At 44.7% G+C, this 144,179-nt stretch overlaps 1 protein-coding gene across 2 annotated transcripts; it reads right to left on the reverse strand.

Annotated features, from left to right (window-relative positions):
- Positions 1-228: 228 nt before the first annotated feature.
- Positions 229-53,564, reverse strand: hdac11 (histone deacetylase 11). 2 transcript variants are annotated; one of them, XR_004210124.1, is made up of 11 exons: positions 53,351-53,545; positions 47,323-47,471; positions 46,326-46,426; positions 42,018-42,134; positions 34,044-34,086; positions 26,572-26,648; positions 26,081-26,143; positions 7,567-7,663; positions 6,330-6,508; positions 3,661-4,281; positions 229-3,598 (listed from the first exon to the last, which is right to left on the reverse strand). XR_004210124.1 is itself a non-coding variant. In XM_031825879.1 (10 exons), the coding sequence occupies exons 1-10, from the start codon at positions 53,362-53,364 to the stop codon at positions 4,015-4,017; spliced, it is 1,107 nt and encodes a 368-aa protein (XP_031681739.1). In that variant the 5' UTR covers positions 53,365-53,564; the 3' UTR covers positions 229-4,014. The 2 variants fall into 2 exon arrangements, 1 of the variants encoding a protein (XP_031681739.1); XM_031825879.1 differs by having other exon boundaries at positions 229-4,281; positions 53,351-53,564.
- Positions 53,565-144,179: the final 90,615 nt, after the last annotated feature.

The raw sequence follows: 144,179 nt of genomic DNA on the forward strand, positions 1-144,179 counted from the left end.
GCCTCTAATCAGGACAACAGTTGTCTGCTGTGCTAACATCATTGCAAAAGGGTTTTCTAATGATCAATTATCATTTTAAAATGATAAACTTGGATTAGCTAACACAACGTGCCATTGGAACACAGGAGTGATGGTTGCTGATAATGGGCCTATGTAGATATTCCATTGAAAATCAGCCGTTTCCAGCTACAATAGTCATTTACAATATGAACAATGTCTACATTGTATTTCTAATCAATTTGATGTTATTTTAATTAACAAAACATTTGCTTTTCTTTCAAAAACAAGGACATTTCTAAGTGAACCCAAACTTTTGAACATTAGTAGATATGGGGAATACAGAATGGAATATAAATATAGGGAATACAACAGAATGTATATGAAACAAAAAAAGGAGTTATCTTGAAAGTAAGTTTGTTAGAATTCAAAAATTATTTCTGATTGAAGAAAAGGTGTGAGAAACAGGTTGAATATAATAAGGTTATGAATGGCTGAGTACAATAAGGTTATGAATGGCTGAATACAATAAGGTCATGAATGGCTGAATATAATAAGGTTATGAATGGCTGAATACAATAAGGTTATGAATGGCTGAATACAATAAGGTTATGAATGGCTGAGTACAATAAGGTTATGAATGGCTGAATACAATAAGGTCATGAATGGCTGAATATAATAAGGTTATGAATGGCTGAGTACAATAAGGTTATGAATGGCTGAATACAATAAGGTTATGAATGGCTGAGTACAATAAGGTTATGAATGGCTGAATACAATAAGGTCATGAATGGCTGAATATAATAAGGTTATGAATGGCTGAATACAATAAGGTCATGAATGGCTGAATACAATAAGGTCATGAATGGCCGAATACAATAAGGTCATGAATGGCTGAATACAATAAGGTTATGAATGGCAGAATACAATAAGGTCACGAATGGCTGAATACAATAAGGTTATGAATGGCTGAATACAATAAGGTCATGAATGGCTGAATACAATAAGGTCATGAATGGTGTCTGCTAAATGGCATTATTATGTTCATATATTACAAAGTTTAACCATCAGAATCACTTTAACATGGACAGATAATAGAATGAAGTATCACTGCTTTCTAACAAGTGCAGGAACCTTAAACCAAATATTTCAACAAAAGTCTTGGGATCAGGAGGATTCTAAATGTATTTCAGATGTGGTGCGGAGCGTAGCAGATCACATCAGAGATATGTTCCAAATGGCGCCCAATTCCTTACTTTTAACCAGGGCACGTTGGACCTCTGGTCAAAAGTAGTGGACTATACAGGAAATAGGATGCCATTTGGGATGAAGGCCAGATTTCCCAATCTGAAGAAGAACTACGTTTTGGAATGTTGCTATTCATTTTCATTTATTCATTGACCGATACCAATCATATTGTATTATTCTCTCATTAATTAATTAACCAATACCAATCATATTGTATTATTCTCATTAATTAATTAACCAATACCAATCATATTGTATTATTCTCTCATTAATTAATTAACCAATACCAATCATATTGTATTATTCTCTCATTAATTAATTAACCAATACCAATCATATTGTATTATTCTCTCATTAATTAATTAACCAATACCAATCATATTGTATTATTCTCTCATTAATTAATTAACCAATACCAATCATATTATATTACTCTCATCAATTACTTTTTTAAAATTTTTTAAATCACATTGTTATAATGCCCTTGAAACCCTGTGCCAAACACTCATACAACATGTAAAACTCTTCCAATATTATCAACATCCAATGAAGCAAATGTCTGTAAAGTCCTACTAAGTCCTACTGTAAAGTCCTTCTGTAAAGTCATACTGTAAAGTCCTACTAAGTTACCTTACAGCCCCTTTGGACAAAGTAGTGCCCTAAATAATAGGGTGTTAGGACACGGCCCATGAGTTTTCCCTCACCAACCCATGTGATTAGACCAGGTAAAGGCCCTTTTTTCATAGATTGGTCCTTCAAGTCAATATGAACTAGCGAATTCAAGTCAGTGGCAGTATCAAACCATACAGGCCCCTAGGCCCAACGTAGTGCACTATATAAGGAATTAGGTGCCATTTGGGTCATAGCCCAGGAGCCCAGGTGAAACTCTGGGCCAGTCAGACCTAACCCAGTTCCTAACCGTCATCAATATTAGGGTTTAAAAGGCCCTCTTTCTCCCTAGATTGGTTTGAACCAGAAACTAATACATGAACGAGAAAACTTAAGTCAATCTTAAAGTCCAATGTCTGAATTCACCATGTTTAGTGTTAGTATTAAACACTACTGCTGCTCTAGTTTCAACTGTTCTGCCTTATTATTATTCGACCATGCTGGTCATTTATGAACATTGAACATCTTGACCATGTTCTGTTATAATCTCCACCCGGCACAGCCAGAAGAGGACTGGCCACCCCACATAGCCTGGTTCCTCTCTAGGTTTCTTCCTAGGTATTGGCCTTTCTAGGGAGTTTTTCCTAGCCACCGTGCTTCTCCACCTGCATTGCTTGCTGTTTGGGGTTTTAGGCTGGGTTTCTGTACAGCACTTTGAGATATCAGCTGATGTACAAAGGGCTATATAAATAAATTTGATTTGATTTGATTTGATTACTGTCCACAGAAAACTATATATCTGTCTCAGTCCAACCCTGTAGCACTACAGAATGTCTCAGACCAACCCCGTACCACTAAAGAATGTCTCAGACCAACCCCGTACCACTAAAGAATGTCTCAGACCAACCCCGTACCACTACAGAATGTCTCAGACCAACCCCGAACCACTACCGAATGTCTCAGACCAACCCCGTACCACTACAGAATGTCTCAGACCAACCCTGTAGCACTACAGAATGTCTCAGACCAACCCCGAACCACTACAGAATGTCTCAGACCAACCCCGAACCACTACAGAATGTCTCAGACCAACCCCGTACCACTACAGAATGTCTCAGACCAACCCTGTAGCACTACAGAATGTCTCAGACCAACCCTGTAGCACTACAGAATGTCTCAAACCAACCCCGAACCACTACAGAATGTCTCAGACGAACCCCGAACCACTACAGAATGTCTCAGACGAACCCCGAACCACTACAGAATGTCTCAGACCAACCCCGTACCACTACAGAATGTCTCAGACCAACCCCGTACCACTACAGAATGTCTCAGACCAACCCCGAACCACTACAGAATGTCTCAGACCAAGTCTGTAGCACTACAGAATGTCTCAGTCCAACCCCGAACAACTACAGAATGTCTCAGACGAACCCCGAACCACTACAGAATGTCTCAGACCAACCCCGTAGCACTACAGAATGTCTCAGACCAACCCCGTACCACTACAGAATGTCTCAGACCAACCCCGTACCACTACAGAATGTCTCAGACCAACCCCGAACCACTACAGAATGTCTCAGACCAACCCCGAACCACTACAGAATGTCTCAGACCAAACCCGAACCACTACAGAATGTCTCAGACCAACCCCGTACCACTACAGAATGTCTCAGACGAACCCCGAACCACTACAGAATGTCTCAGACCAACTCTGTAGCACTACAGAATGTCTCAGTCCAACCTCGAACCACTACAGAATGTCTCAGACCAACTCTGTAGCACTACAGAATGTCTCAGTCCAACCCCGAACCACTACAGAATGTCTCAGACATTTACATTTTAGTAATTTAGCAGACACTGTTATCCATAGACTTACAGGAGCAACTAGTGTTAAGTGCTTTGCTCAAGGGCACATCGGTCGATTTTTCACCTAGCTGGCTCAGGGATTCAAATTACTGGCCAAACACTCTTAACCACTAGGCTACCCGACCAACCTTGTACCATTACCGACCCCTGTCACAGTCACCTTGGGCATCAGTAAGATCGTGGGGAAGTCTGAAAAGGTACTCTATTCCCGAGCATAACATTTTTCTTCTAGTGTCCTACGGTTCCAGGAGAAGCTCTGGACCCTAAGATCCAACTCATGTTCAGTTCCAGTCAAATGGTGTTGGGGGCTGGTCCTGTCGACACAGAGGAAGGGGAGGAGTCAGAGCTGCTCATCACGAGGGGGACTCCGCCCACACACTCCTCTGCCACCTCCCCATCCTCATTCCCTCCAATCAGGCCCTGGCGATGCAGGTTGATGATGGAGTCAGCGATGATGCGAGCAGTCTTCTTCTGGTATCCACCAGATGTCACCATCAGGATGGGAATCCCTCTCCTTCGTGCTGCCCGGAACACTATTTCATCCCTCTTTATGATGCCCTGGAAGAGAGGAGCATTCAAGCCTCAGTTTGAGTCTAGACAGCCTCTAGAAAACGGTTTCATCATTTTGTCTTTGACATTTAATCTTAGTGCACAATAACAACCCAAAGCTATGAGGATGAGGAAACGCTCCATAACGTCATATTATGGTAGAATCATTCCACACCCTTTCCCCTGAGGGACTGGAGCTCTGTGTTTCTACTCCTCTCTGCCCCCATGCTTCCCTTTCCCCTCCATTCACAGACATTAACCCCAGCGTTGCCAGGTGGATGGAGACATCTGGACAGTCCCCCCCCCCAAATACACACCCTCCTCAGGGGGGAGAGGTGGAGACATGACAATGAGGACAGCTGGACTTGAGGGTTTAAAGAACAAGTGATTACCATCTCAGGGAATGGAAAGACTGACTCCCCTACCAAACCTACATGTGGTGAGATAGCCAGTCCCCTACCAACCCTACCTGTGGTGACATAGCCAGTCCCCTACCAACCCTACCTGTGGTGAGATAGCCAGTCCCCTACCAACCCTACCTGTGGTGAGATAGCCAGTCCCCTACCAGTGGTGAGATAGCCAGTCCCCTACCAACCCGGCCTGTGGTGAGATAGCCAGTCCCCTACCAACCCTACCTGTGGTGACATAGCCAGTCCCCTACCAGTGGTGGGATAGCCAGTCCCCTACCAACCCTACCTGTGGTGAGATAGCCAGTCCCCTACCAACCCTACCTGTGGTGAGATAACCAGTCCCCTACCAGTGGTGAGATAGCCAGTCCCCTACCAACCCGGCCTGTGGTGACATAGCCAGTCCCCTACCAACCCTACCAGTGGTGGGATAGCCAGTCCCCTACCAGTGGTGGGATAGCCAGTCCCCTACCAACCCTACCTGCGGTGAGATAGCCAGTCCCCTACCAACCCTACCTGTGGTGAGATAGCCAGTCCCCTACCAGTGGTGAGATAGCCAGTCCCCTACCAACCCGGCCTGTGGTGAGATAGCCAGTCCCCTACCAACCCTACCAGTGGTGAGATAGCCAGTCCCCTACCAACCCTACATGTGGTGAGATAGCCAGTCCCCTACCAACCCTACCTGTGGTGATATAGCCAATCCCCTACCAACCCTACCTGTGGTGACATAACCAGTCCCCTACCAGTGGTGAGATAGCCAGTCCCCTACCAAACCTACATGTGGTGAGATATCCAGTTCCCTACCAACCCTACCAGTGGTGAGATAGCCAGTCCCCTACCAACCATACCTGTGGTGACATAGCCAGTCCCCTACCAGTGGTGAGATAGCCAGTCCCCTACCAACCCTACCAGTGGTGACATAGCAAGTCCCCTACCAACCCTACATGTGGTGAGATAGCCAGTTCCCTACCAACCCTACCTGTGGTGACATAGCCAGTCCCCTACCAACCCTACCACTGGTGACATAGCCAGTCCCCTACCAACCCTACCTGTGGTGACATAGCCAGTCCCCTACCAACCCTACCAGTGGTGAGATAGCCAGTCCCCTACCAGTGGTGACATAGCCAGTCCCCTACCAACCCTACCTGTGGTGAGATAGCCAGTCCCCTACCAGTGGTGAGATAGCCAGTCCCCCACCAGTGGTGAGATAGCCAGTCCCCTACCAACCCTACCAGTGGTGAGATAGCCAGTCCCCTACCAACCCTACCAGTGGTGAGATAGCCAGTCCCCTACCAGTGGTGAGATAGCCAGTCCCCTACCAGTGGTGACATAGCCAGTCCCCTACCAACCCTACCTGTGGTGAGATAGCCAGTCCCCTACCAGTGGTGAGATAGCCAGTCCCCCACCAGTGGTGAGATAGCCAGTCCCCTACCAACCCTACCAGTGGTGAGATAGCCAGTCCCCTACCAACCCCACCAGTGGTGAGATAGCCAGTCCCCTACCAGTGGTGAGATAGCCAGTCCCCTACCAGTGGTGACATAGCCAGTCCCCTACCAACCCTACCTGTGGTGAGATAGCCAGTCCCCTACCAGTGGTGAGATAGCCAGTCCCCCACCAGTGGTGAGATAGCCAGTCCCCTACCAACCCTACCTGTGGTGAGATAGCCAGCCCTCCCAGGGGGTCTCCGTCTAGGATGTCTGTACCGGCGTTGTATACTATGATGTCAGGCCGGACCTCATTGAGAGCACCCTCCGAGTGGAGCTCTACCTTCTGGAGGTACTCATCATCCTCTGTCCCCCAGTCCAGCTCCACCTTACGCTTTATGGCTCCTGAGAGAGACATAGACAGACAGGTAGACAGACAGGTCCTCCGTCCCCCAGTACATTACATTTAATCGCCCCGGGAAACACTACAATGTACAGTGCATTCGGAAAGTATTGTATTCAGACCTCTTGCTATGAGATTCGAAATTGAGCTCAGGTGCATCCTGTTTCCATTGATAGAGCCCATAGTGCCTATAGAACCCAAGTCATTTCATGCCTGTTATAAATAAGGATATTTTAAATGTGTTATGAATTAAACTATTTTACATTTGTTTTGAAAGTACAACAGAATAATGAGACACTGATTTAACCTCCTGAAATAAATCAACTGTACAGGTCCAACACACACACTTTTTGCACCGACACACACGCACACACACACACGCACACACACACACACACACACACACACACACACACACACTTCCAGCAGGTATGGAGAGGGTTTGTTTGAGATGGACAGAATGAGAACAGTCTTCAGGTAGAGGGGTAGAGAGTCAGAGCAGAGAAATCTCTTTAGGCAGCAGAGTGGGACAGGTCAGAGTCTGCCCCCTGTGGGACACAAAAATAAAACCACTTCTCTATACAGCAACAAACTATAAGACTATTATCGAACCACTATTGATTTCATGGTCCAGTGGCCTCGTCCATATATCAAAACACAATATCCAATTTAGTACCCCAAAAAAACAATATGGAGATCATTTTGCGTATCCGTCTCCAGGTTAGATGTATCGGTTGTAAAGGGTTAGGAGTCATAGGTTAGTGGTATCTTACTCTTAGGGTATCCGTCTCCAGGGTAGATGTATCGGTTATAGAGAGTTAGGGGTCATAGGTTAGTGGTATCTTACTCCAGGTTAGATGTATCGGTTATAGAGGGTTAGGGGTCATAGGTTAGTGGTTAGTGGTATCTTACTCTTTGCATATCCGTCTCCAGGGTAGATGTATCGGTTGTAGAGGGTTAGGGGTCATAGGTTAGTGGTATCTTACTCCTAGGGTATCTGTCTCCAGGGTAGATGCATCGGTTGTAGAGGGTTAGGGGTCATAGGTTAGTGGCATCTTACTCTTTGCGTATCCGTCTCCAGGGTAGATGTATCGGTTGTAGACGTCCATGATGAAAACACGTCTGTCATCCAGGAAGTCACGCTCATGACCGTTCCCCTAGGCAGAAAGAAGAAGTGATGTCAGAGCCATTCTACACAGAGATCCTTTAGCATCCCTGATATTATGATGTTACCTCCTGACAGAGTGACAGGGTGAGATGAGGGCTAAATAATGTTGCTGTCCGTCCAAACACGTTCCGGTTAAAATGACACTCATCCAAAAGTCAACACATCTACATCACTCTTCATATCCTTCTGTTTCTCCATCTGTCCACTAGTGTCTGGAAGCATCACTACTCATCAGTCTGTTGTGCTGTCGTCACTATGGAAGCATCACTACTCATCAGTCTGTTGTGCTGTCGTCACTATGGAAGCATCACTACTCATCAGTCTGTTGTGCTGTCGTCACTATGGAAGCATCACTACTCATCAGTCTGTTGTGCTGTCATCACTATGGAAGCATCACTCCTCATCAGTCTGTTGTTCTGTCGTCACTATGGAAGCATCACTACTCATCAGTCTGTTGTGCTGTCATCACTATGGAAGCATCACTAATCATCAGTCTGTTGTGCTGTCATCACTATGGAAGCATCACTCCTCATCAGTCTGTTGTGCTGTCGTCACTATGGAAGCATCACTACTCATCAGTCTGTTGTGCTGTCGTCACTATGGAAGCATCACTCCTCATCAGTCTGTTGTGCTGTCGTCACTATGGAAGCATCACTACTCATCAGTCTGTTGTGCTGTCGTCACTATGGAAGCATCACTACTCATCAGTCTGTTGTGCTGTCATCACTATGGAAGCATCACTACTCAGTCTGTTGTGCTGTCGTCACTATGGAAGCATCACTACTCATCAGTCTGTTGTGCTGTCGTCACTATGGAAGCATCACTACTCATCAGTCTGTTGTGCTGTCGTCACTATGGAAGCATCACTACTCATCAGTCTGTTGTGCTGTCGTCACTATGGAAGCATCACTCCTCATCAGTCTGTTGTGATGTCGTCACTATGGAAGCATCACTACTCATCAGTCTGTTGTGCTGTCGTCACTATGGAAGCATCACTCTTCATCAGTCTGTTGTGCTGTCGTCACCATGGAAGCATCACTCCGCATCAGTCTGTTGTGCTGTCGTCACTATGGAAGCATCACTACTCATCAGTCTGTTGTGCTGTCGTCACTATGGAAGCATCACTCCTCATCAGTCTGTTGTGCTGTCGTCACTATGGAAGCATCACTACTCATCAGTCTGTTGTGCTGTCGTCACTATGGAAGCATCACTACTCATCAGTCTGTTGTGCTGTCGTCACTATGGAAGCATCACTACTCATCAGTCTGTTGTGCTGTCGTCACTATGGAAGCATCACTACTCATCAGTCTGTTGTGCTGTCGTCACTATGGAAGCATCACTACTCATCAGTCTGTTGTGCTGTCGTCACTATGGAAGCATCACTACTCATCAGTCTGTTGTGCTGTCATCACTATGGAAGCATCACTACTCATCAGTCTGTTGTGCTGTCATCACTATGGAAGCATCACTACTCAGTCTGTTGTGCTGTCATCACTATGGAAGCATCACTACTCATCAGTCTGTTGTGCTGTCATCACTATGGAAGCATCACTACTCATCAGTCTGTTGTGCTGTCGTCACTATGGAAGCATCACTACTCATCAGTCTGTTGTGCTGTCGTCACTATGGAAGCATCACTACTCATCAGTCTGTTGTGCTGTCGTCACTATGGAAGCATCACTACTCATCAGTCTGTTGTGCTGTCGTCACTATGGAAGCATCACTACTCATCAGTCTGTTGTGCTGTCGTCACTATGGAAGCATCACTACTCATCAGTCTGTTGTGCTGTCATCACTATGGAAGCATCACTACTCAGTCTGTTGTGCTGTCATCACTATGGAAGCATCACTACTCATCAGTCTGTTGTGCTGTCGTCACTATGGAAGCATCACTACTCATCAGTCTGTTGTGCTGTCGTCACTATGGAAGCATCACTCCTCATCAGTCTGTTGTGCTGTCGTCACTATGGAAGCATCACTACTCATCAGTCTGTTGTGCTGTCGTCACTATGGAAGCATCACTCTTCATCAGTCTGTTGTGCTGTCGTCACTATGGAAGCATCACTCCTCATCAGTCTGTTGTGCTGTCGTCACTATGGAAGCATCACTCCTCATCAGTCTGTTGTGCTGTCGTCACTATGGAAGCATCACTCCTCATCAGTCTGTTGTGCTGTCGTCACTATGGAAGCATCACTACTCATCAGTCTGTTGTGCTGTCGTCACTATGGAAGCATCACTACTCATCAGTCTGTTGTGCTGTCGTCACTATGAAGCATCACTACTCATCAGTCTGTTGTGCTGTCGTCACTATGGAAGCATCACTACTCATCAGTCTGTTGTGCTGTCGTGACTATGGAAGCATCACTACTCATCAGTCTGTTGTGCTGTCGTCACTATGGAAGCATCACTACTCATCAGTCTGTTGTGCTGTCATCACTATGGAAGCATCACTACTCAGTCTGTTGTGCTGTCATCACTATGGAAGCATCACTACTCATCAGTCTGTTGTGCTGTCGTCACTATGGAAGCATCACTACTCATCAGTCTGTTGTGCTGTCGTCACTATGGAAGCATCACTCCTCATCAGTCTGTTGTGCTGTCGTCACTATGGAAGCATCACTACTCATCAGTCTGTTGTGCTGTCGTCACTATGGAAGCATCACTACTCATCAGTCTGTTGTGCTGTCGTCACTATGGAAGCATCACTACTCATCAGTCTGTTGTGCTGTCGTCACTATGGAAGCATCACTACTCATCAGTCTGTTGTGCTGTCGTCACTATGGAAGCATCACTCCTCATCAGTCTGTTGTGCTGTCGTCACTATGGAAGCATCACTACTCATCAGTCTGTTGTGCTGTCGTCACTATGGAAGCATCACTACTCATCAGTCTGTTGTGCTGTCGTCACTATGGAAGCATCACTACTCATCAGTCTGTTGTGCTGTCGTCACTATGGAAGCATCACTACTCATCAGTCTGTTGTGCTGTCGTCACTATGGAAGCATCACTACTCATCAGTCTGTTGTGCTGTCGTCACTATGGAAGCATCACTCCTCATCAGTCTGTTGTTCTGTCGTCACTATGGAAGCATCACTACTCATCAGTCTGTTGTGCTGTCATCACTATGGAAGCATCACTACTCATCAGTCTGTTGTGCTGTCATCACTATGGAAGCATCACTCCTCATCAGTCTGTTGTGTTGTCATCACTATGGAAGCATCACTCCTCATCAGTCTGTTGTGCTGTCGTCACTATGGAAGCATCACTACTCATCAGTCTGTTGTGCTGTCGTCACTATGGAAGCATCACTCCTCATCAGTCTGTTGTGCTGTCGTCACTATGGAAGCATCACTACTCATCAGTCTGTTGTGCTGTCGTCACTATGGAAGCATCACTACTCATCAGTCTGTTGTGCTGTCGTCACTATGGAAGCATCACTACTCATCAGTCTGTTGTGCTGTCGTCACTATGGAAGCATCACTACTCATCAGTCTGTTGTGCTGTCGTCACTATGGAAGCATCACTACTCATCAGTCTGTTGTGCTGTCGTCACTATGGAAGCATCACTACTCATCAGTCTGTTGTGCTGTCGTCACTATGGAAGCATCACTCCTCATCAGTCTGTTGTGCTGTCGTCACTATGGAAGCATCACTCCTCATCAGTCTGTTGTGCTGTCGTCACTATGGAAGCATCACTACTCATCAGTCTGTTGTGCTGTCATCACTATGGAAGCATCACTCTTCATCAGTCTGTTGTGCTGTCGTCACTATGGAAGCATCACTCCTCATCAGTCTGTTGTGCTGTCGTCACTATGGAAGCATCACTCCTCATCAGTCTGTTGTGCTGTCGTCACTATGGAAGCATCACTCCTCATCAGTCTGTTGTGCTGTCGTCACTATGGAAGCATCACTACTCATCAGTCTGTTGTGCTGTCGTCACTATGGAATCATCACTACTCATCAGTCTGTTGTGCTGTCGTCACTATGGAAGCATCACTACTCATCAGTCTGTTGTGCTGTCGTCACTATGGAAGCATCAATACTCATCAGTCTGTTGTGCTGTCGTCACTATGGAAGCATCACTACTCATCAGTCTGTTGTGCTGTCGTCACTATGGAAACATCACTACTCATCAGTCTGTTGTGCTGTCATCACTATGGAAGCATCACTACTCATCAGTCTGTTGTGCTGTCATCACTATGGAAGCATCACTACTCAGTCTGTTGTGCTGTCATCACTATGGAAGCATCACTACTCATCAGTCTGTTGTGCTGTCATCACTATGGAAGCATCACTACTCATCAGTCTGTTGTGCTGTCGTCACTATGGAAGCATCACTACTCATCAGTCTGTTGTGCTGTCGTCACTATGGAAGCATCACTACTCATCAGTCTGTTGTGCTGTCGTCACTATGGAAGCATCACTACTCATCAGTCTGTTGTGCTGTCGTCACTATGGAAGCATCACTACTCATCAGTCTGTTGTGCTGTCGTCACTATGGAAGCATCACTACTCATCAGTCTGTTGTGCTGTCATCACTATGGAAGCATCACTACTCAGTCTGTTGTGCTGTCATCACTATGGAAGCATCACTACTCATCAGTCTGTTGTGCTGTCGTCACTATGGAAGCATCACTACTCATCAGTCTGTTGTGCTGTCGTCACTATGGAAGCATCACTCCTCATCAGTCTGTTGTGCTGTCGTCACTATGGAAGCATCACTCCTCATCAGTCTGTTGTGCTGTCGTCACTATGGAAGCATCACTACTCATCAGTCTTTTGTGCTGTCGTCACTATGGAAGCATCACTCTTCATCAGTCTGTTGTGCTGTCGTCACTATGGAAGCATCACTCCTCATCAGTCTGTTGTGCTGTCGTCACTATGGAAGCATCACTCCTCATCAGTCTGTTGTGCTGTCGTCACTATGGAAGCATCACTACTCATCAGTCTGTTGTGCTGTCGTCACTATGGAAGCATCACTACTCAGTCTGTTGTGCTGTCGTCAATATGGAAGCATCACTACTCATCAGTCTGTTGTGCTGTCGTCACTATGGAAGCATCACTACTCATCAGTCTGTTGTGCTGTCGTCACTATGGAAGCATCACTACTCATCAGTCTGTTGTGCTGTCATCACTATGGAAGCATCACTACTCATCAGTCTGTTGTGCTGTCATCACTATGGAAGCATCACTACTCAGTCTGTTGTGCTGTCATCACTATGGAAGCATCACTACTCATCAGTCTGTTGTGCTGTCATCACTATGGAAGCATCACTACTCATCAGTCTGTTGTGCTGTCGTCACTATGGAAGCATCACTACTCATCAGTCTGTTGTGCTGTCGTCACTATGGAAGCATCACTACTCATCAGTCTGTTGTGCTGTCGTCACTATGGAAGCATCACTACTCATCAGTCTGTTGTGCTGTCGTCACTATGGAAGCATCACTACTCATCAGTCTGTTGTGCTGTCGTCACTATGGAAGCATCACTACTCATCAGTCTGTTGTGCTGTCATCACTATGGAAGCATCACTACTCAGTCTGTTGTGCTGTCATCACTATGGAAGCATCACTACTCATCAGTCTGTTGTGCTGTCGTCACTATGGAAGCATCACTACTCATCAGTCTGTTGTGCTGTCGTCACTATGGAAGCATCACTCCTATCAGTCTGTTGTGCTGTCGTCACTATGGAAGCATCACTCCTCATCAGTCTGTTGTGCTGTCGTCACTATGGAAGCATCACTACTCATCAGTCTGTTGTGCTGTCGTCACTATGGAAAGCATCACTCTTCATCAGTCTGTTGTGCTGTCGTCACTATGGAAGCATCACTCCTCATCTAGTCTGTTGTGCTGTCTTCACTATGGAAGCATTCCCACTCCTCATCAGTCTGTTGTGCTGTCGTCACTATTTTGGGAAGCATTCACTCCTCATCAGTCTGGTGCTGCTTGTCGTCACTATGGAAGCGATCACTACTCATCCAGTCTGTTGTGCTGTCGTCACTTATGGAATCCATCACTACTCATCAGTCTGTGTGCTGTCGTCACTATGGAAGCATCACTACTCATCAGTCTGTTGTGCGTCGTCACTATGGAAGCATCAATAACAATCATTCAGTCTGTTGTGCTGTCGTTCACTATGGAAGCATCACTACCTCATCAGTCTGTTGTGCTGTCGTCACTATGGAAGCATCACTACTCATCCAGTTGTTGTGCTGTCATCACTATGAAGCATCCACACTGCTTGTCGTCACTATGAAGCATCACTTACTCATCAGTTCTGTTGTGCTTGTCGTCAACTATGGATAAGCATCACTACTCATCAGTCATGTTGTGCTGTCATCACTATGGAAGCATCACTACTCATCAGTTGTTGTGCTGTCGTTCACTATGTAAGCATCACTACTCATCAAGTCTGTTGTGCTGTCGTCAATATGGAAGGCATCACTACTCATCAGTCTGGTCAGTGCTGTCGTTCACTATTGGAAGCATCCACTACTCATCAGTCTGTTGTGCTGTCGTCAGCTATGGAAGCCATCACTTACTCATCAGTCTGTTGTGCTGTCATCACTAATGGAAGCATCACTACTCCTCATCAGTCATGTTGTGCTTGTCGTCACTATGGAAGCATCACTACTCATCAGTCTGTTGTGCTGTCGTCACTATGGAAGCATCACTACTCATCAGTCTGTTGTGCTGTCGTCACTATGGAAGCATCACTACTCATCAGTCTGTGCTTTGCTGTCGTCCACTATGGAACATCACCACTATCAGTCTGTTGTGCGTCGTCACTATGGAAGCATCACTACTCATCAGTCTGTTTGCTGTCGTCACTATGGAAGCATCACTACTTCATCAGTCTGTTGTGCTGTCGTCAACTATGGAAGCATCACTCTCATCAGTCTGTTGTGCTGTCGTCACTATGAAGCATCACTACCTCATCAGTCTGTTGTGCTGTCGTCACTATGGAAGCATCACATACTCCATCAGTTTGTTGTGCTGTCGTCACTATGGAAGCATCACTACTCATCAGTCTGTTGTGCTGTCGTCACTATGGAAGCATCATACTCATCAGTCTTGTGCTGTCGTCACTATGGAAGCATCACTACTCATCAGTTGTTGTGCTGTCATCACTATGGAAGGCATCACTACTCATCAGTCTGTTGTGCTGTCAGTCACTATGGAAGCATCACTACTCATCAGTCTGTTGTGCTGTCGGTCACTATGGAAGCATCACTACTCATCAGTCTGTTGTGCTGTGCGTCACTATGGAAGCATCACTACTCATTCACTCATCAGTCTGTTGTGCTGTCGTCACTATGGAAGCATCACTACTCATCAGTCTGTGTGCTGTCGTCACTATGGAAGCATCACTACTCATCAGTCTGTTGTGCTGTCGTCACTATGGAAGCATCACTACTCATCAGTCTGTTGTGCTGTCGTCACTATGGAAGCATCACTACTCATCAGTCTGTTGTGCTGTCGTCACTATGGAAGCATCACTACTCATCAGTCTGTTGTGCTGTCGTCACTATGGAAGCATCACTACTCATCAGTCTGTTGTGCTGTCGTCACTATGGAAGCATCACTACTCATCAGTCTGTTGTGCTGTCGTCACTATGGAAGCATCACTACTCATCAGTCTGTTGTGCTGTCGTCACTATGGAAGCATCACTACTCATCAGTCTGTTGTGCTGTCGTCACTATGGAAGCATCACTACTCATCAGTCTGTTGTGCTGTCAGTCACTATGGAAGCATCACTACTCATCAGTCTGTTGTGCTGTCATCACTATGGAAGCATCACTACTCATCAGTCTGTTGTGCTGTCGTCACTATGGAAGCATCACTACTCATCAGTCTGTTGTGCTGTCGTCACTATGGAAGCATCACTACTCATCAGTCTGTTGTGCTGTCGTCACTATGGAAGCATCACTACTCATCAGTCTGTTGTGCTGTCGTCACTATGGAAGCATCACTACTCATCAGTCTGTTGTGCTGTCGTCACTATGGAAGCATCACTACTCATCAGTCTGTTGTGCTGTCGTCACTATGGAAGCATCACTACTCATCAGTCTGTTGTGCTGTCGTCACTATGGAAGCATCACTACTCATCAGTCTGTTGTGCTGTCCTCACTATGGAAGCATCACTACTCATCAGTCTGTTGTGCTGTCGTCACTATGGAAGCATCACTACTCATCAGTCTGTTGTGCTGTCGTCACTATGGAAGCATCACTACTCATCAGTCTGTTGTGCTGTCGTCACTATGGAAGCATCACTACTCATCAGTCTGTTGTGCTGTCGTCACTATGGAAGCATCACTACTCATCAGTCTGTTGTGCTGTCGTCACTATGGAAGCATCACTACTCATCAGTCTGTTGTGCTGTCGTCACTATGGAAGCATCACTACTCATCAGTCTGTTGTGCTGTCGTCACTATGGAAGCATCACTACTCATCAGTCTGTTGTGCTGTCGTCACTATGGAAGCATCACTACTCATCAGTCTGTTGTGCTGTCGTCACTATGGAAGCATCACTACTCATCAGTCTGTTGTGCTGTCGTCACTATGGAAGCATCACTACTCATCAGTCTGTTGTGCTGTCGTCACTATGGAAGCATCACTACTCATCAGTCTGTTGTGCTGTCGTCACTATGGAAGCATCACTACTCATCAGTCTGTTGTGCTGTCGTCACTATGGAAGCATCACTACTCATCAGTCTGTTGTGCTGTCGTCACTATGGAAGCATCACTACTCATCAGTCTGTTGTGCTGTCGTCACTATGGAAGCATCACTACTCATCAGTCTGTTGTGCTGTCGTCACTATGGAAGCATCACTACTCATCAGTCTGTTGTGCTGTCGTCACTATGGAAGCATCACTACTCATCAGTCTGTTGTGCTGTCGTCACTATGGAAGCATCACTACTCATCAGTCTGTTGTGCTGTCGTCACTATGGAAGCATCACTACTCATCAGGTCTGTTGTGCTGTCGTCACTATGGAAGCATCACTACTCATCAGTCTGTTGTGCTGTCGTCACTATGGAAGCATCACTACTCATCAGTCTGTTGTGCTGTCGTCACTATGGAAGCATCACTACTCATCAGTCTGTTGTGCTGTCATCACTATGGAAGCATCACTACTCATCAGTCTGTTGTGCTGTCGTCACTATGAAGCATCACTACTCATCAGTCTGTTGTGCTGTCGTCACTATGGAAGCATCACTACTCATCAGTCTGTTGTGCTGTCGTCACTATGGAAGCATCACTACTCATCAGTCTGTTGTGCTGTCGTCACTATGGAAGCATCACTACTCATCAGTCTGTTGTGCTGTCGTCACTATGGAAGCATCACTACTCATCAGTCTGTTGTGCTGTCGTCACTATGGAAGCATCACTACTCATCAGTCTTTGTGCTGTCATCACTATGGAAGCATCACTACTCATCAGTCTGTTGTGCTGTCATCACTATGGAAGCATCACTACTCTCAGTCTGTTGTGCTGTCATCACTATGGAAGCATCACTACTCATCAGTCTGTTGTGCTGTCGTCACTATGGAAGCATCACTACTCATCAGTCTGTTGTGCTGTCGTCACTATGGAAGCATCACTACTCATCAGTCTGTTGTGCTGTCGTCACTATGGAAGCATCACTACTCATCAGTCTGTTGTGCTGTCGTCACTATGGAAGCATCACTACTCATCAGTCTGTTGTGCTGTCGTCACTATGGAAGCATCACTACTCATCAGTCTGTTGTGCTGTCGTCACTATGGAAGCATCACTACTCATCAGTCTGTTGTGCTGTCGTCACTATGGAAGCATCACTACTCATCAGTCTGTTGTGCTGTCGTCACTATGGAAGCATCACTACTCATCAGTCTGTTGTGCTGTCGTCACTATGGAAGCATCACTACTCATCAGTCTGTTGTGCTGTCGTCACTATGGAAGCATCACTACTCATCAGTCTGTTGTGCTGTCGTCACTATGGAAGCATCACTACTCATCAGTTGTGTGCTGTCGTCACTATGGAAGCATCCACTACTCATCAGTCTGTCGTCACTATGGAAGCATCACTACTCATCAGTCTGTTGTGCTGTCATCACTTTGGAAGCATCACTACTCATCAGTCTGTTGTGCTGTCGTCACTATGGAAGCATCACTACTCATCAGTCTGTTGTGCTGTCGTCACTATGGAAGCATCACTACTCATCAGTCTGTTGTGCTGTCGTCACTATGGAAGCATCACTACTCATCAGTCTGTTGTGCTGTCGTCACTATGGAAGCATCACTACTCATCAGTCTCTTGTGCTGTCGTCACTATGGAAGCATCACTACTCATCAGTCTGTTGTGCTGTCATCACTATGGAAGCATCACTACTCAGTCTGTTGTGCTGTCATCACTATGGAAGCATCACTACTCATCAGTCTGTTGTGCTGTCATCACTATGGAAGCATCACTACTCAGTCTGTTGTGCTGTCATCACTATGGAAGCATCACTACTCATCAGTCTGTTGTGCTGTCGTCACTATGGAAGCATCACTCCTCATCAGTCTGTTGTGCTGTCGTCACTATGGAAGCATCACTACTCATCAGTCTGTTGTGCTGTGGTCACTATGGAAGCATCACTCTTCATCAGTCTGTTGTGCTGTCGTCACTATGGAAGCATCACTCCTCATCAGTCTGTTGTGCTGTCGTCACTATGGAAGCATCACTACTCATCAGTCTGTTGTGCTGTCGTCACTATGGAAGCATCACTCCTCATCAGTCTGATGTGCTGTCGTCACTATGGAAGCATCACTACTCATCAGTCTGTTGTGCTGTCGTCACTATGGAAGCATCACTACTCATCAGTCTGTTGTGCTGTCGTCACTATGGAAGCATCACTACTCATCAGTCTGTTGTGCTGTCGTCACTATGGAAGCATCACTACTCATCAGTCTGTTGTGCTGTCGTCACTATGGAAGCACCACTACTCATCAGTCTGTTGTGCTGTCGTCACTATGGAAGCATCACTACTCATCAGTCTGTTGTGCTGTCATCACTTTGGAAGCATCACTACTCATCAGTCTGTTGTGCTGTCGTCACTATGGAAGCATCACTACTCATCAGTCTGTTGTGCTGTCGTCACTATGGAAGCATCACTACTCATCAGTCTGTTGTGCTGTCGTCACTATGGAAGCATCACTACTCATCAGTCTGTTGTGCTGTCGTCACTATGGAAGCATCACTACTCATCAGTCTGTTGTGCTGTCGTCACTATGGAAGCATCACTACTCATCAGTCTGTTGTGCTGTCGTCACTATGGAAGCATCAATACTCATCAGTCTGTTGTGCTGTCGTCACTATGGAAGCATCACTACTCATCAGTCTGTTGTGCTGTCATCACTATGGAAGCATCACTACTCATCAGTCTGTTGTGCTGTCATCACTATGGAAGCATCACTACTCAGTCTGTTGTGCTGTCATCACTATGGAAGCATCACTACTCATCAGTCTGTTGTGCTGTCATCACTATGGAAGCATCACTACTCATCAGTCTGTTGTGCTGTCATCACTATGGAAGCATCACTACTCATCAGTCTGTTGTGCTGTCATCACTATGGAAGCATCACTACTCATCAGTCTGTTGTGCTGTCGTCACTATGGAAGCATCACTCCTCATCAGTCTGTTGTGCTGTCGTCACTATGGAAGCATCACTACTCATCAGTCTGTTGTGCTGTGGTCACTATGGAAGCATCACTCTTCATCAGTCTGTTGTGCTGTCGTCACTATGGAAGCATCACTCCTCATCAGTCTGTTGTGCTGTCGTCACTATGGAAGCATCACTACTCATCAGTCTGTTGTGCTGTCGTCACTATGGAAGCATCACTACTCATCAGTCTGTTGTGCTGTGGTCACTATGGAAGCATCACTCTTCATCAGTCTGTTGTGCTGTCGTCACTATGGAAGCATCACTCCTCATCAGTCTGTTGTGCTGTCGTCACTATGGAAGCATCACTACTCATCAGTCTGTTGTGCTGTCGTCACTATGGAAGCATCACTCCTCATCAGTCTGTTGTGCTGTCGTCACTATGGAAGCATCACTACTCATCAGTCTGTTGTGCTGTCGTCACTATGGAAGCATCACTACTCATCAGTCTGTTGTGCTGTCGTCACTATGGAAGCATCACTACTCATCAGTCTGTTGTGCTGTCGTCACTATGGAAGCATCACTACTCATCAGTCTGTTGTGCTGTCGTCACTATGGAAGCACCACTACTCATCAGTCTGTTGTGCTGTCGTCACTATGGAAGCATCACTACTCAGTCTGTTGTGCTGTCGTCACTATGGAAGCATCACTACTCATCAGTCTGTTGTGCTGTCGTCACTATGGAAGCATCACTACTCATCAGTCTGTTGTGCTGTCGTCACTATGGAAGCATCACTACTCATCAGTCTGTTGTGCTGTCGTCACTATGGAAGCATCACTACTCATCAGTCTGTTGTGCTGTCGTCACTATGGAAGCATCACTACTCATCAGTCTGTTGTGCTGTCGTCACTATGGAAGCATCACTACTCATCAGTCTGTTGTGCTCTCGTCACTATGGAAGCATCACTACTCATCAGTCTGTTGTGCTGTCGTCACTATGGAAGCATCACTACTCATCAGTCTGTTGTGCTGTCGTCACTATGGAAGCATCACTACTCATCAGTCTGTTGTGCTGTCGTCACTATGGAAGCATCACTACTCATCAGTCTGTTGTGCTGTCGTCACTATGGAAGCATCACTACTCATCAGTCTGTTGTGCTGTCGTCACTATGGAAGCATCACTACTCATCAGTCTGTTGTGCTGTCGTCACTATGGAAGCATCACTACTCATCAGTCTGTTGTGCTGTCGTCACTATGGAAGCATCACTCCTCATCAGTCTGTTGTGCTGTCGTCACTATGGAAGCATCACTACTCATCAGTCTGTTGTGCTGTCGTCACTATGGAAGCATCACTACTCATCAGTCTGTTGTGCTGTCGTCACTATGGAAGCATCACTACTCATCAGTCTGTTGTGCTGTCGTCACTATGGAAGCATCACTACTCATCAGTCTGTTGTGCTGTCGTCACTATGGAAGCATCACTACTCATCAGTCTGTTGTGCTGTCGTCACTATGGAAGCATCAATACTCATCAGTCTGTTGTGCTGTCGTCACTATGGAAGCATCACTACTCATCAGTCTGTTGTGCTGTCATCACTATGGAAGCATCACTACTCATCAGTCAGATGTGCTGTCATCACTATGGAAGCATCACTACTCATCAGTCTGTTGTGCTGTCGTCACTATGTAAGCATCACTACTCATCAGTCTGTTGTGCTGTCGTCACTATGGAAGCATCACTACCCATCAGTCTGTTGTGCTGTCGTCACTATGGAAGCATCACTACTCATCAGTCTGTTGTGCTGTCGTCACTATGGAAGCATCACTACTCATCAGTCTCTTGTGCTGTCGTCACTATGGAAGCATCACTACTCATCAGTCTGTTGTGCTGTCATCACTATGGAAGCATCACTACTCAGTCTGTTGTGCTGTCATCACTATGGAAGCATCACTACTCATCAGTCTGTTGTGCTGTCATCACTATGGAAGCATCACTACTCAGTCTGTTGTGCTGTCATCACTATGGAAGCATCACTACTCATCAGTCTGTTGTGCTGTCGTCACTATGGAAGCATCACTCCTCATCAGTCTGTTGTGCTGTCGTCACTATGGAAGCATCACTACTCATCAGTCTGTTGTGCTGTGGTCACTATGGAAGCATCACTCTTCATCAGTCTGTTGTGCTGTCGTCACTATGGAAGCATCACTCCTCATCAGTCTGTTGTGCTGTCGTCACTATGGAAGCATCACTACTCATCAGTCTGTTGTGCTGTCGTCACTATGGAAGCATCACTCCTCATCAGTCTGTTGTGCTGTCGTCACTATGGAAGCATCACTACTCATCAGTCTGTTGTGCTGTCGTCACTATGGAAGCATCACTACTCATCAGTCTGTTGTGCTGTCGTCACTATGGAAGCATCACTACTCATCAGTCTGTTGTGCTGTCGTCACTATGGAAGCATCACTACTCATCAGTCTGTTGTGCTGTCGTCACTATGGAAGCACCACTACTCATCAGTCTGTTGTGCTGTCGTCACTATGGAAGCATCACTACTCATCAGTCTGTTGTGCTGTCATCACTTTGGAAGCATCACTACTCATCAGTCTGTTGTGCTGTCGTCACTATGGAAGCATCACTACTCATCAGTCTGTTGTGCTGTCGTCACTATGGAAGCATCACTACTCATCAGTCTGTTGTGCTGTCGTCACTATGGAAGCATCACTACTCATCAGTCTGTTGTGCTGTCGTCACTATGGAAGCATCACTACTCATCAGTCTCTTGTGCTGTCGTCACTATGGAAGCATCACTACTCATCAGTCTGTTGTGCTGTCATCACTATGGAAGCATCACTACTCAGTCTGTTGTGCTGTCATCACTATGGAAGCATCACTACTCATCAGTCTGTTGTGCTGTCATCACTATGGAAGCATCACTACTCAGTCTGTTGTGCTGTCATCACTATGGAAGCATCACTACTCATCAGTCTGTTGTGCTGTCGTCACTATGGAAGCATCACTCCTCATCAGTCTGTTGTGCTGTCGTCACTATGGAAGCATCACTACTCATCAGTCTGTTGTGCTGTGGTCACTATGGAAGCATCACTCTTCATCAGTCTGTTGTGCTGTCGTCACTATGGAAGCATCACTCCTCATCAGTCTGTTGTGCTGTCGTCACTATGGAAGCATCACTACTCATCAGTCTGTTGTGCTGTCGTCACTATGGAAGCATCACTCCTCATCAGTCTGATGTGCTGTCGTCACTATGGAAGCATCACTACTCATCAGTCTGTTGTGCTGTCGTCACTATGGAAGCATCACTACTCATCAGTCTGTTGTGCTGTCGTCACTATGGAAGCATCACTACTCATCAGTCTGTTGTGCTGTCGTCACTATGGAAGCATCACTACTCATCAGTCTGTTGTGCTGTCGTCACTATGGAAGCACCACTACTCATCAGTCTGTTGTGCTGTCGTCACTATGGAAGCATCACTACTCATCAGTCTGTTGTGCTGTCATCACTTTGGAAGCATCACTACTCATCAGTCTGTTGTGCTGTCGTCACTATGGAAGCATCACTACTCATCAGTCTGTTGTGCTGTCGTCACTATGGAAGCATCACTACTCATCAGTCTGTTGTGCTGTCGTCACTATGGAAGCATCACTACTCATCAGTCTGTTGTGCTGTCGTCACTATGGAAGCATCACTACTCATCAGTCTGTTGTGCTGTCGTCACTATGGAAGCATCACTACTCATCAGTCTGTTGTGCTGTCGTCACTATGGAAGCATCAATACTCATCAGTCTGTTGTGCTGTCGTCACTATGGAAGCATCACTACTCATCAGTCTGTTGTGCTGTCATCACTATGGAAGCATCACTACTCATCAGTCTGTTGTGCTGTCATCACTATGGAAGCATCACTACTCAGTCTGTTGTGCTGTCATCACTATGGAAGCATCACTACTCATCAGTCTGTTGTGCTGTCATCACTATGGAAGCATCACTACTCATCAGTCTGTTGTGCTGTCATCACTATGGAAGCATCACTACTCATCAGTCTGTTGTGCTGTCATCACTATGGAAGCATCACTACTCATCAGTCTGTTGTGCTGTCGTCACTATGGAAGCATCACTCCTCATCAGTCTGTTGTGCTGTCGTCACTATGGAAGCATCACTACTCATCAGTCTGTTGTGCTGTGGTCACTATGGAAGCATCACTCTTCATCAGTCTGTTGTGCTGTCGTCACTATGGAAGCATCACTCCTCATCAGTCTGTTGTGCTGTCGTCACTATGGAAGCATCACTACTCATCAGTCTGTTGTGCTGTCGTCACTATGGAAGCATCACTACTCATCAGTCTGTTGTGCTGTGGTCACTATGGAAGCATCACTCTTCATCAGTCTGTTGTGCTGTCGTCACTATGGAAGCATCACTCCTCATCAGTCTGTTGTGCTGTCGTCACTATGGAAGCATCACTACTCATCAGTCTGTTGTGCTGTCGTCACTATGGAAGCATCACTCCTCATCAGTCTGTTGTGCTGTCGTCACTATGGAAGCATCACTACTCATCAGTCTGTTGTGCTGTCGTCACTATGGAAGCATCACTACTCATCAGTCTGTTGTGCTGTCGTCACTATGGAAGCATCACTACTCATCAGTCTGTTGTGCTGTCGTCACTATGGAAGCATCACTACTCATCAGTCTGTTGTGCTGTCGTCACTATGGAAGCACCACTACTCATCAGTCTGTTGTGCTGTCGTCACTATGGAAGCATCACTACTCATCAGTCTGTTGTGCTGTCATCACTTTGGAAGCATCACTACTCATCAGTCTGTTGTGCTGTCGTCACTATGGAAGCATCACTACTCATCAGTCTGTTGTGCTGTCGTCACTATGGAAGCATCACTACTCATCAGTCTGTTGTGCTGTCGTCACTATGGAAGCATCACTACTCATCAGTCTGTTGTGCTGTCGTCACTATGGAAGCATCACTACTCATCAGTCTGTTGTGCTGTCGTCACTATGGAAGCATCACTACTCATCAGTCTGTTGTGCTGTCGTCACTTTGTAAGCATTAGTTCGTAATCTACATTCAGAACAAGACCACAGTGTCATAACTCTAGGTCTTAATTGGGGTCTGAAACCGCTCTCTTTCCCCCCCCCCCCCCCCCCACCCCATCAGCTTCCTCTCCTCCCCACCCTGGTCTGTGCTGATCAGGCTGTTTTAAGACTCATTTATATTCCTTCATTAGGATTCAGTCTATTGTTCTTTTCATTAATCATTAACATAGCAGCATCTGTATAGATCTGTTCTGATACCCAACTTTAACAAACCTTACTGGGGTAATTGGGAGGATGTGGTTTTGGGAGGATGTGGTTCATCTGAACACAAACTAAATATGCTAATTAGTAGGCTTCCTAAAAAAGTACAGTCAGAGTCAACTGGAATGAACATATTATCCACCTCAGAGAGAGATGAGAGGACTGTGCATCTCAATATCAACTGGACTGACTTATCTTTACTGAGGGACTACTTATACAGTGGTGAGTGGGCCCAGTGAACAGGATGCTATTTGGGAGGCTGAGACATTTACAATGACGCTGACGAGTGGGCCCAGTGAACAGGATGCTATTTGGGAGGCTGAGCCAGTTACAGTGACGCTGATGAGTGGGCCCAGTGAACAGGATGCTATTTGGGAGGCTGAGCCAGTTACAGTGACGCTGGTGAGTGGGCCCAGTGAACAGGATGCTATTTGGGAGGCTGAGACAGTTACAGTGACGCTGGTGAGTGGGCCCAGTGAACAGGATGCTATTTGGGAGGCTGAGACAGTTACAGTGACGCTGGTGAGTGGGCCCAGTGAACAAGATGCTATTTGGGATGCTGAGACAGTTACAGTGATGCTGGTGAGTGGGCCCAGTGAACAAGATGCGTGTAGTGGCTTCCTTTCGTCTTTACCATAGCCACTGCCCAAGCCTGAAGCGGGGTTGTTTGGTAGGCATACAGTCCACACTCAAGGTTTCCAAACGGCCAAACATTCAATGACATCCAGGGATATGGTGCAACAAAAATGTTTATTCTTCTTATATCTAACAAATAAATGATTCTCCAATCAACTTAAAGCATAGAATACTTGATATGGAAAATACATATTATGACCTGTCTGTATGTCTGTATGGTCAAAAAACTATACCGCTCCCGCATCTAGCAAGGACTCCCTCTCCCGAAGGCCCAATTCCTGCCTTTATCCTAACACACTTACCACAATACAATGAATAGGCAAGAGGGGGAGAGGGGGGGCCAAAAACTGAGTTACACTAACAACAAATGAATATATCTCAATCAGGTCAATATACATCATAAAGGTACCTAATATTTCATCATTTACATTCATATTTAATATATTTACACAAATATACATGGAGCTCCGTATGTTCAGTCTTTTATACAAATATGTCCGAGTGGGCCCAGTGAACAGGATGCTATTTGGGATGCTGAGACATTTACAGTGACGCTGGTGAGTGGGCCCAGTGAACAGGATGCTATTTGGGATGTTGAGACATTTACAGTGACGCTGGTGAGTGGGCCCAGTGAACAGGATGCTATTTGGGATGCTGAGACATTTACAGTGACGCTGGTGAGTGGGCCCAGTGAACAGGATGCTATTTGGGATGCTGAGACATTTACAGTGACGCTGGTGAGTGGGACCAGTGAACAAGATGCTATTTGGGATGCTGAGACAGCTACAGTAACCATCTCAGTTACAGTGACAACTCACCTGGTGTGCATCCAGATCTATGATGGTGGCTCTGGAGATTCCCTCCACCCTTTCAAACAGAAACTAGGACAGACAAACAGACAGACCGGCAGGAGGTGAACAAACAAACAGACAGACAGACAGGAGAACAGACATATTACTCTTTACCTTAGTCTCTGTCATGTATTTTATTTTACCTTTATTTAACTAGGCAAGTCAGTTAAGAACAAATTCTTATTTTCAATGACGGCCTAGGAACAGTGGGTTAACTGCCCCATTATTCACATTATTGTGGAATAGTAGACAAATCTATGCTGAACAAAAATATAAACGCAACATGCAAAAATGTTAATGATTTTACTGAGTTACAGTTCATATAAGGAAATCAGTCCATTTAAATTGGAAAAAAATAAGCTTTTTGTACTTATGGAACATTTCAGCTCAAGAGACAGGGGACAAACACTTTACAGGTTGTGTTTATATTTTGTTCAGTATAGTTGCAATGTTCTTACCTTGATAGCTAAGGTGATGTCGGCATAGGCACAGAATCCTCCTCCTTTGTCACTGGAGCAATGATGGAAACCTCCACCTGAGAGAGAGAGAGAGAGAGAGACAGAGAGAGAGAGAGAGAGAGACAGAGAGAGAGAGACAGAGAGAGAGAGACAGAGAGAGAGAGACAGAGAGAGAGAGAGACAGAGAGAGAGAGACAGAGAGAGAGAGACAGAGAGAGAGAGAGACAGACAGAGAGACAGAGAGAGAGAGAGAGAGAGACAGACAGACAGAAAGAGAGAGACAGACAGACAGAGAGAGACAGAGACAGAGAGAGACAGAGAGAGAGAGATTAAATTATTCCATTAAATTAATCAAAACAGGAACATTCTACATTTGGCTAGAAATTCAAAAAGAAATTATCCTAACAGAGAAAAATGTCCTCCTGTGTGCTACCTATATCCCCCCACTAGAATCCCCATATTTTAATGAAGACAGCTTCTCCATCCTGGAGGGGGAAATCAATCATTTCCAGGCCCAGGGACATGTACTAGTCTGTGGTGACCTAAATGCCAGAACCGGACAAGAACCTGACACCCTCAGCACACAAGGGGACAAACACCTGCCTGGAGGTGACAGCATTCCCTCCCCCATATGCCCCCCTAGGCACAACTATGACAACATAACCAACAAAAACGGGTCACAACTCCTGCAGCTCTGTCGCACGCTGGGTATGTACATAGTCAACGGTAGGCTTCGAGGGGACTCCTATGGTAGGTACACCTATAGCTCATCTCTTGGCAGTAGTACTGTAGACTACTTTATCACTGACCTCAACCCAGAGTCTCTCAGAGCGTTCACAGTCAGCCCACTGACACCCCTATCAGACCACAGCAAAATCACAGTCTACTTAAACAGAGCAATACTCAATCATGAGGCATCAAAGCCAAAGGAACTGAGTAACATTAAGAAATGCTATAGATGGAAGGAATGCAGTTTGGAAACCTACCAAAAAACAATTAGGCAACAACAAATTCAATCCCTCTTAGACAATTTCCTGGGTAAAACGTTCCACTGTAATAGTGAAGGTGTAAACTTGGCAGTAGAAAATCTTAACAGTATATTTGACCTCTCAGCTTCCCTATCAAATCTAAAAATCTCAAATAGAAAACCGAAGAAAATTAACAATAATGACAAATGGTTTGATGAAGAATGCAAAAATCTAAGAAAGAAATTGAGAAACCTGTCCAACCAAAAACATAGAGACCCGGAAAACCTGAGTCTACGCCTTCACTATGGTGAATCACTAAAACAATACAGAAATACACTACGGAAAAAGAAGGAACAGCATGTCAGAAATCAGCTCAATGCAATTGAAGAATCCATAGACTCTAACCACTTCTGGGAAAATTGGAAAACACTAAACAAACAACAACACGAAGAATTATCTATCCAAAATGGAGATGTGTGGATAAACCACTTCTCCAATCTTTTTGGCTCTATAACAAAGAATAAAGAGCAAAAACATATACATGATCAAACACAGATCTTAGAATCAACTATTAAAGACTACCAGAACCCACTGGATTCTCCAATTACATTACATGAGTTACAGGACTAAATAAAAACCCTCCAACCCAAAAAGGCCTGTGGTGTTGATGGTATCCTCAATGAAATGATCAAATATACAGACAACAAATTCCAATTGGCTATACTAAAACTCTTTAACATCATCCTTAGCTCTGGCATCTTCCCCAATATTTGGAACCATGGACTGATCACCCCAATCCACAAAAGTGGAGACAAATTTGACCCCAATAACTACCGTGGAATATGTGTCAACAGTAACCTTGGGAAAATCCTCTGCATTATTATTAACAGCAGACTCGTACATTTCCTCAATGAAAACAATGTACTGAGCAAATGTCAAATTGGCTTTTTACCAAATTACCGTACAACAGACCACGTATTCACCCTGCACACCCTAATTGACAATCAAACAAACCAAAACAAAGGCAAAGTCTTCTCATGCTTTGTTGATTTCAAAAAAGCCTTCGACTCAATCTGGCATGAGGGTCTGCTATACAAACTGATGGAAAGTGGTGTTGGGGGTAAAACATACGACATTATAAAATCCATGTACACAAACAACAAGTGTGCGGTTAAAATTGGCAAAAAAACACACACATTTCTTCACACAGGGTCGTGGGGTTAGACAGGGATGCAGCTTAAGCCCCACCCTCTTCAACATATATATCAACGAATTGGCGAGGGCACTAGAAAAGTCTGCAGCACCCGGCCTCCCCCTGCTAGAATCCGAAGTCAAATGTCTGCTGTTTGCTGATGATCTGGTGCTTCTGTCACCAACCAAGGAGGGCCTACAGCAGCACCTAGATCTTATGCACAGATTCTGTCAGACCTGGGCCCTGACGGTAAATCTCAGTAAGACCAAAATAATGGTGTTCCAAAAAAGGTCCAGTCACCAGGACCACAAATACAAATTCCATCTAGACACTGTTGCCCTAGAGCACACAAAAAACTATACATACCTTGGCCTAAACATCAGCACCACAGGTAACTTCCACAAAGCTGTGAACGATCTGAGAGACAAGGCAAGAAGGGCATTCTATGCCATCAAAAGAAACATAAATTTCAACATACCAATTAGGATCTGGCTAAAAATACTTGAATCAGTCATAGAGCCCATTGCCCTTTATGGTTGTGAGGTCTGGGGTCCGCTCACCAACCAAGACTTCACAAAATGGGACAAACACCAAATTGAGACTCTGCACGCAGAATTCTGCAAAAATATCCTCCGTGTACAACGTAGAACACCAAATAATGCATGCAGAGCAGAATTAGGCCGATACCCACTAATTATCAAAATCCAGAAAAGAGCTGTTAAATTCTACAACCACCTAAAAGGAAGCGATTCACAAACCTTCCATAACAAAGCCATCACCTACAGAGAGATGAACCTGGAGAAGAGTCTTCTAAGCAAGCTGGTCCTGGGGCTCTGTTCACAAACACAAACACACACTACAGAGCCCCAGGACAGCAGCACAATTAGACCCAACCAAATCATGAGAAAACAAAAAGATAACTACTTAACACATTGGAAAGAATTAACAAAAAAACAGAGCAAACTAGAATGCTATTTGGCCCTACACAGAGAGTACACAGCGGCAGAATACCTGACCACTGTGACTGACCCAAAATTAAGGAAAGCCTTGACTATGTACAGACTCAGTGAGCATAGCCTTGCTATTGAGAAAGGCCGCCGTAGGCAGACTTGGCTCTCAAGGGAAGACAGGCTATGTGCTCACTGCCCACAAAATGAGGTGGAAACTGAGCTGCACTTCCTAACCTCCTGCCCAATGTATGACCATATTAGAGAGACATATTTCCCTCAGATTACACAGATCCACAAAGAATTCGAAAACAAATCCAATTTTGAAAAACTCCCATATCTACTGGGTGAAATTCCACAGTGTGCCATCACAGCAGCAAGATTTGTGACCTGTTGCCACGAGAAAAGGGCAACCAGTGAAGAACAAACACCATTGTAAATACAACCCATATTTATGCTTATTTATTTTATCTTGTGTCCTTTAGCCATTTGTACATTGTTAGAACACTGTATATATATATATAATATGACATTTGTAATGTCTTTACTGTTTTGAAACTTCTGTATGTGTAATGTTTACTGTTCATTTTTGTTGTTTTTCACTTTATATATTCACTTTGTATGTTGTCTACCTCACTTGCTTTGGCAATGTTAACACATGTTTCCCATGCCAATAAAGCCCTTGAATTGAATTGAATTGAATTGAGAGAGAGAGAGAGAGAGAGAGAGAGAGAGAGAGAGAGAGAGAGAGAGAGAGAGACAGAGAGAGACAGAGACAGAGACAGAGACAGAGACAGAGACAGAGACAGAGACAGAGACAGAGACAGAGACAGAGACAGAGAGAGAAAGAGAGAGAGAGAGAGAGAAAGAGAGACACTTTTGAGCCCAACAATGGCAGCATATTTTCATAGCCCCCCACCCAAATGCAGAGGCCTTTGAAGCCCCAATGGCTTATCCCTTTCCAGGGGTCATTACAATACACCCCATGGATATAAAAAATAACACTGCAAGAAATAAGTACAACAACAACTAAGCTCCTCAAGGACAATCCAGAGACACTATTTGCTGACTGCCACAAAGAGGTGAACACAAGCAACTTAATATTCCACACAGACCATCCCCTGGCACAGTGTTATAAGAGTACACTACCCCTATGTCAAGAGAGAGGGTATTGGCCCAGGGTGGAAACTCAGAATACTAGACATTGAGGAAATTGAAACAGATCAAATCAAATTAATTTATATAGCCCTTCGTACATCAGCTGATATCTCAAAGTGCTTTACAGAAACCCAGCCTAAAACCCCAAACAGCAAGCAATGCATGTGTAGAAGCACGGTGACTAGGAAAAACTCCCTAGAAAGGCCAAAACCTAGGTAGAAACCTAGAGAGGAACCAGGCTATTTGGGGTGGCCAGTCCTCTTCTGGCTGTGCCGGGTGGAGATTATAACAGAACATGGCCAAGATGTTCAAATGTTCATAAATAAACAACCTCTGTCAACGTGTACAAGTCTGGGACAGTGATGGTGCAGGGCATCCTCATGCAGTTCCAGCAGGACTTTTATGGGATCAAAGAGAGAGCACAGTAGGAAAAGCTCTCTCTCTGCGACGACTCCCCCATCCTGAGTGAGTCTGATCAAATCAAGTCATTTCCGGTCACAACTTGTAGACTTGTTTAAGTGTAGACTTGTTCTATTTAAAAAATAGAAACAACTTCATAAATTGTCCACAACAACATATTAGTACAACAACATACTAGTACATAACCAAATGGTCCCCCTCCCTCCCACATACACACATTCCACTTCTGCTATTTGGAAACAAATTTGGCGTTGACTTGATCAGATCAAATGATAACATAAAGAACCGTTGTGTTGAAACACCTGATGTTTATTAACAGTGAGAATCGCAGAATGGTGAACTTAACTAAACGACGGAGAATTTTGACTGTGTGATATTAGATTGCTTCTTGTGTAAATAAAATAATCACTGAATTTGTTCAGCTAATGTGTCATTCTAATGCTTGTAACAAGTAGTAACATTAACATGATGCTTTATCTGGACGTGGTTCTCCAGGACCTCCACCAGCCGAAGCTAAGTAGTAACATTAACATGATGCATTTTGTTGCTAATCTTACTTTGCTACCTGATAACTTTACGGATTCACTTTATCTGGCCATGGTTCTACAGGACCTCCACCAGCCGAAGATAAGTAGTAACATTAACATGATGCTTTATCTGGACATGGTTCGTCAGGACCTCCACTAGCCAACCAGTAGTAACATTAACATGATGCTTTATCTGGACGTGGTTCATCAGGACCTCCACAAGCCAACCAGTAGTAACATTAACATGATGCTTTATCTGGACGTGGTTCTACAGGACCTCCACTAGCCAACCAGTAGTAACATTAACATGATGCTTTATCTGGACGTGGTTCGTCAGGACCTCCACCAGCCGAAGCTAAGTAGTAACATTAACATGATGCTTTATCTGGACGTGGTTCATCAGGACCTCCACCAGCCACCCAGTAGTAACATTAACATGATGCTTTATCTGGACGTGGTTCGTCAGGACCTCCACCAGCCAACCAGTAGTACCATTAACATGATGCTTTATCTGGACATGGTTCTACAGGACCTCCACCGGCCAACCAGTAGTAACATTAACATGATGCTTTATCTGGACGTGGTTCTCCAGGACCTCCACCAGCCAACCAGTAGTAACATTAACATGATGCTTTATCTGGACGTGGTTCGTCAGGACCTCCACCGGCCAACCAGTAGTAACATTAACATGATGCTTTATCTGGACGTGGTTCTCCAGGACCTCCACCAGCCAACCAGTAGTAACATTAACATGATGCTTTATCTGGACATGGTTCTCCAGGACCTCCACCAGCCGAAGCTAAGTAGTAACATTAACATGATGCCTTCTAATTGCAGTCGCTGTACTCATAATATACAGGAGAACGATCGCCTTACGGCGAGGATAGCTGTGCGCTACAAGCCCAGCTTCAGACGCAATCGTTAGGCAAGGGTCATTTCATTTCAATGTATAAATCCCCTCGCACATTCCCCTCAGCCGGACAACTTTCTCATGGTTTCTGGAAGGAAACGCTGTAGGAATGGTCAACCGGTGTCGCTCATTCAGCTGACAGAAACTTTCAACCGGTTCTCCCCATTAAGCAGCGAGTCGGAGTCAGAGGTCGAGTCTTCTCTGGCCTCTACTCCCGTTACGGGGTCTGAGACGCTCTGACAAACTGAAAACTATGGTCATTGGCGACTACATTACCTGCAGTATTAGACTTAAAACGAATCATCCAGCGATCATACACTGTTTACCAGGGGGCAGGGCTACCGACGTTAAGGCTAATCTGAAGATGGTGCTGGCTAAGGCTAAAACTGGCGAGTGTAGAGAGTATAGAGATATTGTTATCCACGTCGGCACCAACGATGTTAGGATGAAACAGTCAGAGGTTACCAAGCGCAACATAGCTTCAGCGTGTAAATCAGCTAGAAAGATGTCGGCATCGAGTAATTGTCTCTGGCCCCCACCCAGTTACAGGGAGTGATGAGCTCTAGTCTCACGACTCAATCGATAGTTGAAAACTGTTTTCTACCCCTCCCAAAATATATAATTTGTAGATAATTGGCCCTCTTTCTGGGACTCACCCACAAACAGGACCAAGCCTGGCCTGCTGAGGAGTGACGGACTCCAACCTAGCTGGAGAATAACAACCTCCTCCATTCCTGTCATTATTGAAAGAGATTGTGATACCTCACACCTCACATTGTTTGTCAATTAGGGCGTGCAGGGTGAATACGTGGTCTGTCGTATGTTAATTTGGTAAAAAGCCTATTTGACATTTGCTCAGTACTTTGTTTCTACTGAGGAAAAGCACGAGTCTGATGTTAATGATAATGCAGAGGATTTTCCCAAGGTTGATGTTGACGCATATCCCACGGTAGTTATTATGGTCAAGTTTGTCTCCAATTTTGTGGATTGGGGTGATCAGTCCTTGGTTCCAAATATTGGGGAAGATGCCATAATTGAAGATGATGTTAAAGAGTTTAAGTACAGCCAATTGGAATATATATATATATTTATATATTGTATATTTTATCATTTCATTTAGGATACCATCAACACCACAGGCCTTTGTGGGTTGGAGGGATAGAATTTTGTCCTGTAGTTTCACTCAATGTAATTGGAGAATCCAGTGGGTTCTAGTAGTCTTTAACAGTTGATTCTACAACACACTCTCTCTCTCTGTCCAACCTCCGACTCACTGTCTGAGTCAATTCATAAGAGTTGAATTGGCAGTGAAACTGAGAAGCCATGAGAAAGAGAGGAGACAGAACTCACCTACATTGATGGCCCAGCCTCGGTCTACAGCCAGTTTCCCTGCCTACAGACGACACACAATACATTAGATTAAAAACAACACAATATTTTTTTTACTTTATTTAACCTTTATATAACTAGGCAAGTCAGTTAAGAACACATTCTTACTTACAATGACGGACTACCCAGTCATTGTAAATAAAAGGATTAGATTAGAAATAACACATTAGATTATAAACAACACAATAGACTAGAAAGAACACAATTGTGACACCCTGATGGGTGATTAGGAGTTTGCCTTGTCTAGGGGTTTTGTAGATTGATGGGGTTGTGTGTAGTATAGTAGTCTAGGAAAGTCTATGGTTGCCTAGAGTGGTTCTCAATCAGAAGCAGGCGTTTATCAATGTCTCTGATTGGGAACCATATTTAGGCAGCCATATTCTTTGGGTATTTGGTGGGTGTTTGTTCCTGTCTCTGTGTTTGTTGTACCAGATAGGGCTGTTTCGGTTTTTCACGTTTCTTGTTTTTGTATCTTGTTCGTATTTTCATCTTTCATTAAAGATGCTTATGAATAACCACGCTGCATTTTGGTCCTCCTCTCTTTCACCAGAAGAAAACCGTAACAACAATACATTAGATTTGAAACAACACATTAGATCAGATTAGAAACAACACAATACATTAGAAACAACACATTAGATCAGATTAGAAACAACACAATACATTAGAAACAACACATTAGATTAGAAACAACACACTAGATCAGATTAGAAACAACACAATACATTAGAAACAACACATTAGATTAGAAACAACACATTAGATCAGATTAGAAACAACACAATACATTAGAAACAACAAATTAGATCAGATTAGAAACAACACAATACATTAGAAACAACACATTAGATTAGAAACAACACACTAGATTAGAAACAACACAATACATTAGAAACAACACATTAGATTAGAAACAACACAACACATTAGATTAGAAACAACACAATACATTAGATTAGAAACAACACAACACAGAAACAATACATTAGATTAGAAACACCACATTAGAAACAACACATTAGAAACACACATTAGATTAGAAACAACACAATACAATAGAAACAACACAATACATTAGAAACAACACAATACATTAGATTAGAAACAACACAATACATTAGATTAGAAACACATTAGATTAGAAACAACACAATACATTAGATTAGAAACAACACAATACATTAGATTAGAAACAACACATTACATTACATTAGAAACAACACAATATATTAGATTAGAAACAACACATTAGAAACAACACATTACATTACATTAGAAACAACTCAACACATTAGATTAGAAACAACACAACACATTAGAAACAACACAATACATTAGATTAGAAACAACACATTAGAAACAACACATTAGAAACAACACAACACATTAGAAACAACACAATAGATTAGAAACAACACAATACATTAGATTAGAAACAACACAATACATTAGATTAGAAACAACACAATACATTAGATTAGAAACAACACAATACAATATAATATAAACAACACAATACATTAGATTAGAAACAACACAATACATTAGATTAGAAACAACACAATAGAATAGAAACACAATACATTAGAAACAACACAATACATTAGATTAGAAACAACACAATACATTAGATTAGAAACAACACAATACATTAGATTAGAAACAAGACATTAGATTAGAAACAACACAATACAATAGATTAGAAACAACACAAGACATTAGATTAGAAACAACACAATACAATAGATTAGAAACAACACAATACATTAGATTAGAAACAACACAATACATTAGATTAGAAACAACACAATACATTAGATTAGAAACAACACAATACATTAGATTAGAAACAACACAATACATTAGATTAGAAACAACACAATACATTAGATTAGAAACAACACAATACATTAGATTAGAAACAACACAATACATTAGATTAGAAACAACACAATACATTAGATTAGAAACAACACAATACATTAGATTAGAAACAACACAATACATTAGATTAGAAACAACACAATACATTAGACGGGAAAAACACAATACATTAGAATAGAAACAACACAATACATTAGATTAGAAACAACACAATACATTAGATTAGAAACAACACAATACATTAGACGGGAAAAACACAATACATTAGAATAGAAACAACACAATACATTAGATTAGAAACAACACAATACATTAGATTAGAAACAACACAACACATTAAAATATAACACTAATACAACACAACAGAGGCTAGGTCCTTGAGATGAGTAAACATGAATCTATAAATGTATCCATAAAAATATACAAATAATATCCCCAAAAATGTAAATATATCTTGATATGTTTCGTTTTCATTCAGTTTCCCTCTCTCTCTTCCTTTCTATGAGACTGGTATAGCTTCCTTCTCTACCAGACTGGTATGGCGTCCCTCTCTCTCTACATTTCTACCGGACTGGTATGGCTTCCCTCTCTCTCTACCTTTCTACCAGACTGGTATAGCTTCCTTCTCTACCAGACTGGTATGGCTTCCCTCTCTCTCTACATTTCTACCAGACTGGTATGGCTTCCCTCTCGCTCTACCTTTCTATCAGACTGGTATGGCTTCCCTCTCTCTCTACCTTTCTACCAGACTGGTATGGATTCCTTCTGACTGGTATGGCTATCCCCCTCTCTCTACCTTTCTATCAGACTGCTATGGCTTCCCCTCTCTCTACCTTTCTATCAGACTGGTATGGCTTCCCTCTCTCTCTATCTTTCTACCGGACTGGTATGGATTCCTTCTCTCTCTCTCTCTACCAAACTAGTATGGATTCCTTCTGACTGGTATGGCTTCCCTATCTCTCTATATTTCTACCAGACTGGTATGGCTTCCCTCTCTCTCTACATTTCCATCAGACTGGTATGGCTTCCCTCTCTCTCTACCTTTCCATCAGACTTGTATGGCTTCCCTCTCTCTCTACCTTTCTACCAGACTGGTATGGATTCCTTCTGACTGGTATGGCTTCCCTCTCTCTCTACCTTTCTACCAGACTGGTATGGCTTCCCTCCCTCTCTACCTTTCTACCAGACTGGTATGGATTCCTTCTGACTGGTATGGCTTCCCTCTCTCTCTACCTTTCTACCAGACTGGTATGGCTTCCCTCTCTCTCTACCTTTCTACCAGACTGGTATGGCTTCCCTCTCTCTCTACCTTTCTACCAGACTGGTATGGCTTCCCTCTCTCTCTACATTTCTACCAGACTGGAGTGGCTTCCCTCTCTCTCTACATTTCTACCAGACTGGTATGGCTTCCCCCTCTCTCTACCTTTCTACCAGACTGGTATGGCTTCCCTCTCTCTCTCTCTCTTTCTACCAGACTGGTATGGCTTCCTTCTGACTGGTATGGCTTCCCTCGCTCTCTACCTTTCTACCGGACTGGTATGGCTTCCTTCTGACTGGTATGGCTTCCCTCTCTCTCTACCAGACTGGTATGGATTCCTTCTGACTGGTATGGCTTCCCTCTCTACCTTTCTATCAGACTGGTATGGCTTCCCCCTCTCTCTCTCTTTCTATCAGACTGGTATGGCTTCCCCCTCTCTCTACCTTTCTATCAGGCTGGTATGGCTTCCCTCTCTCTCTACCTTTCTACCGGACTGGTTTGGCTTCCCCCTTTCTCTACCTTTCTATCAGACTGGTATGGCTTCCCTCTCTCTCTACCTTTCTACCAGACTGGTCTGGCTTCCCTCTCTCTCTACCTTTCTACCAGACTGGTATGGATTCCTTCTGACTGGTATGGCTTCCCTCTCCCTCTACCTTTCTACCAGACTGGTATGGCTTCCCTCTCTCTCTACCATTCCATCAGAGTGGTATGGATTCCTTCTGACTGGTATGGCTTCCCTCTCCCTCTACCTTTCTACCAGACTGGTATGGCTTCCCTCTCTCTCTACCTTTCTACCGGACTGGTATGGCTTCCTTCTGACTGGTATGGCTTCCCTCTCTCTCTCTTTCTACCAGACTGGTATGGCTTCCCTCTCTCTCTACCTTTCTACCGGACTGGTATGGCTTCCCACTCTCTCTCCCCTTCCATCAGACTGGTATGGCTTCTCTCTCTACCAGACTGGTATGGCTTCCCTCTCTCCCTATCCTTCCATCAGACTGGTATGGCTTCCCACTCTCTCTCCCCTTCCATCAGACTGGTATGGCTTCTCTCTCTACCAGACTGGTATGGCTTCCCTCTCTCCCTATCCTTCCATCAGACTGGTATGGCTTCCCACTCTCTCTCCCCTTCCATCAGACTGGTATGGCTTCTCTCTCTATCAGACTGGTATGGCTTCCCTCTCTACCAGACTGGTATGGCTTCCCACTCTCTCTCCCCTTCCATCAGACTGGTATGGCTTCTCTCTCTACCAGACTGGTATGGCTTCCCTCTCTCTCTACCCTTCCATCAGACTGGTATGGCTTCCCTCTCTATCAGACTGGTATGGCTTCCTTCTGACTGTTAAGGGTTCCCTCTCTCTCTACCAGACTGGTATATCTTCTATCTCTCTCTCTCTCATCTAGTGCTCCTATGACAATCTCCAGTTGTATCAGACACACTACCAAGACTATATGCAAATAAAATAATCAATCTTAACAGAATCACTAATTAACTACACATGGTTGATGATATTAACCGATCGCTGCAGCTGTACATAGTCTATTGGTAAATAGCCCACCCTTTTCACCTACCTCATCCCCATACTGTTTTTATTTATTTACTTTTCTGCTCTTCTGCACACCAATATCTCTACCTGTACATGACCATCTGATCTTTTATCACTCCAGTGTTAATCTGCAAAATTTTAATTATTTGCCTACCTCCTCATGCCTTTTGCACACATTGTATATAGACCCCCCCTTTGTTTTCTACTGTGTTATTGACTTGTTAATTGTTTACTCCATGTGTAACTCTTTGTTGTATGCTCACACTGCTATGCTTTATCTTGGCCAGGTCGCAGTTGCAAATGAGAACTTGTTCTCAACTAGCCTACCTGTTTAAATAAAGGTGAAATAAAATAAAATAAAAACTAGCTTGTCCTGCGTTGCATATAATCAATGCGGTGCCTGTTAATTTATCATCGAATCACAGCGTACTTCTCCAAACAGGTGATGATTTAACAAAAGCGCATTATATGGTACGCGGTATATGCAGCAGTTCGGGCCACCTGGCTCGTTGCGAACTGTGTGAAGACCATTTCTTCCAGACAAACACCGTAATTCATTTGCCAGAATTTTACATAATTATGACATAACATTGAAGGTTGTGCAATGTAACAGCAATAGTTCGACTTATGGATGCCACCCGTTAGATAAAATACGGAACAGTTCCGTATTTTGGAAAGATTAATGACCTAAGGCTCGTATTTCTGTGTGTTATTATGTTATAATTAAGTCTATGGTTTGATATTTGATAGAGCAGTCTGACTGAGCGGTGGTAGGCAGCAGCAGGCTCGTAAGCATTCATTCAAACAGCATTTTCCTGCATTTGCCAGCAGTTCTTCGCAATGCTTGAAGCACAGCGCTGTTTATGACTTCAAGCCTATCAACTCCCGAGATTAGGCTGGCATTACTATAGTGCCTATAAGAACATCCAATAGTCATAGGTATATGAAATATAAAATGGTATAGAGAGAAATATTCCTATAATTCCTATAATAACTACAACCTAAAACTTCGTAACTGGGAATATTGAAGTCTCATGTTAAAAGGAACCACCAGCTTTCATATGTTCTCATGTTCTGAGCAAGGAACTGAAACGTTAGCTTTCTTACATAGCACATATTGCACTTTTACTTTCTTCTCCAACACTTTGTTTTTGCATTATTTAAACCAAATTGAACATGTTTCATTATTTATTTGAGGCTAAATTGATTTTATTGATGTATTATATTAAGTTAAAATAAGTGTTCATCAGTATTGTTGTAATTGTCATTATTACAAATATGTATAACATTTTTTATTTATTAAAACAATTTAAAATAAAAAAAAATAATCGGTATCGGCGTTGAAAAACCATAATCAGTCGACCTCTACTTCAGACCCAGTGAAGGAGCAAGGACTATACAGAGGAGCTAAGACTATACACTGTGTTGACAGTGTACATGGATCCAGTTGTGCAGCCCAGCAGGCCGGCCAGCAATGCTATGAAATCAACCAGCAATCTAGCCAGCCAGTCAGCCAAACAGCCAGTAAGCTAGAAAGCCAGCCAGCCAGCCAACCATTCAGCTAGACAGTCAGCCAGCCAGTCAACCAGACCAGTCAGCCAGCTCACTAGCCAGCCATTCAGCCAGCGACTCAACCAGCCAGCAAGCTAGACAGCCTGTCAACCAGCCAGCCAGTCTTCTGGCCAGTCAGCCAGCCAGATGCCAGTCAGCCAGCCAGTCAGCCAGCCAGTCAGTCAACCAGTCAGTTAACCAGCCAGTTAACCAGCCAGCCAGTTAACCAGCCAGTTAACCAGCCAGTTAACCAGCCAGCCAGCCAGCCAGTTAACCAGCCAGTCAGCCAGCCAGTTAACCAGCCAGTCAGCCAGCCAAACAACTGATGGTATAGTAATAACACGTATTAGCATTTACACACAGACACACAGCTGTGGAGAGAACCAGTCAGATCTCCCTTGGCGACACACAGACACACAGCTGTGGAGAGAACCAGTCAGATCTCCCTTGGCGACACACAGACACACAGCTGTGGAGAGAACCAGTCAGATCTCCCTTGGCGACACACAGACACACAGCTGTGGAGAGAACCAGTCAGATCTCCCTTGGTGACACACAGACACACAGCTGTGGAGAGAACCAGTCAGATCTCCCTTGGCGACACACAGACACACAGCTGTGGAGAGAACCAGTCAGATCTCCCTTGGCGACACACAGACACACAGCTGTGGAGAGAACCAGTCAGATCTCCCTTGGCGACACACAGCTGTGGAGAGAACCAGTCAGATCTCCCTTGGTGACACACAGACACACAGCTGTGGATAGAACCAGTCAGATCTCCCTTGGCGACACACAGACACACAGCTGTGGAGAGAACCAGTCAGATCTCCCTTGGCGACACACAGACGTGGAGAGAACCAGTCAGATCTCCCTTGGTGACACACAGACACACAGCTGTGGAGAGAACCAGTCAGATCTCCCTTGGTGACACACAGACACACAGCTGTGGAGTGAACCACTCAGTTCTCACTTGGCGACACACAGACACACAGCTGTGGAGTGAACCACTCAGTTCTCACTTGGCGACACACAGACACACAGTTGTTGTAGCTGCTGACTCAATATTTATATAAAAGGGTATTTTAATGTGCCACAGACAGAGACACAGAGAGAGACAGAGAGAGCTCATGTTTTGCTGAATAGGCAGTATCCGACGCTAAGAGGGATGACCCCAACCAAGGGTTTGATACTGCAGCAAACGAACCCTGCCTCATGGCCTTGAACCAAATAAAACAAGAACATTAGTGAGACTGACTGGGTTTCAACAAAGGTCATCAGAACATAGTAAGGCTGCTCTCTGAGTTCATGGGTCTCAGGGAAGGTTAGTAAGACATAAAAAGAAAAGCATTCTTCTCTATCCGTAAAGAAGAAGAAAATAAATGAATTTATTCCAATACTAATTTGAGAAGAGTCTTTCCCCTCAGCGGCTCTGATACCTGTGAAGGCCCTAGGACAAGGATCTCCATCACAGCTGTTCAAACTCTAAGAAGCCTGTCTCTCCCAGGATATGCCAAAAACAACCAAATAGAACTGGTTTTGAATAAAACATTCAATAACACCCTGTGAATCTTTTTCCTGAACACAAAACTCCAGACTGTACTATGACAACAGATTCCTCACGTTACAGTAGTAGCTAATACAGAGGCTGATGAGAACAAAGCTGACAAGCTTACACTATGGCAGACATCATCCAACCTACCATGATGGTGCCTCCGGTCTGCGTTCTGAGTGGTCTCAGGACCCGTCTCTGAACCAGGAAGTTAGGTAGGCATAGAAGGGGAGGGATCTCTGTGATGGTCGCTACAACCAGGGACCACTGGATTGGACGAAGAAAACAACACATCACCCTCACACACACGCAGAACACACACTATGGGAAATTCCGATGTACATCTAGGTTTAGGAAGGTGATTTCTGAATGGGATTGATAACTGCTAGCAAAATGGCATGGCGTTATTAACAACAGTCTCAACTCACTTACACTGGAATATAATACATAGTATAATACATATACACAATAGATATAATCATACACATACATATGTCCTAAAACATTAAGTGAATGCAACAGAATACTGAGGTAGGTACGGTACCTATCTACAGCCCTCCACCAAACAGCTCTGAGGGATATGTGGTTTCCAGTTTGCATAAAGTCCAGTGTGGTTCCTTGATGGCCGTCGTGGTATCGGCTTGAGGGGGAATATACACGGCTGTGACTATAACCGAAGAGAATTCTCTTGGTAATACGCTCGGCATTTGATTGTGAGGCATTCTAGGTCGGGGGACAAAAGGACTTGAGTTTCTGTATGTTATCACAATCACACCATGAGTAGTTAATCATGAAACATACATCCCCGCCCTTCTTCTTCCTGGATGGAGAGTAATTTATTCCTGTCTACGAGATGTACTGAGAACCCAGCTGGCTGTATGGACAGGGACAGTATATCCAGAGAAAACCATGATTCCATGAAACAGAGTATGTTACAGTCCCTAATGTCTCTCTAGAAGAAGATCCTCGCCCTGAGCTCATCTACTCTATTGTCCAGAGATTGAACATTAGCGAGTAATATACTCGGAAGCAGTGGATGGTGTGCACTCCTCCGGAGTCGGACTAGAAGTCCACTCCGAATACCTCTTGGAACAGCCTCTGGGACATGTGTAATTGCCCTGGGGGGTACAAACAAAGGATCCAATTCGGGAAAGTCATATTCCTAATCGTAATGCTGGTGAGTTACCGCCGCTCTGATATCCAAAAGTTATTTCCGGCTGTATGTAATAACTCAAAAAACGTTCTGGGCTAATAATGAAAAAAATAACAAACAAAAAAATGATTACTGCAAAGTTGCTGAGGAGCTAGAAGCACAGCTGCCATGTCTGTCGGCGCAATCTTGGTGTGGGGGGTGTGCTTTGGCAAAGTGGATGGGGTTATCTCCTGCATGGTTGGCTGCATGGTTGGCCCTATCTGGAGTTATTGTCTGATGGGGCTACAGTGTCCCCTTACCCCCACTGTCTCAGCCTCCAGTATCTATGCTGCAATATGTGCCGTGGGGCTGTCTGTCCTATCTGGTGTCCTGTGTGAACTTAAGTATGCTCCCTTTAATTCTCTCATCTCTCCCCTCCTGGAGGACCTGAGCCCTAGGACCATGCTTCAGGACTACCTGGCCTGATGACTCCTGGCTGTCCCCGTCTCTCTCTCCCCTCCTGGAGGACCTGAGCCCTAGGACCATGCTTCAGGACTACCTGGCCTGATGACTCCTGGCTGTCCCCGGTCTCTCTCTCTCTCCCCTCCTGGAGGACCTGAGCTATAGGACCATGCGTCAGGACTACCTGGCCTGATGACTCCTGGCTGTCCCCGGTCTACCTGGTCATGCTGCTGATCTAGTTTCTGCTGTTCTGCCTGTGGCTATGGACCCTGAAATGCTTGTCACGACCAATGAATGCTTGGCTATGAAAAACCAATTGACATTTACTCCTGAGGAGCTGACCTGTTGCACTCTCTACAATCACTGGCAGAATCCTTTTTTTTTCTTTAACGAGTCCGACATGAAGGACATACTGCTTTCCCGGGAACAGGCCCAGATCCCCGTCATTTGGGCGGTAAGCCAAATAGGTCCACAGACGATGCAATTGCAATTGCAACCACACTGCACACTGCCCTAACCCATCTGGACAAGAGGAATACCTATGTGAGAATGCTGTTCATCGACTACAGCTCAGCATTTAACACCATAGTACCCTCCAAACTCGTCATCAAGCTCGAGACCCTGGGTCTCGACCCAGTCTTGTGCAACTGAGTACTGGACTTCCTGACGGCCCGCCCCCAGGTGGTGAGGGTAGGTAACAACATCTCCTCCCCGCTGATCCTCAACACTGGGGCCCCACAAGGGTGTGTTCTGAGCCCTCTCCTGTACTCCCTGTTCACCCACGACTGCGTGGCCATGCACGTCTCCAACTCAATCATCAAGTTTGCGGACGACACTACAGTGGTAGGCTTGATTACCAACAACGATGAGACGGCCTACAGGGAGGAGGTGAGGGCCCTCAGAGTGTGGTGTCAGGAAAATAACCTTCAAATTGGAGAAGGTCTAGGGTGGAGGTGATATGGTCCTTGATTAGTCTCTCAAAGCACTTCACGATGACGGAAGTGAGTGCTACGGGGCGGTAGTCGTTTAGCTCAGTTACCTTAGCTTTCTTGGGAACAGGGACAATGGTGGCGCTCTTGAAGCATGTGGGAACAGCAGACTGGGATAAGGATTGATTGAATATGTCCGTAAACACACCAGCCAGCTGGTCTGCGCATGCTCTGAGGACGCGGCTGGGGATGCCGTCTGAGCCTGCCGTCTGGGCCTGCAGCCTTGCGAGGGTTAACACGTTTAAATGTTTTACTCACGTCGGCTGCAGTGAAGGAGAGTCCGCAGGTTTTGGTTGCGGGCCGTGTCAGTGGCACTGTATTGTCCTCAAAGCGGGCAAAAAAGTAATTTTTGTACCTGTTTCCACCAGCATCTTCACAAGGTTCTTTGCTGTTGTTCTGGGATTGATTTACTTTTCACACCAAAGTAGGTTCATCTCTAGGAGACAAAATGCGTCTCATTCCTGAGAGGTATGACGGCTGCGTGGTCCCAGGGTGTTTAGACTTGAGTACTATTGTTTGTACAGCTGAACGTGGTACCTTCAGGCATTTGGAAATTGCTCCCAAGGATGAACCAGACTTGTGGAGGTCTACAATTATTTTTCTGAGGTCTTGGCTGATTTCTTTTGATTTTTCTATGATGTCAAGCAAAGAGGCACTGAGTTTGAAGGTAGGCCATGAAATACATCCACAGGTACACCTCCTATTGACTCAAATGTCAATTAGAAGCTTCTAATGTCATTACATAATTTTCTGGAATTTTCCAAGCTGTTTAAAGGTAAAGTCAACTTGGTGTATGTAAACCTCTGACCCACTGGAATAGTGAGATCATGAATTATAAGTGAACTAATCTGTCCTTAGACAATTGTTGGAAAAAGTCCTAACCGACTTGCCAAAACTATAGTTTGTAAACAAGAAATTTGTAGAGTGGTTGAAAAATGAGTTTTAATTACTCCAACCAAGGTGTATGTAAACTTCCGACTTCAACTGTATCTGGGCCCCTATTCTGTGCAATTGATTGTGTAAACACCAACAAACATATCTGGGCCCCTATTTTGTTTAATTGAATGAGTAAACACCAACAAACATATCTGGGCTCTCTATTCTGTGTAATTTAATAAAGTAAACAGCAACAAACAGACGAAGTTTAAACATGATTTTCCACATTAACCTAAATAATAACCAAGCTTTTGAGTAGCTTTTGAGTAGCTTTTGAGTAGCTTTTGAGTAGCTTTTGAGTAGCTTTTGAGTAGTTTGAGTGCTGAGAGGAGAAGGAGGAAGAGCTCGGAGGAGAGAGAAGATACGAAGTAGAAAAGGGGAAAGAGGTGAAAAGAATAAGGAGGTGGAGGAAAGAGGAGGAGTAGGGTTAGGGTTTGGTGTACTGTACACAATGCCATGTTGACTCAAAGGAGAACCAGAGAGAAGCAATACAGTCTGTTGAGGTAGCGTTTGGTGTCAACCCACCTCGAGTCATGAGGTAGCATTTGGTGTCAACCCACCTCGAGTCATGAGGTAGCGTTTGGTGTCAACCCACCTCGAGTCATGAGGTAGCGTTTGGTGTCAACCCACCTCAAGTCATGAGGTAGCGTTTGATGTCAACCCACCTCGAGTCATGAGGTAGCATTTGGTGTCAACCACCTCGAGTCATGAGGTAGCATTTGGTGTCAACCACCTCGAGTCATGAGGTAGCGTTTGGTGTCAACCCACCTCGAGTCATGAGGTAGCGTTTGGTGTCAACCACCTCGAGTCATGAGGTAGCGTTTGGTGTCAACCACCTCAAGTCATGAGGTAGCGTTTGGTGTCAACCACCTCAAGTCATGAGGTAGCGTTTGGTGTCAACCACCTCAAGTCATGAGGTAAGGTTTAATGTCAACCCACCTTGAGTCTGTTGAGGTAGCGTTTTGTGTGAACCACCAGCAGGTCTTCCTCTGTAGCCTCCCGTGCCTCAACGATGCTCCCATCACTGATCAACTTCTCCTCTGAGAAAGAAAGAGGAAAGACAGAGGAGCAAGAGAGATCGAGAGAGAGAGAGAGATCGGGAGATAGAGACGAGAGAGAGCGAGAGAGAGAAACAACAGGTTAGACCTGCTAGGTTAGTAAGGAGGAGGACTCAGTGTCCAACCTACAAACCATACAAGTGATGAATAAAACCTTTTCCTCCTTCCTGTTCAGCATACTACCAGGCTACACCCCCTTTGCCTCCTTCCTGTTCAGCATACTACCAGGCTACACCCCCTTTGCCTCCTTCCTGTTCAGCATACTACCAGGCTACACTACCTTTGCCTCCTTCCTGTTCAGCATACTACCAGGCTACACTACCTTTGCCTCCTTCCTGTTCAGCATACTACCAGGCTACACTACCTTTGCCTCCTTCCTGTTCAGCATACTACCAGGCTACACCACTTTTGCCTCCCTGTTCAGCATACAACCAGGCTACACTACCTTTACCTCCTTCCTGTTCAGCATACTACCAGACTACACTACCGTTTCCTCCTTCCTGTTCAGCATACTACCAGGCTACACTACCTTTGCCTCCTTCCTGTTCAGCATACTACCAGGCTACACTACCTTTGCCTCTTTCCTGTTCAGCATACTACCAGGCTACACCCCTTTTGCCTCCCTGTTCAGCATACAACCAGGCTACACTACCTTTACCTCCTTCCTGTTCAGCATACTACCAGACTACACTACCTTTGCCTCCTTCCTGTTCAGCATACAACCAGGCTACACCCCCTTTGCCTCCTTCCTGTTCAGCATACTACCAGGCTACACCCCCTTTGCCTCCTTCCTGTTCAGCATACAAACAGGCTACACTCCCTAACCCTAAGTGCTCATGTAAAACATTCTAAATGTGATTGATTGATTACCCCTGTACCTTTTAGGAAGTGGATGACTTTCCCCCACTTCCCACTGTCGAAGGGGTGTAGTTTCTCAAGGCCCATGAAGGTGATGTTGTATACTGGAGAGTAGACGATAGGCAGACATGACGACGGCACCTCCAGGTATAGCTGGGTACCGTGACTACTGGGAATAACAAAGAACAGATAGGATACAAACTTTATGGTCCCCTGTAAACTTTCCTAATGTGCTGTCATTACACTGTAACTAAGGTGGAATAGATGCATCCAACTCTAAACTCTCCTATTTATGAATAACTTATCCGTTATTTCATTTGGCCCGGTCATTACACTGTAACTAAGGTGGAATAGATGCATCCAACTCTAAACTCTCCTATTTATGAATAACTTATCCGTTATTTCATTTGGCCCGGTCATTACACTGTAACTAAGGTGGAATAGATGCATCCAACTCTAAACTCTCCTATTTATGAATAACTTATCCGTTATTTCATTTGGCCCGGTCATTACACTGGAAATGTATGATGCAACTACCATGTGGAGGCAGCGTAACCTCGTGGTTAGAGAGTAGGGGTGGCAGGGTAGCCTAGTGGTTAGAGAGTAGGGGTGGCAGGGTAGCCTAGTGGTTAGAGTGTAGGGGCGGCAAGGTAGCCTAGTGGTTAGAGAGTAGGGGCGGCAGGTAGCCTAGTGGTTAGAGAGTAGGGGCGGCAGGGTAGCCTAGTGGTTAGAGAGTAGGGGCGGCAGGGTAGCCTAGTGGTTAGAGCGTTGGACTAGTAACCGAAAGGTTGCAAGATAGAATCACCGAGCTGACAAGATAAAAATCTGTCCTTCTGCCCCAGAACAAGGCAGTTAACCCACTGTTCCTAGGCCGTCATTGAAAATAAGAATGTGTTCTTAACTGACTTGTTAAATAAAGGTTAAATAAAAAAATATTCAATACTAAACCACCTCTTATGACGTGGGGAAGATGCAGCCAACCCCCAACTTTGGTGCAGTTTATCAGCCTCAATATCAGTTATTTGGCAACTACCTACTTTCCCCTTATCTTCTGTGTGAGACATGTTGTTCAGGGGAGTCAACATTATTACAATTCTGTAGCAAACTGTGCCACCATTTGCAAAACTGTTCAACAGAAACTGTTTACTCCAAATGGAAAACACAAACGAGAGTTTCTATTGGACAAATTCAGGTAGATCTCTCCCCGTTTAGTTCAATTTGCGCTGATTGCTTCCGTTTGGATCTTAAACGATGGTTTCCGTAATGAATACACCCCTGGCATCACTGTTTTCACCTGGAATTCAACACAAACACTGGACACACCACTGCAATGTGGACATTTAGGTCATATTTGGTTGAGACGTTGATGAAAAAGATTTCAACCTTTATTCACCCACTCAAGAAGACAGCCAGAAGTTTGTTGAATTATCACTACACTTTCAACCATTTAAAATCACGACAAAGTTCAAATGGAAATACAGATATTCTGCATTTATACAACGACTAAATGTGTTACCACTGTACTTCATCTAATAGCAGAACCACTACAGTTGAGATCTCATTAAAAAGGTTTTTATTCTTTATTATTTTTATTTAACCAGGTAGGCCAGTTGAGAACTAATTGTCATTTACAACTGTGACCTGGCCAAGATAAAGCAAAGCAGTGTGACACAAACAACACAGAGTTACACATGGAGTAAACAACAACACAGAGTTACACATAAACAAACACACAGTCAATAACACAGAAGAAAAGTATATAAACAGTGTGTACAAATGAGGAAAGTTAAGGGAGGTAAGGTAGTAAATAGGCCATGGTGGCAAAATTTAGCAATCAAACACTGGAGTGATAGATGTGCAGAAAATTAATGTGCAAGTAGAGATACTGGGGTGCAAAGGAGCAAAATATTAAATATTAAATAAAAACAGTATGGGGATGAGGAGGTTGGATGGGCTATTTACAGACGGGCTTTGTACAGGTGCAGTGATCTGTTCTGACTGCTGGTGATTAAAGTTGGTGAGGGAGATATGGGTCTCCAGCTTCAGTGATTTTTGCAGTTCGTTCCAGTCATTGGCAGCAGAGAACTGGAAGGAAAGTCGAGCAAAGGAGGAATTGGCTTTGGGGGTGACCAGTGAAATATACCTGCTGGAGCGCGTGCTACGGGTGGGTGCTGCTATGGTGACCAGTGAGCTGAGATAAGGTGGTGCTTTACCTAGCAGAAACTTGTAGGTAACCTGTAGCCAGTGGATTTGGCGACGAGTATGAAGCGAGGGCCAACCAACGAGAGCATACAGGTCACAGTAGTGGGTAGTATATGGGGCTTTGGTGACAAAATGGACGGCACTGTGATAGACTACATCCAGTTTGCTGAGTAGAGTGTTTGAGGCTATTTTGTAAATGACATCGCCGAAGTCAAGGATCAGTAGGATGGTCAGTTTTACGAGGGTATGTTTAGCAGCATGAGTGAAGGATGCTTTGCTGTGAAATAGGAAGCCTATTCTAGATTTCATTTTGGATTGGAGATGCTTGATGTGAGTTTGTAAGGAGAGTTTAAAGTCTAGCCAGACACCTAGTTATTTATAGTTGTCCACATATTCTAAGTCAGAACCGTCCAGAGTAGTGATGCTGAACGGGCGGGCAGGTGCGGGCAGCGATTGGTTGAAGAGCTTGCATTTAGTTTTACTTGCATTTAAGAGCAGTTGGAGGCCACGGAAGGAGAGTTGTATGGCATTGAAGCTCGTCTGGAGGTTAGTTAACAAATCAAATGTATTTGTCACATACACATGGTTAGCAGATGTTAATGCAAGTGTAGCGAAATGCTTGTGCTTCTAGTTCCGACAATGCAGTAATAACCAATGAGTAATCTAACCTAACAATTCCAAAACTACTACCTTATACACACACGTGTAAAGGGATAAAGAATATGTACATAAAGATATATGAATGAATGATGGTACAGAACGGCATAGGCAAGATGCAGTAGACGGTATCGAGTACAGTATATACATATGAGATGAGTAATGTAGGGTATGTAAACAAACTGGCATAGTTTAAAGTGGCTAGTGATACATGTATTACATAAAGATGAAATAGATGATATAGAGTACAGTATATACATATGAGATAAGTAATGTAGGGTATGTAAACATTATATTAAGTAGCATAGTTTAAAGTGGCTAGTGATATATTTTACATCAATTCCCATTATTGAAGTGGCTGGAGTTGAGTCAGTGTGTTGGCAGCAGCCACTCAATGTTAGTGGTGGCTGTTTAACAGTCTGATGGCCTTGAGATAGAAGCTGTTTTTCAGTCTCTCGGTTGCTGTTTTGATGCACCTGTACTGACCTCGCCTTCTGGATGATAGCGGGGTGAACAGGCAGTGGCTCAGGTGGTTGTTGTTTTATGATCTTTATGGCCTTCCTGTGACATCGGGTGGTGTAGGTGTCCTGGAGGGCAGTTTGCCCCCGGTGATGCGTTGTGCAGACCTCACTACCCTCTGGAGAGCCTTACGGTTGTGGGTGGAGCAGTTGCTGTACCAGGCGGTGATACAGCCCGACAGGATGCTGTCGATTGTGCATCTGTAGAAGTTTGTGAGTGCTTTGGGTGACAAGCCAAATTTCTTCAGCCTCCTGAGGTTGAAGAGGCGCTGCTGCGCCTTCTTCACGATGCTGTCTGTGTGGGTGGACCAATTCAGATTATCTGTGACGTGTACACCGAGGAACTTAAAACTTACTACCCTCTCCACTACTGTCCCATCGATGTGGATAGGGGGGTGCTCCCTCTGCTGTTTCCTGAAGTCCACAATCATCTCCTTAGTTTTGTTGACGTTGAGTGTGAGGTTATTTCCTGACCCCACACTCCGAGGGCCCTCACCTCCTCCCAGTGTCCAAAGAAGGGCCAGAAGTATACAGATTGGTTTCGTCAGCGTAGAGGTGGATCAGAGAATCACCAGCAGCAAGAGCGACATCATTGATGTACACAGAGAAAAGAGTTGGCCCGAGAATTGAACCCCGTGGCACCCCCATAGAGACTGCCAGAGATCTGGACAACAGGCCCTCCGATTTGACACACTGAACTCTGTCTGAGAAGTAGTTGGTGAAGCAGGCGAGGCAGTCATTAGAGAAAGGCTGTTGAGTCTGCCGATAGGATATCAATGCTGTTGAAGATTCTGCACAGATTATTATAGAAATAATGATCTCACAGACCTGAGACATTTGCAAGCTACCTTGATCATGCTTTCTATGATTACATAAGAAGACATGTATAGTTCCAGTAGGCTAATCTCAAAATGAGGACAGTGTTACTCATTGTAAGGTTGAATAAATACTGTTACATTAGTTTGTGAGATAGCCTAAACGTTATCTACTGTATTACAAAAGTATTGTTGAATTGTTTGGTTGACAAAGCAACCAAATATCAACATTTAGAGGATATCTAATGCTTGGAAAGTTCCATATGAGCTACTGGCTTAATCCGGTTCTTTAACTTATAGTTTAGTTGGAAACTTTAATTGAAAATATAATTTGTTAAGTTGTCGACAAGTTACTAGGCTCTTTACGGTGTTGAAAAAGTATTTTTGAATTGTGTTTGGTTGTCAACGCAACCAAATATCAACATTTAAATGAGTTTAATTCCAGTTTGTCTACAAATTAAACATGTATATGTTGGATTCACATCTCCATCTCAACCAAAATTGTATGTAAAAGAATGACTAAATAAAATAAAAATCTACTTCAAGTTTGATTCGATTACATTCTGTAACTTTGAATTTATGTTGAGATGGAGACGTGAATCCAACATATCACTTATTAATTGGAATTAAAACCAGACTAAGTCAGTGGCACAGATGGTACGTGGCCTACATGTATAAGCTAGAAACCCCCTGGGCCTATATATATTATGTATGTTCAGTTGAACCCTGGGTTAAATTGAAACGATACTTGTTGATGACTTCCCTAATACTGTATAGGCCTAAATAGCATCATTGAGGATGTGACCATACCTTATAAGTCATATTTCATTTACTCTGTTAAACCGATCCTTTGGAATGACTGATAGCAATAGTAAATATATGTAGTTATCATTCTCACCAGAGCACGTTGGTAGCAGTCAGTGATAAATACAGTATCAAGGCTAAACTGGAATTGGTTAAAACCCTGGATGGGAGACCACATGAACAGCTGTAGACAGGAAGTGGTTAAAACCCTGGATGGGAGACCACATGAACAGCTGTAGACAGGAAGTGGTTAAAACCCTGGATGGGAGACCACATGAACAGCTGTAGACAGGAAGTGCTGCCCAGACTGTCGTTTTTTTTCTTTCTGATACTGGATATAATGTTGAAGACCTGACGTTGTTTCAAAGGTACAAATTCAACATATTTTATACGAGGTTTGTCTATGTTGAAAATGTACAATTATAACATGATCCCGTCTTTAAAATCTCACCCTCAAAACAACAGATTCCAAGTTACATTTACAAACGATGTTGATTCAACAGGTTTGTGCCCAGTGGGTAGTGGTTAGAAACATGTGTATTGTAATACTATGCATCAATCAGAAAGAGGTTCATACTGATTTTATTTTCACTAGAAAATAACGTATTGTGTTATTGAACTTCATGAATTTGTTATTTAAATGGTTTATTACATGGTTTCAGTGCCCATATTATTAAATGAATGGTAACAGCTAAACGAGTATTTTCAAACAGAACTAGGTTAGTCAGAAACAACGAAAGATTTCAGAAATGTGCTGTAGTCCTAAGTGACCGTGAAACAGTCTGAAGTACAATACAGGCCGGAAAGAGAAAAACTACAAGAACCACATTCCCCCACCGGTTGCACATGCGCAACATAATTTCCAAAGACGAAATGGCATAATAAGGAAATATTTCTCTCGTCTCGTTTTCCAATCCCTGACTGTATCAGTGGTCATTGTTATTCAACATAATTCTAACAACTTTTGGAACCAATTTAGAAGAATGTTGTGACAGCGAGAAAATTAGTCGTCATTGGCTCTGCAACGCAACTGTGAAATCAGCTTGACTCACCTGTTACACATCATAACCGCTCTTTGGTCTATTAGTTGACGCTAAAATATTTTATTCGAATGCTTTGATATCTTCACAAATGCAACGTTAGATTGTGGTTGTCCGATATCATTCTGTTAGTCATATATCCAACAGCTAGCAGAACAGAAAGAGATCAGATCATTGTAATGCAGCCCACAGCGCTTCCTTCCATGCGCACGTCGAATACGCACTCACAACATTCGACCACTACGTCATTTTACCGTAGTCCACTTTCGTTGCGCATTAGTTGTGATTAAACTTTTTTATTTTCAGTATCTAACATTTACATTTTCTTTAACTTTTTTTATAATAGTGGTGCATGGAGACTATATAAAATGTAAGGAATGTGTGCATTCGTTTTCATGCTCCTTATTTACAATGTCCACTGGGCAAGCCACCTCATTTCAACATGAACATTTGGGTAATATTTGGTTGCAATTTGATCAATGAGATTTCAACCTTTATTCACCCACTGAAAAAGACAGCCAGAAGTTTGTTGAATTCCCAATGTGTCATCACTAGACTTTCAACCATCTAAAAGTACAAACAAATTCCAAAGGAAAAACAATGTTGATTTTTGGTTTAGTTGTCATCTGAATGATGGGAGCTGGCTGGTAGGAGCCTTGGGCCATTAACCCTCGAGCTGATAAGGTACAAATCTGTCGTTCTGCCCCTGAGCAACGCAGTTAACCCACTGTTCCCCTGAGCAGGGCAGTTAACCCACTGTTCCCCTGAACAAGGCAGTTAACCCACTGTTCCCCTGAACAAGGCAGTTAACCCACTGTTCCCCTGAGCAAGGCAGTTAACCCACTGTTCCCCTGAACAAGGCAGTTAACCCACTGTTCCCCTGAACAAGGCAGTAACCCACTGTTCCCCTGAGCAAGGCAGTAACCCACTGTTCCCCTGAGCAAGGCAGTAACCCACTGTTCCCCTGAACAAGGCAGTTAACCCACTGTTCCCCTGAACAAGGCAGTTAACCCACTGTTCCCCTGAACAAGGCAGTAACCCACTGTTCCCCTGAACAAGGCAGTTAACCCACTGTTCCCCTGAACAAGGCAGTTAACCCACTGTTCCCTGAACAAGGCAGTAACCCACTGTTCCCCTGAACAAGGCAGTAACCCACTGTTCCCCTGAGCAAGGCAGTAACCCACTGTTCCCCTGAACAAGGCAGTTAACCCACTGTTCCCCTGAACAAGGCAGTTAACCCACTGTTCCCCTGAACAAGGCAGTTAACCCACTGTTCCCCTGAACAAGGCAGTTAACCCACTGTTCCCCTGAACAAGGCAGTTAACCCACTGTTCCCCTGAACAAGGCAGTTAACCCACTGTTCCCCTGAACAAGGCAGTAACCCACTGTTCCCCTGAACAAGGCAGTAACCCACTGTTCCCCTGAGCAAGGCAGTAACCCACTGTTCCCCTGAACAAGGCAGTTAACCCACTGTTCCCCTGAACAAGGCAGTTAACCCACTGTTCCCCTGAACAAGGCAGTTAACCCACTGTTCCCCTGAACAAGGCAGTAACCCACTGTTCCCCTGAACAAGGCAGTTAACCCACTGTTCCCCTGAACAAGGCAGTTAACCCACTGTTCCCCTGAACAAGGCAGTAACCCACTGTTCCCCTGAACAAGGCAGTTAACCCACTGTTCCCCTGAACAAGGCAGTTAACCCACTGTTCCCCTGAACAAGGCAGTTAACCCACTGTTCCCCTGAACAAGGCAGTTAACCCACTGTTCCCCTGAACAAGGCAGTTAACCCACTGTTCCCCTGAACAAGGCAGTTAACCCACTGTTCCCCTGAACAAGGCAGTTAACCCACTGTTCCCCTGAACAAGGCAGTTAACCCACTGTTCCCCTGAACAAGGCAGTAACCCACTGTTCCCCTGAACAAGGCAGTTAACCCACTGTTCCCCTGAACAAGGCAGTAACCCACTGTTCCCCTGAACAAGGCAGTTAACCCACTGTTCCCCTGAACAAGGCAGTTAACCCACTGTTCCCCTGAACAAGGCAGTTAACCCACTGTTCCCCTGAACAAGGCAGTAACCCACTGTTCCCATGAACAAGGCAGTTAACCCACTGTTCCCCTGAACAAGGCAGTTAACCCACTGTTCCCCTGAACAAGGCAGTAACCCACTGTTCCCCTGAACAAGGCAGTTAACCCACTGTTCCCCTGAACAAGGCAGTTAACCCACTGTTCCCCTGAACAAGGCAGTTAACCCACTGTTCCCCTGAACAAGGCAGTTAACCCACTGTTCCCCTGAACAAGGCAGTTAACCCACTGTTCCCCTGAACAAGGCAGTTAACCCACTGTTCCCCTGAACAAGGCAGTTAACCCACTGTTCCCCTGAACAAGGCAGTTAACCCACTGTTCCCCTGAACAAGGCAGTAACCCACTGTTCCCCTGAACAAGGCAGTTAACCCACTGTTCCCCTGAACAAGGCAGTAACCCACTGTTCCCCTGAACAAGGCAGTTAACCCACTGTTCCCCTGAACAAGGCAGTAACCCACTGTTCCCCTGAACAAGGCAGTTAACCCACTGTTCCCCTGAACAAGGCAGTTAACCCACTGTTCCCCTGAACAAGGCAGTTAACCCACTGTTCCCCTGAACAAGGCAGTTAACCCACTGTTCCCCTGAACAAGGCAGTTAACCCACTGTTCCCCTGAACAAGGCAGTAACCCACTGTTCCCCTGAACAAGGCAGTTAACCCACTGTTCCCCTGAACAAGGCAGTAACCCACTGTTCCCCTGAACAAGGCAGTTAACCCACTGTTCCCCTGAACAAGGCAGTTAACCCACTGTTCCCCTGAACAAGGCAGTTAACCCACTGTTCCCCTGAACAAGGCAGTAACCCACTGTTCCCCTGAACAAGGCAGTTAACCCACTGTTCCCCTGAACAAGGCAGTTAACCCACTGTTCCCCTGAACAAGGCAGTAACCCACTGTTCCCCTGAACAAGGCAGTAACCCACTGTTCCCCTGAACAAGGCAGTAACCCACTGTTCCCCTGAACAAGGCAGTTAACCCACTGTTCCCCTGAACAAGGCAGTAACCCACTGTTCCCCTGAACAAGGCAGTTAACCCACTGTTCCCCTGAACAAGGCAGTTAACCCACTGTTCCCCTGAACAAGGCAGTTAACCCACTGTTCCCCTGAACAAGGCAGTAACCCACTGTTCCCCTGAACAGGCAGTAACCCACTGTTCCCCTGAACAAGGCAGTAACCCACTGTTCCCCTGAACAAGGCAGTTAACCCACTGTTCCCCTGAACAAGGCAGTAACCCACTGTCCCCTGAACAAGGCAGTAACCCACTGTTCCCCTGAACAAGGCAGTAACCCACTGTTCCCCTGAACAAGGCAGTTAACCCACTGTTCCCCTGAACAAGGCAGTCACCCACTGTTCCCCTGAACAAGGCAGTAACCCACTGTTCCCCTGAACAAGGCAGTAACCCACTGTTCCCCTGAACAAGGCAGTAACCCACTGTTCCCCTGAACAAGGCAGTAACCCACTGTTCCCCTGAACAAGGCAGTTAACCCACTGTTCCCCTGAGCAAGGCAGTTAACCCACTGTTCCCCTGAGCAAGGCAGTTAACCCACTGTTCCCCTGAACAAGGCAGTTAACCCACTGTTCCCTGAACAAGGCAGTAACCCACTGTTCCCCTGAACAAGGCAGTAACCCACTGTTCCCTGAACAAGGCAGTTAACCCACTGTTCCCCTGAACAAGGCAGTTAACCCACTGTTCCCCTGAACAAGGCAGTTAACCCACTGTTCCCCTGAACAAGGCAGTTAACCCACTGTTCCCCTGAACAAGGCAGTAACCCACTGTTCCCCTGAACAAGGCAGTAACCCACTGTTCCCTGAGCAAGGCAGTTAACCCACTGTTCCCCTGAACAAGGCAGTTAACCCACTGTTCCCCTGAACAAGGCAGTAACCCACTGTTCCCCTGAACAAGGCAGTAACCCACTGTTCCCCTGAACAAGGCAGTAACCCACTGTTCCCCTGAACAAGGCAGTTAACCCACTGTTCCCCTGAACAAGGCAGTTAACCCACTGTTCCCCTGAACAAGGCAGTTAACCCACTGTTCCCCTGAACAAGGCAGTTAACCCACTGTCCCCTGAACAAGGCAGTTAACCCACTGTTCCCCTGAACAAGGCAGTTAACCCACTGTTCCCCTGAACAAGGCAGTTAACCCACTGTTCCCCTGAACAAGGCAGTAACCCACTGTTCCCCTGAGCAAGGCAGTTAACCCACTGTTCCCCTGAACAAGGCAGTAACCCACTGTTCCCCTGAACAAGGCAGTTAACCCACTGTTCCCCTGAACAAGGCAGTTAACCCACTGTTCCCCTGAACAAGGCAGTTAACCCACTGTTCCCCTGAACAAGGCAGTAACCCACTGTTCCCCTGAGCAAGGCAGTTAACCCACTGTTCCCCTGAACAAGGCAGTAACCCACTGTTCCCCTGAGCAAGGCAGTTAACCCACTGTTCCCCTGAACAAGGCAGTAACCCACTGTTCCCCTGAGCAAGGCAGTAACCCCACTGTTCCCCTGAACAAGGCAGTTAACCCACTGTTCCCCTGAACAAGGCAGTTAACCCACTGTTCCCCTGAACAAGGCAGTAACCCACTGTTCCCCTGAGCAAGGCAGTTAACCCACTGTTCCCCTGAACAAGGCAGTAACCCACTGTTCCCCTGAGCAAGGCAGTTAACCCACTGTTCCCCTGAACAAGGCAGTAACCCACTGTTCCCCTGAGCAAGGCAGTTAACCCACTGTTCCCCTGAACAAGGCAGTTAACCCACTGTTCCCCTGAACAAGGCAGTTAACCCACTGTTCCCCTGAACAAGGCAGTTAACCCACTGTTCCCCTGAACAAGGCAGTTAACCCACTGTTCCCCTGAACAAGGCAGTTAACCCACTGTTCCCCTGAACAAGGCAGTAACCCACTGTTCCCCTGAGCAAGGCAGTTAACCCACTGTTCCCCTGAACAAGGCAGTAACCCACTGTTCCCCTGAGCAAGGCAGTTAACCCACTGTTCCCCTGAACAAGGCAGTAACCCACTGTTCCCCTGAACAAGGCAGTTAACCCACTGTTCCCCTGAACAAGGCAGTAACCCACTGTTCCCCTGAACAAGGCAGTAACCCACTGTTCCCCTGAACAAGGCAGTTAACCCACTGTTCCCCTGAGCAAGGCAGTTAACCCACTGTTCCCCTGAACAAGGCAGTAACCCACTGTTCCCCTGAACAAGGCAGTAACCCACTGTTCCCCTGAACAAGGCAGTAACCCACTGTTCCCCTGAACAAGGCAGTAACCCACTGTTCCCTGAACAAGGCAGTAACCCACTGTTCCCCTGAACAAGGCAGTAACCCACTGTTCCCCTGAGCAAGGCAGTTAACCCACTGTTCCCTGAACAAGGCAGTAACCCACTGTTCCCCTGAACAAGGCAGTTAACCCACTGTTCCCCTGAACAAGGCAGTAACCCACTGTTCCCCTGAACAAGGCAGTAGCCCACTGTTCCCCTGAACAAGGCAGTTAACCCACTGTTCCCCTGAACAAGGCAGTAACCCACTGTTCCCCTGAGCAAGGCAGTAACCCACTGTTCCCCTGAACAAGGCAGTTAACCCACTGTTCCCCTGAACAAGGCAGTTAACCCACATTTCAGTTGAATGAATTCAGTTGTATAACATATCTTACAAACTAATGTAACAGTATTTATTCAACCTTACAATGAGAAACTAATGTAACAGTATTTATTCAACCTTACAATGAGAAACTAATGTAACAGTATTTATTCAACCTTACAATGAGAAACTAATGTAACAGTATTTATTCAACCTTACAATGAGAAACTAATGTAACAGTATTTATTCAACCTTACAATGAGAAACTAATGTAACAGTATTTATTCAACCTTACAATGAGAAACTAATGTAACAGTATTTATTCAACCTTACAATGAGAAACTAATGTAACAGTATTTATTCAACCTTACAATGAGAAACTAATGTAACAGTATTTATTCAACCTTACAATGAGAAACTAATGTAACAGTATTTATTCAACCTTACAATGAGAAACTAATGTAACAGTATTTATTCAACCTTACAATGAGAAACTAATGTAACAGTATTTATTCAACCTTACAATGAGAAACTAATGTAACAGTATTTATTCAACCTTACAATGAGAAACTAATGTAACAGTATTTATTCAACCTTACAATGAGAAACTAATGTAACAGTATTTATTCAACCTTACAATGAGAAACTAATGTAACAGTATTTATTCAACCTTACAATGAGAAACTAATGTAACAGTATTTATTCAACCTTACAATGAGAAACTTAACTTTAGGCTGTTTACTGTATTGTAAAACGATGATTGACAACGCAACCAAATATCAACATTTAGAAGTAACACTTCAAATCACATGTTATCACATACACATATTTAGCAGATGCTGTTGCTGGTGTTGCGAAATGCTTGTGTTCAGAGCTCCAACAGTGCAGTAGTATTTTAACAATTTACAACAATACACACATCTAAAAGTAAAAGAAAGGAATTAAGAAATATATAAATATCAATGCGGAATGTCAGACTGGCGTTGACTAAAATACAGAAGATAAGAATACAATATAAACTCAGCAAAAAAATAAACGTCCTCACACTGTCAACTGTGTTTATTTTCAGCAAACTTAACATGTGTACATATTTGTATGAACATAACAGATTCAACAACTGAGACATAAACTGAACAAGTTCCACAGACATGTGACTAACAGAAATGGAATAATGTGTCCCTGAGCAAAGAGGGGGGGGGGGGGGGGGGGGGGGTTAAAAATCAAATGCAACAGTCAGTATCTGGTGGGTGTGGCCACCAGCTGCATTAAGTACTGCAGTGCATATCTTCCTCATGGCCTGCACCAGATTTGCCAGTTCTTGCTGTGAGATGTTACCCCACTCTTCCACCAAGGCACATGCAAGTTCCCTAACATTTCTGGGGGGAATGGCCTTAGCCCTCACCCTCTAATCCAACAGGTCCCAGACGTGCTCAATGCGATTGAGATCCGGGCTCTTCGGTGGCCATGGCAGAACACTGACATTCCTGTCTTGCATGAAATCAAGTACAGAAGGAGCAGTATGGCTGGTAGCATTGTCATGTTGGAGGGTCATGTCAGGATGAGCAGTATGGCTGGTGGCATTGTCATGCTGGAGGGTCATGTCAGGATGAGCAGTATGGCTGGTGGCATTGTCATGCTGGAGGGTCATGTCAGGATGAGCCTGCAGGAAGGGTACCACATGAGGGAGGAGGATGTCTTCCCTGTAATGCACAGTGTTGAGATTGCCTGCAATGACAACAAGCTCAGTCCGATGATGCTGTGATACACCGCCCCAGACCATGACGGACCCGCCACCTCCAAATTGATCCCACTCCAGAGTACAGGCCTCGGTGTAACGCTCGTAAACGTGAATCCGACCGCAACTTGTCAGTGAAGAGCACTTTTTGCCAGTCCTGTCTGGTCCAGCGACGGTGGGTTTGTGCCCATAGGAGACGTTGTTGCCTTACAACAGGCCTACAAGCCCTTAGTCCAGCCTCTCTCAGCCTATTGTGGACCGTCTGAACACTGATGGAGGGATTGTGCATTCCTGGTGTATCTCAGGCAGTTGTTGTTTCCAACCTGTACCTGTCCTTCAGGTGTGATGTTCAGATTTACCAATCCTGTGCAGGTGTTGTTAAACGTGGTCTGCCACTGCGAGGATGATCAGCTTTCCATCCTGTCTCCCTGTAGCGCTGTCTTAGGCGTCTCACAGTACGGACATTGCCATTTTTTCCCCTGGCCACATCTGCAGTCCTCATGCCTCCTTGCAGCATGGCTAAGGCATGTTCACACAGATCAGCAGGGACCCTGGGCATCTTTCTTTTGGTGTTTTTCAGAGTCAGTAGAAAAGGCCTCTTTAGTGTCCTAAGTTTTCATAACTGTGACCTTAATTGCCTACCATCTGTAAGCTGTTAGTGTCTTAACGACCATTCCACAGGTGCATGTTCATGAATTGTTTATGGTTCATTGAACAAGCATGGGAAACAGTGTTTAAACCCTTTACAATAAAGATCTGTGAAGTTATTTGGATTTTTACAAATTATATTTGAAAGACGGGGTCCTGAAAAAGGGATGTTTTTGCTGGGTTTACATTTGAGATGCGTAAATCAGTTTGTCAACATTATTTAGACATTGTTAAAGTTCCCAGTGATTCCATGTCTATGTATATAGGGCAGCAGCCTCTAAGGTGCAGGGTTGAGTAACCGGGTGGTACCTGGCTAGTGATGACTGTTTAACAGTCTGATGGCCTTGTAATATAAGCTGTTTTTCAGTCTCTCGGTCCCAGCTTTGATGCACCTGTACTGACCTCGCCTTCTGGATGATAGCGGGGTGAACAGGCCATGGCTCGGGTGGTTGAAGTTCTTGATGATCTTTTTGGCCTTCCTGTGACATCGGGTGCTGTAGGTGTCCTGGATGTAGCTTGCCCACTGTGACCGCGCAACCCTCTGGAGAACCCTGCAGTTGTGGGATGTGCAGTTTGAGTTTATTTCATTTTTACAGGGACAGTGCACATTAATCAACGTTTCAGTAAAAGTGCCGGTTTTAGCCAGCCGGCTAATTTTCAACCGCAGTCCCTGGGCAGGTTATTAAAAACTATTACAATATAGACAATCATTGAGCAGTGAGCACATGCAGAGCAACATAGGACATGCAAGACATAGCATACAGACAGATTAACATAGGACAAGCAAGACGTAGCATACAGACAGAGCAACATAGGACAAGCAAGACGTAGCATACAGACAGAGCAACATAGGACAAGCAAGACGTAGCATACAGACAGAGCAACATAGGACAAGCAAGACGTAGCATACAGACAGAGCAACATAGGACAAGCAAGACGTAGCATACAGACAGAGCAACATAGGACAAGCAAGACGTAGCATACAGACAGAGCAACATAGGACAAGCAAGACGTAGCATACAGACAGAGCAACATAGGACAAGCAAGACGTAGCATACAGACAGAGCAACATAGGACAAGCAAGACGTAGCATACAGACAGAGCAACATAGGACAAGCAAGACGTAGCATACAGACAGAGCAACATAGGACAAGCAAGACGTAGCATACAGACAGAGCAACATAGGACAAGCAAGACGTAGCATACAGACAGAGCAACATAGGACAAGCAAGACGTAGCATACAGACAGAGCAACATAGGACAAGCAAGACGTAGCATACAGACAGAGCAACATAGGACAAGCAAGACGTAGCATACAGACAGAGCAACATAGGACAAGCAAGACGTAGCATACAGACAGAGCAACATAGGACAAGCAAGACGTAGCATACAGACAGAGCAACATAGGACAAGCAAGACGTAGCATACAGACAGAGCAACATAGGACAAGCAAGACGTAGCATACAGACAGAGAAACATAGGACAAGCAAGACGTAGCATACAGACAGAGCAACATAGGACAAGCAAGACGTAGCATACAGACAGAGCAACATAGGACAAGCAAGACGTAGCATACAGACAGAGCAACATAGGACAAGCAAGACGTAGCATACAGACAGAGCAACAGAACAAAAAGCAGCAAGACAAAATTCATAAAAGCAACAAAGTGTTTCCACACCTCACAAGCTACAGACAACACAGAAAGCGGCAACACACAGCTAGGGATTATGATCACAAATCTGATTGACCTTTAGCCATGTCACTCATGCTGCCAAACATACCCTTGTAAAACTGACCATCCTACCAATCCTCGACTTTGGCGATGTCATTTACAAAATAGCCTCCAATACCCTACTCAACAAATTGGATGCAGTCTATCACAGTGCAATCCGTTTTATCACCAAAGCCCCATATACTACCCACCATTGCGACCTGTACGCTCTCGTTGGCTGGCCCTCGCTTCATACTCGTCGCCAAACCCACTGGCTCCATGTCATCTACAAGACCCTGCTAGGTAAAGTCCCCCCTTATCTCAGCTCGCTGGTCACCATAGCATCTCCCACCTGTAGCACACGCTCCAGCAGGTATATCTCTCTAGTCACCCCCAAAACCAATTCTTTCTTTGGCCGCCTCTCCTTCCAGTTCTCTGCTGCCAATGACTGGAACGAACTACAAAAATCTCTGAAACTGGAAACACTTATCTCCCTCACTAGCTTTAAGCACCAACTGTCAGAGCAGCTCACAGATTACTGCACCTGTACATAGACCACCTATAATTTAGCCCAAACAACTACCTCTTTCCCAACTGTATTTAATTTTAATTAATTAATTTATTTTGCTCCTTTGCACCCCATTATTTTTATTTCTACTTTGCACATTCTTCCATTGCAAAACTACCATTCCAGTATTTTACTTGCTATATTGTATTTACTTTGCCATCATGGCCTTTTTTGCCTTTACCTCCCTTCTCACCTCATTTGCTCACATTGTATATAGACTTGTTTATACTGCATTATTGACTGTATGTTTGTTTTTACTCCATGTGTAACTCTGTGTCGTTTTATCTGTCGAACTGCTTTGCTTTATCTTGGCCAGGTCGCAATTGTAAATGAGAACTTGTTCTCAACTTGCCTACCTGGTTAAATAAAGGTAAAATAAAATAAAATAAATAAATAAATGTCTTCATACATCTTGTGAAAGTGTGATAGGTGGTGCAGTTGTGTGTCTGATGGCAGTGTATTCCAGACATGGGAAGCTCTCACAGAGAAAAGGGATTTACTAAAGGTGCTTTTCCTTAAGGGAACTATACAGTCACTTCTCATGGAAGACCTTCTGGATCTGCTGCCATATGTTTGGGTTTTCTGTTTAACAAAACTACTGAGTGGAGGGGGAGCCAGGCCATTTAGGATCTTGAATACAAGATGTGCGTCGGTGTATTGCACAAGATTTTCCCAACTCAGGAGCTCATGCTTTTTGAGGATGTAACAGTGATGATGGCTATTGAGCTTTCTATCAAGCACTTTGAGAGCCTGTTTGTAGACAGACTGAATAGGTTTTAATGTTGTACAGCAAGCTTTGGCCCAACTAGTCAAGCAGTATGTTAAGTGGGGGAGTATCATAGATTTGAAGTACAGTTTTGCTACTTCTGTAGTCAAACAATTTCGTATAAATCGGAAATTAGCTAGGTTGAATTTGGTTATCTGAATGACCTTTTTCACATGCATTTTAAAAGAGAGGTTGGAATCAAGTATGATGCCAAGGTACTTAAAATCAGAAACCACTTGGAGCTTCTCCCCTGGCTCATAGACATCTGGCTCAGTAGCATCTGTTGCCCTCTTTGTGAAGAACATGCAAACTGTTTTTTTTCACATTGAGATGAAAACACGAGTCACTGAGCCACTTTGTAACCTGGACCATTACAGTAGTGAGTTCTTGTGCAGCTTGTAGTTTGCTCTTTGCATGCACATATATCACTGTATCATCTGCATACATTTGAACTTCAGACCCAGTACAGACAGAAGGCAGATCATTAATGTACAGGCTGAACAGGAGGGGCCCCAGTATTGACCCTTGGGGCACGCCCTCATCATAACTAAGAGTGGGCGACAGCTCATTGCTAACTCTGACACACTGAGTTCTGCCTTCAAGGTATGATTTCATCCATCTCAAGGCATCGGGGGGAAAAGTTGAACTTGGACAATTTTGTGATGAGAATCTCATGGTTAACAGTATCAAAAGCCTTCCTTAGGTCCATAAAGAACAGCCCCGACAACGCCCCCTTTGTCCATCTTGGACTTCACATTTTCCAGAAGAAAGCAGTTGGCCGTTAATGTGCTGTACCAGGTGGTGACACAGCCCAACAGGATGCTCTCAATTGTGCATCTGTAAAAGTTTGTGAGGGTTTAGGTGACAAGTCAAATTTCTTCAGCCTCCTGAGGTGCAGTTGCGCCTACTTCACCAACTGTCTGTGTGGGTGGACCATTTCAGTCCAAAAAGAAGATCAAGGACATCAACCACCCGAGCCATTTCAGATCGCCACTGAGGTACTCTCCACCTCCTCCCCTGCTTTCCCGTTGATGTGAATAGGGGCGTGCTTGGATAGTTTCATCTGAGCCACCGGCTTAATCCTATTCTTTAACTTTGATTTTTGGTTGTGATGGAGACGTGAATCCAACATGTAAATGATTTATTTCTAGACAAACTGGAATTAAAGCCTGACTAGGTCAGCGGCACTATCCAAGCAGAAGATACAACTCCTTCAAATGTTGATATTTGGTTGCGTTGACAAGCAAACACACAATTCAATATCCAGTTTGTCTACAATTGAATAAAGAATAGGACTAAATCAAATCAAAGTTGATTTGATCATATTCTTTAACTTGTATTTTTGGTTGAGATGGAGACCTGAATCCAACATAGTAATGATTCACCTGTAGATTCCATTTGAAATCAACGAGAGCTAGAACCCCCCTGTGCCTATATGTACTGTCTATGTTCAGTTGAACCCTGGGTTGAATTGAAACAATAGCTGTTGATGACTTCCCTAATGCTATATACAGTGCCTTGCGAAGGTATTCGGCCCCCTTGAACTTTGGGACCTTTTGCCACATTTCAGGCTTCAAACATAAAGATATAAAACTGTATTTTTTGTGAAGAATCAACAACAAGTGGGACACAATCATGAAGTGGAACGACATTTATTGGATATTTCAAACTTTTTTAACAAATCAAAAAACTTTACTTTCAGTGCAGCAAACTCTCTCCAGAAGTTCAGTGAGGATCTCTGAATGATCCAATGTTGACCTAAATGACTAATGATGACAAATACAAACCACCTGTGTGTAATCAAGTCTCCGTATAAATGTACCTGCACTGTGATAGTCTCAAAGGTCCGTTAAAAGCGCAGAGAGCATCATGAAGAACAAGGAACACACCAGGCAGGTCCGAGATACTGTTGTGAAGAAGTTTAAAGCCGGATTTGGATACAAAAAGATTTCCCAAGCTTTAAACATCCCAAGGACCACTGTGCAAGCGATAATATTGAAATGGAAGGAGTATCAGACCACTGCAAATCTACCAAGACCTGGCCGTCCCTCTAAACTTTCAGCTCATACAAGGAGAAGACTGATCAGAGATGCAGCCAAGAGGCCCATGATCACTCTGGATGAACTGCAGAGATCTACAGCTGAGGTGGGAGACTCTGTCCATAGGACAACAATCAGTCGTATATTGCACAAATCTGGCCTTTATGGAAGAGTGGCAAGAAGAAAGCCATTTCTTAAAGATATCCATAAAAAGTGTTGTTTAAAGTTTGCCACAAGCCACCTGGGAGACACACCAAACATGTGGAAGAAGGTGCTCTGGTCAAATGAAACCAAAATGGAACCTTTTGGCGACAATGCAAAACGTTATGTTTGGCGTAAAAGCAACACAGCCCATCACCCTGAACACACCATCCCCACTGTCAAACATGGTGGTGGCAGCATCATGATTTGGGCCTGCTTTTCTTCAGCAGGGACACGGAAGATGGTTAAAATTGATGGGAAGATGGATGGAGCCAAATACAGGACCATTCTGGAAGAAAACCTGATGGAGTCTGCAAAAGACCTGAGACTGGGACGGAGATTTGTCTTCCAACAAGACAATGATCCAAAACATAAAGCAAAATCTACAATGGAATGGTTCACAAATAAACATATCCAGGTGTTAGAATGGCCAAGTCAAAGTCCAGACCTGAATCCAATCGAGAATCTGTGGAAAGAACTGAAAACTGATGTTCACAAATGCTCTCCATCCAACCTCACTGAGCTCGAGCTGTTTTGAAAGGAGGAATGGGAAAAAATTTCAGTCTCTCGATGTGCAAAACTGATAGAGACATACCCCAAGCGACTTACAGCTGTAATCGCAGCAAAAGGTGGCGCTACAAAGTATTAACTTAAGGGGGCTGAATAATTTTGCACGCCCAATTTTTCAGTTTTTGATTTGTTAAAAAAGTTTGAAATATCCAATAAATGTCGTTCCACTTCATGATTGTGTCCCACTTGTTGTTGATTCTTCACAAAAAAATACAGTTTTATATCTTTATGTTTGCAGCCTGAAATGTGGCAAAAGGTCACAAAGTTCAAGGGGGCCGAATACTTTCGCAAGGCACTGTAGGCCTAAATAGCATCATTGAGGATATATGACTTATAAAGTATGGTTCCATTTCATTTACTCTGTTATAAACCTATCTTTCTGAATGGCTTCAATAGCAACACTGAATATATTTATCTCAATAATCAATCATCATAATCATTCTCATGATAGACCATTGGTAGCTTTCAGTGACAAATCTGAAATTTGGGCTTGGCTAAAACCCTGGATGACAGAACACATCAATAGCTGTAGGTAGATCAGCTCTCCAGTAGGAGGTGCTGCCCAGACTATTGTTAATTTGTTAACACTGGATGTAACGTTGAACATCTGACATTATTTCAAAGGTACAAATTCAACATACTTTATTCAAGGTTTGTCTATGTTGAAAATTGGTCACCATGATGACATAATCCTATGGTTTAAATTTCACCCTCAAAACAAGTCACAATACATTGAAAAATTATGTTGAAACAATGTTGATTCAACAAGTCTGTGCCCAGTGGGTGGGCTACCGTGAGGAGTCAACAGACCCTTTGGCTCCCATAGCCTCAAACCTGTGATATTGTCAAAATGTAATGAAATCCAGTCCCAGGTTGGAGCTATTGCTCCCTGGGCTAGTGTGCAGTGTGCAGATTGAAAAGCATGATCTATCAATATGCAAATACCATGCTTCCAGTGACAACAGAGAGTGATCTGGTATCTGTGGTAATTAATCAGGAGATGTTCTACCTTTTACCCCTCCACCCTCCTCCCAGCCAAACACACTAGGCCAGCTGCATGGCTCCACCCTCCTCCCAGCCAATCACACTAGGCCAGTTGCATGGCTCCACCCTCCTCCCAGCCAAATACACTAGGCAGGCTGCATGGCTCCACTCTCCTCCCAGCCAATCACACTAGGCCAGCTGCATGGCTCCAACCTCCTCCCAGCCAATCACACTAGGCCAGCTGCATGGCTCCAACCTCCTCCCAGCCAATCACACTAGGCCAGCTGCATGGCTCCACCCTCCTCCCAGCCAATCACACTAGGCCAGCTGCATGGCTCCACCCTCCTCCCAGCCAATCACACTAGGCCAGCTGCATGGCTCCACCCTCCTCCCAGCCAATCACACTAGGCCAGCTGCATGGCTCCACCCTCCTCCCAGCCAATCACACTAGGCCAGCTGCATGGCTCCACCCTCCTCCCAGCCAATCACACTAGGCCAGCTGCATGGCTCCACCCTCCTCCCAGCCAATCACACTATGCCAGCTGCATGGCTCCACCCTCCTCCCAGCCAATCACACTAGGCCAGCTGCATGGCTCCACCCTCCTCCCAGCCAATCACACTAGGCCAGCTGCATGGCTCCACCCTCCTCCCAGCCATTCACACTAGGCCAGCTGCATGGCTCCACCCTCCTCCCAGCCAATCACACTAGGCCAGCTGCATGGCTCCACCCTCCTCCCAGCCAATCACACTAGGCCAGCTGCATGACTCCACCCTCCTCCCAGCCAAACAAACAAGACCATCTGCATGGCTCCAGAGGTTTATAGATCTAGTAATTGCAACTCTTCCTCTCTGATAACGACCCTGGAGGAGGTGGCTGCCGTTTAAGCTGCCCAGTGACACATGCCTACCAGATGAGCTAAATTACGTCTATGCTCGCTTCGAGGCAAGCAACACTGAGGCTAGCAACATTGACCTATTCAACCTGTCCCTGTCAGAGTCTGTAATACCAACATGTTTCAAGCAGACCACCATAGTCCCTGTGCCCATCTACACTAAGGTAACCTGCCTAAATGACTACCGACCCGTAGCACTCATAGCACTCACATCTGTAGCCATGAAGTGCTTTGAAAGGCTGGTCATGGCTCACATCAACACCATTATCCCAGAAACCCTAGACCCATTCCAATTTGCATTCCGCCCTAACAGATTCACAGATGATGCAATCTCTATTGCACTCCACACTGTCCTTTCCCATCTGGACAAAAGGAACACCTACGTGAGAATGTTATTCATTGACTACAGCTGCAGGCTCAGTCCCCTCCTGTACTCCCTGTTCACCCATGACTGCATGGCCAGGTACGACTCCAACACCATCATTACGTTTACAGACGACACAACAGTGGTAGGCCTGATCACCGACAACGATGAGACAGCCTATAGGGAGGAGGTCAGTGATCTGGCCGGGTGGTGCCAGAATAACAACCTCTCCCTCAACGTGATCAAAACAAAGGAGATGATGATTGTGGACTACAGGAAAAGGAGGACTGAGCCAAGCCCCCATTCTCATCGACGGGACTGTAGTGGAGCAGGTTGAGAGATTCAGGTTCCTTGGTGTCCACATCACCAACAAACTAACATGGTCCAAGCGGGCACAACAAAACCTGTTCCCCCTCAGGAGACTGAAAAGATTTGACATGGGTCCTCTGATCCTCAAAATGTTATACAGCTGCACCATCGAGAGCATCCTGACAGGTTGCATCACTGCCTGTTATGGCAACTGCTCGGCCTCTGACCGCAACGCACTACAGAGGGTAATGCGTATGGCCCAGTGCATCACTGGGGCCAAGCTTTCTGCCATCCAGGACCTCTATACCAGGCTGTGTCAGAGGAAGACCCTAAAAATGGTCAAACACACCAGCCACCCAAGTCATAGACTGTTCTCTCTGCTACCGCACGGCAAGCGGTACCAGAGTGCCAAGTCTAGGTCAAAAAGGCTTCTTAACAGCTTCTACCACCAAGCAATAAGACTCCTGGACTACCCGGACTATTGGCATTGATGACGTAAAACTGAATCTGCCTATTCATTGGCTAGGGGTCCTCTGATGATGTAATACTGGATCTGCCTATTCATTGGCTAGGGGTCCTCTGATGATGTAATACTGGATCTGCCTATTCATTGGCTAGGGGTCCTCTGATGATGTAATACTGGATCTGCCTATTCATTGGCTAGGGGTCCTCTGATGATGTAATACTGGATCTGCCTGCTCATTGGCTAGGGGTCCTCTGATGATGTAATACTGAATCTGCCTATTCATTGGCTAGGGGTCCTCTGATGACGTAATACTGGATCTGCATGCTCATTTGCTGGTGGTCCTCATCAAGGTGTTTAGGGAGATGAAACATTCAGAACATTGCCGATTTAAATGTCATGAATAGAGCGATATTTACTCCCTATTCTACATGACAGATAGTTATTCAGAGTACATGAAAAGAGCTGTCATGTAGAATAGGGAGTAAATATAGCTCTATTCATGTACTCTGTATAACTATCTGTCATGTAGAATAGGGAGTAAATATAGCTCTATTCATGTACTCTGTATAACTATCTGTTATCGGATCTTGGAATAAGCTTATGGGTGTGGCTTGACCTTTTTTGGCCATATGCCCATATATGGTACTAAGTAACACTAAATATTTTATGATATGGCTGGAAAGCCAAGATCCCCAGCTTTCAAAAGACACTCTTTGTTCACGGGTAAGGGCTACCGTTCTCATATTAGAAAACATTTAGTTAAACATGTATATCAAGGTCCTCTATTTAGGGGAGCAAACATTTCATTTAACCCTTGTGTTGTCTTAAGGGTCTAAAATGATCCACCACTATGTTTAACAGCAGAGAAAACCCCCTAAATGATATGTTTTCAACTTGAAATTTGATGACTTTTCCTAGAGTTACCACAACATTAGAAAAAGTGAAACAACACCTTTGTTCATATTTCCATGAAAGCTGTACACCACCAGGGTACAAAGATTATTTTAGGGTCATTCTAGACCCGGCAATTATAAAATGATTTACACACCACAAAAAAAAAACACAAACACACACACACACACAATGTGAAACTGAGATTATTTGTGCTATTGATTGATCTCAGACAAAACTAAAACGTTCTTGTGCATGTGCAGCATCTCCCCCCCCACACATGACTCAAGTTCACAGACAAAATTAAAACAATTTCAGACAAAATAAACCTTTCTTGAAAGTATTTCTTGAATGCAGTCAGAGGCTATAAAGATGCTGCAGATGACAGTCCCCCAGTTACCTCTTTGCTGAAGCCATGAGGGCACGCTTCAGTGCCCAACAAGTCGTAGATCTGATTTTATCAGATGTCCAGGAAGAACAAGAGAACAATGGTTTAGAAGAGGAGGAAGTATCTGAAGAAGAAGATGGGGAAGAATACAACCCAGAGCACGATGCATCATCTTCAGATGAAGAAGAAATCCCCCAAGCTGAAAGAGAGATAAATAACATGGTCCTTCTCACCATATGACAAGCAGGGCAGGATGGCAGCACAAAATGTCAAAAGGAAAACCCCAGGGCCCACCAGACATGCCGTTACCCAGGACATCGCCTCAACATTCTACATGTTCATCACACCAGCCATCGAAAAAATCATCCGGGAGATTACAAATTTGGAGGGTTTCCGTATACATGGAGACAACTGGAAAAGGATGGATGAGATTGACCTGCGTGCCTACATAGGGCTGCTAATCTTAGTGGGTGTGTATAGGTGGCGAGGATACATGTAGTCTCTGGGATGCAGAGAGTGGAAGGGGGATTTTCCATGATGCCACTGAAAGTCTTTCACACTTTCTCAAGAATGATACGATTTGATAACCGTGAGTCAAGACCTGCAAGACGTGTGAGAGACAAACTGGCGGACATTAGAGAGTTCTGGGAGAGGCCTGAAGTAACAGTGGATGAGCACCTGGTTCCCTTCAGAGGTAAATTTGTATTTTCATATATGTAATGTACAGTTGAAGTCGGAAGTTTACATTCACTTAGGTTGGAGTCATTAAAACTCGTTTTTCAACCACTCCACAAATGTATTGTTAAAACTAACTATAGTTTTGGCAAGTCGGTTAGGACATCTACTTTCTGCATGACACAAGTAATTTTTCCAACAACTGTTAACAGACAGATTATTTCACTTATAATTCACTGTATCACAATTCCAGTTGGTCAGAAGTTTACATACACTAAGGTGACTGAATTTAAACAGCTTGGACAATTCCAGAAAATTATGTCATTGCTTTAGAAGTTTCTGATAGGCTAATTGACATAATTTGAGTCAATTGGAGGTGTACCTGTGGATGTATTTCAAGGCCTACTTATGGATGTGGCCTGTTCCCTTCTCTGGTCAGTAGGATGTGGCCTGTTCCCTTCTCTGGTCAGTATGGATGTGGCCTGTTCCCTTCTCTGGTCAGTAGAGTGTGGCCTGTTCCCTTCTCTGGTCAGTAGAGTGTGGCCTGTTCCCTTCTCTGGTCAGTAGAGTGTGGCCTGTTCCCTTCTCTGGTCAGTATGGGTGTGGCCTGTTCCCTTCTCTGGTCAGTAGAGTGTGGCCTGTTCCCTTCTCTGGTCAGTAGGGCGTGGCCTGTTCCCTTCTCTGGTCAGTAGGGTGTGGCCTGTTCCCTTCTATCGTCATGATGGGTGTGGCTTGTTTTACATGCTGTTTGAATAAATGAAAGCATTGATTTACTATAGGCCTACCTTTTAAAGATGGAATGGGCACATAAGCTTCTACCATGTGGCTGAATATGAATGTGCTCAATTATATTGGTCATAGATGCACGTGAATATCACATGTGGTTTACTTGTTCATTAATTAACTGGTACAGCCTGCTTCAGGGCATTTGGGCAAATCACCTGTGGAAGAATGTCCTCAGCTCATGTTAGAAAACAAATGAGAGAAAATAGACCACACAGTTCGAGCCTTTTCAACACTCCAATCCGTTATGTAGCCGATGTCAGAGATTGATACAGGGAGGAGGACGTTGCTACATTGTAAACGTGGGGACTGCTGTCACGTCCCGTAAAGGGTTAAATGGCTTTCTGTCCTCAGAGCGGTAGCGGTAATCGGTGGATAGATCTCGTAGCGCAGAGCTGGTGTACTACGACGACGTATCGCTACAACCGACAATCACTCAACTTCTCCAGTCACCCGGTAACAAACAATGGCGGAGCGACGGGCTAACCTTACACTGAACATGAGTGTGACAGCGCTCGATCTACCATTTGACGCGTGAGGAGAGAAGCAGCGCTACGGGGAGATGGAGCAGCCGAACCCAGTAACGGAGAACCCCAGCAAGGCGACGGAGTACCTGACGGAACTCAACAAGATCATAGACACCCAACAGGAGCTGCTGGAGATGCAGAGGGTTCGTATCGAGGACTTGGAACAGCAAGTAACGGATTTATGTTCTGAGAACGCCTGTTTGAAAGACCAACGCAAAGGGAACCGGGCCACCTGCCGCCTCCAACAGTGCAACGGCCTCCCGGCGCTTACGTATGGGGCCATCAAGGAGAATGTCATACAAGAGAAGTAAATTCTGCGTTTCCTTTCCAGTCATAGCACTGTATAGTTGTATGCTGATTTAGGCGGGGAAATAATGTAATTGGTGGTAAGGACCATTCTACCACGTTGGGTTAAAGTTTGTATCTAGAGAATATTTCTGCATGTAGGCTACACAACAAGACAGTCGCGGTGTTAGACATGGGAAAGTGTAGCGCCTAACAGTGTTATTTTCTCACAGGGCTGTGGGTGAATAAACCCCAGATGGAAACTCCGTCATAATCCGCTGCCGGGTCGGTTTGAATATAGCGAGTCTATACCCCCATCCAATCCTTATTGAGAATTTGTATGGATAGTTTCACATAGTATTTGTTAAAACAGTTTCACATTTAGAAATGGTGTGGATTTGGAAATACCGCTTTGCGTAATGACAGAAGGAACCCTGGCGCGCGCCAAATCCAGTTTCAGTTGATGAAGCAAATATACTTTCCGAGGAAACATGAAAGAGCCTTCGGCCATATCTTGCTCAGTGTCCATCTGTTAGATTATTGAATTTAATCCCTGTTGCTTTTTTTTTAGAACAAATGTTCATACATTATTCTATCCATTGTTTGGGTAATGATGATTGGGCATAAGGTCGTTGTAGTAAATGAATGCAGGGGTTTTCAAACCGACCCAGGGACCACCATTTATGTTAGCAAAAAAAATAAGTAACGTCTGGTATTATCAGGTGACTGATGATTGCAAGTAGAAGTAATTAAACATTTAAAATGAATAGATTTTAAATGATTTTGACCTCCACAGTGAGTTGGAAGAAGTGTAAACTCTATTATCTAGAATGGTGAAGGTACACTGCTAGAGTTTCCCGAGGTTGGTTTTATAGTCACACATTCAGACATTCAACAGACATTCGCCAAAAGCCATTTACAAATGTAAAAATTAATAACTAATTCACCTTTTGTCACAGAATCATCTAACTAGCTATGATTTATTCTATAAATATATACTATACTGTTACAATCTTTGCTTTGAATAAAAATTCCAGTTCTGATTTGATAAAATACATACCATCTATGGACTTGGTGTATGAACCGAATCAAATCTTCTTAGTCACATGCGCCGAATACAACAGGTGTAGTAGACCTTACAGTGAAATGCTGAATACAACAGGTGTAGTAGACCTCACAGTGAAATGCTGAATACAGCAGGTGTAGACCTTACAGTGAAATGCTGAATACAACAGGTGTAGACCTTACAGTGAAATGCTGAATACAACAGGTGTAGACCTTACAGTGAAATGCTGAATACAACAGGTGTAGTAGACCTTACAGTGAAATGCTGAATACAACAGGTATAGTAGACCTTACAGTGAAATGCTGAATACAACAGGTATAGTAGACCTTACAGGGAAATGCTGAATACAACAGGTGTAGTAGACCTTACAGTGACATGATGAATACAACAGGTGTAGTAGACCTTACAGTGAAATGCTGAATACAATAGGTGTAGACCTTACAGTGAAATGCTGAATACAACAGGTGTAGTAGACCTTACAGTGAAATGCTGAATACAACAGGTATAGTAGACCTTACAGTGAAATGCTGAATACAACAGGTATAGTAGACCTTACAGGGAAATGCTGAATACAACAGGTATAGTAGACCTTACAGGGAAATGCTGAATACAACAGGTGTAGTAGACCTTACAGTGAAATGCTGAATACAACAGGTGTAGTAGACCTTACAGTGACATGATGAATACAACAGGTGTAGTAGACCTTACAGTGAAATGCTGAATACAATAGGTGTAGACCTTACAGTGAAATGCTGAATACAACAGGTATAGTAGACCTTACAGGGAAATGCTGAATACAACAGGTGTAGTAGACCTCACAGTGAAATGCTGAATACAACAGGTGTAGTAGACCTTACAGTGAAATGCTGAATACAACAGGTATAGTAGACCCTACAGGGAAATGCTGAATACAGCAGGTGTAGACCTTACAGTGAAATGCTGAATACAACAGGTGTAGTAGACCTCACAGTGAAATGCTGAATACAATATGTGTAGACCTTACAGTGAAATGCTGAATACAACAGGTATAGTAGACCTTACAGTGAAATGCTGAATACAACAGGTGTAGTAGACCTCACAGTGAAATGCTGAATACAACAGGTGTAGTAGACCTTACAGTGAAATGCTGAATACAACAGGTGTAGTAGACCTTACAGTGAAATGCTGAATACAACAGGTGTAGTAGACCTTACAGTGACATGATGAATACAACAGGTGTAGTAGACCTTACAGTGAAATGCTGAATACAACAGGTGTAGTAGACCTCACAGTGAAATGCTGAATACAGCAGGTGTAGTAGACCTTACAGTGAAATGCTGAATACAACAGGTGTAGTAGACCTCACAGTGAAATGCTGAATACAACAGGTGTAGTAGACCTTACAGTGAAATGCTGAATACAACAGGTGTAGTAGACCTTACAGTGAAATGATGAATACAACAGGTGTAGTAGACCTCACAGTGAAATGCTGAATACAACAGGTGTAGTAGACCTTACAGTGAAATGCTGAATACAACAGGTGTAGTAGACCTTACAGTGAAATGCTGAATACAACAGGTGTAGTAGACCTTACAGTGAAATGCTGAATACAACAGGTGTAGACCTTACAGTGAAATGATGAATACAACAGGTGTAGTAGACCTTACAGTGAAATGCTGAATACAACAGGTGTAGTAGACCTTACAGTGAAATGCTGAATACAACAGGTGTAGACCTTACAGTGAAATGATGAATACAACAGGTGTAGTAGACCTTACAGTGAAATGATGAATACAACAGGTGTAGTAGACCTTACAGTGAAATGCTGAATACAACAGGTGTAGTAGACCTTACAGTGAAATGCTGAATACAACAGGTGTAGTAGACCTTACAGTGAAATGATGAATACAACAGGTGTAGTAGACCTTACAGTGAAATGCTGAATACAACAGGTGTAGTAGACCTTACAGTGAAATGCTGAATACAACAGGTGTAGTAGACCTTACAGTGAAATGCTGAATACAACAGGTGTAGACCTTACAGTGAAATGATGAATACAACAGGTGTAGTAGACCTTACAGTGAAATGATGAATACAACAGGTGTAGTAGACCTCACAGTGAAATGCTGAATACAACAGGTGTAGTAGACCTTACAGTGAAATGCTGAATACAACAGGTGTAGTAGACCTTACAGTGAAATGCTGAATACAACAGGTGTAGTAGACCTTACAGTGAAATGATGAATACAACAGGTGTAGTAGACCTTACAGTGAAATGCTGAATACAACAGGTGTAGTAGACCTTACAGTGAAATGCTGAATACAACAGGTGTAGTAGACCTTACAGTGAAATGCTGAATACAACAGGTGTAGTAGACCTTACAGTAAAATGCTGAATACAACAGGTGTAGTAGACCTTACAGTGAAATGCTGAATACAACAGGTGTAGTAGACCTTACAGTGAAATGCTGAATACAACAGGTGTAGTAGACCTCACAGTGAAATGCTGAATACAACAGGTGTAGTAGACCTTACAGTGAAATGCTGAATACAACAGGTGTAGACCTTACAGTGAAATGATGAATACAACAGGTGTAGTAGACCTTACAGTGAAATGATGAATACAACAGGTGTAGTAGACCTTACAGTGAAATGCTGAATACAACAGGTGTAGTAGACCTTACAGTGAAATGCTGAATACAACAGGTGTAGTAGACCTTACAGTGAAATGATGAATACAACAGGTGTAGTAGACCTTACAGTGAAATGCTGAATACAACAGGTGTAGTAGACCTTACAGTGAAATGCTGAATACAACAGGTGTAGTAGACCTTACAGTGAAATGCTGAATACAACAGGTGTAGTAGACCTTACAGTGAAATGCTGAATACAACAGGTGTAGACCTTACAGTGAAATGATGAATACAACAGGTGTAGTAGACCTTACAGTGAAATGATGAATACAACAGGTGTAGTAGACCTCACAGTGAAATGATGAATACAACAGGTGTAGTAGACCTCACAGTGAAATGCTGAATACAACAGGTGTAGTAGACCTTACAGTGAAATGCTGAATACAACAGGTGTAGTAGACCTTACAGTGAAATGATGAATACAACAGGTGTAGTAGACCTCACAGTGAAATGCTGAATACAACAGGTGTAGTAGACCTTACAGTAAAATGCTGAATACAACAGGTGTAGTAGACCTTACAGTGAAATGCTGAATACAACAGGTGTAGTAGACCTTACAGTGACATGATGAATACAACAGGTGTAGTAGACCTTACAGTGACATGATGAATACAACAGGTGTAGTAGACCTTACAGTGAAATGCTGAATACAACAGGTGTAGTAGACCTTACAGTGAAATGATGAATACAACAGGTGTAGTAGACCTTACAGTGAAATGCTGAATACAACAGGTGTAGTAGACCTTACAGGGAAATGATGAATACAACAGGTGTAGTAGACCTCACAGTGAAATGCTGAATACAACAGGTGTAGTAGACCTTACAGTGACATGATGAATACAACAGGTGTAGTAGACCTTACAGTGAAATGCTGAATACAACAGGTGTAGTAGACCTTACAGTGAAATGATGAATACAACAGGTGTAGTAGACCTTACAGTGAAATGATGAATACAACAGGTGTAGTAGACCTTACAGTGAAATGATGAATACAACAGGTGTAGTAGACCTTACAGTGAAATGCTGAATACAACAGGTGTAGTAGACCTTACAGTGAAATGATGAATACAACAGGTGTAGTAGACCTCACAGTGAAATGCTGAATACAACAGGTGTAGTAGACCTTACAGTGAAATGATGAATACAACAGGTGTAGTAGACCTTACAGTGAAATGCTGAATACAACAGGTGTAGTAGACCTTACAGTGAAATGCTGAATACAACAGGTGTAGTAGACCTTACAGTGAAATGCTGAATACAACAGGTGTAGTAGACCTTACAGTGACATGATGAATACAACAGGTGTAGTAGACCTTACAGTGAAATGCTGAATACAACAGGTGTAGTAGACCCTACAGTGAAATGCTGAATACAACAGGTGTAGTAGACCTTACAGTGAAATGCTGAATACAACAGGTGTAGTAGACCTTACAGTGAAATGCTGAATACAACAGGTGTAGTAGACCCTACAGTGACATGATGAATACAACAGGTGTAGTAGACCTTACAGTGAAATGCTGAATACAACAGGTGTAGTAGACCTTACAGTGAAATGCTGAATACAACAGGTGTAGTAGACCCTACAGTGACATGATGAATACAACAGGTGAAATGATTACTTACGAGCCCCTATCCAACCATGCAGTTAAAAAAAATATGGATAAGAAATAAAAGTAACAAGTAATTTAAAGCGGAGCAGTAAAATAACAATATATACAGGGGGGTGCCGGAATAGAGTCAATGTGTGGGGGGGCACCAGTTAGTTGAGGACATAAAGTGGCAACTGACTGTGTAGATATGACAAACAACTCATTTTGAGCAGTGTCTGTTATACGTTTGCTCAATGGATATAATGGTAAATCTGATCCCCGAGGTCCTTATAGGCTCACTTGGATATGTAGAGTTGGAGGTAAAGGAGAAAATATGGAACTAGGACATTAAAACACTGGCAGAATTATTTCATCCACATCCATTCAGATAAAATATGTCTTAAAGTATAAATACCCTTCTAAGACCACTGTCTTTCTGGATGTTTTTAAAAGGTTTGCGAATAGTTCTTTCTGCAAAGAATGTGAATTGAAAGGGATATGGTAATTCCTATGTAGGTGACATATTTTCTCCACTGATATAATGGGTGTAATGTGTGATAGTTGCACACCTCCTTGCTGAATTATGTAGAGCTGATTTGGGCCCGTTTGTTTTTTTTCATGATCTTTTGTGAATAACCACATTTTCATCTATGCTTTGTGCTAGCAGTTTAAGAGTGAAAGAGGGTAAATAGCATAGGGACAGCCTGGTTGAAGTCCTAGTTCTAATGGTTAGTGCCAGTAGATTGCGGCGGCAGGCAGCCTAGTGGTTCGAGCGTGGTAACCGAAAGGTTGCTAGATCGAATCTCAGAGCTGACAAGGTCGTTCTGCCCATGAACAAGGCACTGTTCCTAGACGGTCATTGTAAATACGAATTTGTTCTTAACTGACTTGCCTAGTTAAATAAAAAAAACTAATTCCCGAGGGGTTCGCATACAGTTCAGAGGCAAATCATAATGCAAACATTCAGCCCAAAAACCAAACATGTACCGTCCACTTCTTTTATATTATATTTTTTGTCCATTTAAAATAACATCAAATTGATCAGAAATACAGTGTAGACATTGTTAATGTTGTAAATGACTATTGTAGCTGGAAACAGCAGATTTTTTTATGGAATATTTACATAGGTGTACAGAGGACCATTATCAGCAACCATCACTCCTGTGTTCCAATGGCACGTTGTGTTAGCTAATCCAAGTTTAGCATTTTAAAAGGCTAATGGATCATTAGAAAACCCTTTGGCAATTATATTAGCACAGCTGAAAACTGTTGTGCTGATTTTAAAGAAGCAATAAAATCTGCCTTCTTTAGACTAGTTGAGTACCTGGAGCATCAGCATTTGTGGGTTCGATTTACAGACTTAAAATGGCCTGAAACAAAGACATTTCTTCTGAAACTCGTCAGTCTATCCTTGTTCTGAGAAATGAAGGCTATTCCATGTTAGAAATTTCCAAGAAACTGAAGATCTCGTACAACGCAGTGTACTTCTCCCTTCACAGAACAGAGCAAACTGGCTCTGACCAGAATAGAAAGAGGAGTGGGAGGCCCCGTTCCACAACTGCCCTCTATCAAATCAACACTGGAGTTTTTACTCAAAACAAAAGTTTTAAAGTATGCTAGACATTTATAGAATAAACCATATCTAGTTTGATGTGTCTGTGACAAACAGTGAATTAGTTATTGATTTTTGCAATTTTAAATGGCTTTCGGCAAATATCTGTTGAATATAAACCAACTTTAGCTCAGTAAACATTTTGGCATTTTGAACATCAGTTCATTTTCCAGTTTGCAGTTCATTTCCTGCAATGCTACCCAGTTTGGCATTGAGTTGAGAGACAATTTTGCAGTTTAAAGCTAATTTCCTAGGCATGAATCAAATGGGCATGTGCCCTGAATCTCGGTTTTTGGAATTTGATTCTCCCTGACTGTCTAGTTTTTGGAATTTGATTCTCCCTGACTGTCTAGCTTTCGATTTGATTCTCCATGACTGTCTAGCTTTCGATTTGATTCTCCCTGACTGTCTAGCTTTAGATTTGATTCTCCCTGACTGTCTAGCTTTAGATTTGATTCTCCCTGACTGTCTAGCTTTCGATTTGATTCTCCCTGACTGTCTAGCTTTCGATTTGATTCTCCCTGACTGTCTAGCTTTCGATTTGATTCTCCCTGACTGTCTAGCTTTCGATTTGATTCTCCCTGACTGTCTAGCTTTAGATTTGATTCTCCCTGACTGTCTAGCTCTCGATTTGATTCTCCCTGACTGTCTAGCTCTCGATTTGATTCTCCCTGACTGTCTAGCTCTCGATTTGATTCTCCCTGACTGTCTAGCTTTCGATTTGATTCTCCCTGACTGTCTAGCTTTCGATTTGATTCTCCCTGACTGTCTAGCTTTCGATTTGATTCTCCCTGACTGTCTAGCTTTCGATTTGATTCTCCCTGACTGTCTAGCTTTCGATTTGATTCTCCCTGACTGTCTAGCTTTCGATTTGATTCTCCCTGACTGTCTAGCGTTCGATTTGATTCTCCCTGACTGTCTAGCGTTCGATTTGATTCTCCCTGACTGTCTAGCGTTCGATTTGATTCTCCCTGACTGTCTAGCGTTCGATTTGATTCTCCCTGACTGTCTAGCGTTCTATTTGATTGTTAGTTTTTCATCTGAAAATTACCACTTAGACAGCTGCTGAACAGTTTTCTATACAGGAAAAAAACTGTAATTAGTGCCGATGATGAATTTCCTCCGTATTAAAGGAATAGTTTGCGATGTTGGCATTGAAGCCATTTATCTACTTCCCTAGAGTTAGATGAACAGGAACAGCTGGCAAGCCTACTATTCCTGTAGACTTCCAGCCATTGCACTAATGCTATTTAGCATTGGCTCATGAAACTACCTCAACTTCCTTAATACTGGACATACAAATGGTAAGCATTATGGTATGCTGTTGCAGCTAGCTATTTTCATAATTATTATTATATTATTATAATAATTTAAGTCTGTTATATTATTTTTCACCCTCAACATTCTGGACCCCCTGCAGTACCTCGTGAACTTAGCTGCATTAATTCAGGGGTTTTCTAGTGGTCCGCCTACCCCAGTTTTAAAACCCCTGAATTAATGCACCCAGGCTGTATGACATCCGGCCGTGATTGGCGTGGCGCACATTTGGCCCAGCGTCGTCCGAGTTTGACCGGTGTAAGCCGTCTTTGTAAATAAGAATTTGTTCTTAACTGACTTGCCTTGTTTATTTGTATTATTCATAGTATATTAAACATCAGATCATGACAACCAGTTCAGAAATGTTCCTCCACAAACCTGGAGATGGTTTCTAACTGTATTCCAGCCATTAAACCCTGAGGGCCAGGGTTCTGGTCTAGAAGCACGGTTTTCCAGCTATTAAACCCCGAGGGCCAGGGTTCTGGTCTAGAAGCACGGTTTTCCAGCTATTAAACCCCGAGGGCCAGGGTTCTGGTCTAGAAGCACGGTTTTCCAGCTATTAAACCCCGAGGGCCAGGGTTCTGGTCTAGAAGCACGGTTTTCCAGCTATTAAACCCCGAGGGCCAGGGTTCTGGGCTAGAAGCACGGTTTTCCAGCTATTAAACCCCGAGGGCCAGGGTTCTGGTCTAGAAGCACGGTTTTCCAGCTATTAAACCCCGAGGGCCAGGGTTCTGGTCTAGAAGCACGGTTTTCCAGCTATTTTATTTTTATTTGATTTATTTTACCTTTATTTAACCAGGTAGGCAAGTTGAGAACAGGTTCTCATTTACAATTGCGACCTGGCCAAGATAAAGCAAAGCAGTTCGACAGATACAACGACACAGAGTTACACATGGAGTAAAACAAACATACAGTCAATAATACAGTATAAACAAGTCTATATACAATGTGAGCAAATGAGGTGAGAAGGGAGGTAAAGGCAAAAAAGGCCATGGTGGCAAAGTAAATACAATATAGCAAGTAAAACACTGGAATGGTAGTTTTGCAATGGAAGAATGTGCAAGGTAGAAATAAAAATAATGGGGTGCAAAGGAGCAAAATAAATAAATAAATTAAATACAGTTGGGAAAGAGGTAGTTGTTTGGGCTAAATTATAGGTGGGCTATGTACAGGTGCAGTAATCTGTGAGCTGCTCTGACAGTTGGTGCTTAAAGCTAGTGAGGGAGATAAGTGTTTCCAGTTTCAGAGATTTTTGTAGTTCGTTCCAGTCATTGGCAGCAGAGAACTGGAATGAGAGGCGGCCAAAGAAAGAATTGGTTTTGGGGGTGACTAGAGAGATATACCTGCTGGAGCGTGTGCTACAGGTGGGAGATGCTATGGTGACCAGCGAGCTGAGATAAGGGGGGACTTTACCTAGCAGGGTCTTGTAGATGACATGGAGCCAGTGGGTTTGGCGACGAGTATGAAGCGAGGGCCAGCCAACGAGAGCGTACAGGTCGCAATGGTGGGTAGTATATGGGGCTTTGGTGACAAAACGGATTGCACTGTGATAGACTGCATCCAGTTTGTTGAGTAGGGTATTGGAGGCTATTTTGTAAATGACAACGCCAAAGTCGAGGATTGGTAGGATGGTCAGTTTTACAAGGGTATGTTTGGCAGCATGAGTGAAGGATGCTTTGTTGCGAAATAGGAAGCCAATTCTAGATTTAACTTTGGATTGGAGATGTTTGATATGGGTCTGGAAGGAGAGTTTACAGCATGAGTGAAGGATGCTTTTGTTACGGCTTTCTTCCGTTGAAGGAGAGTCGGACCAAAATGCAGCGTGGTTAAATCGAGACATTTGTAATAACGATGAAAACGAACAATACAAAACAACAAACGGAATGTGAAAACCTATACAGCCTGTCTGGTGACAACTAACACAGAGACAGGAACAATCACCCACAAACACACAGTGAAACCCAGGCTACCTAAATATGGTTCCCAATCAGAGACAACGAGAATCACCTGACTCTGATTGAGAACCTCAGGCAGCCATAGTCTATGCTAGACACCCCTACTCAGCCACAATCCCAATACCTACTAAAACCCCCAATACCACAACACAACACAAAATGACCCCATGTCACACCCTGGCCTGACCAAATAAATATATAAACACAAAATACTAAGACCAGGGCGTGACAGCTTTGTTTGCGAAATAGGAAGCCAATTCTAGATTTAACTTTGGATTGGAGATGTTTGATACGGGTCTGGAAGGAGAGTTTACAGTCTAACCAGACACCTAAGTATTTGTAGTTGTCCACGTATTCTAAGTCAGAGCCGTCCAGAGTAGTGATGTTGGACAGGCGGGTAGGTGCAGGTAGCGATCGGTTGAAGAGCATGCATTTAGTTTTACTTGTATTTAAGAGCAATTGGAGGCCACGGAAGGAGAGTTGTATGGCATTGAAGCTTGCCTGGAGGGTTGTTAACACAGTGTCCAAAGAAGGGCCGGAAGTATACAGAATGGTGTCGTCTGCGTAGAGGTGGATCAGAGACTCACCAGCAGCAAGAGCGACCTCATTGATGTATACAGAGAAGAGAGTCGGTCCAAGAATTGAATCCTGTGGCACCCCCATAGAGACTGCCAGAGGTCCGGACAGCAGACCCTCCGATTTGACACACTGAACTCTATCAGAGAAGTAGTTGGTGAACCAGGCGAGGCAATCATTTGAGAAACCAAGGCTGTCGAGTCTGCCGATGAGGATGTGGTGATTGACAGAGTCGAAAGCCTTGGCCAGATCAATGAATACGGCTGCACAGTAATGTTTCTTATCGATGGCGGTTAAGATATCGTTTAGGACCTTGAGCGTGGCTGAGGTGCACCCATGACCAGCTCTGAAACCAGATTGCATAGCAGAGAAGGTATGGTGAGATTCGAAATGGTCGGTAATCTGTTTGTTGACTTGGCTTTCGAAGACCTTAGAAAGGCATGGTAGGATAGATATAGGTCTGTAGCAGTTTGGGTCAAGAGGGGGATGACCGCAGCTGCTTTCCAATCTTTGGGAATCTCAGACGACACGAAAGAGAGCTATTAAACCCCGAGGGCCAGGGTTCTGGTCTAGAAGCACGGTTTTCCAGCTATTAAACCCCGAGGGCCAGGGTTCTGGTCTAGAAGCACGGTTTTCCAGCTATTAAACCCAGAGGGCCAGGGTTCTGGTCTAGAAGCACGGTTTTCCAGCTATTAAACCCCGAGGGCCAGGGTTCTGGTCTAGAAGCATGGTTTTCCAGCTATTAAACCCCGAGGGCTAGGGTTCTGGTCTAGAAGCACGGTTTTCCAGCTATTAAACCCCGAGGGCCAGGGTTCTGGTCTAGAAGCACGGTTTTCCAGCTATTAAACCCCGAGGGCCAGGGTTCTGGTCTAGAAGCACGGTTTTCCAGCTATTAAACCCCGAGGGCCAGGGTTCTGGTCTAGAAGCACGGTTTTCCAGCTATTAAACCCCGAGGGCCAGGGTTCTGGGCTAGAAGCACGGTTTTCCAGCTATTAAACCCCGAGGGCCAGGGTTCTGGTCTAGAAGCACGGTTTTCCAGCTATTAAACCCCGAGGGCCAGGGTTCTGGTCTAGAAGCACGGTTTTCCAGCTATTTTATTTTTATTTGATTTATTTTACCTTTATTTAACCAGGTAGGCAAGTTGAGAACAGGTTCTCATTTACAATTGCGACCTGGCCAAGATAAAGCAAAGCAGTTCGACAGATACAACGACACAGAGTTACACATGGAGTAAAACAAACATACAGTCAATAATACAGTATAAACAAGTCTATATACAATGTGAGCAAATGAGGTGAGAAGGGAGGTAAAGGCAAAAAAGGCCATGGTGGCAAAGTAAATACAATATAGCAAGTAAAACACTGGAATGGTAGTTTTGCAATGGAAGAATGTGCAAGGTAGAAATAAAAATAATGGGGTGCAAAGGAGCAAAATAAATAAATAAATTAAATACAGTTGGGAAAGAGGTAGTTGTTTGGGCTAAATTATAGGTGGGCTATGTACAGGTGCAGTAATCTGTGAGCTGCTCTGACAGTTGGTGCTTAAAGCTAGTGAGGGAGATAAGTGTTTCCAGTTTCAGAGATTTTTGTAGTTCGTTCCAGTCATTGGCAGCAGAGAACTGGAATGAGAGGCGGCCAAAGAAAGAATTGGTTTTGGGGGTGACTAGAGAGATATACCTGCTGGAGCGTGTGCTACAGGTGGGAGATGCTATGGTGACCAGCGAGCTGAGATAAGGGGGGACTTTACCTAGCAGGGTCTTGTAGATGACATGGAGCCAGTGGGTTTGGCGACGAGTATGAAGCGAGGGCCAGCCAACGAGAGCGTACAGGTCGCAATGGTGGGTAGTATATGGGGCTTTGGTGACAAAACGGATTGCACTGTGATAGACTGCATCCAGTTTGTTGAGTAGGGTATTGGAGGCTATTTTGTAAATGACAACGCCAAAGTCGAGGATTGGTAGGATGGTCAGTTTTACAAGGGTATGTTTGGCAGCATGAGTGAAGGATGCTTTGTTGCGAAATAGGAAGCCAATTCTAGATTTAACTTTGGATTGGAGATGTTTGATATGGGTCTGGAAGGAGAGTTTACAGCATGAGTGAAGGATGCTTTTGTTACGGCTTTCTTCCGTTGAAGGAGAGTCGGACCAAAATGCAGCGTGGTTAAATCGAGACATTTGTAATAACGATGAAAACGAACAATACAAAACAACAAACGGAATGTGAAAACCTATACAGCCTGTCTGGTGACAACTAACACAGAGACAGGAACAATCACCCACAAACACACAGTGAAACCCAGGCTACCTAAATATGGTTCCCAATCAGAGACAACGAGAATCACCTGACTCTGATTGAGAACCTCAGGCAGCCATAGTCTATGCTAGACACCCCTACTCAGCCACAATCCCAATACCTACTAAAACCCCCAATACCACAACACAACACAAAATGACCCCATGTCACACCCTGGCCTGACCAAATAAATATATAAACACAAAATACTAAGACCAGGGCGTGACAGCTTTGTTTGCGAAATAGGAAGCCAATTCTAGATTTAACTTTGGATTGGAGATGTTTGATACGGGTCTGGAAGGAGAGTTTACAGTCTAACCAGACACCTAAGTATTTGTAGTTGTCCACGTATTCTAAGTCAGAGCCGTCCAGAGTAGTGATGTTGGACAGGCGGGTAGGTGCAGGTAGCGATCGGTTGAAGAGCATGCATTTAGTTTTACTTGTATTTAAGAGCAATTGGAGGCCACGGAAGGAGAGTTGTATGGCATTGAAGCTTGCCTGGAGGGTTGTTAACACAGTGTCCAAAGAAGGGCCGGAAGTATACAGAATGGTGTCGTCTGCGTAGAGGTGGATCAGAGACTCACCAGCAGCAAGAGCGACCTCATTGATGTATACAGAGAAGAGAGTCGGTCCAAGAATTGAATCCTGTGGCACCCCCATAGAGACTGCCAGAGGTCCGGACAGCAGACCCTCCGATTTGACACACTGAACTCTATCAGAGAAGTAGTTGGTGAACCAGGCGAGGCAATCATTTGAGAAACCAAGGCTGTCGAGTCTGCCGATGAGGATGTGGTGATTGACAGAGTCGAAAGCCTTGGCCAGATCAATGAATACGGCTGCACAGTAATGTTTCTTATCGATGGCGGTTAAGATATCGTTTAGGACCTTGAGCGTGGCTGAGGTGCACCCATGACCAGCTCTGAAACCAGATTGCATAGCAGAGAAGGTATGGTGAGATTCGAAATGGTCGGTAATCTGTTTGTTGACTTGGCTTTCGAAGACCTTAGAAAGGCATGGTAGGATAGATATAGGTCTGTAGCAGTTTGGGTCAAGAGGGGGATGACCGCAGCTGCTTTCCAATCTTTGGGAATCTCAGACGACACGAAAGAGAGCTATTAAACCCCGAGGGCCAGGGTTCTGGTCTAGAAGCACGGTTTTCCAGCTATTAAACCCCGAGGGCCAGGGTTCTGGTCTAGAAGCACGGTTTTCCAGCTATTAAACCCAGAGGGCCAGGGTTCTGGTCTAGAAGCACGGTTTTCCAGCTATTAAACCCCGAGGGCCAGGGTTCTGGTCTAGAAGCATGGTTTTCCAGCTATTAAACCCCGAGGGCTAGGGTTCTGGTCTAGAAGCACGGTTTTCCAGCTATTAAACCCCGAGGGCCAGGGTTCTGGCCTAGAAGCACGGTTTTCCAGCTATTAAACCCCGAGGGCCAGGGTTCTGGTCTAGAAGCACGGTTTTCCAGCTATTAAACCCCGAGGGCCAGGGTTCTGGTCTAGAAGCACGGTTTTCCAGCTATTAAACCCAGAGGGCCAGGGTTCTGGTCTAGAAGCACGGTTTTCCAGCTATTAAACCCCGAGGGCCAGGGTTCTGGTCTAGAAGCACGGTTTTCCAACTATTAAACCCCGAGGGCCAGGGTTCTGGTCTAGAAGCACGGTTTTCCAGCTATTAAACCCCGAGGGCCAGGGTTCTGGTCTAGAAGCACGGTTTTCCAGCTATTAAACCCCGAGGGCTAGGGTTCTGGTCTAGAATCACGGTTTTCCAGCTATTAAACCCAGAGGGCCAGGGTTCTGGTCTAGAAGCACGGTTTTCCAGCTATTAAACCCCGAGGGCCAGGGTTCTGGTCTAGAAGCACGGTTTTCCAGCTATTAAACCCTGAGGGCCAGGGTTCTGGCCTAGAAGCACGGTTTTCCAGCTATTAAACCCCGAGGGCCAGGGTTTTGGTCTAGAAGCACGGTTTTCCAGCTATTAAACCCCGAGGGCCAGGGTTCTGGTCTAGAAGCACGGTTTTCCAGCTATTAAACCCCGAGGGCCAGGGTTCTGGTCTAGAAGCACGGTTTTCCAGCTATTAAACCCCGAGGGCTAGGGTTCTGGTCTAGAAGCACGGTTTTCCAGCTATTAAACCCCGAGGGCCAGGGTTCTGGTCTAGAAGCATGGTTTTGCAGCTATTAAACCCCGAGGGCCAGGGTTCTGGTCTAGAAGCACGGTTTTCCAGCTATTAAACCCAGAGGGCCAGGGTTCTGGTCTAGAAGCACGGTTTTGCAGCTATTAAACCCCGAGGGCCAGGGTTCTGGTCTAGAAGCACGGTTTTCCAGCTATTAAACCCCGAGGGCCAGGGTTCTGGTCTAGAAGCATGGTTTTCCAGCTATTAAACCCCGAGGGCTAGGGTTCTGGTCTAGAAGCACGGTTTTCCAGCTATTAAACCCCGAGGGCCAGGGTTCTGGCCTAGAAGCACGGTTTTCCAGCTATTAAACCCCGAGGGCCAGGGTTCTGGTCTAGAAGCACGGTTTTCCAGCTATTAAACCCCGAGGGCCAGGGTTCTGGTCTAGAAGCACGGTTTTCCAGCTATTAAACCCAGAGGGCCAGGGTTCTGGTCTAGAAGCACGGTTTTCCAGCTATTAAACCCCGAGGGCCAGGGTTCTGGTCTAGAAGCACGGTTTTCCAGCTATTAAACCCCGAGGGCTAGGGTACTGGTCTAGAAGCACGGTTTTCCAGCTATTAAACCCAGAGGGCCAGGGTTCTGGTCTAGAAGCACGGTTTTCCAGCTATTAAACCCCGAGGGCCAGGGTTCTGGTCTAGAAGCACGGTTTTCCAGCTATTAAACCCCGAGGGCCAGGGTTCTGGTCTAGAAGCACGGTTTTCCAGCTATTAAACCCAGAGGGCTAGGGTTCTGGTCTAGAAGCACGGTTTTCCAGCTATTAAACCCCGAGGGCCAGGGTTCTGGTCTAGAAGCACGGTTTTCCAACTATTAAACCCCGAGGGCCAGGGTTCTGGTCTAGAAGCACGGTTTTCCAGCTATTAAACCCCGAGGGCCAGGGTTCTGGTCTAGAAGCACGGTTTTCCAGCTATTAAACCCAGAGGGCTAGGGTTCTGGTCTAGAAGCACGGTTTTCCAGCTATTAAACCCAGAGGGCCAGGGTTCTGGTCTAGAAGCACGGTTTTCCAGCTATTAAACCCCGAGGGCCAGGGTTCTGGTCTAGAAGCACGGTTTTCCAGCTATTAAACCCCGAGGGCCAGGGTTCTGGTCTAGAAGCACGGTTTTCCAACTATTAAACCCCGAGGGCCAGGGTTCTGGTCTAGAAGCACGGTTTTCCAGCTATTAAACCCCGAGGGCCAGGGTTCTGGTCTAGAAGCACGGTTTTCCAGCTATTAAACCCAGAGGGCTAGGGTTCTGGTCTAGAAGCACGGTTTTCCAGCTATTAAACCCCGAGGGCCAGGGTTCTGGTCTAGAAGCACGGTTTTCCAACTATTAAACCCCGAGGGCCAGGGTTCTGGTCTAGAAGCACGGTTTTCCAGCTATTAAACCCCGAGGGCCAGGGTTCTGGTCTAGAAGCACGGTTTTCCAGCTATTAAACCCCGAGGGCTAGGGTTCTGGTCTAGAATCACGGTTTTCCAGCTATTAAACCCAGAGGGCCAGGGTTCTGGTCTAGAAGCACGGTTTTCCAGCTATTAAACCCCGAGGGCCAGGGTTCTGGTCTAGAAGCACGGTTTTCCAGCTATTAAACCCTGAGGGCCAGGGTTCTGGCCTAGAAGCACGGTTTTCCAGCTATTAAACCCCGAGGGCCAGGGTTTTGGTCTAGAAGCACGGTTTTCCAGCTATTAAACCCCGAGGGCCAGGGTTCTGGTCTAGAAGCACGGTTTTCCAGCTATTAAACCCCGAGGGCCAGGGTTCTGGTCTAGAAGCACGGTTTTCCAGCTATTAAACCCCGAGGGCTAGGGTTCTGGTCTAGAAGCACGGTTTTCCAGCTATTAAACCCCGAGGGCCAGGGTTCTGGTCTAGAAGCACGGTTTTGCAGCTATTAAACCCCGAGGGCCAGGGTTCTGGTCTAGAAGCACGGTTTTCCAGCTATTAAACCCAGAGGGCCAGGGTTCTGGTCTAGAAGCACGGTTTTGCAGCTATTAAACCCCGAGGGCCAGGGTTCTGGTCTAGAAGCACGGTTTTCCAGCTATTAAACCCCGAGGGCCAGGGTTCTGGTCTAGAAGCACGGTTTTGCAGCTATTAAACCCCGAGGGCCAGGGTTCTGGTCTAGAAGCACGGTTTTCCAGCTATTAAACCCCGAGGGCCAGGGTTCTGGTCTAGAAGCACGGTTTTCCAGCTATTAAACCCCGAGGGCTAGGGTTCTGGTCTAGAAGCACGGTTTTCCAGCTATTAAACCCCGAGGGCCAGGGTTCTGGCCTAGAAGCACGGTTTTCCAGCTATTAAACCCCGAGGGCCAGGGTTCTGGTCTAGAAGCACGGTTTTCCAGCTATTAAACCCCGAGGGCCAGGGTTCTGGTCTAGAAGCACGGTTTTCCAGCTATTAAACCCAGAGGGCCAGGGTTCTGGTCTAGAAGCACGGTTTTCCAGCTATTAAACCCCGAGGGCCAGGGTTCTGGTCTAGAAGCACGGTTTTCCAGCTATTAAACCCCGAGGGCTAGGGTACTGGTCTAGAAGCACGGTTTTCCAGCTATTAAACCCCGAGGGCCAGGGTTCTGGTCTAGAAGCACGGTTTTCCAGCTATTAAACCCCGAGGGCCAGGGTTCTGGTCTAGAAGCACGGTTTTCCAGCTATTAAACCCCGAGGGCCAGGGTTCTGGTCTAGAAGCACGGTTTTCCAGCTATTAAACCCAGAGGTCTAGGGTTCTGGTCTAGAAGCACGGTTTTCCAGCTATTAAACCCCGAGGGCCAGGGTTCTGGTCTAGAAGCACGGTTTTCCAACTATTAAACCCCGAGGGCCAGGGTTCTGGTCTAGAAGCACGGTTTTCCAGCTATTAAACCCCGAGGGCCAGGGTTCTGGTCTAGAAGCACGGTTTTCCAGCTATTAAACCCCGAGGGCTAGGGTTCTGGTCTAGAAGCACGGTTTTCCAGCTATTAAACCCAGAGGGCCAGGGTTCTGGTCTAGAAGCACGGTTTTCCAGCTATTAAACCCAGAGGGCCAGGGTTCTGGTCTAGAAGCACGGTTTTCCAGCTATTAAACCCTGAGGGCCAGGGTTCTGGCCTAGAAGCACGGTTTTCCAGCTATTAAACCCCGAGGGCCAGGGTTTTGGTCTAGAAGCACGGTTTTCCAGCTATTAAACCCCGAGGGCCAGGGTTCTGGTCTAGAAGCACGGTTTTCCAGCTATTAAACCCCGAGGGCCAGGGTTCTGGTCTAGAAGCACGGTTTTCCAGCTATTAAACCCCGAGGGCTAGGGTTCTGGTCTAGAATCACGGTTTTCCAGCTATTAAACCCAGAGGGCCAGGGTTCTGGTCTAGAAGCACGGTTTTCCAGCTATTAAACCCCGAGGGCCAGGGTTCTGGTCTAGAAGCACGGTTTTCCAGCTATTAAACCCTGAGGGCCACGGTTCTGGCCTAGAAGCACGGTTTTCCAGCTATTAAACCCCGAGGGCCAGGGTTTTGGTCTAGAAGCACGGTTTTCCAGCTATTAAACCCCGAGGGCCAGGGTTCTGGTCTAGAAGCACGGTTTTCCAGCTATTAAACCCCGAGGGCCAGGGTTCTGGTCTAGAAGCACGGTTTTCCAGCTATTAAACCCCGAGGGCTAGGGTTCTGGTCTAGAAGCACGGTTTTCCAGCTATTAAACCCCGAGGGCCAGGGTTCTGGTCTAGAAGCATGGTTTTGCAGCTATTAAACCCCGAGGGCCAGGGTTCTGGTCTAGAAGCACGGTTTTCCAGCTATTAAACCCAGAGGGCCAGGGTTCTGGTCTAGAAGCACGGTTTTGCAGCTATTAAACCCCGAGGGCCAGGGTTCTGGTCTAGAAGCACGGTTTTGCAGCTATTAAACCCCGAGGGCCAGGGTTCTGGCCTAGAAGCACGGTTTTCCAGCTATTAAACCCCGAGGGCCAGGGTTCTGGTCTAGAAGCACGGTTTTCCAGCTATTAAACCCCGAGGGCCAGGGTTCTGGTCTAGAAGCACGGTTTTCCAGCTATTAAACCCAGAGGGCCAGGGTTCTGGTCTAGAAGCACGGTTTTCCAGCTATTAAACCCCGAGGGCCAGGGTTCTGGTCTAGAAGCACGGTTTTCCAGCTATTAAACCCCGAGGGCTAGGGTACTGGTCTAGAAGCACGGTTTTCCAGCTATTAAACCCCGAGGGCCAGGGTTCTGGTCTAGAAGCACGGTTTTCCAGCTATTAAACCCCGAGGGCCAGGGTTCTGGTCTAGAAGCACGGTTTTCCAGCTATTAAACCCCGAGGGCCAGGGTTCTGGTCTAGAAGCACGGTTTTCCAGCTATTAAACCCAGAGGGCTAGGGTTCTGGTCTAGAAGCACGGTTTTCCAGCTATTAAACCCCGAGGGCCAGGGTTCTGGTCTAGAAGCACGGTTTTCCAACTATTAAACCCCGAGGGCCAGGGTTCTGGTCTAGAAGCACGGTTTTCCAGCTATTAAACCCCGAGGGCCAGGGTTCTGGTCTAGAAGCACGGTTTTCCAGCTATTAAACCCCGAGGGCTAGGGTTCTGGTCTAGAAGCACGGTTTTCCAGCTATTAAACCCAGAGGGCCAGGGTTCTGGTCTAGAAGCACGGTTTTCCAGCTATTAAACCCCGAGGGCCAGGGTTCTGGTCTAGAAGCACGGTTTTCCAGCTATTAAACCCCGAGGGCCAGGGTTCTGGCCTAGAAGCACGGTTTTCCAGCTATTAAACCCCGAGGGCCAGGGTTTTGGTCTAGAAGCACGGTTTTCCAGCTATTAAACCCCGAGGGCCAGGGTTCTGGTCTAGAAGCACGGTTTTCCAGCTATTAAACCCCGAGGGCCAGGGTTCTGGTCTAGAAGCACGGTTTTCCAGCTATTAAACCCCGAGGGCTAGGGTTCTGGTCTAGAAGCACGGTTTTCCAGCTATTAAACCCCGAGGGCCAGGGTTCTGGTCTAGAAGCACGGTTTTGCAGCTATTAAACCCCGAGGGCCAGGGTTCTGGTCTAGAAGCACGGTTTTCCAGCTATTAAACCCAGAGGGCCAGGGTTCTGGTCTAGAAGCACGGTTTTGCAGCTATTAAACCCCGAGGGCCAGGGTTCTGGTCTAGAAGCACGGTTTTCCAGCTATTAAACCCCGAGGGCCAGGGTTCTGGTCTAGAAGCATGGTTTTCCAGCTATTAAACCCCGAGGGCCAGGGTTCTGGTCTAGAAGCACGGTTTTGCAGCTATTAAACCCCGAGGGCCAGGGTTCTGGTCTAGAAGCACGGTTTTCCAGCTATTAAACCCCGAGGGCCAGGGTTCTGGTCTAGAAGCACGGTTTTCCAGCTATTAAACCCCGAGGGCCAGGGTTCTGGTCTAGAAGCACGGTTTTCCAGCTATTAAACCCCGAGGGCCAGGGTTCTGGTCTAGAAGCACGGTTTTCCAGCTATTAAACCCAGAGGGCCAGGGTTCTGGTCTAGAAGCACGGTTTTCACTGCTCCTGCAGTTTTGCTTCGGTAATGCAGTTTAAGTAACCACTGGCAAATAAATATGTTTTCCATGATGGCCATATAGAAGTCAGATTTGAAAATTCCTAATAAAACACTTTAGTCATCACCTTTGTGCACAAAACATCCATAGAATTATTCAAATAGTTGAGGAGGCAAATTATATATATATTCTATTGCACTCAGAGCCAAAGATATTACAATTTTATATGAATGTCTGACGTGTTAAACACTGTCTGATGTGTTTTTGTATGACGTGATAACGTCGTGACTGCTAGTGTGCATGTGACGTTGGTCCGTATAAACCAGCTGCAACACGGCTGTGGACGAATAGGGCAACGGGAGTAGATTACCTTAAACAGCGGTCGGACATCTTGCACGCAGTCTATTACCCTGTTCCTGAGGAATAACTGTAGTTCCTGAACCCTGTTCACAACCACATTCACAAATGACTTGGTTAGATGGCAAAGCTCAGCATTAGACCTGCTAATTCTAAATACATTTCATCTGTTTTGATTTAGTTGAAGTTGTTAATGGTGCATAGAATGCCAACAGGACGTCGTTCTACTACCTGACATGCAATGCCAACCGGATGTTTCTCTACTACCTGACATGCAATGCCAACAGGACATCGTTCTACTACCTGACATGCAATATCAACAGGACGTCTTTCTACTACCTGACATGCAATGCCAACACGACGTCGTTCTACTACCTGACATGCAATATCAACAGGACGTCTTTCTACTACCTGACATGCAATGCCAACAGGACGTCGTTCTACTACCTGACATGCAATGCCAACCGGATGTTTCTCTACTACCTGACATGCAATGCCAACAGGACATCGTTCTACTACCTGACATGCAATATCAACAGGACGTCTTTCTACTACCTGACATGCAATGACAACCGGACGTCGTTCTACTACCTGACATGCAATGCCAACAGGACGTTGTTCTACTACCTGACATGCAATGCCAACAGGACGTTGTTCTACTATCTGACATGCAATGACAACCGGACATCGTTCTACTACCTGACATGCAATATCAACAGGACATCGTTCTACTACCTGACATGCAATGCAAACCGGATGTTTCTCTACTACCTGACATGCAATGCCAACAGGACATCGTTCTACTACCTGACATGCAATATCAACAGAACATCGTTCTACTACCTGACATGCAATGCAAACTGGATGTTTCTCTACTACCTGACATGCAATGCCAACAGGACATCGTTCTACTACCTGATGTGCAATGCAAACCGGATGTTTCTCTACTACCTGACATGCAATGCCAACAGGACATCGTTCTACTACCTGACATGCAATATCAACAGGACGTCGTTCTACTACCTGACATGCAATGCCAACAGGACGTCGTTCTACTACCTGACATACTATGCCAACAGGACATCGTTCTACTACCTGACATGCAATACCATCCAGATGTTGCTCTAATACCCAACGTTAGTTATCCTCTGATTGTATTAGGCTGGGTTCAGAGCATTGGTTGTTTCTCAAATAGCACCCTATTCCCTATATAGTCCCATAGAGCTCTGGCACCCTAGTCCCTATATAGTCCAATAGACCTCTGGTCTAATGTAGTGCTCTACATAGGGAATATCCTGCCATTTGGGATGTATCAATTGCCTTGGTGGATAAAGGCTTTTAAGGAGATTAAGTGCAGAGATAAAGTATTAATCTGGGATAGTTTTGTAAGGCATGCGGAGTCCTATCATCCAGTCTTTCTAGGCATCATTTAGATGAGAGGTAAAATATACAGAGCCTTCAGACAGTATTCAGACCCCTGGACTTATTCTGTTGTTACAGCCTGAATTCAAAATGGGTTTAATTTCTACACACAATACCCCTTCATGACAGTATAAACACGGTTTCAGAAAATTTGCACATTTATTGAAAAACGTACATAAATATTCACACCCCTAAGTCAATACATGTTAGAATCACTTTTGGCAGCGATTAGTCCTTCTAAAAAAGTACCTAAGAGAAAAAAAAACTGGATTGTACCATATTTACCCATTTATTCTTTAAACTCTTCAAGCTCTGTCAAATTGGTTGTTGATCATTGCTAGACGACAATAAATAATAATAAAAACCATCAGATCATGACAACCAGATCAGAAATGTTCCTCCACAAACATGGAGATGGGCCAGGGTTCTGGTCTAGAAGCACGGTTTTCCAGCTATTAAACCCCGAGGGCCAGGGTTCTGGTCTAGAAGCACGGTTTTCCAGCTATTAAACCCCGAGGGCCAGGGTTCTGGTCTAGAAGCACGGGTTTCCAGCTATTAAACCCCGAGGGCCAGGGTTCTGGTCTAGAAGCACGGTTTTCCAGCTATTAAACCCCGAGGGCCAGGGTTCTGGTCTAGAAGCACGGTTTTCCAGCTATTAAACCCCGAGGGCCAGGGTTCTGGTCTAGAAGCACGGTTTTCCAGCTATTAAACCCCGAGGGCCAGGGTTCTGGTCTAGAAGCACGGTTTTCACTGCTCCTGCAGTTTTGCTTCTGTAATGCAGTTTAAGTAACCACTGGCAAGTAAATATATTTTTCATAACGGTCACATATAGAGGTCAGGTTTTGCCATAAACTTTCAATTTGATTTAAGTCAAAACTGTAACTAGGAGGGCCTCCCGGGTGGCGCAGTGGTTAAGGGGCGGCAGGGTAGCCTAGTGGTTAGAGCGTTGGACTAGTAACCGAAAGGTTGCAAGTTCAAATCCCCGAGCTGACAAGGTACAAATCTGTTGTTCTGCCCCTGAACAGGCAGTTAACCCACTGTTCCTAGGCCGTCATTGAAAATAAGAATGTGTTCTTAACTGACTTGCCTAGTAAGATAAAGGTAAAATAAAAAATAAAAACTGCAGTGCCAGCTGTGCCACCAGAGACTCTGGGTCCGCGCCCAGGCTCTGTCGTAACCGGCCGTGACCGGGAAGTCCGTGGGGCGACACACAATATGCTGGCAGCGCCAGCTGCTGGCTTCCGGGTTGGATGCGCGCTGTGTTAAGAAGCAGTGTGGCTTGGTTGGGTTGTGTATCGGAGGACGCATGACATTCAACCTTCGTCTCTACCGAGCCCGTACGGGAGTTCTAGTGATGAGACTAGATAGTAGCTACTAACAATTGGATACCATGAAATTGGGGAGAAAAAAGGGGTGGTAAATTGTTTTTTTAAAACTCTGACTAGGCCTCAGGAGCATTCAATGTCATCTTGGTAAGCAACTTGTGACTTCATCTCCCAGTATTTGGTGGAAAGCAGACTGAACCAGGTTTTCCTCTAGGATATTGCCTGTGCTTATCTCTCTTCCATTTCTTTTTATCCTAAAAAAAACTCCCTAGCCCTTGCCGATGACAAGCATACCCATAACATGATGCAGCGACCACTATGCTTGAAGATATGTAGCGGTACTCAGTAATGGTACTCAGTAATGTGATGTATTGGATTTGCCCCAAACATGACACAGGACAAAATGTTAATTGCTTTGCCACAATTTCATTCTATACAGGCTTCCTTTTCACTCTGTCAATTAGGTTGTTATCGTGGAGTACCTAGACTGACCAAAAATATAAACGCAACATGCAACAACTTCAAAGATTTGACTGAGTTATAGTTCATATAAGGAATCAGTCAATTTGAATAAATTCATTAGGCCGTCATCTATGGATTTCACATTACTGAGAATACAGATATGCATCTGTTGGTCACAGATACCTTAAAATGTATAGTGGCGTGGATCAGAAAACCAGTCGGTATCTGTTGTGACCACCATTTGCCTCATGCAGTGCGGCACATCTCCTTCACAACTGTAGAGTATAAGGCACAAGGCGAGACCCAGATTCAGACATGGGAGGCAGATGGTTTGAGTCTTTGATATTTATTACATTCAAAAGGGGTAGGCAAGAGAATGGTCGTTGACAGGCAAAAGTCCAGGAGGTACAGAGTGGCAGGCAGGCTCGAGGTCAGGGCAGGCAGAATGTACCCGCCTGCCTGACCAGAGTCCAGAAAACAGTCAAAACCGAGAGGACTAGTAAAAGAGAATCGAAAAAGGCAGGAGCTGGTTGACTTGGAACATACAAGACAAACTGGCACAGAGAGACAGGAAACACAGGGATAAATACACTGGGGAAACAAGCGACACCTGGAGGGGGTGGAGGCAATAACGAGGACGGGTGAAACAGATCAGGGTGTGACAGTAGAGTTGATCAGGCTGTTGATTGTCGCCTGTGGAATGTTGTCCCACTCATCTTCATTGGCTGTGTGAAGTTGGCGATAACTGTGACATTTTCAGCTTCCAGGAATTGTGTGCAGACCCTTGTGACATGGGGCCATGCATTATCATGCTGAAACATGTGATGTTGCAAGTGAATACCATGACAATGGGCCTCAGGATCTCATCATTGTATCTCTGTGCATTCGGGCCTCCCAAGTAGCGCAGCAGTCTAAGGTACTGCATCACTACAGCAGTCTAAGGTGAGGCATCACTACAGACCCGGGTTCGATCCCAGGCTGTGTCACAGCTGGCCGCAACCAGGGTCGTCCGAGTTAGGGGAGGGTTTGGCCGGCCGGGATGTTCTTGTCCCATCGCGCTCTAGCGACTCCTTTTTGGAGGGCCGGGCTGTCTTGGGTCGCCAGTTGTACAGTGTTTCCTATGACACATTAGAGTGGCTGGCTTCCGGGTTAAGCGAGCAGTGTCAAGAAGCAGTGTGGTTTGGCAGGGTCTTGTTTTGGAGGACGCATGGCTCTCGATCTTCGCCTCTCCCGAGTCTGTATGGGAGTTGCAGTGATGGGACAAGACTATAACTACCAATTTGGATCTCACAAAATTGGGGAGAAAAAGGGGTAAAAAGCCCCCCTCCCCCCCCTATTTATTTTTATTTTTTATCTCTGTTCAAGTTGCCATTGATAAAATGCAATTATGTTCGTTGTCTGTAGTTTATGCCTGCCCATACCATAACCCCACTGCCACCATGAGACACTCCGTTCACAACGACGTTAGCTTATGGTAAAGAAATTAACATCAAAGTCTCTGGCAACAGCTCTGGTGGACATTCCTGATGTGGCATTGCGTTTTGTGACAAAATTGTGCATTTCAGTGGCCTTTTTATCCCGCACCTCTCTGATTCAGAGGGGTTGGATTAAATGCAGAAGACACATTTCAGTTGAATACATTCAGTTGTACAACTGACTAGATATCTCCCTTTCCCTTTGATTGTCCCCAGCACAAGGAGTACCTGTAATGATCATGCTGTTTAATCAGCTTATTGATATGCCACACCTGTCAGGTGGATGGATTATCTTGGCAAAGGACAAATGCTCACTAACAGGGATGTAAACACATTTGTGTACAAAATTGAAGCGAAATAAGCTTGTTGTGCGTATGCGTATTTCTGTGATCTTTTTATTTTAGCTCATGAAACATGGGACCGACACTTTACATGTTTATATTTTTTGTGTACAATGTATCACAGTCATTAAACTCTAACTGTTTTAAAGTTACCATTGGCCTCATGGTGAAATCCCTGAGCAGTTTCCTTACTCTCCGGCAACTGAGTGTATTGATATGCCATCTAAAGGGTAATTAATAACTTCACAATGCTCAAAGGGACATTGAATGTCTTACTTTTACATTTGTACCCATCTACCAAAAGGTGTGCTTCTTTGCGAGGTATTGGAATTACCTCCCTGGCCTTTGTGGTTGAATCTGTGTTTGAAATTCACTGCACGACTGAGGGACCTTACAGATAATTGTTTGTACAGAGATGAGGTAGTCATTCAAAAATCACGTTAAACACTATTGCACAGAGTGAGTCCATGCAACTTATTATTAATCATTACATTTTTTTTATTAATTTGTAAAAATGTCAAACATAATTTCACTTTGACGTGTGTTGGCCAGTGACAAAAACAATCTACATTTGAATCAATTTTAAATCCGTTTAACACACAATGTGGAAAAAGTGAAGGGGTGTGAATACTTTCTGAAGGCACTGTATGTTTGACCCGTATCTTATATATTGTTAAATCTTTCTTGGTGTTGTTGACGTTCTGTATATCTACGTTGTTTACCTGGTTGTTGAGGGGTAGGATAATGGAATATTACACTGCTCCATTCAGGGTAACAGATCTCAGATCAGTATGCAGAGTGCAGTGCTCTACAGAGATGATGGAGTCCACCCAAACCATCTAGGAGCCTGGACCTTCTCTTCACATTTCAAGGCCGCGTTAAGATATTGACTCAGATGGACCAAGCTCCTCTCAGGTAATCCCTCCCATCCTCTAAGTGTTATTGTCGTACTGTTGTCTATACTACCGGGGTTGTTGTCAGTTGTGATCTTCTACCCATTTGTTTGAACTCCACTCTTAGATCTGCTATTGTTAGCTCAAAAGGGAAAGCCTCTGTGGTCACCCAATACAATTAGTTCAAATTTGAATTCCATAAACTTGAATACCCCCTCGGTTTTCAAATCGCATTGAGGGCTGTTGCACGATGGCAACCAAAGCTCATATAAGTCCGTTTATAACATTTCAGCACTGTTTACTCTGAGTTTCCCATATTGACATCGGCAGCACCCTCAGACCCTATGGTGCTATGCTTGGAAAAGTCATTCCAATTTCTACACCTTCTTTTACTAATAGGGACAGACCAAATGGTGCAGTTCTATGCAATCTTATAGACATACCAGCTATATCAATATCAACCATCAGACAGGGCCTGCAACCGCTTATTGAACGTAGCTTGTTTGAGTTGGAGACGCCATGTGATTCACCATGTGATTTTGTAAAGGACTTGATTCATCTGAACATTAGGAGCTTACTTCCTAAACTGGATTACATCAAGGTCTGGGCTATGCAGACGAATCTGGTATTGACTGAAACTTGGATCTCAGGGGACATTCTGGACTCAGATATTTAATATTGAGGGTTATAATGTGTTCAGACCTGACAGACAGGGTAGTGGAGTGGCCATTTTTATTTAAAAAAATTATTTCTCTTTACTGAAATGCACATTTGAGCTGCTATCTTTAAGCATTTGTCTGGGGAGCAATGTATCCATAACTGTTAGAGGGGTCTACCGTCGTCCCTTCGGCTAACTCAAGGAATTAACTAGTTGTTTTTCTTTTACTAAATCAAAAGTTATTATCCTGGGTGACCTACATTATGATTGTCTGAAGCCTATGTTTCTCACTTGGAAAAATGTGTAATGATCTAACCCTAACCCAGCTGGTGACTAAGCCTACACGGCCCAACTCTGGAGATTCTTAAAACTAAACTCTGATCTTATTTTAACGAACACAGAAATGTTTCTACTGATGTCTTTGCCCAAAACATTAGTGACCCTTGCCCAGTTGCTTGTGTAAGAGATGTGAGAATACATCTTGTCCTTGTGTTGTCACTAAGAGGACCATTAAAAACCTCAGTGAATAGGCTTTTTTTGACATTATCTTTATTTTAGTGCTCTTGATTGTATTTCAGCTATCCCTGAAGCTGATTTAGCTTTCATCCTCTTTGCAGACGTCTTCAATACTATTGTGAATAATCATGCTCCCTTCAAAAAACTAAGGTTTAAAGGTAGATTGAATGTCTGGTATACTCTGGAATTATCAGAAGTATTTCATAAAAGATATGATGCTTGGGTCAAAGCCAGGGACACAGGCTTAGGCCCGGACTGTCAAGCTTTTTAAGCAACTGAGGAATCATTGATTTTAAAAAGCAAGTGCTTTCCTCAGCATCTTAAATAAGTATACCCCATTCAAAAAATGTAGAACTAAGAACAGATATAACCCTTGGTTCACTCCAGACTTGACTGCCCTTGACCAGCACAAAAAAAATCCTGTGGCATACTGCATTAGCATCGAATAGACCCCGCGATATGCAACTTTTTAGGGAAGTTAGTAACCAATATACACAGGCAGTTAAGAAAGCAAAGGCTAGCTTTTTCAAACAGAAATTTGCATCCTGTAGCACAAACTTCAAAAAGTTCTGGGACACTGTAAAGTCCATTGAGAATAAGAGCACCTCCTCCCAGCTGCCCTCTGCACGGAGGCTAGGAAACACTCGCCACCAATAAATCTACGATAATCGGAGATTTCAATAAGCATTTTTCTACTGCTGACCATTCTTTCCACCTGGAACAGCTCTGCAAACCCCACAGCAACTTGCCCAAGCCTCCCCATTTCTCCTTCATCCAAATCCAGATAGCTGATGTTCTGAAAGAGCTGCAAAATCTGGACTAGAGGTCGACCGATTAATCAGAATGGCCGATTTTAATTAGGGCCGATTTCAAGTTTTCATAACAATCGGAAATCGGTATTTTTGGGCTCTGATTTATAAAAAATAATAATAATTGTATACCTTTTATTTAACTAGGCAAGTCCGTTAAGAACACACTCTTATTTTCAATGACTGCCTAGGAACTGTGGGTTAACTGCCTTGTTCAGGGGCAGAACGACAGATTTTCACCTTGTCAGCTCAGGGGTCCAGTCTTGCAACCGCACAGTTAACTAGTCCAACGCTCTAACCATTGCACTCCACGAGTAGCCTGCCTGTTACGCGAATGCAGTAGAAGCCATGTTAAATTGCTAGCTAGCATTAAACTTATCTTACAAAAAACAATCAATCATAATCACTAGTTATAACTACTAATCAGTTTAGCAGGCAATATTAACCAGGTGAAATTGTGTCATTTCTCTTGCGTTCATTGCACGCAGAGTCTGGGTATATGCAAAGGTTTGGGCTGCTTGGCTCTTTGCGAACGAATTTGCCAGAATTATACGCAATTATTACATACATTGAAGGTTGCAATGTAACAAGAATATTTAGACTTAGGGATGTCACCCATTAGATAAAATACCGAACGGTTCCGCATTTCACTGAAATAATAAACGTTTTCAGAATGATAGTTTCCGGATTCGATAATGTTAATGACCAAAGGCTCGTATATCTGTGTGTTATTATGTTATAATTACGTCTGATTTGATAGAGCAGTCTGACTGAGCAGCAGCAGGCCCGTAATCATTCATTCAAACAGCACTTTCGTGCGTTTTGCCAGCAGCTCTTCGCAAGCACAGCGCTGTTTATGACTTCAAGCCTATCAGCCTAATGGTTGGTGTAACCAATGTGAATTGGCTAGCTAGTTAGCTGGGTGTGCGCTAATACTGTTTCAAACATCCCTCGCTTTTAGATTTGGAGTAGTTATTCCCCTTGTGCTGCCACGGCTTTTGTGGAGCGATTTTATTTTTTTATTTTTTTTATTTGACCTTTATTTAACCAGGCAAGTCAGTTAAGAACATATTCTTATTTTCAATGACGGCCTGGGAACAATGGGTTAACTGCCTGTTCAGGGGCAGAACGACAGATTTGTACCTTGTCAGCTCGGGGGTTTGAACTTGCAACCTTCCGGTTACTAGTCCAATGCTCTAACCACTAGGCTACGCTGCCGCGATGGGTAACGATGCTTCCAGTGTGGATGTTGTCTATGTATTCCTGGTTCGAGCCCAGGTAGGGGCAAGGAGGGGGATGGAAGCTATGCTGTTACACTGGCAATACTAAAGTGCCTATAAGAACATCCACTAGTCAAAGGTTAATGAAATACAAATGGTATAGAGAGAAATAGACCTATAAATACTATATTAACTACAACCTAAAACCTCTTACCTTGGAATATTGAAGTCTCATGTTAAAAGGAACCACCAACTTTCATATGTTCTCATGTACTGAGCAAGAAGCTGAAATGTTAGTTTTCTTACATGGTGCATATTTTACATGGCACATATTACTTTCTTCTCCAACACTTTGTTTTTGCATTATTTAAACCAAATTGAACATGTTTCATTATTTATTTGAGGCTAAATTGATTTTATTGATGTTTTATATTAAGTTAAAGTAAGTGTTAATTCAGTATTGTTATAATTGTCATTATTACAAATTTTAAAAAATCAGCCGATTTTAATCGGTATCGGCTTTTTTGGTCCTCTAATAATCGGTATTGGTGTTGAAAAATCATAATCGGTCGACTTCTAATCTGGACCCCTACAAATCAGCTGTGCCAGACAATCTGGACCCTCTCTAAAATTATCCGCCCCAATTGTTGCAACCCCTATTACCAGCCTGTTCAACCTCTCTTTCGTATCGTCTGAGATCCCTAAAGATTGGGAAGCTGCCGCGGTCATCCCCCTCTTCAAAGGGGGAGACACTCTAGACTCAAACTACTACAGACCTAAATCTATCCTACCCTGCCTTTCTAAAGTCTTCGAAAGCCAAGTTAACAAACAGATCACCAACCATTTCGAATCCCACCTTACCTTCTCCGCTATGCAATCTGGTTTCCGAGCTGGTCATGGGTGCACCTCAGCCACGCTCAAGGTCCTAAAAGACATCATAACCACCATCGATAAAAGACTACTGTGCAGCCGTCTTCATCGACCTGGCCAAGGCTTTCGACTCTGTCAATCACCGCATTCTTATCGGCAGACTCAACAGCCTTGGTTTCTCAAATGACTGCCTCGCTGGTTCAGCAACTACTTCTCAGACAGAGTTCCGTGTGTCAAATCGGAAGCCCTATTGTCCGGACCTCTGGCAGTCTCTATGGGGGTGCCACAGGGTTCAATCCTCGGGCCGACTATTTTCTCTGTAAACATCAATGGTGTCGCTCTTGCTGCTGCTGATTCTCTGATCCACCTCTACGCAGACGACACCATTCTGTATACGTCTGGCCCTTCTTTGGAGACTGTGCTAACAAACCCCCAGAAGAGATTCAACGCCATACAACACTCCTTCCGTGGCCTCCAACTGCTCTTAAATGCTAGTAAAACTAAATGCATGCTCTTCAACCGGTCGCTGCCTGCACCCGCCTGCCTGTCTAGCATCACTACTCTGGACGGTTCTGACTTAGAATATGTGGACAACTACAAATACCTAGGTGTCTGGTTAGACTGTAAACTCTCCTCTTGTTCCTTTGCACACCAGTATCTCTACTTGCACATTCATCTTCTGCACGTCTATCACCCCAGTGTTAATGCTAAATTGTAATTATTTCAGCACTATTGCCACTATGCCTTACCTCCCTAATCTTACTACATTTGCACACACTGTATATAGATTTTTATTTTGTGTTATTGACTGTTTGTTTATTCCATGTGTAACTCTGTGGTTGTTTGTGTCACACAGCTTTGCTTTATCTTGGCTAGGTTGCAGTTGTAAATGAGAACTTGTTCTCAACTGGCCTACCTGCTTAAATAAAGGTGATATAAAAAACATTGTGTAAGACAAATCAGAAAGGCCTGAATCTGATTATGTAACTGCTTGTAATGGAAACTAAATTCTGGAAAACTGTCAAATCCCTGAATACTATCTGCAACAACAAATTAATTCAAACACTGGCCTCATTATGGGAAAAAATGCATCGTTGATGAGTTTAATTACAATTTTATTTATATTTTTTAAAGAACAAATTTTATTTACAATGAAATTGGGCTGGATGCTGACAGGGGAAAACTTGCTGAAGGACGAAAGTATAGATATTTACAGAGAAAGAGGTCCTGTGTGCTTTGCTAGCAGTTGACGACAAGAAATCCACAAGGATTGGCCAATTGGATCCTAGTCTGTTTAAGTGTGCAGTGCCCATCATTGTTGGCACAAAAAACCCACCATTTTTTATTTTTTATTTAACTTTATCAGTAAATATTTCAAAAGTATGTGCTGCCTCTCCATAATGGTGGGATATAAGTGATGTTATTTCAGGGCTTTCTTTTCTAGTTAAGATTCTTGGTAAATGTACAACTTTGTTCTTTAAAAAAAAATCTGAGATGTATGTTGAATGTTCAACAGTCAGGGTTTCGGCCTGGGCATTCCATCAGGGTTTCGGCCTGGGCATTCCATCATGGTTTCGGCCTGGGCATTCCATCATGGTTTCGGCCTGGGCATTCCATCATGGTTTCGGCCTGGGCATTCCATCAGGGTTTCGGCCTGGGCATTCCATCAGGGTTTCGGCCTGGGCATTCCATCATGGTTTCGGCCTGGGCATTCCATCATGGTTTCGGCCTGGGCATTCCATCAGGGTTTCGGCCTGGGCATTCCATCAGGGTTTCGGCCTGGGCATTCCATCATGGTTTCGGCCTGGGCATTCCATCAGGGTTTCGGCCTGGGCATTCCATCATGGTTTCGGCCTGGGCATTCCATCAGGGTTTCGGCCTGGGCATTCCATCAGGGTTTCGGCCTGGGCATTCCATCAGGGTTTCGGCCTGGGCATTCCATCAGGGTTTCGGCCTGGGCATTCCATCAGGGTTTCGGCCTGGGCATTCCATCAGGGTTTCGGCCTGGGCATTCCATCAGGGTCTCGGCCTGGGTATAGCACTATTAGAGCAACCACTTTAGTGGTTAATGATCTTGTCAATGCATTAGACACTAAAATAAAATGTGCTGCTATGTTTGTGGGCCTTTCAAAAGTTTTTGATATTGTTGATAATGCTATTTTATTGAATAAGTTGTCCTCGATAAGCCTGAGATCTGGAGGCCCTTCTTGATTTCATGATCATCTTAGTGACAGAACTCAGGCCATTGTGATTGATGGGGTTAAGTCAGAATGTCTTGACATACATAAAGGTAGATTTTGGGACAAGTTCTCTATACTATTTATATAAACATATGGTGTTCAATTGTAAACTTCATCTATATGTGGATGATAATATTATGTATGCTATTACCCTGACTGTTGATCTGGCTGTGTCAAAACTTCAGTCAGATTTTATAGCTATGCAGGAATCTGATTTTAATAATTGTGCTTAATATCAAAATACAGTACCAGTCAAGTTTGGACACACCTACTCATTCAAGGGTTTTTATTTTCTTTTGACTATTTTGTACATTGTATAATAATAGTGTAGACATCAAAACTATGAAATAACACATATGGAATAATGTAGTAAACAAAAGTGTTTGAGATTCTTTAAAGTAGCCACCCTTTTCCTTGATGACAGCTTAGCAGACTCTTGGCATTCTGTCAACTGGCTTCATATTTCACCTTTATTTAACCAGGTAGGCTAGTTGAGAACAAGTTCTCATTTGCAACTGCGACCTGGCCATAGTCACCTGGAATGTATTTCAATTAACCGGTGTGCCTTGTTTTAAAGTTAATTTGTGGAATTTCTTTCATTCTTAATGCATTTAAGAAAAATACAAGTTATTTAATAGTTTGATGTCTTCACTATTATTCTACAATGTAGAAAATAGTAAAACTAAAGAACCCCTGAAATGAGTAGGTGTCCAAACTTTTGACTGGTTATGTATGTTGTGTGTGTATATATACTGTTGAAGTTGGAAGTTTACATTTAAACTCAGTTTTTCACTATTCCTGACATTTAGTCCTAGTACAAATTCCCTGTTTTAGGTCAGTTAGGATCACCACTTTATTTTAAGAATGTGAAATGTCAAAATAATAGTAGAGAATGATGTATTTGAGCTTTTATTTCTTTCATCACATTCCCAGTGGGTCAGAAGTTTACATACACTCAATTAGTATTTGGTGGCATTGCCTTTAAATGATTTAACTTGGGTCAAATGTTTCAGGTAGCCTTCCACAAGCTTCTCACAATACTATGGATGAATTTTGGCCCATTCCTCCTGACAGAGCTGGTGTAACTGAGTTAGGTTTGTAGGCCTCCTTGCTCGCACACTTTTTCAGTTCTGCCCACAGATTTTCTATGCGATTGAGGTCAGGGCTTTGTGATGGCCACTCCAATACCTTGACGTTGTTGTCCTTAAGCCATTTTACCACAATTTTGGAAGTATGCTTGGGGTCACTGTCCATTTGGAAGACCCATTTGCGAACAAGCTTTAACTTCCTGACTGATGTCTTGAGATGTTGCTTCAATATATCCACATAATTTTACTTCCTCATGCTGCCATCTATTTTGTGAAGTGCAGTAGCCCCTCTTGCAGCAAAGCAGCCCCACAAAATGATGTTGCCACCCCTGTGCTTCACGGTTGGGATGGTGTTCTTCAGCTTGCAGGCCTCCCTCTTTCTCATCCAAACATAACGATGGTCATTATGGCCAAACCGTTTCATCAGACCAGAGGACATTTCTCCAAAAAGTACGATCTTTGTCCACATGTGCAGTTGCAAACCGTAGTCTGGCTTTTTTTATGGCGGTTTTGGAGCAGTGGCTTCTTCCTTGCTGAGCGGCCTTTCAGGTTATGTCAATATAGGACTCGTTTTACTGTGGATATAGGTACTTTTGCATCTGATTCCTCCAGCTTCTTCACAAGTTCCTTTGCTGTTGTTCTGGGATTGAATTGCACTTTTCGCACCAAAGTACGTTCATCTCTAGGAGAAAGAATGCGTCTCCTTCCTGAGCGGTATGACGGCTGCATGGTCACATGGTGTTTATACTTGCGTACTATAGTTTGTACAGATGAACGTGGTACCTTCATGCGTTTGTAAAATGCTCCCAAGGATGAACCAGACTTGTGGAGGTCTACTATTGTTTTTCTGAGGTCTTTGCTGATTTTCTTTTGATTTTCCCATGATGTCAAGCAAAGAGGCAGTGAGTTTGAAGGTAGGCCTTGAAATACATCCACAGGTACACCTCCAATTGACTCAAATGATGTCATGGCTTTAGAAGATGCTGATAGGCTAATTGACATAATTTGAGTGAATTTTCCAAGCTGTTTAAAGGCACAGTAAACTTCTGACCCACTGGAATTGTGATACAGTGAAATCATCTGTCTGTAAACAATTGTTGGAAAAATTACTTGTCATGCACAAAGTACTGACTTGCCAAAACTATAGTTTGTTAACAAAAATTGTATGGAGGGGTTGAAAAACAAGTTTTAATGACTCCAACTTAAGTGTATGTAAACTTCCGACTTCAACTGTATATGTATACAATTGTTTACAGACAAAACCTGTTTCTGTCTTGCCCTTGACTTTGGTGCAGGGCATATGATGTTGTCGTGGTATATTCCAATCAAGTGAGAGAGACTGTCATTTCCTCAAACAGTCATCTTTATTTCATATCGATTTAATTATTGCAATCATGAGGCTGGTCGACCCCCCCCCCCCCCCCCCACCCCTTCGGTTGGACCGAGTAACCTAACCTTTACACAAATGCAGAGTACTATATATAGCTGACACTAACAATGCTAAGTCATGATTGGTTCCACCCCTCCCGTGCAGATTGGGGCATCATAAGGCACTCTGGGTTCATCTGGTCGTTATCTGCACAGGGTTGTTGTATTAACCCTGGTTTAATTTTCCGGATGATTTTGAGACCATGAGGGCTTGTTCTTGTCCGTAGTAAAACACATTATTGTCTATGTAACGCAATATTTAACTCATTTGTCAGCTCAAGCACTCTCTGGTGACCATACTCCCAGATTAGCTGCAGGGAACTAGACCATAAAAACAGACATTAGTAGGACAGAGATGTCTTACTATTAGTTAAATATTAATGTTATCCATTAATATCAGGTAAATACAGTGGGGCAAAAAAGTATTTAGTCAGCCACCAATTGTGCAAGTTCTCCCACTTAAAAAGATGAGGCCTGTAATTTTCATCATAGGTACACTTCAACTATGACAGACAAAATGAGAAAAGAAATCCAGAAAATCACATTGTAGGATTTTTAATACATTTATTTGCAAATTATGGTGGAAAATTTACTCAAGGTGCTGATCTGATGCACCCTCTACAACCACTGATTTATTATTTGAGCCATCAGGCCAGGTACTCCTGAGGCATAGTCCTAGGGGGGAGAGGGCTAGAGAGGGATGATAATTAGAGGGAGCATACTAAAGTTCACACAGGACACCAGATAAGGCAGGAGAATTATACCAGATAGGACACATATATCAGATGGGGCACATATTGCAGCATAGATACTGGAGACTCAGACAGGGCAGTCGGGGGACACTGTGGTCCTGTCCGATGATACCCTCAGGCAGGGCCAGTCGGGACAGATATAACCCAACTCACTTTGCCAAAGCACAGACCCCACACCACTAGAAGGATATCAACAGACTCCCAACTTACTGCCCTGAGACGAGGCAGTGTATAGCCCACAAATCTCCCCCACCGCACGGACCCAAGGAAGGAAGATCACATAAGTGATTCATAGTGAATAGTGAAAAAAGCTTGGCACAATGTGACGCACCCTTCTAGAGACGGCATGGGAGAGCACTAGTAACCCAGTGACTCAGCCCCCGTAATAGTGTCCGAGGCAGAGAATCCCAGTGCAGACAGGGGAGGCGGGCCAGGCAGAGACCGCAAGGGCGGTTGGTAACTCCAGTGCCATTTTAACTTTGCACCCCTGGGCCAGACTACACTCCATCATAGTAACAATAGAGGCCTGTGTCTTGTGACTGTAGCGTTCGTGTAGATATGTACAGCAGGACCAAATCTGAGTGACAGGTAGGAAGTCCATGTAATGCTTTGTAGGTTAGCAGTAAAACATTGAAATCAACTCTAGCCTTAACTTCTTGTGCCACCCATCCCGTTAGCGGGATCATTTTCATCAGCAACCGCTGAATAGCATAGCACCACAGTCAAATAATATTACTGAAAAATATTCATATTCATGAAATCACAAGTGCAATATTGCAAAACACAGCTTAGCCTTTTGTTAATCCACCTGTCGTCTCAGATTTTGAAATTATGCTTTTTTTCAATAACAGCGGGAGGAACAATGGCGGCTTTACTCCTTTGCGCAAAAACTCACTCTGATCCTTCACGCTCATTTTTCAAAATAAAAGCCTGAAACTATGTCTAAAGACTGACACCTTAGGGAAGCCATAGAAAAAGGAATCGGGTTAATATCCCTTTTAAATGGAGGATATGCATGCATAGGAACAAAGGTTTCAAAATAAGAGGCACTTCCTGATTGGATTTTCCTCAGGTTTTCGCCTGCAATATCAGTTATGTTATACTCCCAGACAATATTTTTACAGTTTTGGAAACTTTAGAGTGTTTTCTATCCTAATCTTACAATTATATGCATATTCTAGTTTCTGGGGCTGAGAAATAGGCTGTTTCAAATGGGTATGTTTTTTAGCCAAAAAACAAAAATACTGCCCCCTACACGCAAAAAGTTAACAAATCTAATCAAATCAAATTTTATTTGTCACATACACATGGTTAGCAGATGTTAATGCGAGTGTAGCGAAATGCTTGTGCTTCTAGTTCCGACAATGCAGTAATAACGAACAAGTAATCTATCTAACAATTCCCAAAAAAATACTGTCTTATACACAGTGTAAGGGGATAAGGAATATGTACATAAGGATATATGAATGAGTGATGGTACAAAGCAGCATAGGCAAGATACAGTAGATGATATCGAGTACAGTATAACATATGAGATGAGTATGTAAACAAAGTGGCATAGTTAAAGTGGCTAGTGATACATGTATTACATAAGGATGCAGTCGATGATATAGAGTACAGTATATACATATGCATATGAGATGAATAATGTAGGGTAAGTAACATTATATAAGGTAGCATTGTTTAAAGTGGCTAGTGATATATTTACATAATTTCCCATCAATTCCCATTATTAAAGTGGCTAGAGTTGAGTCAGTGTCATTGACAGTGTGTTGGCAGCAGCCACTCAATGTTAGTGGTGGCTGTTTAACAGTCTGATGGCCTTGAGATAGAAGCTGTTTTTCAGTCTCTCGGTCCCAGCTTTGATGCACCTGTACTGACCTCACCTTCTGGATGACATCGGGGTAAACAGGCAGTGGCTCGGGTGGATGATGTCCTTGATGATCTTTATGGCCTTCCTGTGACATCGGGTGGTGTAGGTGTCCTGGAGGGCAGGTAGTTTGCCCCCGGTGATGCGTTGTGCAGACCTCACTACCCTCTGGATAGCCTTACGGTTGAGGGCGGTGCAGTTGCCATACCAGGCGGTGATACACCCCGCCAGGATGCTCTCGATTGTGCATCTGTAGAAGTTTGTGAGTGCTTTTGGTGACAAGCCGAATTTCTTCAGCCTCCTGAGGTTGAAGAGGCGCTGCTGCGCCTTCTTCACGATGCTGTCTGTGTGAGTGGACCAATTCAGTTTGTCTGTGATGTGTATGCCAAGGAACTTAAAACTTGCTACCCTCTCCACTACTGTTCCATCGATGTGGATAGGGGGGTGTTCCCTCTGCTGTTTCCTGAAGTCCACAATGATCTCCTTAGTTTTGTTGACGTTGAGTGTGAGGTTATTTTCCTGACACCACACTCCGAGGGCCCTCACCTCCTCCCTGTAGGCCGTCTCGTCGTTGTTGGTAATCAAGCCTACCACTGTTGTGTCGTCCGCAAACTTGATGATTGAGTTGGAGGCGTGCGTGGCCACGCAGTCGTGGGTAAACAGGGAGTACAGGAGAGGGCTCAGAACGCACCCTTGTGGGGCCCCAGTGTTGAGGATCAGAGGGGTGGAGATGTTGTTGCCTACCCTCACCACCTGGGGGCGGCCCGTCAGGAAGTCCAATACCCAGTTGCACAGGGCGGGGTCGAGACCCAGGGTCTCGAGCTTGATGACGAGCTTGGAGGGTACTATGGTGTTGAATGCCGAGCTGTAGTCGATGAACAGCATTCTCACATAGGTATTCCTCTTGTCCAGATGGGTTAGGGCAGTGTGCAGTGTGGTTGAGATTGCATCGTCTGTGGACCTATTTGGGCGGTAAGCAAATTGGAGTGGGTCTAGGGTGTCAGGTAGGGTGGAGGTGATATGGTCCTTGACTAGTCTCTCAAAGCACTTCATGATGACGGATGTGAGTGCTACGGGGCGGTAGTCGTTTAGCTCAGTTACCTTAGCTTTCTTGGGAACAGGAACAATGGTGGCCCTCTTGAAGCATGTGGGAACAGCAGACTGGTATAGGGATTGATTGAATATGTCCGTAAACACACCGGCCAGCTGGTCTGCGCATGCTCTGAGGGCGCGGCTGGGGATGCCGTCTGGGCCTGCAGCCTTGCGAGGGTTAACACGTTTAAATGTCTTACTCACCTCGGCTGCAGTGAAGGAGAGACCGCATGTTTTCGTTGCAGGCCGTGTCAGTGGCACAGTATTGTCCTCAAAGCGGGCAAAAAAGTTATTTAGTCTGCCTGGGAGCAAGACATCCTGGTCCGTGACTGGGCTGGATTTCTTCCTGTAGTCCGTGATTGACTGTAGACCCTGCCACATGCCTCTTGTGTCTGAGCCGTTGAATTGAGATTCTACTTTGTCTCTGTACTGGCGCTTAGCTTGTTTGATAGCCTTGCGGAGGGAATAGCTGCACTGTTTGTATTCGGTCATGTTACCAGACACCTTGCCCTGATTAAAAGCAGTGGTTCGCGCTTTCAGTTTCACACGAATGCTGCCATCAATCCACGGTTTCTGGTTAGGGAATGTTTTAATCGTTGCTATGGGAACGACATCTTCAACGCACGTTCTAATGAACTCGCACACCGTATCAGCGTATTCGTCAATGTTGTTATCTGACGCAATACGAAACATCTCCCAGTCCACGTGATGGAAGCAGTCTTGGAGTGTGGAGTCAGCTTGGTCGGACCAGCGTTGGACAGACCTCAGCGTGGGAGCCTCTTGTTTTAGTTTCTGTCTGTAGGCAGGGATCAACAAAATGGAGTCGTGGTCAGCTTTTCCGAAAGGGGGGTGGGGCAGGGCCTTATATGCGTCGCGGAAGTTAGAGTAACAATGATCCAAGGTCTTTCCACCCCTGGTTGTGCAATCGATATGCTGATAAAATTTAGGGAGTCTTGTTTTCAGATTAGCCTTGTTAAAATCCCCAGCTACAATGAATGCAGCCTCCGGATAAATTGTTTCCAGTTTGCAGAGAGTTAAATAAAGTTCGTTCAGAGCCATCGATGTGTCTGCTTGGGGGGGGATATATACGGCTGTGATTATAATCGAAGAGAATTCTCTTGGCAGATAATGCGGTCTACATTTGATTGTGAGGAATTCTAAATCAGGTGAACAGAAGGATTTGAGTTCCTGTATGTTTCTTTCATCACACCATGTCACGTTGGCCATAAGGCATACGCCCCCACCCCTCTTCTTACCAGAAAGATGTTTGTTTCTGTCGGCGCGATGCGTGGAGAAACCCGTTGGCTGCACCACTTCGGATAGCGTCTCTCCGGTGAGCCACGTTTCCGTGAAGCAAAGAACATTACAGTCTCTGATGTCCCTCTGGAATGCTACCCTTGCTCGGATTTCATCAACCTTGTTGTCAAGAGACTGGACATTGGCAAGAAGAATGCTAGGGAGTGGTGCACGGTGTGCCCGTCTCCGGAGTCTGACCAGAAGACCGCCTCGTTTCCCTCTCTTTCGGAGTCGTTTTTTTGGGTCGCTGCATAGCATCCGCTCCGTTGTACTGTTTGTAAGGCAGAACACAGGATCCGCGTCGCGAAAAACATATTCTTGGTCGTACTGATGGTGAGTTGACGCTGATCTTATATTCAGTAGTTCTTCTCGACTGTATGTAATGAAACCTAAGATGACCTGGGGTACTAATGTAAGAAATAACAAGAAGCCAGTATAGAGAGGCTAGAACTGGAGTAATATGATAGATTGTTTTTCTCTATCATATTACTATCAAGATTCTTGCAGCAGTATTTAGCACGAACTGAAATGTATTTAGGTACTTATCCGGGTAGCCAGAGAGTACATCATTGCAGTAGTCTAATCTAGACGTGACAACATCAGCAAGAGGTAGAATACAATAGTGGTCCTAAAACGGAATCTTGAGGAACAGTGACACCATTGATATGTCATCCACAGAAACAAACTGATATCTTTCCCACAGATAAGATCTAAACCAGGCAAGAACTTGTCCAATTAGGGTACAATCTCTCAAAGAATGTGGTGATTGATGGTGTCAAAAGTGACACTAAGGTCTAGGCGCACGAGGACTGATGCAGAGCCTTGGTCTGACGCTATTAAAACGTAATTTACCCCCTTCACGACTGCGGTCTCAGGACTGTGATGGGGTCTTAAACCAGACTGGAGTGGTCCATATACATTTGTCTTCAGGAAGGCAGTGAGTTACTGCGCAACAGATTTTTTTAATTAAAATTGAGAGGAATGGGAGATTCAATATTGAACACTTCAGTTTAAAAAAAATTACATCCTGGTCAAGGTTTGGCATTTTCAGGAGAGGCTTTATGAATGCCACTTTTAGTGAGTTTGGTACACAGCCGGAGGATAGGGAGGCATTTATTATGTTCAACATAGGAGGGCCAAGCACAGGAAGTAGCTCTTTCAGTAGTTTAGTTGGAATAGGGTCCAGTATGCAGCTTGAAGGTTTAGAGGCCATGATTATTTTCATCATTGTGTCAAGAGATATAGTACTAAAACACTTGAGCGTCTCTCTTGATCCTAGGTCCTGGCAGAGTTGTGCAGACTCAGGACAACTGAGCTTTGAAGGAATATGCAGATTTAAAGAGGAGTCCGTAATTTGCTTTCTAATAATCATGATCTTTTCCTCAAAGAAGTTCATGAATCTCAAGATACAGGGTTTAAGAACTTTAGTGTCTCCATTTGATCTGAAGTCCTGGCAGTTCTCAGGAAAATTGAGTTTTAGAGAAATATGCAGATTCAAAGAGGCTGTAATTTGCTTTCTAATGATCATAATCTTTTCGTTGAATAAGTTAATGAATTCATCACTTGGGGAATGCTACTTTTTAGTTCGCTTTGCAACAGTTTCAAAATTAAATGTTGGATGGTTTTTATTCTCAATCAGGTCGGAAAAGTAGGTCTTTCCAAGCAAGTTGGAAGACTTCCAGTTTGGTGTCCATTTCGTTACAATTTTCTGGTAGCTTGTTTCCGGGCTCTGGTATTTTCTGTATACCAGGGAGCTAATTTCTTGTGGCAAATGTTTTTTTGTTTTTAGAGGTTCAACTTCATTTAGGGTGTTAAGCAAAGTTGCATTTTAATCTTTGTTTAGGTGGTTAACTGATTTTTGTACTCCGATGTCCTTGGGTAGGTGGAAGGGCATCTAGGAATCTTTCGGTTGTCTGAATTTATAGCACGGCTTTTGATAATAAGTCTGAGCAGATTATTTGTTGCGATTGCAAACGTCATAAAATGGTGGTCCGATAGTCCAGGATTATGAGGGAAAACATTTAGATCCTCAATATTTATTCCACTGGCCAAAACTTGATCCAGGGTATGACTGTGGCAATGAGTAGGACAAAATCCATGGCTTTTTGAGTCAATGAGTCAATGGCTCCAAAAGCCTTTTGGAGTAGGTCTGTGAACTTTGCCATGTGAATATTGAAGTCACCAAAAATAATGATATTTTCTGCCATGACTACAAGGTCTGATAGTAATTCTGGGAACTCGATGAGGAACGCTGTGTATGGTCCAGGAGGCCTGTAAACAGTAGCTATAACAAATTATTGTGTAGGCTGCATAGATTATGTCTACAACCTCAAAACAGTCTTATTTAAATTTTTGGTCAATTGAAATTTGCTGCCATAAATGTTACCAACACCTCTGCCTTTGCAGGTTGCACTGAGGATATAGTCACTAGTGTAACCAGGAGGGGCCTCATTTAACACAGTCAAGTCATCAGGCTTGAGCCATGTTTCAGTCAGACCAATCACATCAAGTTTATGATCAGTGATTAGTTCATTGACTATGACTGCCTTGGAAGTGAGGGATCTAACATTATGTAGCCCTATTTTGAGATGTGAGATATCACAATCTCTTTCAATAATGACAGGAATGGAGGAGGTCTTTATTCCAGTGAGATTGCTAAGGCGAACACTGCCATGTTTAGTCTTGCCCAACCTAGATCGAGGCACAGACACTGTCTCAATGGGGATAGCTGAGCTGACTACACTGACTGTGCTAGAGGCAGACTCCACTAAGCTGGCTGGCTGGCTATCTCATTGTGGAGCTAGAGGAGTTAGAATTCTCTGTGTGGGTGGATGTGGTGGGGAGGGGGTTGGAGGTGTGTTTTGGGGGAGAGAGGGTGGATGGGTTGTGTGGTCGGAGAGTTAATGAGTGGAGGGTTGATGGTTTGATGCGTAGAGGGTTGATTTTCGGGGGTGGAGAGTTGATGTTGGGTGGGTAGAGTTGATGTGTGGTGCATGGAGGGTTAATGAGTGGTGGGTGGAGTGTTGATGTGGAGGGTCAATAGGTAATGGGTTAATGTGTGTTGTGGATAGAGGTCGACTGATTATGATTTTTCAATGACGACCAAAAAAGCCAATACCGATTTAATTTTTTAAATGTATTTGTAATAATGACAATTACAACATTACTGAATGAACACTTATTTTAACTTAATATAATACATCAATAAAATCAATTTAGCCTCAAGTAAATAATGAAACATGTTCAATTTGGTTTAAATAATGCAAAAACAAAGTGTTGGAGAAGAAAGTAAAAGTGCAATATGTGCTATGTAAGAAAGCTAACGTTTCAGTTCCTTGCTCAGAACATGAGAACATATGAAAGCTGGTGGTTCCTTTTAACATAAGTCTTCAATATTCCCAGGTAAGAAGTTTTAAGTTGTAGTTATTATAGGACTATTTACCTCTACCATTTGTATTTCATTAACCTTTGACTATTGGATGTTCTTATAGGCACTTTAGTATTGCCAGTGTAAGAGTATAGCTTCCGTCCCTCTCCTCGCTCCTCCCTGGGCTCGAACCAGCAACACAACGACAACAGCCACCATCGAAGCAGCGTTACCCATGCAGAGCAAGGGGAACAACTACTAGAAGGCTCAGAGCGAGTGACGTTTGAAACGCTATTAGCGCGCGCTAACTAGCCAGCCATTTCACTTCGGTTACACTTCGGTTATAAACAGCGCAATGCTTGACGCACAACGAAGAGCTGCTGGCAAAACGCACGAAAGTGCTGTTTGAATGAATGTTTACGTGCCTGCTTCTGCCTACCACCGCTCAGTCAGATACTTAGATACTTGTATGCTCAGTCAGATTATATGCAACGCAGGACACGCTAGATAATATCTAGTAATATCATCAACCATGTGTAGTTAACTAGTGATTATGAGTGATTGTTTTTTATAAGATAAGTTTAATGCTAGCTAGCAACTTACCTTCGCTTACTGCATTTGCGTAACAGGCAGGCTCCTTGTGGAGTGCAACGAGAGAGGGGCAGGTCGTTATTGCGTAGGACTCGTTAACTGTAAGGTTGCAAGGTGAAAATCTGCCATGGCGAACACTCTGTCGAGCTGGCAAGGTGAAAATCTGTCGTTCTGCCCCTGAACTAGGCAGTTAACCCACTTCCTAGGCCGCCATTGAAAATAAGAATGTGTTCTTAACTGATTTGCCTAGTTAAATAAAGGTATAAAAATCATAATAATAAAATAAAAAATCGGCAAATCGGCGTCCAAAAATACAGATTTCCAATTGCTAAGAACTTGAAATCGGCCCCAATTAATCGGCCATTCCGATTAATCTGTCGACCTCTAGTTGTGGATGTTTGAGGGTGGATGTTTTGATGGGTGGAGAGTTGATTTGTGGAGGGTTTGATGGCAGGAGGGCGGATGGCAGGAGAGTTGATGTGTGGTCAGTGGAGGGTTGCTCCTGCCCTCAACAACATTACTGCCTGAATTTATCTGCCGCTATCGACAAAGATCAGTGGGAAACAGTTGTGATGGACTACATTGTAGAGTCCTCTGATGACAGTGATGGGGAAGAAATGGTGATCAACAGTGTTGTCTTGAAACAAGTTGACCGAGTATTGAAATCATACGACTGCCCGGTGGAAGCAGAGAATGACTGCAAATATGGAGGGAGATGAAACAAGAACACAGAAGAGTGTTGTGTAAAACACCTGTCTCCGGATTACATCTTCAAACTAAGGGCAACCATGGCATCCATGACAGCGGGAGAAGCGTCTATCCATGAATAAGAAAGAGTATCTACATTTTCAAATATGTGACTCACCACCTGGATTCAGTCTTATGTAGCAACATTTGAAGTTCTGTTTTTTTACATTGGATAAAAGTAGAGACTCAGAACTACAAAATGGTATATCATATACTGCATTTGAGGAAACAATTGAAAGTAATTCTGCTTTGAAATTTGATCAAATTGTAAACTCACTTTTGAGAACCGTCTTCTAATGTTTTAGTACTACTATTGGAGAGCCCTTCTTTGTCGATACCCATTCAGCATTATTCACATCATCTTAAGCCTTAGCCCCACCCAACCTCTCTTTCATCTCGTCTGAGATCCCCAAGGATTGGAAAGCTGCCGCAGTCATCCCCCTCTTCAAAGGGGGAGACACCCTGGACCCAAACTGTTACAGACCTATATCCATCCTGCCCTGCCTATCTAAGGTCTTCGAAAGCCAAGTCAACAAACAGGTCACTGACCATCTCGAATCCCACCGTACCTTCTCCGCTGTGCAATCTGGTTTCCGAGCCGGTCATGGGTGCACCTCAGCCACACTCAAGGTACTAAACGACATCATAACCGCCATCGATAAAAGACAGTACTGTGCAGCCGTCTTCATCGACCTCGCCAAGGCTTTCGACTCTGTCAATCACCATATTCTTATCGGCAGACTCAGTAGCCTCGGTTTTTCGGATGACTGCCTTGCCTGGTTCACCAATTACTTTGCAGACAGAGTTCAGTGTGTCAAATCGGAGGGCATGCTGTCCGGTCCTCTGGCAGTCTCTATGGGGGTGCCACAGGGTTCAATTCTCGGGCCGACTCTTTTCTCTGTGTATATCAATGATGTTGCTCTTGCTGCGGGCGATTCCCTGATCCACCTCTACGCAGACGACACCATTCTATATACTTTCGGCCCGTCTTTGGACACTGTGCTATCTAACCTCCAAACAAGCTTCAATGCCATACAACACTCCTTCCGTGGCCTCCAACTGCTCTTAAACGCTAGTAAAACCAAATGCATGCTTTTCAACCGGTCGCTGCCTGCACCTGCATGCCCGACTAGCATCACCACCCTGGATGGTTCCGACCTAGAATATGTGGACGTCTATAAGTACCTAGGTGTCTGGCTAGACTGCAAACTCTCCTTCCAGACTCATATCAAACATCTCCAATCGAAAATCAAATCAAGAGTCGGCTTTCTATTCCGCAACAAAGCCTCCTTCACTCAAGCCGCCAAGCTTACCCTAGTAAAACTGACTATCCTACCGATCCTCGACTTCGGCGATGTCATCTACAAAATGGCTTCCAACACTCTACTCAGCAAACTGGATGCAGTCTATCACAGTGCCATCCGTTTTGTCACTAAAGCACCTTATACTACCCACCACTGCGACTTGTATGCTCTAGTCGGCTGGCCCTCGCTACATATTCGTCGCCAGACCCACTGGCTCCAGGTCATCTACAAGTCTATGCTAGGTAAAGCTCTGCCTTATCTCAGCTCACTGGTCACGATGGCAACACCCATCCGTAGCACGCGCTCCAGCAGGTGTATCTCACTGATCATCCCTAAAGCCAACACCTCATTTGGCCGCCTTTCGTTCCAGTACTCTGCTGCCTGTGACTGGAACGAATTGCAAAAATCGCTGAAGTTGGAGACTTTTATCTCCCTCACCAACTTCAAACATCAGCTATCTGAGCAGCTAACCGATCGCTGCAGCTGTACATAGTCTATTGGTAAATAGCCCACCCTTTTCACCTACCTCATCCCCGTACTGTTTCTATTTATTTACTTTTCTGCTCTTCTGCACACCAATATCTCTACCTGTACATGACCATCTGATCTTTTATCACTCCAGTGTTAATCTGCAAAATTGTAATTATTTGCCTACCTCCTCATGCCTTTTGCACACATTGTATATAGACCCCCCCTTCGTTTTCTACTGTGTTATTGACTTGTTAATTGTTTACTCCATGTGTAACTCTTTGTTGTATGCTCACACTGCTATGCTTTATCTTGGCCAGGTCGCAGTTGCAAATGAGAACTTGTTCTCAACTAGCCTACCTGGTTAAATAAAGGTGAAATAAAAAAAATAAAAAAAATCTCTTTACTGGTTGATCTGACCATTCTGTGCTAACTTGCCAGCTATTTCCAGACATCTAAGAGAGAGGGCGAGTAATGTTCAGTGAGCTGTTCGCTCTATCTGTGGTTTCACTTTCCGAGCACACACCGGATGCTCTGGCCAATAAGTAGGGTTGTTCCGAAAGCTCTGACCTCCCAACTACAGTCAAGCACCCAAGCTAACTGGCTAACATTGGCTAGCTACTTCCAGACACATAATGAGTGAACACCCCACTCTGACCATTTTACTCGCCCTACTGTAGCAGAGCTGGTTATCCAGAGCGTTGGTGGTAACTGTGCTGCTGGCAACAATAGAATTACGTTTTTTGCCAACGTTTACTGACACCGGCCATATATCCAACGAATGTTGAGCATTCAAAAATGCATCCGTTATTGTGCGCTCTGGCACACTAAGACACTAGATAGCTAGCTAGGTAAACAATGAATTCCAACGCATGACGTAATGTTAGGTAGCCAGCCAGTTAATGTTAGCTAGCTAGCTAACAGTACACTAACTTGAAATAAAAATTATTTGTCAAAATTAGAGTGGGGTTTTTTGTTAAGACATGTAACTAGCTAGCTAAACAATGGACCATAAATACAACTCATGACGTTACTACACTGCATTAATCTGTAGGTAGCTAACCAACCAGGTTCTATGGCTATAACTAGTCACGCAAATGTGTGTAAGATGCAAAGAATAAAATCATACACAATGTTAGCTAGCAACCCAGCCAGCTAATGTTAGCTAGCTAGCTAACAGTACACATTAAATGACAACCCTTTCTGTCAATTTCTGTACCCTTTAACTTGACATTAGGTTTAAGCAGTTTTACTACGCAATACATTTATTTAAAAAAGCTGCGTTCGACACGATTACCTAAACATACTGACCAGCTCCAATAGACAGACACTTTCTATATGCTAGACCAATCCAAACTCATCTCTCGACATGTCCAGCCCACTCATCTCAGCCAATCATGACTAGCGGGTAGGTTGCTCACTTTTCTGTGGCTAAACCAACTCTGCTCGTAGTTAAAAAAATTGTGTACAAGTTTTACACTAAGGCACATGAAAGTTCACATGTTTGAGAAGGCATTTCTGCCACAAAAAAAAACAAATTTTAATGAAAAAAAAAGTTGACTTTAAAACTGCTCTCCAGTGAAGTCGTGACTTGTGAAATACGCCTAGTTTCCTGAATCGGGTTATGAATCTGAATATGAATTGTATTATACAGTTACCGTTTTTCTAATTTACCATTTTCATTGAAAGTTAAAGTTCACTGTTAGCTAGATTACTTGTAGTTTTTCATGTTTTCTGTCTGTAATTGTCTAATGACTTGGTGCTGCGTATCTTGGCCAGGGCGATCTTGAAAAAGAGATTCCAAATCTTCCTGGTTAAATAAAATAAGAATAGGATTGCCGAGTGCTGAAGTGCGTAGCATGTAAAAATTCTCTCTCCTCAGTTCCAAACTGCCTCTGGAAGCAACGTCAGCACAAGAACTGTTTGTCGGGAGCTTTATGAAATGAGTTTCCATGGCCGAACAGCGAGTCTAAGATCACCATGCACAATGCCAAGCATAGGCTGAAGTGGTGTAAAGCTTGCCATCTTTGGACTCTAGAGCAGTGGAAATGCATTCTATGGAGTGATGGATCACGCTTTACCATCATCTGGCAGTCTGACGGATGAATCTGGGTTTGGTTGATGCCAGGAGAACGCTACCTGCCCGAATGCATAGTGACAACTAACATTTGGTGTAGGAGAAATAATGGTCTGGGGCTGTTTTTCATGGTTTGGGCAAGTCCCCTTAGTTACAGTGAAGGAAAATCTTAACTCTACAGTATACAATGACATTATTTACGATTCGGTGCTTCCAACTTTGTGGCAGCAGTTTGGGGAAGACCCTTTCCTGTTTCAGCATGACAATGTACCCATGCACAAAGCGTGGTCCAAACGGAAATAGTTTGTCTATCGGTGTGGAAGAACTTGACTGGCCTGCACAGAGCCCAGAGCTCAACCCCATCAAACACCTTTGGGATAAATTGGAACACTGACTGCGAGCCAGACCTAATCGCCCAACATCCAGTGCCTGACCTCACTAATGCTGTTGTGGCTGAATGGAGGCAAGTTCCCGCAGTAATGTTCCAACTTCTAGTGGAAAGCCTTCCCAGAAGAGTGGAGGCTGTTATAGCTGCAAAAGGGGACCAACTCCATATTAATGCCCATGATTTTGGAATGAGATGCTCAACGAGTAGGTATCCACATACTTTTTCTCAAGTGTATGAACAAGTATAAGGTTGCTGCATGTCGATAGTGTTTTCATCCTCCATGTGATCTGATGTAGAAAAACTCTGGTCCCGTCATAGCCCATATTAAACCTTTCTACAACCAGATGAATCACGTCATACCGTATAAGGTCTGGAGATTTATCTAGTTAGGTAACCAGATCAGGAAAAACTGCAGGCCCCTCTAAGTCTTAGGTGTTTTCTAATAGTCTTACTGCATCATATGTGATTCCGTCTGTCTACAACACAGAAGGGTGGTTTTGGTTCTACATTTAGAGTTCTAGAACAGTTTAAATTAACCAACAGTCAAGTGTTAGGCACAGGACCAGATAACAAATCACTCTTGGTCCTCAATACAATTAGACCAAAGAGATGTGCATAGACTTCAGGAAGCATACAATACCTACCTCTGCAACATCTACCAGAGGTCAGAACATGGAGATTGTAGAGGAATACAAATATCTGGGTGCCCTTTTGGACAGCAAGCTTCAGTGGTGTAAATGTACAGACCTGATCTACAAAAAAAGTCAACAGAGACTGTATTTTCTCAAAAGGTTGGGATCTTTTAATGTTAATTGTACTATACTGACTCTGTTTAACAAATCTTTCATTGAGAGTATTTTAACTTTTTGTTTGTTGGTTTGGCAATTCCACTGTCAGCCAGAGAAATATGCTGAGAATGATTATCACCACAGCAAGCAAGGTACTTGGAGTCAAACAGACAGGCCTGGATGAGGTCTTTAAGGTCAAGGCCCTCCCCAAGGTACTTGGAGTCAAACAGACAGGCCTGGATGAGATCTTTAAGGTCAGGGCCCTTAGACCCAAGCCACCCCCTGTACCCGGACTTTGAACTACTCCACTCTGGGCGCAGGTATACGCCACCCCTCAGCAGGAAAAACACAACTAGACAATCATTTGTGCCAGGTGTGATATCTTTCTTAAATAGCTTGGGCTAATGTTCCTATCCACCCAGTAAGGCCAGCAGGCTAATGTTCCTATCCACCCAGTAAGGCCAGCAGTCTACTGTTCCTATAGACCCAGTAATGCCAGCAGTCTACTGTTCCTATCCACTCAGTAAGGCCAGCAGTCTACTGTTCCTATAGACCCAGTAAGGCCAGCAGGCTAATGTTCCTATAGACCCAGTAAGGCCAGCAGTCTACTGTTCCTATCCACTCAGTAAGGCCAGCAGTCTACTGTTCCTATAGACTCAGTAAGACCAGCAGGCTAATGTTCCTATCCACCCAGTAAGGCCAGCAGTCTACTGTTCCTATCCACTCAGTAAGGCCAGCAGTCTACTGTTCCTATAGACTCAGTAAGACCAGCAGGCTAATGTTCCTATCCACCCAGTAAGGCCAGCAGTCTACTGTTCCTATCCACCCAGTAAGGCCAGCAGGCTACTGTTCCTATCCACCCAGTAAGGCCAGCAGGCTAATGTTCCTATAGACTCAGTAAGACCAGCAGGCTTATGTACCTATCCACCCAGTAAGTCTAGCAGGCTTATGTACCTATCCACTCAGTAAGTCCAGCAGGCTAATGTTCCTATCCACCCAGTAAGTCCAGCAGGGTAATGTTCCTATCCACCCAGTAAGGCCAGCAGTCTACTGTTCCTATCCACTCAGTAAGTCCAGCAGGGTAGTCTCTTTTTATTGGTATGTAACTGTTATGAAACTTGTATTGCCAATTTGTTTTGTTATTTAAATGCCGCTTTAAACATGTACATGATACTGCAACAAAATGTCCCCATGGGCCAATAAAGTCATTAAAGTAAAGATGATGGTAATAACTAAGGGAAAGCAGGCAGCAGTAACAGTGGCATCTATAGTAGCATGAACAGTAGCATCTATAGTAGCATGAACAGTAGCATCTATAGTAGCATGAACTGGCCTCTGCAGTAATAACAACGGGAAAAAGCAGTGATTGATGAGCGCCGTTCTCAAAACCAACAGTAATCTGCGTCGCTTGGTCATGTTGCTTGCAAGCCAGCATGGCACATCACCCTGGAAAATAAATCTCTTAAAGAAAGAACAAGTTTTATAAATCTTGGCAACAGTAGCAGCAGCATGGCAGTAACAGTGGCATCTATAGTAGCATGAACAGTAGCATCTATAGTAGCATGAACAGTAGCATCTATAGTAGCATGAACAGTAGCATCTATAGTAGCATGAACAGTAGCATCTATAGTAGCATGAACAGTAGCATCTGCAGCATGGCAGTAACAGTGGCATCTATAGTAGCATGAACAGTAGCATCTATAGTAGCATGAACAGTAGCATCTATAGTAGCATGAACAGTAGCATCTATAGTAGCATGAACAGTAGCATCTATAGTAGCATGAACAGTAGCATCTATAGTAGCATGAACAGTAGCATCTGCAGCATGGCAGTAACAGTGGCATCTATAGTAGCATGAACAGTAGCATCTGCAGCAGCAGTAACAGTGGCATCTATAGTAGCATGAACAGTAGCATCTATAGTAGCATGAACAGTAGCATCTATAGTAGCAGTAACAGTGGCATCTATAGTAGCATGAACAGTAGCATCTATAGTAGCATGAACAGTAGCATCTGCAGCAGCAGTAACAGTGGCATCTGCAGTAACAGTGGCATCTGCAGTAACAGTGGCATCTGCAGTAACAGTGGCATCTATAGTAGCATGAACAGTAGCATCTATAGTAGCATGAACAGTAGCATCTGCAGCAGCAGTAACAGTGGCATCTATAGTAGCATGAACAGTAGCATCTGCAGTAACAGTGGCCTCTGCAGTAACAGTGGCCTCTGCAGTTGCAGTAACAGTAGCATCTGCAGTAACAGTGGCCTCTGCAGCAGCAGTAACAGTGACATCTATAGTAGCAGTAACAGTAGCATCTGCAGTAACAGTAGCATCTGCAGTAACAGTGGCCTCTGCAGTTGCAGTAACAGTGGCCTCTGCAGTTGCAGTAACAGTGGCCTCTGCAGTAACAGTGGCCTCTGCAGTAACAGTGGCCTCTGCAGTAACAGTGGCCTCTGCAGTAACAGTGGCCTCTGCAGTTGCAGTAACAGTAGCATCTGCAGTAACAGTGGCCTCTGCAGTAACAGTGGCCTCTGCAGTAACAGTGGCCTCTGCAGTAACAGTGGCCTCTGCAGTAACAGTGGCCTCTGCAGTTGCAGTAACAGTGGCCTCTGCAGTAACAGTGGCATCTGCAGTAACAGTGGCATCTATAGTAGCATGAACAGTAGCATCTATAGTAGCATGAACAGTAGCATCTATAGTAGCATGAACAGTAGCATCTATAGTAGCATGAACAGTAGCATCTGCAGTAGCAGTAACAGTGGCATCTATAGTAGCATGAACAGTAAAATCTGCAGTAGCAGTAACAGTGGCATCTATAGTAGCATGAACAGTAGCATCTATAGTAGCATGAACAGTAGCATCTATAGTAGCATGAACAGTAGCATCTATAGTAGCATGAACAGTAGCATCTATAGTAGCATGAACAGTAGCATCTATAGTAGCATGAACAGTAGCATCTGCAGCAGCAGTAACAGTGGCATCTATAGTAGCATGAACAGTAGCATCTGCAGTAACAGTGGCCTCTGCAGTAACAGTGGCCTCTGCAGTAACAGTGGCATCTATAGTAGCATGAACAGTAGCATCTGCAGTAACAGTGGCCTCTGCAGTAACAGTGGCATCTGCAGTAACAGTGGCATCTGCAGTAACAGTGGCCTCTGCAGTAACAGTGGCCTCTGCAGTTGCAGTAACAGTGGCCTCTGCAGCAGCAGTAACAGTGGCATCTGCAGTAACAGTGGCCTCTGCAGTAACAGTGGCCTCTGCAGTAACAGTGGCCTCTGCAGTTGCAGTAACAGTGGCATCTGCAGTAACAGTGGCATCTGCAGTAACAGTAGCATCTGCAGTAACAGTGGCATCTGCAGTAACAGTGGCCTCTGCAGTAACAGTGGCCTCTGCAGTTGCAGTAACAGTGGCCTCTGCAGCAGCAGTAACAGTGGCCTCTGCAGTAACAGTGGCCTCTGCAGTAACAGTGGCCTCTGCAGTAACAGTGGCCTCTGCAGTAACAGTGGCCTCTGCAGTAACAGTGGCCTCTGCAGTAACAGTGGCATCTGCAGTAACAGTGGCCTCTGCAGTAACAGTGGCCTCTGCAGTTGCAGTAACAGTGGCCTCTGCAGCAGCAGTAACAGTGGCATCTGCAGTAACAGTGGCATCTGCAGTAACAGTGGCAGTTGCAGTAACAGTGGCCTCTGCAGTAACAGTGGCCTCTGCAGTAACAGTGGCCTCTGCAGTAACAGTGGCCTCTGCAGTAACAGTGGCCTCTGCAGTAACAGTGGCATCTATAGTAGCATGAACAGTAGCATCTGCAGTAACAGTGGCCTCTGCAGCAGCAGTAACAGTGGCCTCTGCAGTAACAGTGGCAGTTGCAGTAACAGTGGCATCTGCAGTAACAGTGGCCTCTGCAGTAACAGTGGCCTCTGCAGTTGCAGTAACAGTGGCCTCTGCAGTAACAGTGGCCTCTGCAGTAACAGTAGCATCTATAGTAGCATGAACAGTAGCATCTGCAGTAACAGTGGCCTCTGCAGTAACAGTGGCATCTATAGTAGCATGAACAGTAGCATCTGCAGTAACAGTGGCCTCTGCAGTAACAGTGGCATCTATAGTAGCATGAACAGTAGCATCTGCAGTAACAGTGGCCTCTGCAGCAGCAGTAACAGTGGCATCTATAGTAGCATGAACAGTAGCATCTATAGTAGCATGAACAGTAGCATCTATAGTAGCATGAACAGTAGCATCTATAGTAGCATGAACAGTAGCATCTGCAGTAGCAGTAACAGTGGCATCTATAGTAGCATGAACAGTAGCTTCTATAGTAGCATGAACAGTAGCATCTATAGTAGCATGAACAGTAGCATCTATAGTAGCATGAACAGTAGCATCTGCAGCAGCAGTAACAGTGGCATTTGCAGTAACAGTGGCATCTATAGTAGCATGAACAGTAGCATCTATAGTAGCATGAACAGTAGCATCTGCAGCAGCAGTAACAGTGGCATCTATAGTAGCATGAACAGTAGCATCTGCAGTAACAGTGGCCTCTGCAGTAACAGTGGCCTCTGCAGTTGCAGTAACAGTGGCCTCTGCAGCAGCAGTAACAGTGGCCTCTGCAGTAACAGTGGCATCTGCAGTAACAGTGGCATCTGCACAGCCCCCACACCACTAGAGGGATATCTTCAACCACCAACTTACCATCCTGAGACAAGCCCGAGTATAGCCCACAAAGATCTCCGCCACGGCACAACCCAAGCGGGGGCGTCAACCCAGACAGGAAGATCACATCAGTGACTCAACCCACCCAAGTGACGCACCCCTCTTAGGGACGGCATGCAAGAGCACCAGTAAGCCAGTGACTCAGCCCCTGTAATAGGGTTAGAGGCAGAGAATCCCATTGGAGAGAGGGGAACTGGCCAGGCAGAGACCGCAAGGGCGGTTCGTTGCTCCAGTGACTTTCCGTTCACCTTCACACTCCTGGGCCAGACAACACTCAATCGTAGGACCTACTGAAGAGATGAGTCTTCAGTAAAGACTTAAAGGTTGAGACCGAGTCTGCGTCTCTCACATGGGTAGGCAGACCATTCCATAAAAATGGAGCTCTAGAGGAGAAAGCCCTGCCTCCAGCTGTTTGCTTAGAAATTCTAGGGACAATTAGGAGGCCTGCGTCTTGTGACCGTAGACCACATCAGAAAGATAGGAAGGAGCAAGCCCATGTAATGCTTTGTAGGTTAGCAGTAATACCTTGAAATCAGCCCTTGCCTTAACAGGAAGCCAGTGTAGGGAGGCTAGGTCCAGAACAACGTCAATGTCCTTCAGTTTTATTTGAGATTCAACAGAAGATCTCTTTGTTTCCTGGGACCTAGAACAAGCATCTCTGTTTTCTCTGAGTTTAAAAGTAGAACATTTACAGCCATTCACTTCCTTATGTCTGAAACACAGGCTTCCAGTGAGGGCAGTTTTGGGGCTTCACCATGTTTCATTGAAATGTACAGCTGTGTGTCATCCGCATAGCATTGAAAGTTAACATTATGTTTTTGAATGACATCCCACAAGAGGTAAAATTTATAGTGAAAACAATAGTGGTCCTAAAACGGAACCTTGAGGAACATTGACATTTACAGTTGATTTGTCAGATGACAAACCATTCACAGAGACAAACTGTTATCTTTCCGACAGATAAGATCTAAACCAGGCCAGAATTTGTCCGTGTAGACCAATTTGGGTTTCCAGTCTCTCCAAAAGAATGTGGTGATCGATGGTATCAAAAGCAGCACTAAGGTCTAGGAGCACGAGGACAGATGCAGAGCCTCGGTCTGATGACATTAAAAGGTATTTTACCACCTTCACAAGTGCAGTCTCAGTGCTATGATGGGGTCTAAAGACAGACTGAAGCATTTCGTATACATTGTTTGTCTTCAGGAAGGCTGTGAGTTGCTGTGCAACAGCTTTTTCACTTTTGTTTTGAGAGGAATGGAAGTTAGATATAAGCCGATAGTTTTTTAAATATTTTCTGGGTCAAGGTTTGGCTTTTTCAAGAGGCTTTATTACTGCCACTTTTAGTGAGTTTGGTACACATCCGGTGCATAGAGAGCCGTTTATTATTTCAACATAGGAGGGCCAAGCACAGGAAGCAGCTCTTTCAGTAGTTTAGTTGGAATAGGGTCCAGTATGCAGCTTGACGGTTTAGAGGCCATGATTATTTTCATCATTGTGTCAAGAGATATAGTGCTATAACACTTGATCTACTGTAGCTTCTGTAGTAAAAGTAGAATCTACAGCAGCAGTAGCATCTACAATAGCAGTAACAGTAGCATCTACAATAGCAGTAACAGTAGCATGTACAATAGCAGTAACAGTAGCATCTGCAGTAGATTCTGCAGTAACAGTAGCAGTAACATAATCTACAGTAGCTTCTGCAGTAAAAGTAGAATCTGCAGCAGTAGCATGTATAGTAGCATATGCAGTAACAGTAGCATGTACAATGGCAGTAACAGTAGAATATACATTTACAGTAGTATCTTCAGTAGCAGTTACGGTAGCAGTATAATCTACAGTATCTTCTGCAAAAAAGTAGAATCTCCAGTAGCAGTAGCATTAACCTCCAAATGAGCTTCAATGCCATTACAACTCTCCTTCCGTGGCCTCCAACTACTCTTAAACGCTAGTAAAACTAAATGCATGCTCTTCAACCGATCGCTTTTTTTTTAATTTATTTTTTATTTCACCTTTATTTAACCAGGTAGGCTAGTTGAGAACAAGTTCTCATTTGCAACTGCGACCTGGCCAAGATAAAGCATAGCAGTGTGAGCATACAACAAAGAGTTACACATGGAGTAAACAATTAACAAGTCAATAACACAGTAGAAAACGAAGGGGGGGTCTATATACAATGTGTGCAAAAGGCATGAGGAGGTAGGCAAATAATTACAATTTTGCAGATTAACACTGGAGTGATAAAAGATCAGATGGTCATGTACAGGTAGAGATATTGGTGTGCAGAAGAGCAGAAAAGTAAATAAATAGAAACAGTACGGGGATGAGGTAGGTGAAAAGGGTGGACTATTTACCAAAAGACTATGTACAGCTGCAGCGATCGGTTAGCTGCTCAGATAGCTGATGTTTGAAGTTGGTGAGGGAGATAAAAGTCTCCAACTTCAGCGATTTTTGCAATTCGTTCCAGTCACAGGCAGCAGAGTACTGGAACGAAAGGCGGCCAAATGAGGTGTTGGCTTTAGGGATGATCAGTGAGATACACCTGCTGGAGCGCGTGCTACGGATGGGTGTTGCCATCGTGACCAGTGAGCTGAGATAAGGCGGAGCTTTACCTAGCATAGACTTGTAGATGACCTGGAGCCAGTGGGTCTGGCGACGAATATGTAGCGAGGGCCAGCCGACTAGAGCATACAAGTCGCAGTGGTGGGTAGTATAAGGTGCTTTAGTGACAAAACGGATGGCACTGTGATAGACTGCATCCAGTTTGCTGAGTAGAGTGTTGGAAGCCATTTTGTAGATGACATCGCCGAAGTCGAGGATCGGTAGGATAGTCAGTTTTACTAGGGTAAGCTTGGCGGCTTGAGTGAAGGAGGCTTTGTTGCGGAATAGAAAGCCGACTCTTGATTTGATTTTCGATTGGAGATGTTTGATATGAGTCTGGAAGGAGAGTTTGCAGTCTAGCCAGACACCTAGGCATCTGCCCGCCCGCTCCTAGCATCACTACTCTGGACAGTTCCGACTTAGAATATGTGGACAACTATAAATACCTAGGTGTATGGTTAGACTGTAAACTCTCCTTCCAGACTCGCATTAAGCATCTCCAATCCAAAATGAAATCTAGAATCGGCTTCCTATTTCTCAACAAAGCATCCTTCACTCATGCTGCCAAACATACCCTCGTAAAACTGACTATCCTACTGATCCTTGATTTCGGCGATGCCATTTACTAAATAGCCTACAACACTCAGCAAACTGGATGCAGTCTATCACAGTGCCATCCGTTTTGTCACCAAAGCCCCATATACTACCCACCACTGTGACCTGTATGCTCTCGTTGACTGGCTCTCGCTTCATATTTGTCGCCAAACCCACTGGCTCCAGGTCATCTATAAGTCTTTGCTAGGTAAAGCCCCACCTTATCTCAGTTCACTGGTCACCATAGCAGCACCCACCAGCAGCACGTGCTCCAGCAGGTATATTTCACTGGTCATCTCCAAAGCCAATTCCTCCTTTGGCCGCCTTTCCTTCCAGTTCTCTGCTGCCAATGACTGGAACGAATTGCAAAAATCACTGAAGCTGGAGACTCATATCTCCCTCACGAACTTTAAGCATCAACTGTCAGAGCAGCTTATCGGTCATTGCACCTGTACCTATCCCATCTGTAAATATCCCACCCAACTACCTCATCCCCATATTGTTATTTATTGTGTTTCTGCTCCTTTGCTCCCCAGTATCTCTACTTGCACTTTCATCTTCTGAACATCTATCACTCCAGTGTTTAATTGCTAAATTGTAATTATTTCGCCACTATGGCCTATTTACTACCTTACCTCCCTTATCTTACCTCATTTGCACACAATGTTTATATACTTTTTTTGTGTTAATGACTGTACATTTGTTTATTCCATGTGTAACTCTGTGTTTTTGTTTGTGTCACACTGCTCTGCTTTATGTTGGACTGGTCGCAGTTGTAAATGAGAACTTGTCCTCAACTGACCTACCCGGTTAAATAAAGGTGAAATAAAATAATTAAAAACATGTATATACTGTATTTTATAACATCTATTGCACATTGTCTATGCCGCTCGGAAATCGCTCATCCATATACTTATATGTACACATTCTCATTCACCCCTTTAGATTTGTGTGTATTAGGTAGTTGTTGGGGAATTGTTAGATTACTTGTTAGATATTGGTGCTGTCGGAACTAGAAGCACAAGCATTTCGTTACACATGGTTGGCAGATGTTAATAAAAGTGTATGTGACAAATAAAATGTGATAGCTGTAACAGAATCTACAGTAACAATGAAAGCATCTACAGTAGCATTTATAGTAACAGTAAAATCTGCAGTAGCATATACAGTAGAAATGGCAGTAAAATCTACAGTAGCTGTGACCGCATCTATAGGAGATTCTACAGTAGTGGTGGTAGTAGTAACAGTAGCCTGGGCTAGCCCCGCGTTGTAGCCTGGGCTAGCACTAACCCTGTGTATTGTGGCAGTATGTTCCTGCTGTTGTCCTAATCCACACTCTCACTCTCTCACACCGCCCACGCTGCCTGCTTTGGCCCTGACCTGTGGTGAACTCCCCTTTTAGATTTAGGCTGCATGATGTACCCTGTAGGGGGGATTACACACCCTGTGTGTATAGCATGGGAACCTACAGGATTAGAATAACACAGCTTTACTAGCCTTGCATAACACCCTACTGGGTTAGAGAGACATGGCTGGAAATGAATCTGGCTAATGCCCCAATGGCACCCTCCCCCCTATATCAAATTGTATTTGTTACATGCCCTGAATACAACAGGTATTCAGGTATCACCTTACAGTGATATGCTTACTTACAAGCCTTTAACCAACAATGAAGTTTTAAGAAAATCCCTAAAAAGTAAGAGATAAGAATAACAAATAATGAAAGAGATGCAGTAAATAACAATAGCGAGGGTATATACAGGTTGTACCGGTACAGAGTCAATGTGCGGGGGGCACCGGTGTTGAGGTAATTATGTACATGTAGGTAGGGTTATTAAAGTGACAGAGTAGCTGCCGGGGGGGGGGGGGGGTTGTGTGTCAATGCAAATAGTCTGGGTAGCCATTTGATTAGATGTTCAGGAGTCTTATGGCTTGGGGGTAGGAGCTGTTTAGAAGCCTCTTGGACCTAGACTTGGCGCTCCGGTACCGCTTGCTGTGCGGTAGCAGAGAGAAGAGACTATGCCTAGGGTGGCTTGAGTCTTTGACCATTTTTAGGGCCTTCCTCTGACACCTCCTTGTATAGGGGTCCTGGATGGTAGGAAGCTTGGCCCCGGTGATGTACTGGGCCGTATGCATTAGCCTCTGTAGTGCCTTGCGGTCGGAGGCCGAGCAGTTGCCATAACGGGCAGTGATGCGACCCGTCAGCATGCTCTCGATGGTGCAGCTGTAAAACCTTTTTGAGGATCTGAGGACCCATGTCAAATATTTTCATTCTCCTGAAGGGGAATAGGTTTTGTTGTGCCGCTTCATGTTAGTTTGTTGTTGATGTGGACACCAAGGAACTGGAAGCTCTCAACCTGCTCCGCTACAGCCCCGTCGATGAGAATGGGGAAGTGCTCGGTCCTCCTTTTCCTGTAGTCCACAATAATCTCCATATAGGCTGTCTCATTGTTGTCGGTGATCAGGCCTACCACTGTTGTCATCAGCAAACTTAATGATGGTGTTGGAGTTGTGCCTGGACGTACAGTCATGAGTGAACAGTGAGTACAGGAGGGGACTGCGTGCACCCCTGACGGAACCCTGTGTTAAGGATCAGTGTGGCGGATGTGTTTTACCTACCCTTACCACCTGGGGCCGGCCGTCTGGAAGTTCCGGATCCATTTTCAGTGTTTAGTCCCAGGGTCCTTAGCTTAGTGATGAGCTTTGAGGGCACTATGGTGTTGAACGCTGTGGTCAATGAATAGCATTCTCACATACAGTTGAAGTCAGAAGTTTACATTCACTTTAGCCAAGTACTTTTAAACTCAGTTTTTTTTTGAATTCCTGACATTTAATCCTAGTAAAAATGCCCTGTCTTAGGTCAGTTAAGATCACCACTTTATTTTAAGAATGTGAAATGTCAGAATAATAGTAGAGTGATTTATTTCAGCTTATATTTCCAGTGGGTCAGAAGTTTACATTCACTCAATTAGAATTTGGTAGCTTCCCACAATAAGTTGTGATTTTTGGCCCAATCCGCCTGACAGAGCTGGTGTAACTGAGTCAGGATTGTAGGCCTCCTTGCTCGCACACGCTTTTTAAGTTCTGCGGGGCAAAATTTTCTATGGGATTGAGGTCTGGGCCTTGTGATGGCCACTCCAATACCTTTACAACTTTGTTGTCCTTAAGACGTTTTGCCACAACTTTGGAAGTATGCTTGCGGTCATTGTCCATTTGGAAGACCCATTTGCGACCAAGCTTTAACTTCCTGACTGATGTCTTGAGATGTTGCTTCAATATATCCACATAATTTTACTTGCTCATGATGCCATCTATTTTGTGAGTGCACCAGTTCCTCCTGCAGCAAAGCACCCTCACAAGATGATGCTGCCACCCCTGTGCTTCACGGTTGGGATGGAGTTCTTCAGCCCTCCCTTTTTCCTCCAAACATAACGATGGTCATTATGGCCGAACAGTTCTATTTCTGTTTCATCAGACCAGAGGACATTACTCCAAAAAGTGCGATCTTTGTCCCCATGTGCAGTTCAAACCGTAGTCTGGCTTTTTTGGGTGGTTTTGGAGCAGTGGCTTCTTGCTTGCTGAGTGGCCTTTCAGGTTATGTCGATATAGGACTCGTTTTACTGTGGATATATATACTTTTGTACCGGTTTCCGCCAGCATCTTCACAAGGTTGATTTGCACTTTTCGCTCCAAAGTACATTCATCTCTAGGAGACGGAGCGTGTCTCCTTCCTGAGCGGTATGACAGCTGCATGGTCCCATGGTGTTTATACATGTGTACTATTGTTTGTACAGGTGAACATGGTACCGTCAGGCATTTGGAAATTGCTCCCAAGGATGAAACAGGTCTTGGCTGATTTCTTTTGATATTCCCATTATGTCAAGCAAAGATGCACTGAGTTTGAAGGTAGGCCTTGAAATACATCCACAGGTACACCTCCAATTGACTAAAGTGTTGTCATGGCTTTAGCAGCTTCTGATAATTGACATTATTTTCTGGAATTTTCCAAGCTGTTTATAGTACTAAGTTGACTGAGCGTATGTAAACTTCTGACCCACTGGAATTGTGATACAGTGAAATAATATGTCTAAACAATTGTTGGAAAAATGACTTGTGTCATGCACTAACCGTCTTGCCAAAACTATAGTTTGTTAACCTATCTATGGTATGTGCGTCCCACCTGGCCAACATCCAGTGAGGTTGCAGAACACCAAATTCAAATCCAGAAATGCTCATTCTAAAAATTCAGGAAACAAAACATATTTTACATAGGTTTAAAGATCAACTTCTTGTTAAACCAACCACAGTGTCATATTTATAAAATGCTTTTCGGCGAAAGCATATCTAGCCCAGAACATACCTAGCCCAGAACATAACCCAGTTGACAAATTATTACAAACAGTAACCAGTCAAGCAGAAGTGTTACAAAAACTCAGAAATAGAGATACAATTAATCCCTTACCTTTGATGATCTTCATATGGTGGCAATCAGAAGACATTAATTTACTCAATAAATGTTTCTTTTGTTCGATGAAGTCTCTTTATATCCAGAAACCTTAGTTTTGTTAGCGCGTTTTCTTCTGTAATCCACAGGCTCAAACGCAGTCAAAACAATCAGACAAAAAATCCACATTGTATCCGTAAAGTTCATAGAAACATGTCAAACGATGTTTATATTCAATCCTCTGGTTGTTTTTTAGCCTAAATGATCTATAATATCTATATATTTCAACCGGACAATAACGTCATCAATATAAAAGGTAAACAAGAAATGCACATGCGTTTGAAAAAGCTCTGCGACACGGTAGGGTCCACTGGTTCAGACTGGTCTTACTCTCTCATTTATAAGAATACAAGCCTGAAATGATTTCTAAAGACTGACATCTAGTGGAATGCACAGGAACTGCAAATGGAGTCCTAAGTCAATGGATACTGTAATGGCATTGAATAGAAAACTACAAAACCAAAAACTACTTCCTGAATGGATTTTTCTCAGGTTTTCGCCTGCTAAATCAGTTCTCTTTTACTCAGACACTATTTTAACAGTTTTGGAAACTTTTGTGTTTTCTATCCAAATCTACCAGTTGCATATGCATATCATATCTTCTGGGCCCGAGTAGCAGGCAGTTTAATTTGGGCATGCTTTTTGTCCAAAATTCCAAATGCTGCCCCCTACCCTAGAGAAGTTAACAAGAAATTTGTGGAGGGGTTGAAAAAATAGTTTTAATAACTCCAACTTAAGTGTATGTAATCTTCCAACTTCAACTGTAGGTGTTATTTTTGTTCAGGTGGGAAAGGGCTGTGTGGCGTGCAATAGAGATTGCGTCATCTGTGGAGCCGTTGGGGCAGTATGCAAATTGGAGTGGTTCTAGGGTTTCTGTGATAATGGTGTTGATGTGAGCCATGACCAGCTTTTCAAAGCATTTCATGGCTACAGACGTGAGTGCTACGGTTCGGTAGTCATTTAGGGAGGTTACCTTAGTGTTCTTGGGCACAGGGACTATGGTGGTCTGCTTGAAACATGTTTGTATTACAGACTCGGACAGGGAGAGGTTGAAAATGGCAGTGAAGACCCTTGCCAGTTGGTCAGCGAATGCTCGGAGTACACTTCTGGGTAATCCGTCTGGCCCTGCGGCCTTGTGAATGTTGACCTGTTTAAAGGTCTTACTCAAATCGGCTGGGGAGAGCGTGATCACACATTCGTCTGGAACAGCTGATGCTCTCAGCTGTTCCAGCGAGCGTATAAGTTATTTAGCTCGTCTGGTAGGTTCTTGTGGTAGGCTCGTGTCACTGGGCAGCTCTCGGTACTTCCCTTTGTAGTCTGTAATGGTTTGCAAGCCCTGCCACATCCGCCGAGCGTCAGAGACATTGAAGTGCGATTGAGGCTTTGCCTGTTTGATGGTTTGTCGGAGGGCATAGTGGGATGTTTTATTAGCTTCTGGGTTAGTCCCTCTCCTTGAAAGTGTCAGCTCTACCCTTTAGCTCAGTGCGACTGTTGCCTGTAATCCATGGCTTCTGGTTGGGGTATGTACGTATAGTCACTGTTAGGACGATGTTCTCAATGCACTTGCATTGATGCATTGATAAAGCCAGTGACTGATGTGGTGTACTCCTCAATGCCATCGGGAAGAATCCCAGAACATTTTCCAGTCTGTACTAGCAAAACTGTCCTGTAGTTTAACATTTGATTCATCTGACCACTTTTTTATTGACTGAGTTACTGGTGCTTGTTGCTTTAAGTTTTGCTTGTAAGCAGGAATCAGGAGGATATAATTATGGTCAGATTTGCTAAATGGAGAGGGAGAGCTTTGTATGCGTCTCTATATGTGGAGTAAAGGTGTTCTATAATTTCTTCCCCCTCTGGTTGCACCTTTAACATGTTGATAGAAATTAGGTTAAACTGATTTAAGTTTCCCTGCATTAAAGTCCACGGCCACTAGGAGCGCCTCCTCTGGATGAGAGTTTTCCAGTTTGCTTATGGCGGAATGTGGCTCATTGAGTGCGGTTTTAGTGCCATCATCAGTCTGTGGTGTTATGTAGACAGCTACGAAAAATACAGATAAACTCTCCCGGTAGGTAGTGTGGTCTACAGCTAATCATAATATACTCTACCTCAGGCAAGCAATATAGTGCACTACTGTTAACCAGTGCCCTATATAGTGCACTACTTTTGACCATGGCCTATATTTTAAATTTGATATAGTGAATCGGGAGCCATTCGGCACATACCCTTGTTTAATTACTCTATCATGTTGTCACTGATTGGATAATGGATGACATTGAAGAACCATTTACTCTGTATGAATATTATCAGTCAATGTAGAAACAGATTTCATTCATTCTTCAAAACAATCCAGCAATAATCTGCTATATTTGTTTTTATTTGATAAATGGTAGACATTTCAATCCATGAGTCAGAGCGGGGGAGACATGTTGTTTAATCCTGATGGTTCCAGCAAGGCTATAGGGTTTACTACTGCTCTGCTGGAGCCTGGAGGGAGAGGGTAAAGAGCTGCATGTCTCTCTCTTTCTCGTTGTCAGCTGCCCCTTGCCTGTCCTGTGATTGATAATGCTCCTTGTTATTCCTGTTGTTTCAACTCCAGCAGCTTCGTGAGGAACACTCAAGCTGTCGCTGGCTGGCTGGCTTTTGGCTGGCTGGCTGGCTGGCCGTCCTGCCTATCTTGTCTGTCATAATTGAAAATATCTGTTCAACCCCCTGATATCTCCCTTCACCTTCCTGACAGACACACACATGAATAAGATTATAATTCAATTTAAGTTTTTGTGTGACCTGCCTTGACCTTGTGAGGGGCAGGAAGTGTCTGAAGTAAGGTCTCAGCTGGAAGGAAGTGATGTCACAGTCAGGAAGAGACAGAACAGACCAACACGAAGTAGCTGGGGTCAACTTCCGGTCTCTCCCTCTCTCCCTGGCCTTTTTTCAATTGGATTTGCTCTCCTCCTTCCTCTTTCGCCTTCTTTTACTAAAGTTAAAAGGTAATTGAGGAGAGGGAACATGGACTTGTATGAAATGAGACTCTCCTCCACTTGCGGAAGATTACTTTTACAACAAACCAAAAAAGGTGGTTCAAAGGGTATGTGGCAGATTTCAAAAGTCTTCCATGAAGGACTCTGGTATGATACACATTATTACCAAATTGACATCTTCTCGACCACTTACTGGCTTCCTGGTCACGGAGGGGAGAGGGTGGATGGACTTTTGCCAAATGAGAGGTTTGCCTCAGTGGAATGGCGTAATCAGTATGACATTCAACAAAGGAATCTCCCATGCATTATTAAGCAGATGATTAAACAGTAGCTGGGTTCTATAACATTATTCCAGGGTTCCTATTACAAGGCTGGGTTGTTTGGAGAGGGGTTCTAAACACAGCTGAAGGAAGATCTAAGGTCCTGTTCAAATAAAGTCCACCTTATAAGGTGCCATTTGGGTCTCCAGAGACCGAGTCAGACTCTCAGCGCGTTCCACCCAGAGACAGACTCTCAGCGCGTTCCACCCAGAGACAGACTCTCAGCGCGTTCCACCCAGAGACAGACTCTCAGCGCGTTCCACCCAGAGACAGACTCTCAGCGCGTTCCACCCAGAGACAGACTCTCAGCGCGTTCCACCCAGAGACAGACTCTCAGCGCGTTCCACCCAGAGACAGACTCTCAGCGCGTTCCACCCAGAGACAGACTCTCAGCGCGTTCCATCCAGAGACAGACTCTCAGCGCGTTCCACCCAGAGACAGACTCTCAGCGCGTTCCACCCAGAGACAGACTCTCAGCGCGTTCCACCCAGAGACAGACTCTCAGCGCGTTCCACCCAGAGACAGACTCTCAGCGCGTTCCACCCAGAGACAGACTCTCAGCGCGTTCCACCCAGAGACAGACTCTCAGCGCGTTCCACCCAGAGACAGACTCTCAGCGCGTCCACCCAGAGACAGACTCTCAGCGCGTTCCACCCAGAGACAGACTCGCAGCGCGTCCACCCAGAGACAGACTCGCACTCACTCAAACAGCATTTTACGGTTGTAAAATAAAATCTGCTGCCAGATATCTAGTATTTATTTTCCAAACCACCACCTGCTGAATTCCTAGAGCATGATCTCTCAGCAGTGCCACTCCAACAGCACTATGTCAGGCTCAAACAGCATATTATATTTATGCTTTCAGATTCAATGCTACATGGTAGTATATCTGAATTCCTGGAGAATGAGCTCTGAAGATTGACCACTCTAGAGTGTATTGTGGACCTCCACTCTAGTGAGTAGTGAGACCCTCAACTCCAGTGAGTAGTGAGACCATCCGCTCTAGGGCGTAGTGTGAGACCATCCGCTCTAGGGAGTAGTGTGAGACCATCCGCTCTAGAGCGTAGTGTGAGACCCTCCACTCTAGGGAGTAGTGTGAGACCCTCCGCTCTAGCGAGTAGTGTGAGACCCTCCGCTCTAGCGAGTAGTGTGAGACCCTCCGCTCTAGGGAGTAGTGAGACCCTCCGCTCTAGGGAGTAGTGAGACCCTCCGCTCTAGGGAGTAGTGAGACCCTCAACTCCAGTGAGTAGTGAGACCCTCTGCTCTAGGGCGGTCTCTGTTCTAGGGCGACCTCCGCTCTAGTGTGGTCTCCGCTCTAGTGTGGTCTCCGCTCTAGTGTGGTCTCCGCTCTAGTGTGGTCTCCGCTCTAGTGTGGTCTCCGCTCTAGTGTGGTCTCCGCTCTAGTGTGACCCTGACTATAGTGTGGTCTCCGCTCTAGTGTGGTCTCCACTCTAGTGTGGTCTCCGATCTAGTGTGACCCTGACTATAGTGTGGTCTCCGCTCTAGTGTGGTCTCCACTCTAGTGTGGTCTCCGCTCTAGTGTGGTCTCCGCTCTAGTGTGACCCTGACTATAGTGTGGTCTCCGCTCTAGTGTGGTCTCCGCTCTAGTATGCCCCTGACTCTAGTGTGGTCTCCGCTCTAGTGTGGTCTCCGCTCTAGTGTGGTCTCCGCTCTAGTGTGGTCTCCGCTCTAGTGTGGTCTCCGCTCTAGTGTGGTCTCCGCTCTAGTGTGGTCTCCGCTCTAGTGTGGTCTCCGCTCTAGTGTGGTCTCCGCTCTAGTGTGACAGGTCTCCGCTCTAGTGTGGTCTCCGCTCTAGTGTGACCCTGACTCTAGTGTGGTCTCCGCTCTAGTGTGGTCTCCGCTCTAGTGTGGTCTCCGCTCTAGTGTGTTCTCCGCTCTAGTGTGACCCTGACTCTAGTGTGGTCTCCGCTCTAGTGTGGTCTCCGCTCTAGTGTGACCCTGACTCTAGTGTGGTCTCCGCTCTAGTGTGGTCTCCGCTCTATGGTGGTCTCCGCTCTAGGGTTGTCTCCACTCTAGGGTGGTCTCCGCTCTAGTGTGGTCTCTGCTCTAGTGTGGTCTCTGCTCTAGTGTGGTCTCCGCTCTAATGTGGTCTCCGCTCTAGTGTGGTCTCCGCTCTAGTGTGGTCTCCGCTCTAGTGTGGTCTCTAGTTTAGTCTCCGCTCTAGTGTGACAGGTCTCTGCTCTAGTGTGGTCTCCACTCTAGTGTGACAGGTCTCCGCTCTAGTGTGGTCTCCGCTCTAGTGTGGTCTCCGCTCTAGTGTGACCCTGACTATAGTGTGGTCTCCGCTCTAGTGTGGTCTCCGCTCTAGTGTGGTCTCCGCTCTAGTGTGGTCTCCGCTCTAGTGTGACCCTGACTCTAGTGTGGTCTCCGCTCTAGTGTGGTCTCCGCTCTAGTGTGACCCTGACTCTAGTGTGGTCTCCGCTCTAGTGTGGTCTCCGCTCTAGGGTGGTCTCCACTCTAGGGTGGTCTCCGCTCTAGTGTGGTCTCCGCTCTAGTGTGGTCTCCGCTCTAGTGTGGTCTCTGCTCTAATGTGGTCTCCGCTCTAATGTGGTCTCCGCTCTAGTGTGGTCTCTGCTCTAGTGTGGTCTCCGCTCTAGTGTGGTCTCCGCTCTAGTGTGGTCTCTAGTTTAGTCTCCGCTCTAGTGTGACAGGTCTCTGCTCTAGTGTGGTCTCCACTCTAGTGTGACAGGTCTCCGCTCTAGTGTGGTCTCCGCTCTAGTGTGGTCTCCGCTCTAGTGTGACCCTGACTATAGTGTGGTCTCCGCTCTAGTGTGACCCTGACTCTAGTGTAGTCTCCTCTCTAGTGTGACCCTGACTCTAGTGTAGTCTCCGCTCTAGTGTGGTCTCCGCTCTAGTGTGGTCTCCGCTCTAGTGTGGTCTCCGCTCTAGTGTAGTCTCCGCTCTAGTGTGACCCTGACTCTAGTGTGGTCTCCGCTCTAGTGTGACCCTGACTCTAGTGTAGTCTCCTCTCTAGTGTGACCCTGACTCTAGTGTAGTCTCCGCTCTAGTGTGGTCTCCGCTCTAGTGTGGTCTCCGCTCTAGTGTGGTCTCCGCTCTAGTGTGACAGGTCTCTGCTCTAGTGTGGTCTCTGCTCTAGTGTGGTCTCCGCTCTAGTGTGACAGGTCTCCGCTTTAGAGTGGTCTCCGCTTTAGTGTGGTCTCCGCTCTAGTGTGGTCTCCGCTCTAGTGTGACCCTGACTCTAGTGTGGTCTCCGCTCTAGTGGATAGGGTGACCTCCGCTCTAGTGTGGTCTCCGCTCTAGTGTGGTCTCCGCTCTAGTGTGGTCTCCGCTCTAGTGTGGTCTCCGCTCTAGTGTGGTCTCCGCTCTAGTGGATAGGGTGACCTCCGCTCTAGTGTGGTCTCCGCTCTAGTGTGGTCTCAGCTCTAGTGTGGTCTCCGGTCTAGTGTGGTCATCTAGTGTGACCTCCGCTCTAGTGAGTAGTGCGATCTCCCCTCTAGTGTGACCCTGACTCGTGTGGTCTCCGCTCTAGTGTGGTCTCCGCTCTAGTGTGGTCTCCGCTCTAGTGTGGTCTCCGCTCTAGTGTGGTCTCCGCTCTAGTGTAGTCTCCGCTCTAGTGTGGTCTCCGCTCTAGTGTGGTCTCTGCTCTAGTGTGACCCTGACTCTAGTGTGGTCTCCGCTCTAGTGTGACCCTGGCTCTAGTGTGGTCTCCGCTCTAGTGGGTAGGGTGCCCTCCGCTCTAGTGTGACCTCCGCTCTAGTGAGTAGTGTGACCGCTCTAGTGTGACCTCCGCTCTAGTGAGTAGTGTGACCGCTCTAGTGTGACCTCCGCTCTAGTGAGTAGTGTGACCGCTCTAGTGTGACCTCCGCTCTAGTGAGTAGTGTGACCGCTCTAGTGTGACCTCCGCTCTAGTGAGTAGTGTGACCGCTCTAGTGTGACCTCCGCTCTAGTGAGTAGTGTGACCGCTCTAGTGTGACCTCCGCTCTAGTGAGTAGTGTGACCGCTCTAGTGTGACCTCCGCTCTAGTGAGTAGTGTGACCGCTCTAGTGTGACCTCCGCTCTAGTGAGTAGTGTGACCGCTCTAGTGTGACCTCCGCTCTAGTGAGTAGTGTGACCGCTCTAGTGTGACCTCCGCTCTAGTGAGTAGTGTGACCGCTCTAGTGTGACCTCCGCTCTAGTGAGTAGTGTGACCGCTCTAGTGTGACCTCCGCTCTAGTGAGTAGTGTGACCGCTCTAGTGTGACCTCCGCTCT

Source organism: Oncorhynchus kisutch, linkage group LG5 (assembly GCF_002021735.2).
Source record: "Oncorhynchus kisutch isolate 150728-3 linkage group LG5, Okis_V2, whole genome shotgun sequence".
NCBI classification, from domain to species: domain Eukaryota; kingdom Metazoa; phylum Chordata; class Actinopteri; order Salmoniformes; family Salmonidae; genus Oncorhynchus; species Oncorhynchus kisutch.

What these genes read in the sequence shown, in the direction of transcription:
- hdac11 (XM_031825879.1), bottom strand. An exon ending in GCTACCTCAACAGACTCAAG is followed by an intron (nt 42,135 to 46,325) that starts GTGGGTTGACAT and finishes CGTCCAATCCAG; the next exon opens with TGGTCCCTGGTTGTAGCGAC. An exon ending in AGGCTGGGCCATCAATGTAG is followed by an intron (nt 26,649 to 34,043) that starts GTGAGTTCTGTC and finishes TCTCTCTCTCAG; the next exon opens with GTGGAGGTTTCCATCATTGC.